The sequence below is a fragment of the Alosa sapidissima genome, chromosome 22, assembly GCF_018492685.1.
Source record: "Alosa sapidissima isolate fAloSap1 chromosome 22, fAloSap1.pri, whole genome shotgun sequence".
Taxonomy (NCBI): Eukaryota; Metazoa; Chordata; class Actinopteri; order Clupeiformes; family Clupeidae; genus Alosa; species Alosa sapidissima.
In genome coordinates, this window is record NC_055978.1 from 26,950,067 (window position 1) to 27,060,066 (window position 110,000).

Below are 110,000 nucleotides of genomic sequence, written 5' to 3' on the forward strand. Positions count from 1 at the left end.
CAGGAAAGAAGCAGCTTTGGATTATTCCACAATCCCAGAATTTCTGGCACGTCCGAACCACCACTGTTGCACTTGCTCTCGCCTTGCCCTTCTACATCCCAGGAAGAGTGTAACCCAAGCAGTGGCAGGGGCAGCAGTCTTTGGGGAGGGGGCTGGGCCCTGGGGGGGGGGCGGGGGGGGGGGTTACACTGAGCTGCATGCTACAAAGCAGCATGGCCTAGGCAAACAGGCCGCTGGTGATCCGAGACTGATACTTTCTTGCAGATGCTTCTCATCACTATATATAGATCAACAAAGTGAGAGGAGTTTTGAGAGGGGCCCTCATACAGTCAAGGGAAAGGACAGTATCGGGGAGCCAAACTTGTGAATCACTCCGTCCCTCTTTCTCCAATTTGTGTGATCTTTAGAGTCAGAGTTCTGAAAGTGTTGGGTGCTTTTATATCCCCATGCTTATTTCTGACCAGTGTGGCGTTCAGCCCTTTTCGCATCTTTGCTCTCAAGTGAGCGTCATCCCTTGAGATTTGTGCTTTGGCAAACGTTATCGCAGAAGCTTTAATCTTTCAGAGTTTTATTAAAGATCTCCTCTAAGAAAAGGTCTCAGCCAAAATAGGGACTTCCACATAAAGAACTATGTCAACAGAAACCACTCACCCTATGCCTGCTGAAATGCTGCTTAGTCAGGACCAGACCAGTGACAAGAAGTACAGTGGACATAGAGTAACTCTTCAGAACTTGCTTCTAGACAGTGCTGGAGGCCCTCAGCTGTAGTTGAGAACACAGAACAGAGAGATGAGAAGTTGTGTTCCTTCTCAGCTGCAAGTATAATGCCAAGCATACCAGGGACCTAAATCAACCATGATATGAGATGTGTTTATGTTGGAGGGAGGAACAAGGTCAGCCGATTCTTGTCACAGTTTTTATTGTGCACTGACATGGCAAGGTGCCTCCTTTATGAAAACATGCCTTAAGCTTTCCTTTCAATTTCAATGTTTTGAGCAGAGAGTGCTCATGCAGAGTTTCTGGTGATTTTCTTGTTGTCTTCACATGTTTGTTTTATAATCACACTGTAAAAAAAACAGATTGAGTTTAGCTGTTAGCTGTCTGACCAAATGCTCGGGTATTAACAGCCCTATAAATAGCCAGGGAGCGCGTGCAGGATCTGACAGGATCGAGGTGGGGTGGGAGTTGGAGGTGGGGGGCCCACAGTGGAGCCCAAATGTCTGAGTGGTGTGACTGCACTGGTCATCGCCCACTGAGAGACAGCAGAACCCAAGTGAACCTTTACTTTTCTCTGCAGGTAAGTCAGGCAAGGATGCCATTGACACCCATTTCCAATGTTCCAAAAATCCAGGCACCAATCACAATCGCTTATCCAGCATGGGGCGGGTTCTATGATGACAGCTAGAGCAGTTCATTCAACACAACCGTACTGATGGTGACAGGGTTAAACAGACATGGACATGTATTTTCTTTGGAATTTAGTAAACAACCAAATTTAAAACCTTTGTTTACAAGAAAGATTTGATTGCTGCACTTCTAAAACAATTTAGTAAGAGTTTAATGCACCAATTTAAGTTTAATTCCACTGCTGGTTACGCCCCTGGAAGTCAAGTCAATGAAGCCTTTCCAGACCCGTTCTCGATCTCAATTGAGATTTGAGAAGTTGTCTGACGTTAATCAGGCTTCCGAAATATCTGGATATTGGACATAGTCCTTAAACAGGGGACAAAAGGTCAGTTACACTGAAAGTGATATGAGAATGATATCACTACTGATCTCAAGGCAGTGCAAGACTAGACAGTGACAGAAAGTGAATCAAACTTATCAAGGCCTATGTGATGTCATGGCTGAAAAAATACTGCCTGGACAACCTTGCTTCTATTTTTCCACAGGTTATTGATTATCTGTTCAAAATTTTGATTTGATAAACAATTCTCTACAGAATCTTGATGCTCTAGTGCAATTTTGGAGAACCGACAACTTTGATGGGCCTTTACTGATGATGATGATGATGATGATGATGATGATGATGATTACAACACCAAGAATGTGAAACCTGCCTCTTTGTTCAGTTTCAAGAATTTAGCCAATGGCTTGCTCTAGAAATGCTCTAGAAAGAGGTAGAGTGAAGGAACCCAGACAGATGTTTCAGTTGTGTTATGTGTATAGGTCCCATAAAGTAAGAGCAACTGCCCAAGTGAGCACTGATGACATACGATCCGGGGCCAAAAAGCAAGAGCCAGGAAGATTCATCATTTGTTTCTAAGTATTCTGCCCTACATTTGGTTGCACCAAGAGACCGAACAAAACTAACTAATAATGGCTATAAAAAAAAAAAGAGTTACATAACACTTATCTTGGATTGTCCGCCCACAGAGATTTAACAGATAATCTGTTAAGATTCAAGTAGAGTATGTCAGATTTAAATTGTTGTTTAATAATTACTGAACATCACCTTAACTAAATTAACTAAATCAGACTATTCAGACTATCCAAGTGTAACCAAAAGTAAATATGACATTTCTTCAAGGTATTTCACTATTTTTTTATTTATTTGCACTTCATATTTTTTTAGTGGTATGATATGTGGACTAAAAGTAAAATAGACGGTAATCTGTTCTACTTGGTTTGTGGCAGTTGCTTAGCCTAGTAAAATCTGTCTGGCCTCATGATTGGGAAACATTTTCAACTCTAGCATAGTAATGGGTGTAGACTTTGCGCCCAGCCTAACCAATAATATTGATCATATTGAGATTCCTAATCTCACTTCATAAACTGTCGATGAACTGCATCAGCAGTCAGGAGACAATGTAGACTATGTAGGCCAGCCTTTGCTGTACATAAATTCACACATTCACATTCAAGTTTACACACTGCAGTTGATGTTTGCAGGTGTTGCTACTACTGTTTACCACAGCCACTTTCCATTTCAAAACTATAATGGATTTGTCACTGATTGGCTCATCCTGCCTGGTGTGTAAGGGAAACATTATAGTGTCTTGTGCCAGACTGGTATCTCACTGAAAGGAGATTCTTAATGAGCATGGCCAAGCTATCACCTTGAAAATTTATTTTCTACAACAACCTTCGTCAAGATGAACTATTATAACTAAATGTCAACCATCTCAAAGCAATGGATTTGTATTGAAGTTCTCATTTGTTTGTTGTTTGTTTTGTTTTGTTTTGCTTTGTTTTGTTTTACGGCCGTAGACCACCAGCATGCATTAAACTTGGCATGAGTGTAGCCAATAGAAGCTTTTGGACCACTCCCAGCTGTTCATAGGGGGTGCAATTTAAATAATTTCTATATCTCAAGAATCACTTAAACTATGATTTTGAAATTTGGTATGCATACACTTGGCCACATTTGCTCACATCTCCTAAAGTTTTATTTGGCTCACTCAACAAAATAGCTGCCAAGCGCCACTCAAAACTCAGCAGCCAAATTCATTTTGCTCCAATATCTTGTGATGTAAAGGTTCATAATGAAATTTGATAAGCTGCATCGCTACCACATTCATTAGATGCACACACAATTTCATGAAATTCCATCCATAGGGGTGTCACAACTGACAAGACCAATGTGGCAATGTTTTGTGATATAAAGTTTCAAAGTTTGCAAAACTGACATGCTGAATCACTTCGCATCATCATCTTTGTATGTATGCCAAATTGTGCTGATGGGGGCGCAGTGCGCTGCATCTGACACATTTCAATAGCTGCTTCATGGCTCCGTATAATCAACGCTGGTGGATGTGTGGATGTGAATCTGTGCGTTAAATCAGTTTGGGTTCAGTTCAGGTTTGTTCAGGGACACACACACACATACACTCCAGAATTATTTGTACCTTTGGTAAAATTATATAAAGTAATCTTTATATTATTCTGAGAAAAAGGAAAATCTTACATATAAGATTTATAAGAAAAATACATATTTTTAACAAAAACACATTGTCCACAATTATTGGCAACCCTAGAAAATCTTATATGTAAAATGTAACAGAAGCATTTTTCCCCATTTATATTCAACTTATTTAAAGGGCTCTTCTGTAACTCCAGTCATTCCTTCTGGTCCGGCTGATAGCGCTGACTCAACCAATGTTCGACCAATGTTTGGAAAAAAGCTTCTTGTGGGGTGTTTGGCTCGAGGTCATGATGCAAAGGACCCTAGGGTAAAATTACTCCAAACCGTCGCTTTAAGAAGGCATTACACGCAGGGGTGCCAATAATTGTGGGCAACATGTTTTTGTTAAAAATATGTATTTCTTTATGAGATTTTCCTTTTCCTCAGAATAAATTGGCTTCCCTTGAAGGTTGGATTAGTCCTCATTGCTTTCATTGTGAGATTACAATAAATCACCAAAAGATAATTTTGTATACCTGTTTTTAGTCAACTTTACCAAAGGTGCCAATCATTCTGGAGGGTAATGGATATGCATGCGGGGACCCAGGTTCGAATCCGACCTGCGGTCATTTCCCAATTCCCACCCTATCTCTCTCTCTCCCACTTACTTCCTGTCACTCTTCACTGTCCTGTCCAAATAAAGGCAAAAAAGCCTAGCCTGGGTGCTATTCCGAACTTAGTCCCGCCCACGACATTTGAGGTCGGGAAGTTCGGTCTGGCATTGCTCCATTGTGGAGCAAGTATGCTCGCCCTAGATCGGGTGTCCAGTCAAATCGATGGACAGGTGAGCAACAGCGCCTGGTCTATCACGTCATCTGAGCACGCTTAGATTAGGCTTATGTTTGAAACAAAAACGCTGTGGCTAGAAGGATACATGGCGTTTAAGACCCCATATGGAAAATGCATATTATTTAATGAGGTTTTATCACTGAAAACAATTATTTCTGAAAACTTTGGCCAAAGTTGAGATGTGGGAAAACTCGTGGTTTCACTTTCATCAAGGGAAAGAAGCGCTGTTGCATTGCGACATGTTCCCTCGTTCGTTTGAAATCTCTAATTGACCACCTGTTCGAGGTATTTGCGATAGCCTTTCCCAGCTGTTTAACATGTTTGTAGCATTTCAGTGTTCAACAGAATTATTTTAAAAACGGAGGGGGTATAGGCTATCAGTTTTTTCCTAATAGCCTACCCTACTACGTATCTCTTAGATTTCGCTAATGAGTGTTGTAGGCTAGGAGTTATTGACGGCACTAACTTTTACAAAAGACCAGAAAACAATGTTAAGGCATTTGTGGAGAAGAAGGATGGTTTGTGTGTTTTCTTCCTACACCTCACGGTAAGCTATTTCGTTGCTCTGATTGGTTAGGTCTATCCAATTGAGTGCAGAGGCATTCCCCCCCTGTATCGGTTGAAACACGCCCCATAATTATGTCCCAATGGAGCAGTATCAGACTCATATTCTGACTAGAATTGAGTATGACTACGTCAGGCTAAAAAAAGCCCAATGTAAAAGAATGCATTATTATAAATAGTTATAAGGAAAATTCATACTAACTTCTTCCAACTCTCAACCAGCATCATTGAATGTCAACATGGGGTACTTTGTTGGTCCATGCATAGAACACATTAAATAACAGATAAAATATATCATTATTGTTGATTGTTATGAACTAATCTTGTATGTATCAATCAATGATTATGTACATTAGAAAGACATTGGGTTACAGTTTCCCTCCCTCCAGTCATGCATGGAAAATAATAGCACTTCAAGTGTCAAATGTTTTAATTAGTGATGGGCAAATGAAGCTTTGATGAACCACTGAACCACAGCAGTGTGAACCTATAGCGACACTAGCTGAAAAGCAAAAAGATGGCCGCCACACATACATTTTTCAACATAAAAGTCCTTAGCAAACCAATATTTTTGGTTACATATACTGGTTTGGGTAAGGTCTTTTATGTTGAAAAATCTACATGTGGCAGCCAGGATTTTTTCATTAGTGTTGCTAGCTTCACACTGCTGTGGTTTAGGTGGTTCACCAAAGCTTCATTTGCCCATCACTAGTTTTAATGTGTACCAGTGGTTGTTCGTCTTTTCATAGTCATAGCCAGCCACTGATCTCTTTTTCAACACTTCATCACTCTGTGCTGATACACACTTAACGTCAGGTTGACCTGGAGTTGGTATGGCCAACAACAACCTTAATACCAATGAAACACTATATCAGATATTAAATCAACCAAGATGTGTTTGAGATAGTTCCCACAGCTGCTACCACGCATGATTTAATCTGTTGTGCTTGTAAACTGTGATGTAGATATTTATGTTTGTTAGATGTATGATACTTGTGTTGAATATGAGGCAGCAACCGTAAAGACACTGAGATGAAAGGTTGCGCATGCCGCGCTAATGGGGTTCAGATTTCATGCCAGCCCATGATCTGACAAAATCTTGCTGGCCAAATTAAGCTGTCAGTCATAGTCTCTGTGCAGCACACATCAGTAAGGGCCACTAAACCTCTATGGCCTTAATGAGATGAGCAGAGAGATTGAGAGAAAATGTCTTTAATTTCTTTAAAGCTTTTACATTGGACACCCACAATCATAATAATAACTTCCCACAAATGTAATGTATGCCAGTCATGACAAATAGGATATGGTGATGGTTGCCCAGTGTTTTCAACACACTATTCTGGGATATTAACAAACTTAGAGGGAGCTTCTAGGCGGCTTCTAGGTTTACTTTAGTCTGCAAAACAGGGAGAGGACTGACAGATCAGATAAGATTGGCCACCTTTAGAGCACTCATGGAGGAATCATGTGGGAATGTGGGTGCTGGCTGCCATTAATCAGAAGCCAGGGCTCCGGTTTGCAGACCCAGGCAAATACTCCGTCTGAAATTCTGTAATGAGGAGGGACACTTGCCAGTGAGCGTTCTCCAGGGCTGAGCAGCGCTCGGAGGAGTTTACGTGGCGATCTGTAATGACTGCAGTTGGTCACTAATGCCTACACCTGAGACCGAAACCTATATGAGGGACATGAGCTTCAGAGACTGGGCTCGTTAGATGAGGGAATAGCTCATCGGATTGGAGGAAACTGGGACGGAGAAGCATGTGTCTGTACGTAAACGTTCTCATCCTAATGACCAGAATATGAACAGAGATCTCAAAGAGACACATGTGTCTGTACGTAAACCTTCTCATCCTAATGACCAGAATATGAACAGAGATCTCAAAGTGATGCATTGTGGCTCTATTTCTCACAGGTGTGATCCAGAATCTGTGTGTTTTGCAAAGAGTGGTGTTGGGTAAGAGGGCTAAGCAACGTAGGGGAAGAGTCACATATTGGTATAGAGCTTTATGTATCTGTAGCCATCCACACCTAGCTTAGTTAAGTAATTTGTAACATCATTAATTGCACCAATAATCTGTAGTCACAAATTCTTGCAAAAGTCTACTCTTAATCTAACACTCTCATTTGAATGTACTAAGTACAGTATGTTGTTGTTATCATCATATCTAATTGTGCTGTTCAGTGATCTGTGCAGTCTGTTCAGCGCTGTTCAAAAATCTGTGTTTTTTTTTTTTCATATCTAAATGTCAAATGATATATCTGTCGTTCACTTAAGTTTTCTCTTAACATATTTTGTGCGGTGAGTATTTTTGACTTGTGCTGCCCGTTGATATTCTCTACTCCTGGTTGTCTTCACGAGTCCAGCTGGGCAACAGCTACACCATTTGGTCAGTATGGGACAGTGCACCACCCTGTGGATGTGAATGACCTTGAAAAAAAATGAAAGCCTTTAATCTGTCTAATCCACCCAGGGAAAGTGAATGGAAAAACGTTTATATGCTTAGGTCTGGAGAAGAGAAAAAATGTGAAATAAAGGTGGTGAGAAAGATGAGACGTGGAAAGACCAGGTGAAGTAAGAGGAGACAGTCAGCTGGGAATTCAGTTCTATTTTTATTCTTCTTGGACTCTCAATACCCAAAACCCAGCCTCCCAGGCAAGGACAAGTATGTCCTATACCACCAACATTAAAACAACAACCTATTTTTTTCACTAGCAGTATCTTGCTCCGGATCTGTTACAATTCAACTACATTTCAGCCACCTATAAAAAGCTAAAAAAAAAACTTGATCATGTTGCCATTTTTGTCAACCGTGGCATGAAGTGAACTTAAAATATTACATGAAACATGAAAGCAACTATACAAATGACGTGAACATCTGAAAGCAAATGACACAAGAGACCATGTTAAAAACACACAGGAAAAACTAGCTGCACCTCTATGATCTGAGGTCCATTCTCTCTCATTCTCTCCCTGCACACAGCAAGGCACTGACTCTGCCATGGTGTACTAGCAACCTGCAAAGCTGCAGAGATCAGCTTTACTTTCATTTCTAGACACCTATTACCTGCTTTCGGCCCATAACAGTAGGCTATCTTTTTTACTACAAAAAACCCAGAAAACTATTCTAGCCAGTCCTCAAACATATTCATACTGAGTCCGTACCGTACCTCACAGGATTCACTCCGAAAAGGTCAGTGAGATGGGCTGCCATGTGTGCTTCATCAGCGATGGCCAGGCCCAAATAATGTGTGGTGTGGACCTGTCTATCACAGTCACACACCCCTGCTTCACACCGTGCCTCTGGAGCGCGTAGAGGAGCTCGGGGTGCTAACGGGCCTCCTGGGGTTCCGCTCTCTGGGGTTATACAAGTGGAGACGAGGCTCACCCACTGGGCCATCCCACAGTACGTAGACAATACAGTAAATGATTCAAAACACATTAGAGTAAAGATAATGGCATATCTCAATATACCTCCTGTCTCCTGTTCCTTGTCCATTCTAGTGCACGTACATGCTCTGTGTTCCTTTTATGTACAGCAGCTTCTAACCCACCTGGTGAAAAAAAAAACGGTATCCCTTCTAACGCCACCGTGCCGAGTTTTCTATTCACTCTGCTGCTAGACACCAGGGGCTTTGAGAGAGTCAGTGACTCGCTGTCACTGCCAGGGACAGATTTATTATTTAATTGATCTGAGCGTCTGTTTGTCTGTCACCGCTTTCATTAAAGTGGCGGAGGAGGTGAGCTCAGGTGAACTGGCAGACTAGGAAGGCTGAACAACAGAAAAACATGACACACAGTCACACACGTTTCCTCTCGACCTGCTTCTCCGGGACACACTTGTGGTCTATTTTTATTCCTTCACACTTTTTTTTCCCTCTTCCACATTTCATTTAATGCTTTTTTTAAAGAACGACCTTGTCATCACCATCGTCTTTGATGATGCTGTTTGTCTTCACTTGATTTTCCTTCTGCTTGGCCCCCAGTTATTACCAAAACATAAACATTTCCCACCACGAAAGTTATACATCTCACAGAACTTCAGAAATAGAACATCAAATTCATGGCGTTGTCCGGTGTCCCTATAAAATAGCATAGACATACATTGTATCTATGAGGCTGAATAGCAACAAGGATTCTAACGGAAGCTGGGCTGCATCTCTGGCAGTGACAAATAGAAGCTCAAAAGAACCATAAACAATCCAGCGCAAACTCAGGGAGCCATGAAATGAAGACAACCACTGAATCCATCATGTTATAGCCAAGGCTAGAGAAAATAATACAATATGCAAGCTATACAATTATACGCAGTAGAACATCTAGGTAGCAAAAGACAGAATACAATAATGTTTGAACAAACAAAAAACAATGACAACGTGTTAAATTGTTTGTGTGTTAAAACAACATTAATTGTAGAACAGAGTGCACACATAGCCTTTTAGTCAATAAAAAGTGAATCTACTGTGCTTTTAAATGCAGCCATTCCTTGTAGAATACATTACTGTAGAATGCTCAACCTTTCCATAATGCTTTTCCATAAATATCATCATGACTTGAAATGTGTTCAGATCTGTTAGTGAACACTTACTGTAAAATAACACATTTTTCTTTCAGCATTGCCATTTGTGTGTCAGTGAAGGTAAATACAGAGTTTAAATCTAATGCCATAAAATCTAGATCAGTTTAAATCTAATGATATATGCATACTGTAGAGAATCTGGACACTGCACACATGAAATTGTTACTCACTGATAAATGCACTTTTGATAAAGAGACTGCTACAAGTGACTGCTCACTTAGAGTTATATAAGTGAATCAAAACATTACTGTAGATCAATCAATTACTGTGAAAATTGATTGATTTTCTTTGAGAAAACAGGTGCTAGTAGCACATGACGCCATGTATGGATCACATTCCGGATGTTTCCTCTGTGCTACTGCTTCTTCTCCCTCCCTCCCTCAGTGGATCATGGAGCCGGGTCTCCACACGTTGGGCTGCAGACCCGCGTTGGAGGTGCTGAAGCGTGGCCGGGGCACCCTGAGGTTGGGCTGGGTGCTGCTGGAGCGCAGGGCGGGGTTCACCGACAGGGGACTCAGCTCAGGGGCACTCTTGAACTGCTTGGCAGCCTGGAACTGGGAGCCGTACGCCTGGGCAGGAGCCGGCCCGTGGGCTGAGCCCTGGAAGTGGGAGCCGTACGCCTGGGCAGGAGCCGGCCCGTGGGCTGAGCCCTGGAAGTGGGGCAGGGCAGGGAGGGTCACTGATGGGGGTGGGGGTCGGGCAGCAGGGGAGTACGGGGCGGGCGCCTGGGTGTAAGGGGTGGGTGTAGGGGTGTAAGGGGCAGGTGCAGGGGCCCGAGGCGGGGGGGACGCCACCTCAGACCTCCAGATGGGCTCGGCCAACGTGGTGGCCGAGCGCGGCACGATGACGGTTGGGGTCAGGGAGGTGGGCGCCGACATGGGGGTGGGAGTGGAGAAGCGCTTGATCTCGTAGACGCGCGCCGCCTTGACTGGCACCTGTCGGGGTGTGGTGAGGGAGGCGCCTTGCGGCTGCTGAGGCACTCCACCCCCGTAGCTGAAGAGGGACGAGTTGAGCTGGTAGGGCTGGCGGCTCATGTAGTCCAGCGCCTTCACGCCCGGTTTGTGGGCCACGCGAGGGGCCTCCGAGGCTCTGGGGGCACGCTGGGCGACCAGGGGGCAGGAGGGGGACAGCAGGGGGTTGTAGTTGATGGGAGGAGGGGCCCTGATGCTGGAGGAATACTTCCAGTGGGCGGGAAGAGATGGGGTGGGGGAGGGATCGCGGGGCTGGGCAGGGGACATCGGATGCGGTTGCTGCTTGTCCACCACGTAGCGATCCATGCGGCTCTGCCGGCGCGCGAACAGCTCGGCCCCCTTGCCTCCGGTCTGCAGGGAGGGCGGAGGAGGCGGGCCGGTGGCGGCGCGAGACGGCTTGGGGGCCACAGGCGGAGGAGGGTGCCTGCCGCCTCTCTGGATCTGCATGAAGTTGCAGGCCTCGGCGCCCAGGTTGAGGGAGTCCTCCTCAGGGCCAGACTCGAAGCCCGGGTCCCCCCGGGGCCTCTCGTCCAGGTTCTGCACCATGTTCAGCAGCGCGGGGTTCGGAGAGAGGCCCTTCTTCTCCTCCGGCGCGCTGAACATGGGCTTGCGGCTGCTCCGCTTGCGAGCGTCCTGCAAGATGCCGGTCTTCCCCGCTGGCACGGCGATCCGCTGCTCTCGAGACGCCAGCGCCTCTGGCCCCACGCCCGCCGCCTGGCACGGCTGAGGAGACGCCATGGCGGGAGGCTGAGGCGACGCCGACACATCAACGTAGGGGTTGAAGGAGACCTTAGGAGCTGTGGGCGGTGGCGCCAGGTTGGGGGGGGAGGCAGGAACTGGCTGGGATGGCGCATAAGGAGCAGACACAGGAGCTGGGGGGTACGTGGAGGCTACGTTGGCAGGGGGCTGGGAGTAGGACATGGTCATGGTGGAGGGAGGAGGGAAGGGGGCGCTCGGCTGGTGAGGAGGTGAAAGGGGCATGTTTTGGTGAGGGGGAGGGGAGAAAGGTGCAGCTTGGGAATGAGGTGAGGAGTAAGGTTTGGAGGGCACAGGAGGAGGAGCAGGAGCAGAGTAGGGCATGGACTGAGGGGGGTAGTAGGCTGGAGCCTCTTGAGGAGAGTAGGGGGTGGCGTGAGGAGCTGGTGGGGAGAAGGGTGCAGAGGCCATGGAGGAGGAAGGAGAATACGGCTGGCTCATAGCAGGGGGAGGTGGGTTATAGGATGGGGGTTGCCCAGGGGCCTGGGAGAAGGCAGGGGGAGCAGAATGAGGAGTCTGATGAGTAGCCTGGTGAGGAGCTGAATAAGTAGCCTGGTGAGGAGCCGGATGAGGAGCAGAATTAGGAGCTGAATAAGTAGCCTGGTGAGGAGCAGAACGAGGAGCTGGATGAGGAGCAGAATTAGGAGCTGAATAAGTAGCCTGGTGAGGAGCCGGACGAGGAGCAGAATTAGGAGCTGAATAAGTAGCCTGGTGAGGAGCTGGATGAGGAGCCGGATGAGGAGCAGAATTAGGAGCTGAATAAGTAGCCTGGTGAGGAGCAGAACGAGGAGCCGGATGAGGAGCAGAGTGAGGAGCTGAATAAGTAGCCTGATGAGCAGGATGAGGAGCTGGATGTGCGGCCGGAGGGGGGAAGGAGGCCACAGACACAGAGGTGCGTGGAGAGAGGGGAGACGCCCCTGCTGAGGGAGGTCCACTCACAGTGGCGGGCCGGGCAGGGATGTAGAGGGAGGTGGAGGAGACTGCTCGCTTCACCTCTGGACCGCTGGAAGAAGAGAAGGCTGCTGGCATGTTGGCCACGGACACCGCCTTCCGGGCAGGGCTGGGCCGGAATACCACGGGGGCAGTGGCGGCCCGGTTGCCCACGCAGCCGGCGGCAAACGGCTTGGCGGTCCGGTTGTGGACATTGGTGCCAGCTTGTGAGTCCATGGTGTCAGGCCCACCACTTGCCATTGACACGGCATGGCCCGCAGGAGCTAGTACCACGCTGGTGCGGCTCACCACCGTTGAATCTCCGTTCACCATCCCTGAATTCACAGTCACCGACGGGCCTGCGTAAGCTGGAGGAGCTGGGGGCATCTCTGCGGTCATCTCTGCCAGCTGCTCATCAGTCATGAGCGATAGCGGCGCTGCGGCCGGCTTGGCTGCGACGGGTGGTGGAGCAACAGGCTTCGCTGCCCGCTGCCTCTGCTGTTCAAACAGCTGAGCACCCTTCCCCGACATATTCAGCCCTGGGCTGCTCTCCTGGACACTGTCAAACTCTCCGATGCAGGCTGAGGACCTCTTGTCCAGTAGGTCGAGGTAGCCACTGTCCCAGATCGGGTCCGGCTCGGTGGAGGCGGCGAACCCTTCCTCTTCCAGCTCTGACTCGCTGCCAGGGAAGCTGCTTCCTTCCTCCTCCTCGTCTTCAGTCTCGCTGCGGGAGAGGCTGGCGTCGTCTGCACTGCCGAAGCAGGTAAGCGTGTACTTCTTGGCGCGCTGTCGGCGCTTCTTGAACATCAACACACCCTTGGCATGGGGGTTGGGCGCGTCTGTCAGCAGGGAGGCGATGGTGCGGCACTTGGTGCGGGCCTCCTTCACCTGCTTCTCCTGGCCGCTCTCACCTCTGTGGAGTTCTGAGGGAAGAGGACATACATGGGTCAGGCTTCACTTCACTTTTCAAAAGCAATTGAAAAAGTTCCTGGGACTATGGCCTGCATGGACAAATGAATTGTTTCTTTTATGATGCCAGAAGTCAATTCATACCTCAGTTATTCGTTTTTTTTTATTGCTACACCCCTGTCAATTAAGATCAGGTGTCTGAAATATTGCTGTAATGTCTTAAATGACAAATCAGTTGTTGAATAGGTGAGGCTACAGGTGAAGGTTGTGTTATTTATTGCTTATTAAATCCCGTTCGTTCTACTCATTCATCTTTCAAAGATAAAGGCCTCATGGTAGAGTGAACTGGATGACCTTGACTCCCGCCTGCAGCCTTTTTGCTGTAGACTGTAGAGACATCTCTTCCCTGCTCTCACAGACTGGATAATTATCTCAAGGTAAATTTCATCTGCTGTCTCGTCCGGATGACATCATGCCCTTACATGTCTAGCGCTGCAGAGGAGGTGATTTTAAAGCAGACAAAGGTGGGTTATAAATATTAATTGCAGCTACACTGTTCTTGTCAGACAGTAGGTGGCAAAGTGGGAGATAGTGGAGAAGGAGAAGAAGAGATCTTTACAGAGTTCAATGCAGTGACATCACAACCCATCCGAGCCAAGAGGAGGTCAAAAGAAGCCGTTGCTCTGACTCACACTCTAAATGTAGCCGCAGCTAAAACAGCAGAATTACCACTGAGTGGTGCCATGTTCTACAGCCTTTTGTACGAGCTTCAGTTACAGACATGTCCCTGTGTGGACTGTACAGTATAATGTGTTGGCTCCTCTGTGCTGGAGCTAAAACAAGGTACTTTTCCAGTGACCCCTGAGCCAGTAGGAGATTTTAAACGGGCCTCCATGGTATGGTGGGGTGAGGTGAAAGGAATGATTGGATAGGCCAACAAGACACAAATAGCATACGACATATCAATGGCGTGACAGAAGGGCCTAGTAAAACAGATTGTTGATTCAGTGACAGGTAAGACTGATGCCCCAGCTTATCCTCTGTAGTTCATAAAGTCTCTCTGATGTCCTTTGCCGGGGCACTGTGGCCAATGACATCTATATAAAACTGGTGGCTGTCAACAGGAACAACCGTATTTCCTCATAACAAAGATGGGGGGGCTGCCTCCAGAGAACATAACAATATTAATTATTACTGAATAACAGTGGTCAGCTAACCATTAGAAACTAAAAAGTCCCAAACAGCGTGAACTTAAACTTCCACTTCAAAGGCCTCCTGCCAAATTTACATCTTCCATAGAATAACAATAAAAGGCAAAAGGCATTCAAATCAAAACTACCGATCTATCTTCATTAATCAGAGTCATTATTAAAATCTCACTTTGACATATTAATTCACAGCATGGGCTGATGATCTCGACTGATGATATAATTTCTACAGAACTTCTTACGACTGACTCTTGAGCTGTTGTCCTTTAGTACAAATGATCTCTGTCTTTACCTGCGTAGATGGTAGGTCCCATATGCTCAATCTTCATATTGGCCCAATAAAAAAGCTCTCAGTATGATTGCCTCCCCCAAATCACACAAACCCTCACTGCCGTTTATCAACACACACATCCACACACGCTCACCACTCACTCTCTCAGTGACCAGCCATCTCTGGTCCTCGGAGACGAAAGCCTGGTAGAAGGCAGCCCTTTTAAAGCGCTTTTGTCTGAGCCGCTTAGCCTTCAGTCGACAGGGTCCCATGGACACATGATGTCACCTCACTTCATTTAGCTTGGGATGCAGCAGAGCCGGCACACCTGTCTAATGGGGGACACCAAGCCCATCTCCCCTCCGACTTCCAGTGTCTTACTGAGAGGCTGAGTGGGGCGGGAAGTTGTTGTGGTCAGACATTGTTGGCTCGTGCGAGCATTCCGTGAGTGCACAGGAGAACACATTTCACCCCCGTTAATGGCACTTCAACATACCATAAAGATACCTCATGTCACGTTAACCTAACCCCCCATCGCCCCTCACACAGACAGACAGACAGACACACACACACACACACAGATAAATATACCTCTAAAGTGTGTGTGTGTACACACACAACCACACACAAAAATATACCTCTGAAGTGTGTGTGTGTACCCTGTAAAGCCACCTCAAGATGACCACTAACTGATAAAAGTCTGGCAACAGAAAAGGTAATAGAGATCTGATCTCATACACAAAGGTTAAAGGTCAACTCTCAACCAGTTCTCTTTGGTATGAAGATATATGTTAAATCTTCTGGAACTCAGTCTTGCAATTAGTAAATACTTCACCTTTCTGTTATGGACCATAACAAAATGTTGTTAATCGCCCTGGTGACATTTGTGGAGCAAGAAGTTTCTACGAGTGACGTGTTTCTCCATTTAAATGTCACATAAGATTTTTATTTAGTTTCATGAGGTAATGTGAAGGGAAGCCATAGCTGCCAGCTGAAGCCACTTTTTGATGAGTCCAACCTGACCGCCCCCCTGTGCTGCATCCCCCTGGTGTGCCACCATGACAGGTGACAGGCTACACCAGGTTGCTTTCCCATTCCCCTGGCCGGTGCGCCAGCACTAACTCACTTGTAACATCATCACTCACTCTGACACAGCACAGCAGCTGTCACCTCACAAACACACACACACACACACACACACACACACACACAGATGCACCCGCGCACCCACACACCAGCTCACACAAACACACATACACAGGGACGCACACACGTAAACACACATACACTAACACGCATGTACCTGTATACACACACACACAAACACACACACAAGTGCACACACATATACGACACCACACCACATCAAACACTCACACTCCCTTATTTATTTTTGTCCTGGCCTAATCCACATGCTCCAAATACACTGCCTGTACAAGTACAGTACATATGCACAATACACAAGATAGCGAGCACACACACACACACACACACACACACACAAACTCAAGTACAAGGTCAACTGCTGTTAAATAGGGCTTGCTTTTACATAACACAGGTATGAAATGTAGACATAAGATCTGTCAGCGAGACCCATAAATGTCAATTACACATTAAGCTCACTGTTGGAAAGTTGTTGGCCTGTAACACACTGGTGTTTTACTGAAAGTTATATCAGCTGTAAATCTGTGGTCAGTTATCTCTGTAAGAGATAACTGTAAGTGCGTAAATTAATATTAAGCTGGCTATCAGTATAGCCAATGAGGTGAGAGAATTCTCTCTCCTCCTTTCTCCCTCTCTCTGGCATTTCTCTATCTCTCTGCTGTTCCCTCTCTCTCTGTCTCTCACTCTCTCTCTCTCTCTCTCTCTCTCTCTCTCTCTCTCTCTCTATCTCTCTCTGTCTCTCTCTGTCTCTCTCTGTCTCTCACTCTCTCTAATGGAAGTGTAGTAACTATAGTAACCTGTATGTGTGATTAAGTCAGAACAGCAGAGGTATATTTGTGTGTGTGTGTGAATTTGTGCGTGTGCATATGTGTGTATGTTTGTGTGTGTGAGTATGCAGGGGGCAATGAAACAGCTCTCAGCACATTGATGCTGTGTAGCAGCTGCGGATGCCTCCCCCTCCCCGGCGGCTACAGGGTCTTGAGCTGTATTATGGCAGGGTGAGTCAGAGGTTAAATATAACCAGAGCTTTTCCTCCGGCTAGCCTGCCAGCGCTCAGCTGGGGCCGTGTAGGAAACACCTCTTTATCATCTATGCTCTGTACTCAATGACACACAGCAGCATTCCTATAGCCTCTCAGAAGCAGTATAAGGGTGATACTAGTGTGATGTATGACAGTAATGAGAGAGGGAATGTGAACAGTAAGCCAATCAGCAAAAGTCAGAAGTCAGTCTGTTGAACCCCATCAACGGTTCAGTAGCCCTTAGCTGTATTGGAGGCCACTGTCCATCTGATGAGAACTCCAAAATGAGTTTGATAGTTTAGTGACCGGCCTAATGATATTTTCAGAGATAATGTTAATACTCTATCTTGTACTGAGGAACCTTTATGTCTTTTTACTGAGAACATAAATGGATCATGAGTCTATTTGATCTCTAAGATCATCTCAGTCTTGTTTGTTCACAGTCATTGCTGTGGTAGAGTTTATGGGTGTTAATTGAAGGTGTTTATGACCATGAAGGTGCTAAACATGCATTTCAGACCAAAGATGTCTCTTCAGCATGACGTTTGCTTAAGGAACATCATAAGAGACCTAATATTAGAGATGTGAGTCTGAAGGTTCTGACAGAGTGTTTCACCACTTAATACAACTATATTAGACCTGCATGGTGATGTGATCAGGCTGCCAGTCTGTCTTCTTGGCGATAAATATATTTTATGAGTAGGTGCTCAGGTTCAGACACTAAGCTCACCTACAGGTGGAGCTCTTATTCCCAGAATAGCAGTAATAGAGTAGCAATAGAGCAATAGAGTTGGGTCGTGATGAGGGGAAGCCCATGGTACTAAAAGCACCCAGCTAATCTCCCATTCCCATCCTTGGCACAAGACTCAGAGAACTTTTGCTCAATGTCTTCCCTCACTCAGTTCTGAAAATAAAATACTTCCAAATGAGGGATTACACAGGAATAGGAAGGTATTAAAAATGGCTCACTGGCTGACCTGCCATATTCAATTGTCTTTGTTGCCAAATAAAAGCTAGTCGGTTTTTTGACTCCATGCTTGTATTTTAGAAGAGAAGAAATATAAACAGTGTGTTCTGAGAGGACTTTACTGCATTGGAATATAACAGATGGTTGCAAAGAGGTTCCAGAATATGAGGTTGGAATACATTAGAATCAGTGGCTGCGTATTTCTGAATCGTAACAACGTTGGACCAACTATAGGCTTGGTACACAAATTCAAACTGCAGTCCTTAATGGCTGTCATAAGGTTACTGCACCAATCCTGAATACTGAGACAATTCTTCATAAAGATGTCAACAAGATAACTATCATGTCTACACAGCAGCCAGTGGCAGGTGAACAGTGTGTGGAGAGGGGGTGAAGCTAGATAAATCCCAAATTCCCATTGGCCATTGGGGGATTTTTTTCAAAAATCTATATGTATACTTTGGAGGAACAGAGAAGAGATTTAGGGGTGTAATGAACTGTTGCTCCATCTTTGAAGCAGTTTTGGTCCAAATCTGGTGCAATAATTACCTATGGTATGCAAAACCTATGTCCGCATATAGTTGTCCATGTCATTCTGTAAAAGATGTTCTTGTATTTTGTGAGGTGGTTTGTCCCAGACATGGAGAATGCAAGAAAAGTATGATTACACATAACTGAGCACAACCTTGCCTTTTACTATAAAGTCCTTTTGACACTATGGAGGCAAACTCAACTTTTGTTGTGTTAAGAGCTTTATCGGGTAAGACACCATCTTCATCGCATTTTAAGAATAAATGTGTTAGTTCTTTTCTTCTGTTCATAGCTACAGGTTGTTTGATGATGTTGCTGCTTAAAGGTTTATCTTTCCACGGTCACCACATAGGAGTTATGGAGAGTTACCATTTTGATGACCAACTGAAGAACAAAGCATTTCTGCTAATCTATGAAATTGCAGTGTAAGAGCATAACGTGCTACAGTTTTTTTGTCCAAATGAACGTTTCTGTGAGTGCAATGGGGTACTCACTGGCCTGTCTGGCTTTGTCCTTGTAGGTGGCTGTGAGCTCGTCGTCCATAGGCGTCTCCAAGGGCCCCACCATGGGCACCAGCTGCCTGCGGGAGGCCAGCATCATGGCCTCTCTGGCCCGCTCAGGAGACACCAGTGGCGGGGGCTTCACAGCCGGAGCCTCCTGGAAGCCGCTGTCCCCCTCCCCCGCCCCCTGGCTGTTGTTTGGGCTGCTCTGGCCCGAGTTCTGGCCCGAGATCTCCTGGAGCCCCCACTCGGTCGGGGGAGGCTGGTAGACCACCTCCCTGCGCGCTACGCCCGGTAGCCCATGCTGCTGCTGCTGCTGCTGCTGCTGCTGCTGAGGGGGCGGCTGGCCCTGCATCTCGGCCCAGCGGTGCTGCAGCTGGCTCATGTAGCCGCTGGCGTCGGGTGCGCTCTCGTAGCCGCTCATCTCCGAGGCCTCCTCCTCCTCCTCGTGCGGCGGCGGCTTGGCCGGGGAGCTGCTGGGGCTTCGGCGCTTCTGCCGGCGCTGGCGCTCCTGGGCCACTACGTCGGCGTCGCTGTCCGTCTCGCCATAGTACGCCTCGCTGTCCGGCGGAGACGTGATGCAGCCGGAGCCCCCGCGGAGAGGCGCTGAGGACAGCGGAGGGGACAGGGCCTGCAGGGCGGCGCGGTACGCTTCGTCCATATGAGGAGCGGAGGAGGACCCGAGCAGCATCAGGGACTGCAGGCCAGGGGCCCTGCGGAGAGACATGGGGACAGCACTGCAGAGTTAAGGCCTACCTGAAGCACTTACAGCCTTAACATACAATCAATATGTCACTGTATGTCACTAAATATTGAATTCAGATTAAACATTTTTAACAACTGTCAGTCACAGGACTTCCTCCAAAAGTGAACAACTATTAAGTAAATAACATAATACTAAATGGAAAATGCTGTGGTTTCTTGAGAGTATAAGGAGCTCATGTGAATATGAAGTTTGACATTTCAATTTGTAATATTCATGCATTCATTACTAATTCATTATTAATTCATTTATCTATTCATTATGCATTGTCCTTATATTCTATGTCTCTATCAATGGATTTGGAAAGTCTTGTGACTAATCCACACTGAAGTCTAATAGGCTCAACTACATAATAATTAGTGTGTTTAGAGTATTTTTTTTGTATTTTGCATAAAACATTCAACATTTTCCACTAGCTGTTGTTGTATTGCCAAAAAATTGCTTTACCCTGACCTTCTGACACGCAGGTGAAGGATTCCTCTGCCATTGTCAATCAGGTTCATGGCCTGGGCGTGAGAGAGTTCTCCACATGACAGCTCATTGATAGCCAGCAGCTCGTCAGCCTCTCGCAGACCAGCGCGGCAGGCTTTACTGCGCTTCCTCACCTGCACCACCAGAGGGAGACAGAGCACATACATGCACTTACACACTATTCTACTGGGACATGGCATAGCGTAGGACGCAAGGCTTATCCACTTAGCAGATAGGGGAAAAGATCTGTTTTGATGCACAACACCCCCCCATCTCTCTCTCTTTCTCTCTCTCTCTCTCCCTCTCTCTCTCTCTCTCCCTCTCTCTCTCTCACACACACACACACACACAGACACACACACACACATTCACACACTCACACTCACACACATCACTCTAAGAGCAGACCTGGGTAATGATCAGGCCATTAAGCATGTAAACATTAGGCTACCACTGAACAACTAAAGCTGCACCTGTTCCCAGTCATTACTTCCCCCTGTAATTAAAATAATCCTTAATAGGCTACATTGACAGGAGCATTCATTACACACACACACACACACACACACACACACACACACACACACACACACACACACACACACACACACAGACTAGACACAGACACACATACACAAGAATGCCCGAGGATTTGTTATTCTTAAATGCACCCACACACATATACTTGCTTGCACTTAACACTGACCTATGTGGAGTAATGTTGTATTAACAGAAACAGAAAAGACAATGTTTTGAGTGTATGAGAGACACTCAAATGTGAATAAAAAACCAGATGTTTTTTTATACAGAGGGGCATCCAGGCAAACTGAATAACCTCTGACATTAGTTCAAGTCTGTGGGCTGCCCTGGACTTGAGCTAGGATTAGCTAAACTGCCAGTGTCATACCGTGTAACTCACTCTCCAGTGAATGTTCCCTTTAGAGGAGTACTGTTAGGTAATATCTGCAACTTCAGTTCGGTGTCATTGATGTGTTGTTGTTGATTTGGTATCAAAACATTAGTTTCCATGACACTGGGAACAGTCTGCCACAGCACTGCGTATGAAGGGTGATTTGCACATTATCAAATTTTCACAAGGACTTAGAGTCAGTAATCTTATACATTTCTCCCCCATTACAGAGCACTAAAAGAGGTTTTATGAGGAGCTTGACAGACTGTAACCTTGATGTTTAGTGTAGCATGTAGACTGGACATGCGGATTGAGGGAACAAAATGCACAGGCAGTGCCAGGGACAGCTGCCGACTCGCTGCCCAGACCTGAGCCGGGGCATGCCGCGCATTCACCATGTGTTCCCTGCGGAGCCCAAAATACAGCACTTGGCCTTTGGAGGCAGCCACAGTTGTCGGTGTGTCCCACAGGTTGGGTATTAAAAATGCAGCCTGCTTAAATAGGAGCATTTCAGAGGGCAAAAATGGAATTCTAGGAATTCTGAGAGAGGACGCAACTTAAGATCGGTTTGCACGTCGCGGCAACTGATTTCCTCGAATGTCTCTAGTGGGTGCTAGAGGATTAAAGGACACAGTGTCACAGTGTTCATCTGCTTTGATATTCATCCAGATGATCCAAACCACTCGGGTGCCACTCATAGACTGTGCTGGTGCATCGGGCCGCTCCGCATAGTAGTATTAAGACAAAATGGCGGGGAGGATGAGAATAGCTCATTTGTGTGCTGAGTGTTGCATGGAAAAAGAGGCCTCGACAAACGGAACCCCCCAGAGGTGACCTTGCACTGAGAGAGAGAGAGAGAGAGACGCAGAGCCAATGTGCTGAGTTCTGTCACTGGGATATAACTATTACCCCTGCATAAGAGAGAGAGAGAGAGAGAGAGAAAGAGAGAGAGTGATGAAAAAAGAGAGAGGCAGCTGGACTAGAGCGATATATTTTGTCTGTCCAGAGAGCACAGTCCTCTGCCATGGCTTCACCATTCCAAAATAGCCATTTTGATCAGGGTGCACACACTCTGGCCAGCCAGGGCGATTTTGCCACATGTATAAATAAAATCAGAGGGCTCCAGCCATGTCCTGTTTTGCCGCTCCGGCCACTCTGTGACCACTTTTGGCCACGAGCGAAAGAGCGAATCTTGGGGGACATTTAGTGTCCAGAAAAAGCCAGTGTTGAGCAAATGTGATAAGACCTGGAGAGTGCCGTGTGAGAGGCCTGGCGTGTTTATCTCTTTACTGGAGTAGGTGACACATGCAAGAGCCAACGTCCGACCCAGTTTACAGTAATGCTCCAACAGTTATAAATGGTACCGTGTATCACAAATATAAGTGGCTCAAATAGACGTCAAAGCAGGACCTGGTGTAATCACTTGGAAACACTTGACAGGATTCTTTGGCCTGGCACAGTGACTGCAGAGGAGTGACCTGAATTATTCCCCATTCTTTGGCCTTATCACGTCTTTCGCACATTCCTTACTGACAGATTGGGAACAATGTCATTGAGTACAGTGCATGCAGGTTTAAACCCTCAAGAGTACCTGGATATATTTGTGATATGTGTGTTATGAGTTTATTATATCAACATAGGCCACCAACTGGTGTGCTGCCTCTTCCTTGAGTCTAAACTTTATTGTTTCAAACTACTTCCATTGAAGAGAGACTTTTTCATTAATCCCATTCCTTTTCCACCACAGGCACATTCACCAACCACATACGGGTCTCTTCATGAAACACTGCTCTGACCATATTAAAGTTTCTATACTACTCAAAGACAAATGTTTTTCAGTAATCAACCATGACAAAGGTATGTGTAAGCATGCACAAACTAAAACAAAAAGAAGTTAAGCACCCACAACAACAAAAACACCCATATGAAAACAGATATAGGATACATGATGACCGATGACCCAGCTGATTACAAGCTATGCCAAACTCTCCAGGGCACTGCCATGACCAGCACCATGAGCACTCCGCCAGTGCAGGACAGACCTGGGCAACAGCCCCACGGCGTTCCTCTTACCTTGGCCACTTGGAGAGGTTTGCTCTGCTCAGCTCCCCCCTGGAGCCGAAAGCCCCATGGCGCTCCTCCAGACAGGCTGACAACGACCTCCTCGGCCACCATTCTCCCTTATTCACTGTGTCAGAGTCCTGCTCAGCCTGCGTGTTCTCTCTCTCCCTCTCTCTCTCTCTCTCTTTCTCTCTCTCTCTCTCTCTCTGAGTGACCCTCAGTGCTTGCTGCCCATCCCTGGACCGTGACCCTCTCAGCGTGGAGTAATCAGGGCTCTGGCGCACACAGCTCTCAGATCAGACGCATGCTTACCCCACGCCGTGGAGCTCAGCTCAGAGAGGGAGGGGAACCGGAGGAAGGGGGGGGGGGTAGAGAGGGAAGAGCAGGGAGGGCTTTTGCTCTCTCTGAGTGTGGTATGTGGCACTGGGGGGGGGGTGCGGGGGGTGATGGCCGGGTGTAGGAGTGGGGGTTGATACAGGCCCTCTTTGCCTCATCCAAGGAACACTTGTCCTGTCAATCTCGAAGCACAGCTAGAGGATGCTGATAGACCCTCCAAAAATAATCTGGGCAGGCGGCCTCTCAGGGGTCTTTTGTTTGTAAGAGCCCTCAGAATCTCACCAGGGTGGAGGGTGTGTGTGTATGGGGGGGGGGTTAGGTAGGTGGGTGGGTGAGGGGTTCAGTAGGGTCGAGGAAGGGGTATTTTAGGAACAGGATTCTGGTGGACACTCATGAAACAAAATCAGTCTGAAAGTATGAAGCAATGACAGAGGTGATTAAATATGATCTCTACTTGGCACGTGAGAGATTTTCACTTTTGCCATTCACTTTTGAACACCTGATAGGTGCCAATGCTTTTTCAAAACATGAAGATTGACTCCAGGGATTTATTTCTTAAATATGGGGAATGACATAATAAAATGGGAATCTCTGAATATCAAAAATCATCTGTTAAGAGGAAGCCCAGTTAAGGGTCAGGAGAGAGGGGCAGCGTGAATGGCATGATTGTGTGTTATATACAAAGGGAATACTGTGTAATAGGCATTTTACCAGCTACACATGTAGCACTCTCTGCCTAAAAAGTAAAATAATACAGCTGTAAGTGTTTTGGTTTAAAACTGGAAAGCTAAATATCTAAGGCATACCAACACGTTCAAATGCAAAAGTTGGCAGTGAAAAAACTTCAAGTCTTTTGGTGATACAAATGATAACATCATGCTGTTGAAACATTTAAAATATTTTTGTAGGAGATTTGACCTGGACCACAGAGTTACATACCACAACCTGGACAGCAAGTGAACTGACCGGTGTGTTAATCTCTCTTAGTCTTTTCCATCTTACTGCTGTTTTAATACAGAACTGTGTCAGTTTAGGTCTAAAACTAGTGAGCTATAGCCACCTAAAAGCAGGTTTTGTATCTTGCAAATGATCTCCAGAGCTTTACTAGCACTGCTTGAAGCCTGACAACATGCTAACTGTTGTTGGCAATACTGGGCTGTTTTCTTTCAGAAGGAATTTGAAGATGATACCGAAACTGGTTGCCTGATAACATCTAAAACAATATAATGATAATTAAAGTAGCAAATTCTTGCATAGTGTTGCTTTAATAAAGTAATCAATCTGACCATTAGACAAATCTATGTGCTTTAGTAAGGACAAAAGCATTTTAAAAGGAGTGATCTGTATCAACTGCTTTGTAAAGTGCCTTCCCACTATCAGTTCCCATCAGCTAAGGGGCACCTTGTGTCCTTTTTCAGCAAGATGTGAAGCCAGCACTGATGTGAACAGATGTCCCCAGAGATGCCTTGCTGAGAGGAATCAGGATTCTGGCAGCAAGCGGGGAAATCTGTGAGAAGTGTGGATACAGACCTTCCAAGGTCATTAAGAGATGTCTCATACAGATTCTCTTGAAGCAAGAAGAACTTTGTGATAGAACTTCTGTGTCTAACCCCCAACTTATCAATCTGTCCCATTGCCAAAATGGTCTTTTAAAATACTTGGGGATCAGTAGGGCCCAGCAGATGACACACCCTCCTGAGCAGGTACTGAGGGTGCCCCCTGGTGTGCAGTTGTAAGCATTACAGTTTATACTATTCCTTCAGCTAGGCACATTTAGACAGGATGGGGAAATCCCCTTCAGGATGTATCATGTCACCTTTTGGCAGTGGGCAGTCAGAGAACAGATACCAGTCTGGTTTTATGAGCCTTCCAACAATAAGTCTGTCTCAAAACCATCTGTTATTATTGTTATTTTTCAGAAATGACAAAGACCCAAAACTAATCATGGGGAGAGGGTGCAGAAATGTTAATTTTCCAGAAGGGCCTCAACTGGGACAGTCAAAGGTGTGCAGTGGCCCTAGGTCAGCTAAGAAAACTAGGCCATGAGATTTGGACAGAATGGGAGTCATTTACAAAACATGTACTACCCTACATCTATACAATCTACACATCCCAGCTTTTACCATTTTAAATGGTGAATATTCAGGAAAGTCACCGATATTTCCCAATGCTGTGTCACAGATCTCACTTCTAACACTAGATGGAACCAGAGTGCATTAGGTGTAAACCTGTTGTGGATTTGTGCATACATGCATGGCATACACTCATGGAGCTGCAGTGAATGAAACAAAAGAACGTCTATCGTGACTAATTTGAAGACGTATAGTCATGAGTCAGGTTGGAGTCAGATTGCTGTGCCAACATATTTAGGAGGTGCTGATTTACTGTTGTAATTAAAGCGCAATGGAAGCTTTAGAAGTTATCACCAACACAGAGGAGTGCATCTTTGTTTCAGTATCTTTTATCTGAGGCTGACCAAACATAATCTTTGTTAAGATGCGTATAATAATATTACATTTTATTCACACAAAAATTATTGACATTAAAATAAACATAGATCCCTTACCCCCTCCGTAGCTAAATAAAAACCTGTTGAGAATATGTCTCAATATGTCTCTTTCTTTTGCATACTTAGCTAACAATAAAGGATCTGCTAGCTTAGTGGGCTTTTTACACTATGTCTAGGGAAAAAATTTCATTCCCAAGGCATGTGGGGAGTCTTGCTGTAATTCTAGTCTTATAGACCATGTCAGCCCACCAAGATAATAACCATCCAACTGCTCTAAATAAAACATCGCTAAAATTATCCTCAGACCACCAGCCGTCTGTGCCTCTGGGCTGCTGTGTTGAAATCACGAGCCCTTCATTTACAAGGACACACGGCAACTGCACCACCCTCCTGATACCCAGCTGCTGGTGTCATACTCATCATGCTGAAGCCCCTCTTGTCGATCCCACCCACATACAGTAACCTATCCCTCCGCAAATCTGCAAATGAAAACATTGAATCATCACTACAGCAAAAGGCACTGCACAATGCACACCCACTGATAGGAAACAATTGTGTAAGGAGTAGCCTGGAACCCTACATTGGATACCTCAGCTTAAATACCAACATGAATATCGTTAGTACTTGATAACCCTTGGCAGTTACCAAAGAAAACCTGGTTAGGGTGGGGTAGCCCCTGTAATAGGCTACGCTTGTTTGGGCTAAGTTTAAGATGGGTGGGAATAATTCCCTTTGTCGCCTTCTTGGGGAGATAGTATTGGCATTAACATACCTCCTATTAGAAAAAAATAAATAGTAATACGGACAATAATTATTTGGACAACGGACGACGTGAATCCACCTGCTAAGGATCAAATATTGCCTCTGACAGTGGCATCAACCAAACCGTGAAAATACATCTTCCACACATACTGCGGGTTCTTCTGCATCACCAACAGGATCGAAACTTTACAAAATACAGGTCTGATGAGTATGCCAATCGCGCCTACCCAAATACAACGCACGCACGCACGCGCTCGTGCGCGCACGAAAGGTATGAGGTAATTGTTTAATCACATGACTTCTGCAGTGGCTGTCAAAAGTGATCCAGCAGCGCATCTTTGAGCAGCTCAGTTCGCTTCCAGCTGATTGGACCGCAGTCAGGTGTTAGGGACCATCATCAAAGTTCTCCTTCAAAAGAAATGTACAGGCTAAATTCTAGGGGGTCTGCACTTGCTAGACAAAAATCAGTAGGTGATAACATAATGAAATACCATAATAACAAATGTGATCAAATTCTCTGGTAGATTACAGTGTAGTAATAATAACAGAATTAATTACTTTATGGTTAGGCCTATGTGTTGGCAGAATGTAGGTTTGTTTTTGCTGTTTCTGCAGGGCTGACTTAGAAGTGTGAGCATTTTGAAATAGGACAAAAAACGTAATTGATATTCTGTCAGCTTACTCTGTCGCTATTTCCACTCCTTTATTTATCCAATTTCAAATGATTGTAAAATCAGCAACACAAAGGCCTACACACACAAACAAGCAAGCTGTCTCAGCAACTCTGCCCATTGCATTATCGCTGGTATTCCTGTGGCATCATATCCAAGAGCAACAGAACATGTTTGTCAAATTCCTGATTGAATGTCAATAGTTGTAACTGTTTTATTCACTTCATCATATTTCAATGGCCAAATAATGTTAGATGTATGTTAGGATAGCCCATTCGTATTTGCACAAACCTTTCTAGTAACAATGGTTATTTGCTGTGATTAAAATTGCTGTCTAATTGTTAAAACGTGTGAAGTAAGCTATATTGCTCTTCAATCTGCTCCACTGCAGCAGAGGGGAATTCCCTGTGAAACAGGTTTATAAAACTTTTGACGTACTCCCTTGTTCGGAATGCCTACCCCGCCTCTGTTGCAAGTCAGCTCGTGCAGGCTCCGGAGACAGGGGACTAAGGGGAGGTGAGGCTGGGTGCAAGAGGGAGAGCGCCGAATGTGGGTCGCCAGAAAGTGCCGCTGGGCTGCAGACACTCCGAGTCGCACGGGGTGGCGGGGGGAATGACTTGAGCACTGGAGGTTCAGTGCGGACGCTCATCACCTGGAATATCGGACGTCTGGATTGCATTTGACTGACTTCGCACGGTCAAAGAAAAGCCACTCTGCCGAGTTTGAGAGTAGAGGAGTACAGAGGAGATGGCATTTGGACGCACATCATCCCCGCGGTGTGCACAGCAAGCGGGACGCTGGTGACAGTTCAAACGCAGAGGTTTCACCTCAAAACAGCAGGAGGAATTCAGCCACTGAAGATGGTGATTCTGCTTGTGTCATGGCAAACGGAACTGGCACGATCATGTTGAAATGCGTGGTTGTCGGTGACGGTGCCGTTGGGAAAACTTGTCTGTTGATGAGTTATGCAAACGACGCTTTTCCCGAAGAGTATGTGCCCACTGTTTTTGATCATTACGCAGGTAAATCATGAAAGAGAAATTGTTAAAAAGAATTGGTGGTAATTAGATAAACTTTCATTGCTATCTATTTTAACTTGATGTTTTGCATCTTATGAAACATTTACCATTCACATTTGACTAAATACTAGCTTTGGGGATATTAATGATGATTATCACATCATATTGGTTATTAGAGCTGTACATGTCCGATTAGATTAACTGATCTTATGCATGTTGTTATTAAAACCACCTGTGAGCTTCAATAACAGCGACCCCCTCCTCCCTCGAAAAACTGTTTACAGGCAGGGGATGTTGACACTAATCAGTGTGCAAGTAGTAAATGTATGTTTATAACAGTGAGGTAATTAATTTGCCTATGTGTGCAATAACACAAGTCTATGTGATGATGAGAGAAGTGTGCATGTGTGACATAAGTATGAATGGAATGGTGTGGGTGAGAGAGAAAGGGAGATGACCCCCAATTGTTGTGTTATGTATTGAATGTTGTTCTTACTATTGTGAATCTGTTTGAACAACTAGAATATATAGTGTGGGCATGCAGACAGGAATAAGCTGTTGAGAATTGTGTGTATGATTTTTCCAGTCAGTGTAAATGTTGGAGGAAAGCAGTACCTGCTCGGATTGTATGACACAGCTGGTCAGGTGAGTGGAGGCTAAAAAAACATTCAAACATTCTGAACTTGTTTATCTTACTGACATCATGTAATCATAGTACAATCATAGCACAACAACTTATCACAAACTTCATTAATATTGCATAGTCTATATTCTGTACACACACACACACACTGAGGGCTCAAGGCCAGAGCTGTGGTAGTAAAGCCACAGTGTGTGTGGGGTGTGGTGGAGGACTTAGCCAGAGGGCTCAGCAGACATGTGGCTGCTTTTCCCCTTCCTGCTCTCCGCAGGGAGGCTGGCCAGATGCAGACGGCAGTCAAGATGTGGCCGGGATTTGATTTCAAAGAAGTTTTAGAGGCAAACACAAACACACACACACACACAAGCACGCGCTATATGCTGTCGCCGCAGCTGGAGTGAGTTAAGGCTCCTGCCGCCTGCGATTGATCAGTGGATGCTGAAGGCCGCGTGCGGGTCAGAGAGAGTATGGCAGTAATAATGGCTGCACACTCAGAGGAACAAAGGATCCCTTTCAAATTTCCTCTCATCACGGACCCTTGCCAGCACATGTGGCTCCAAGTTATAAGAAGTGGGTCATAAGGCTTGGAGAGGGGGATGAAGGGGAGAGAGGGAGAGAGGGAGAGGAGGATGAAAGGGCAGAAAAGAGTGAGGGAGAGAAAGAGAGAGAGAGAGAGAGAGAGATGAAACTAGGAGTGATGGGAGTTAGTGCTGCTGAGGGTTGTGGCTGTGTGTGTGTGGGGGGGGGGGGGGGGGGGGTGTCTTCACCCATATGAACTCCACTGCACAGTCATACATTTGAACCACTCGAGCGTTACAGCCCTGGGTGTGACAAATAGTCCTACCCCAGTTACCCTCTCCCTCTCTCACATATCTACTGTGTGTAATTGTGGCAGAGGAGCTGGAATGAGACAGGATTGGGAAGAGGATGTGAGAAGAATGTACATGCATTTGTAAAGTTGGGGATTTTTGTGTGTGTGATGAGGGTGGGGGGTGGGGGGGGGGGGTACTCTCAGATGATCTGACTATGCCTTGGAGCTTTCGTCTCCAGAGCCGCGCCAAAGCGTCAGATTGGTCTCAGATCAAATCGTGGACTGGCTGCGTGATTGGTGCTGACGTGCTGAATGTGAGGAGGCAGCAGAAACTCACCTAGAGAAGCTAGCTTCACACTGGAGCTCTGTCCCTTTCTGTCTTTCTCTTGTCGTTTCTCTTTCTTTTCTCGTTCTCCTTCTCTCTGTCTGACGTGTTTGTTTCGTTCACTACTTCCCTATGTCTCAGAGAGACGTACTGTACACATGGGGCGTGGAGCTTTGAGAGGACGGAGTCTTGGCGGCTCCAGATGGGAGAAGCAGCTGCTGTTTGCACAACACAGAATAACACGAGAACCTCTTGGTTGAAAGCCACTAAAACACCACCCATGACCACCCACCGCCAAATCATTACCCTTCCACCCTGCAGAATATCACTTGGACAACGCCTTGCAGGGTGTGACTGTTTACTTAATGTCCATCCCTGAGGGTGATGCTATTTATCCAGTAATGAAAAAGTGATAGATCAAGTGATAGATGGCACCTGCCGTCCTGCATTAATCTCACTGTTAGTCAAATGCCAGAACTGAGCCTCTTTCCACTTTCCTTTTTCTCCATCCCTGCTGTACTCATCTGCTGTCTGTCTACCTGCTTTGGCACATGTGCTGTGTGAAGTTCCTCTGGGACTGGAAATCTATTTCAGGAAGAAAAAGCCACAAGTGGCATTTGTGTGTTTACACATGGTGTGTAGCACACTCTCTAAAGCAAGCTGAGCGCTCTCTCTCACACACACACACACACACATTTACGCACACACAGACACACTTTTAAGTCATGACAGATGAAAAGCATCTCCTCAAAGTAGCATGGCGAGTATCTCACACTCAGAGAGAGTCATCTGTGAGCCCTGTGGTCTTGTTTGTGCAAAACCGTGTTTTGAATAGTAAGTGCTTAGAGGTGAAACTTAGTGTGTAGGTATGTGGGGAGGGGTTTGATTCGCTGCACAGCACGCTGTAATTAATGTGCAGTGACTGAATAAACATGCCTATGAATTATTCTCTTTGGAGGACAACAGGAGGAGATCTAGCACTGCCTTTCTCTCACCTCACCTCCTGTCTTTTATCTCTTATGTCTCTTTTACTTCTTCTTCTTTGGTCTGTATGTGCCAGAGGAATAAAGTCTACTCCAACAGTGGAGTTTTAGGATGTGTAAGGATTGGTGGCTTGATTGGAGGCTTGATTGGAGAGAAGTACTCAGTGGTGAATTGACCCATTTACAGCTCCACAGCAGACCGCAAAATCCAAAATCCACAGGAGCGCAGAGCTGACATCACACAAACAAACCACTCACACTCAAACACACTTTATATGCACAGGCACAGGCAAACCCACTCCCCAACACGCCACATACACACATGTGGACAGGAACATATATGTTTATAAAGAGAAAGGGGCACGGCCTTAATACCAGTCAAGTAGGGGAACCTAGAATATGGAACCTGGATTACAGGATTCCCATCCGTTCCTCTGCAAAACGTCGACATGTGAATACATTGAGCCAATCATATGGTGTGTTGTGAAGACATTGTGCCAATCATATGTTGTGAACTCGCTGCTGGAGCAAGATTGGTGTCGTGAAGCCTTGTGCAAGCGCATTTCTGCTGAATAGGGTGCCCAATGAGTGCCCAAAAAGCGTTGCAATATCCATTTCTCACTTTGTTTGGACTGTGGCCAATTCATATTGGCGAGGAAGCGGGTATAACGATGCTTCCATATAGGCCACATCTTCAAGTTCCTTCTTGGATTTTGACCTTGTTCCATGAATACAAATCGCCATTGTTAATTTGTTCGTCAGTACTGGACATGCCAAACTTCAATTATGGTGAATGTGGGTTTTGTCACTGAATAAAAGCCACATCACATGAGACTGTTTTTTAGAAACAAAATATCTTAACTTGTATGACACTTACATTTTCTGCCAGTAGTGTGACACATTTCGACAAGAATCATGATTTGATAAAGTCATGGTGTGTAGCACACTCTCTAAAGCAAGCTGAGCTCTTAGTCTCCATTGCTGCAACACATTGGTCCTCTTGCAAGGAAATGTAAACAAATTACGAACGTGGCTCACAAAAAAACAAGATATTGTCACATCTTGTTCTCTACACCCGTGAAGTTGTATTTAATATCGTGTCTTTACATTGCCTCTGTGTTATATAGGAAATACCACATTTCAATGTTACAATTCATTTCATCTGGTTTTGGTAATGTCACTAGCCCGGGTTGACACCAGACCCTTCTCAAATTTGCCGGAAGTTCGTCTGGGTTTTTTCCAGGCTATAATGTCACTGAAACAAAGAGGAAATAAAGTTTGACAGAGGCTTTATAGTACCTGTCAATTGTGCCTGTCATACTAATGTTAGTAGTAGCTGGAGTGAAATACTATTAATTAATTAGTAATTACTACTGTAAACAAAGTGAATTACTATCTGTCAGTCTACGAACAACTAAAAAGACAAGACTTCATATGCGATAGTCATTGCAGGCCAGTTATTTGCAGTAGCAGTGCTTTTGGCTTGTCCAGGTTCTTCACTGGAACAGCATCTGCAGCAACCAGTGCTCCTTTATCAAAAATCAATGGCAGCAGTGCATGACTTGGCAGCATTTCTTTGCCATGCTCGATGTTGTACTCTATTTTATATTCTTCCACTACTGTGATAGAGACATCAGTCAGGTGTTTGATCCTATTCTACATCAGATGCTCCTGAGATGTCCAGAACAGATTAAATAACAACACACTCTGAGCATAAGCAGCATAAGCACATTGCATGCATGTGTGTGTATGTGTGTATGTGTGTGTGTGTTTTAGTACATACATGCCATGCACATACAAGCACATGGAACCACATGGCTGGTCTGAACAATTGGTGGTATTGTGCATGTGTGGGTGTAGTGGACCACTCGGTGCTGGGCTGCCTGTGTGGACACTCAGGCTTGGGGCTGGAGAGAGAGAGAGAGAGAGAGAGAGAGAGAGAGAGAGAACAGCAGGGGAGCCAGAAGAGGAGAGGGAGAGGGCAGCTCTTAATTCTCCAGCTCCACTCATCCAGCAGGAAGAGAAGGAGGGGCGCCATGCTCCCAGGTCCACTGCATTAGACTGGTGCCTGTTTGTTCCAGGCCATTTCCTCTCAGCTTTTAGAGCACCGAGAAGCCCTCACTCAGTCTCAATCTCTCTTTCACTCTGTCTGTCTATCTCTTTCACACTCTCTCACGCTTGCTTTCTCTCACAAATACACACACTAATACACACAGACACACATGTAAACAAACAGACACAGGTGAAGGTAATATTGGACAGTCACATAGCTGTTTTAGAGGAGATGTTGAGGGTTCCCCTTGGTTATGTATCTGAGTGTTTGAGTAGTAACACTTCCTGGGGTACCTTGACAATAGAGCAGTATTTCTCAGGGAGAAAACTCAGTTTTAATGGAACACAATGTAATAAACTCCCTTACCACCACCATTACTACAAACACACACACACACACACTCAGATCCACACACAATTTTAACGAGAGGACACACAAATTCTTTGTTTGCTTAGGGTATTATAGCCCCGCCCGCCTGCATGTCAGCTCATTTTTCTCTAAGATACTAGTCTGGCTACCCTCAATGTACTAATGTTTCCCTCAGCTACCAGGATGGCGGGCCAATCAGGGACAAAAGGGAATAACGTTACAGTTTGTTCTGATATCGAAAGTGGCCGTAGTAGAGCTAGAGAAAGCAATACAATGGTCAAACATTAATAAATTGCTGCTGGACAAATTTGTATATTTACATGTATACAGCACAGGTGTAGGCTATATGTTGTTTCCTTATTGTAGGGGGGGGTGTTATTTCATGAAATAACCCCCCCCCCCCCCCCACACCCTGAAAATTACTTTTTCAACCCTGAAAACGTGTGTTTTTTGCCAACTTTCAAAGTACATAGTGGATTTATGTTCATGCTGGGTCCTTTAAAGGTATTTCATGTGGCATGCAATGCCGTAAGAGTACTTTGCACTACAAAGGGTATAGTGTCAAGGTCATATTTTAGGTCAAAGGTCACAAAAATGTCTCAAAATGCCTATTTTTTGCAAAAAACACAATATTCTATGTGTAGAGTTCAGTGTAGAGAAATGTTCATTATGGGCCCTTTGATGGTCTTCCATGTGGTATGTCATGCCATGAGAATAGTTTGCATTATAAAATATCCTATTTCAAGGTCATAGGTCACCCAAAATGCTCCAGAATTACATTCAATAAGAAACATTAAGCAGAGATCATTACAATGCACAATGTAAAACAAAGTTGACCTCTGTTGCAGGGTTGTATGTATCATCAAAGTCCTTTTAGGCAAGTCCCTCCACTCGGCGGCCATATTGCAACGCTTTTTGGGCACTCATTGGGCACCCTATTCAGCAGAAATGCGCTTGCACAAGGCTTCACGACACCAATCTTGCTCCAGCAGCGAGTTCACAACATATGATTGGCACAATGTCTTCACAACACACCATATGATTGGCTCAATGTATTCACATGTCGACGTTTTGCAGAGGAACGGATGGGATATGTGTAGACACCAGCGTTACAAACTAACCCCATGCATTTCTATGGAGGATTTTTTGAGTGCTGTGTCTCCTCATTAGAAAGTCTCTGGTATCATCTGCTGTATTTACCTGCTATACTATCAGTAGATGCAGTGGTGGTCTATGGTTGCCTCCCCCATAGCTTCCTCGTATGTTGACCCAACCAATGCTGTATCAGCCCTCTTCTGTTCCTCTTCCTTGTTCTGCATGCTGCAGGGCCTTTTCTCTCGCATTCTTTCGTTCCATTGTTCGCTCCCACTTTCTATCAACCTGCTCCTCACAGTAACTTTTGCGGTCATTACGCATGGAATGCAAGAACTGCCATTCCTCATCCCCCATCTTGACCCCAAAAAGGTTCTCTTGGGACCATCGTGCCGATTTGTTCTCACAAAAAATGTCAAACAGATTTTCCATATCCCCATTGTACTCCTTCATGTCAGTTTTCCATTTCTCACTTTGTTTGGACTGTGGCCAATTCATATTGGCGAGGAAGCGGGTATAACGATGCTTCCATATAGGCCACATCTTCAAGTTCCTTCTTGGATTTTGACCTTGTTCCATGAATACAAATCGCCATTGTTAATTTGTTCGTCAGTACTGGACATGCCAAACTTCAATTATGGTGAATGTGGGTTTTGTCACTGAATAAAAGCCACATCACATGAGACTGTTTTTTAGAAACAAAATATCTTAACTTGTATGACACTTACATTTTCTGCCAGTAGTGTGACACATTTCGACAAGAATCATGATTTGATAAAGTGTGGGAATGTTATTGATTTTTTGGGGAAAAAAGGCATTTCGGTGACATTTCACCTACAATATGACCTTGACATTAGACTTTTCATTGTGCAAAGTACTCTTACAATATGACATGACACATGTGAGATCATTACATGGTCCAACATAGAAATATTTATATGTTGTAATAGGCAAAAAGTGGAAAAGCTGTGAAATATGGCAAAAAACACACATTTTGCAGGGTTAAAAAAGCAATTTTTGGGGGGGGGGGGTTTGGAGTGCTTAAAACATCTTGTTGCATCAGGAAATCAGGGCTATTGTGGTATTTGGTATTAACACCCCCCCTACTTATTGCCAGGGCAGTTCATTATCAGTTTGTAAATTTAGAGGCAAAGTAGGAAGTAACGAATCCCTGGTCAATGCAATTGGTCAGGATGGAGCAATTATTTCAAAGTTTAGACAAAGTCTACATCTATTGCGACGCTACGATTGGAAACTTCCAACTGGAGCGATGCCAGACCCTCTTCTGGGTGTGGTGAGACCAGGCTAGGCATCATATGAGGCAGGAGGTTTTCAAGGGAGTGAAACAATGATGCAACCCATCTAATATACCAGTATGACTTCCATACCCAAACCATCCTGCTGCACAAGGCTGCGCCTGTTTGTTATCCAGGGTAGAGCAGCACACAGGCGCTGTATATCACCAGCTCGCCCATGAGATAGATGGAGAGATGGCAGGAGATGTGGGTGGGTGATCTGTTGCCTTATTCCAATTTCAGTTTGGCAGAGAGGGTGTAAATAATATCCCTCTCGCTCGGCAGAATGTTTTAACAGGCAGGGGGATATATTTATAACATCAGTGGCCACCGACATTAATACACACACACACACACACACACACACACACACACACACACACACACACAAGCCCATACATATACATATACGCCATACTAATGTATGTATGCATTCACACAATGCAGCAGTTTTAAAGTGGCTCTGTAGAGTATAGATTTGTTTCACACTGTTTTCTGAATTTCATTTGTGAAATCTTACAGTTCAGACTGGTACTGCAGTTTGTAGTTTCTTCTTGATATTGTACTGTATAGTTTCAGTTTGTTGCCTGAGTGTGTAGTTACCCTTACACTGAAGGTTACTCGGTGTCAGACTGTTCCTGTCATAGTTTGAGTCAGATTGCAAGTGTAATCTTAAGAGATTTAATTTGCAGCTGTTGTTGATGAGCTAGTTTTAGACAGCTGTTGCAGCATGTAGTTTCAGATTTCACTACTGTTGTAGTGCATAGTTTCAGACTGCTGTTTCAGTTAATACAAGTTTAAACTGGTGTGGTAGTTTATCATTTCAGATTACTGATGTTGTTTTTAAATTTCAAACAGACACTATGCTATTCTCAAACTGCTTACCAGGCCTGATGTCATAGAAGTTGTTTGCCCAGTCTTAGACCCTGTTAATACTTTAAAATGCATCTTGAGTGTTGGGATCACAAGTGGACAGTAAAAAGTCCACTTAGTAAAAATGTAAAAATGAAGTAAAAATGAAGCCGCATTAAACCGGTCACTCAAACCACTTCCTGAGATAGTTTGGGACGTATTTGCCCACATATCGTGAAGTATCTCCGACAAGGAAGTGATGTTGGCAGGAACAAAATCTGAAATCAAGTGGTTAGCTACATCTCAGGCAGTACACCTTTCTTTTACAACAGGAAGTAGGGTAGGTACCTGTCCTGAACAGGCGGACGGACAGACAGACATACACACTCACACAGCCCCAGAAACATCACTCACATGGCTATAGTGTAAATCCAGGCTTATCTGTTACAGAGGCTGAAGATCTCAGCCCTGAGCACACGGTCAAAAGCAGTGGAATAAAAACGAGCTATGATATGAGCTGTTCACATGGAAACCCAACTGAAAATACACAACAAACGCTCTAACTCACCTCAGACACTCAGAAATACGGTCACCTGAATGCTATTATTGGAAACAGCAACATGCCAAATCTGTGTAGCTTCTCCACTCATGTCTCTGATGTCAATACGTACTATACATGTGGTAATGCTGCCATATTCACCTCTGCTGTGATGTTTAACATGAACTAAGTCACCCTTTTCCTGCTTTGTTACCTCACAGGAAGACTATGACAGGCTGCGGCCACTGTCCTACCCCATGACTGACGTCTTCCTCATCTGCTTCTCTGTGGTGAACCCTGCCAGCTTTCAGAACGTGCGGGAGGAGTGGGTGCCTGAGTTGCAGGAGTATGCCCCTAATGTGCCCTACCTGCTCATTGGAACCCAGGCGAGTACCTCTCTCCTTGGGGGGTCTGTCAGCATCTCAGTGCACTCTCCATCCTCTCAGCCATGTCTTACTCATCACCATTCACATCTACCTGAAAACAGCACGCATGGTTTTAGAATAGATTATCCCATCGCATTTAGATGCTCTCTCTCCTACATGTAGGATTGCTTTGCAGCTCTCACTTGATTGAGTCCACACAGTTCAGTAGCCTCATGCCCACCTTCACATCCCGTCTGCCCTAATGACTGCTCCAATAAGTGCTAGGAGTAATGACACCAACTTGACACTTGAAATCAAAGTTTTTTTTACCATTGAGAACTTCAATAAAAAAAATTTCCATTCCAGAAAAAAACCATTATGTTAGTGGTCAAATGAATTCTGTGCTCCAGAAATCCCATGTCATAACCCATGCACCTGTACATCCTGGCAGTGTTTGTCATCCCCCTGCACGTCTGTCAGGGCATGTTTACTGCTGTGTCTGAGCCGCTCTTAATCACGACCAAGAGTGTGTGGAATACAAATGCTTAGCTGATCGATGAAAAGAGTCTCTTGCCCGCTGTCCTGTGCAGCACCTTTCCCTTTTTCATCCCCTCGCTCCTCTCCTCTACTGTCCTGGAAATTAGCATTAGCACGCTAAGATGAACTGTAATCAGATGGAGATCTGTGGCTACAGATGGGGTTCAATTTCATACACAGGTAGTCGCTAGTCAGCTGGCCTCACTTTACTGCACAGCTGCTCTGGCTTTCAGCTGCCCTTCTGGGAAATGGAAAATCCAGTTGCCCTTTTAAACGACTTTTTACAGAAATGATCTGGCTAATGTGTTGAGATGTGGGAAATACAGTAGGAACAACTTTTCCAGAGTAACACCCTGATAAGGTTACCCCCACCCCCCAAACACACTTTCTGTCGAGGCAGCCAGCGGGGTGATTGAAGAGTGTTATTTTCCAGGAGCCAGACACAAGGTTTCTGGACGATGTATGTTCTGTAAACACCAAAATGTCAACTAAGCCAAGTATATGGATACAGCAAGCATCCAGTCTGCCTTTGGGATGTTATATTTGTGAGGGCGTATTGTTGAGGTTATTTATTGACCTTTTCAGATTGACCTGCGGGATGACCCAAAGACCATCGCCAAGTTGAACGATGTGAAGGAGAAGCCCATTCCAACAGAACAGGGACAAAAGCTGGCCAAGGAGGTGAGGGCAGAGACCAAGCTCTTAAAAGAAAAGCACTACTCTTAATTCACAAAGCCACTGTAGATATGCTGCCTGTCTTACACATACCTGAAGGGTCAAAATGTCAGTAAAGACACCCACATCATTACCTGGCATTCCATAGCAGCAGTGATGATACACATCTAAAACTAGTTCTGATCTGGTTCTGAAGTTGGGAAGTCCTAGTGAGTAGAAACAGAAGTGTCTTGAACAAGTCATGCTCAGTTCTTCTTTGAGATATGTAACCTTTCGTATATATTTCAAAGGTGATCTAGTCCATATACATATACAGTACACATGGTTAATCATGGACTACTCATTTACAAATGCACTGGAAAATCATAAAATTACTGAAATCTAAATGTTTTTTAAAAAATATATCTCCATGAAGGGAATTATGGGTAGATTTTTCAGAATGTGTAACAGGCATGAAGTAGATCTGTGATCCGCGTGTTGGCAATGTCCTGTCTGGTACCATGCTCATTAACTGAACCTCTAGCACTCGGCCGCATCCATTCCAATCTGAGAGATAATGCATGCATCCAAACACTACCACACAAAAGCATGGCTTCCTATGTTCCCTTTCCTATTTAGAAACGCTATAATTTATTACAACTAATCACCCAAATGCAATATGTAAATATAATTTCACAAGGTGCATTAACATGTAGTAAAATTAGGTCACTTCATGCTATTTGCACCAGAGTATTAACTTGGCATTGCTGGGTACCCAATTCCCAGCGATAAGAGATTCTTAACACCAAGTGAATAAAAAAAGCATTTCACAGCTGTAAGTATGAAGTGTGTGTGTGTGTGTGTATGTGTGTCACTGCAGATTGGGGCCTGCTGTTATGTGGAGTGCTCCGCTCTCACACAGAAGGGTCTGAAGACGGTGTTCGACGAGGCCATCATCGCCATCCTGGCCCCAAAGAAGGGCGCCCTGAAAAGACGCCTGGGGCCCCGCTGCATCAACTGCTGCCTCATCACATGAGAGCAGCGCCCGGTCGCCAGCCCGACAGGAAAACAGCCCCTACAGGCATGACCGACTGACCAATGTGACTGTGTGCTAAATAAGCTAAAGAGAGACACAACAAAGACTTTTTAAAAAAAAAAAAAAGAACAAGAGCATGATATTGCAACCAGAAGATGATATTGCAATCAGAAGATGACTTGGGGAGGGGGGGGGGGGGGGGGCAGAAAATATCAGAAAGGGAATGGTGGGGTTTTCAAGATCAGGGAGCAGGTTTAAGGGGGTAAACAACAGGTGCAGTGGGCACAATAAACAACACATTCAACTGGAACAAGAGGTGGGAGGAGCAGCGTCACAATGACAGAGCGCCAGATGTACAAGCACAGTCCGAGACCAGAGAGGAGAAGAGGACAGCGACAGGCACACAAGTGGAGTGTGGGGGAACGGGAACACGAGGAGAGCAGACGCAACAACACACACAATGCACCCGTCCGTGGCCTCTACAGGGAGACGCAACAACCTCAACAAACAGCAGCACAACCAAACACACGCCAAGCATTTACAGAAGTGATTCTTTATTTGCTACCAGAAAAAAAAAGGAAATAGTGCATCTCTGTTCGCTGGATTGCAAAATTCCCTTGCTATCTTTTTCTCAATCTCTTGCTCTCTCTATCTCTTTCTCTTTCATCCACCCACTGTATAAAATGTCTCAGTAAAGTCTGTATTACTCAGTACCAAATACCTTATGGGGGGGACAAACAGAACACACAAAGAAAAGAATACATACTGCCACCAAAATAGTACAAAAAGAACAAAAGTTTTAAATTAAGACAAGACATTTTTTAAAACATTTCCTGTGTATATGACCTCAGTGACTACTGGAGGGGGGTGGGGGGGGGGGGGGGGGGGGAGTCCTTCACATGTCCCCTGGTCCTGACTGACACGTCTCAATATCTGAGGATCACATGCCTCCGCCGCCGCCACCGCCCCGTTTGTCCACATCAGCTTCTTTCTTTTGTGTGTGTGTGTGTGTGTGTGTGTGTGTGTGTGTGTGTGTGTGTGTGTGAGTGCACACTTATGCACATTTCGTCGTGCCTCCAGACGTTACTTGCTCTTGTAGATGAGCTGCTTGCGGTGGCAGTGGATCCAGACGGGGGCGAGCAGCAGGCCCGTGAGGAAGCCCACCGTGGTGCCCAGTGTGCAGGAGATGGGCCACACCTAGAACAGCACAGCACACAAGGACTCAGCACCAACCCCCATCCCATGCCATCAGGCCCGACCATACAGGAGAATCACTGTGCCCTAGCGGTCTTTTCTACAACAACCAACCATGTTTTTTCATAAGACAGAACAGAATTTATCATGTTATTTCTTGTCATTTTGGATGCCTTGCTATTTCGCTGTATGTGGGCTGAGATGTTTTTGTTTTTTTGTCCAGTTTTGATACTCAGCATGGCTCAGCCTGTCAGGGTCATCGTCATGTCAGATATGAACTGAGCAGGAAGCCTCAGACTCTGGCTTCCTGCTTTTACTGCTTGTTGCACAGTCCATGCAGATGTGTGGTGTGGCTAAAGGTTATCGTAGCAGCACAGTTTTATCGAAAAAGGTCAAAGGTTTTTTTGTTTTCAAACCTGTGGTTACTATATATGAGGCAAACAAGTTTCAAAGTGAAACGTTGTTATAATTACTTGTTTTTTGAATGTTCCAGTGTTTGAGTGTTGGAATAAAAAGGCACAACATAAAGGGAAAATCTACGAGCCAAGCTTTATAGCATAAACAGACATGTACAGAGATTGTGTTTGCTGCATTAAAAAGTAAGAATTTCATACAGCCTGTTTTTTGTACTGCTTTTAAATCCCCCAAAGGAGACATGTCATACCTTCAGAGCCTTGTATTGCTGCACACTATTTTTTATGTGCATCTAGTTGCCATGACAACTACAGTTTGACATCGGAATATCATGCGCAGTAGGCATGTCGCATAGGTCGCATATCTATGCTACATTTGTCACACAAGTTTCCTGCGGGGCTTTGAGGATTTTCTCACTGCTCCGCAGTCTGCTAAGATAAAAGGCCAGCAACTCCTTGCCCAGCAGTTTCTGTTCTCCGGCTAATGCAGATTTTGCCATGTGCTTCCGAATTAAAAATGTCACAGAGATTGATTCCTCCATCCCCCTAGCTGTCATGGCAATATTGTTACCAGGGCAACGGCAGCTTCTAATTCTGCATGCGCAGGACAGCAGAGCTCCCAAGTCAAACACCATTCTACCCACCAACCCTCTCTCCTCCAGTACTCTAGGGAGGGTGACTTGACTACACCGAATGACGTACTGCTTTCAAAATGCCACTTGTCTTTTCTTTCAATATTATAAGTGGTTGCCTCCTGAATGACCCATCAAATAGAACTGTTACATTAGCCCTTTTCAGAGGTCCCTGAAGCCTGGTTAAGAGTATGTAATCATCAGGTCGTACAAGTCTGGAGTCCCGCAGTGCTGGATTACTCTGGCAGCGTCTTTAGGGGGATTATGATGACTGAGCTTTGAATTGGGTCGTACCGTCCCTGTTTACAGGGATTTTGCTAGAATGATCAACTTTTGGTTAAGTGAAAATGAAGTGAGCAGTCACTGAAGGGACACTGCTAAGCTACTCCCGAGATTAAACGGTGATTGGGAAGACACCCAAACACACTCACCACACACATAATCTCTCAAACAGTTTGCATAACAAGATTTCTTCATCCATGGTTGTTCATGTTATGAGGGGTATTCATAAACCTTGAAAAACATTGATAATCATAAACCAGTCAATAATCTGCCGGATTTCGCCATATTCCTTCTTTTATTTAATCTACATAAAATGCATGAATATTTTCCATTATTCTCACCCGTTCTTACATGGCCTGCATGCTCTTTGAAGTGTAAGGATCAACAGCAGTGTACACAAGACCCAGACGCAACCACACTCTTGCTCCATGCTCTTGCACTGCCCACTGAGGCTACGTTTATACGGTGACGATGAAAAGAGAAGACGCAGAAGTGGCGTCTCGTCTTCATTTTTTTATTCGCGTTTAGACGACCATTCTCAGGGGGAAATCTTTGTTTATATGAAGACGCAAGAGTATGTGATATTCGATTGGATATGCATTCTAGACCGCTGGGTGGTGGTGTGATAGAACCCCGGTACGTCACGCGCAGACATTCTAATTTGACAGTTTAGCCAGAGAGGTAATCAAGGATCTTTGGTTTAGCCGTTTAGACGGAGACGCAACCCGGGTCGTCTTCAAAACTCTACACTCTGGAAGGAGTCTTCAGATTTTTGCGTCTTCAAGCCCCGATGGCGGGGTCGCCGTGTAAACGAAAGGCACTTATGATAAAATATTTTGTCGTCTTCCTTCGCAATCGTTCTCGTATAAACGGCCCCTAAGTGCAATAATGAAGTGATGTGCTGCAATGTCTCTGTAGGAGAAGCATGCATTTGTTGCCATAATCACCCAGTTGTGAGTGTTGGTGAATTCCCTTAGTCTTAAATGCCTGTGTGTGTGTGTGTGTGTGTGTGTGTGTGGCCACAAACCTGCCATGGCCGGTCCCAGTCCAGAGGGATGGGGAATGCCCCGAGCCAGGCTCCAAGCACACTGCACCCTGTGGTGATCTGCAGAGACGTGTCCCACACTGACATGGCCCTGAATCACACAAACACACACACAGTTCACAGTTCACACAAACACACACAGTTCACACACATATATTAATTCTGAGTCTAAAAGTAATGTTGAGGCAGAAGAGCCTCCAACAATGCCTGGGGGAAGAGCAAGAGGGGATCAGGTTATGGCAGTACTGTGGTCAACTGAAGGGCGTGGAACAAAACAGCAGAATGCAGCAGGGTGCCTCACCTAACAGTCCCACAGTACAGTGGCAATTGTAGGTAAAATAAAATATATTGCAATGAATTATAATGAAACAATAAATAGATACATAAAAAATGGTACACAAAGTGCAGTGACACTAAAAAAACTGGAACAAGCCCAAGGCCAACACTCAGAATAGGGCTAGCATGCGCCCTCTTGTGGCTTGCCAATAAACTGCTGATGGACTGTTTGATTTCCATTCGCATCATATAAGGCAGACACATTATTACTATATTATTCATTTTTCACTTAGCATAAAACTGAAAATGAAACATGTTAAAGACCATGTAGACCAAAATCCATCAGGTGTCATTAACCATTCATGAAAATCATCTAAAGAAAATGTGCATCTGCGTGTGTTGTGTTATGTGAACATTCCCTTAATCAAGGGGAAATGAACATTCTCCTAATAAAAGGAATCTGCTCAACTGTGGGATCAAAACATAAGGTTGTCAGGGCAACATTTATGGAAACATGTATGCCATATAACAAATCTAGACGCACCCAAGCGGCAGCAAATGTAATTTGCAGCCAGGGTAGTCTAGCAACTCTCCGTTGGCTTGCAAGCTGGAAAAATCAAACTTCGATCAAGCCAATTGCATCGTGTATAGAGTCGGTGGGCGGGCTTAACATAATGACGACTGACTTGCGACGGTTCCGTGTGAGTTCCCTGCTACTTGAAAACAAAGAAGATGGATGCTGCTGCTGACGAACAGCGTGACTCGAGTTAAGCTTTTTGTAAGTTGGCAAAAGTTTGATCAACTAGCCAACTAGCTCCACTAGTGGGAAAACGCACTCATGAGTTGTAGCGCTATCCTATTGCGTGCAGAGGGAATTTGAAAGACAACCGTTTATCCCACCCTTCAGATTGAGCACTGCCAATGGTGAGTTCCCAGACCCTACCTTCTACCCATCTTGATGTGGGTCTGGCTCGTAAGGCTAACAAAATGCAACAAACTGCATTAACTTAAATTGCATTATACCTTGTGCCATCGTTTCCCAAACATAGGGTCGGGACCCCATGTGGGGTCGCCTGAAATTCAAACGGGGTGAGGTCGGCTGAGATATGGGTATCTTACAATTGAACAGTAAACTACATAAAAATATACATCAATTAAATAAAACATATATGGGGAAAAAAACATGATATCCAAGTTAAGTAAGTACAATCTAGCTACATAAAAATAAACTTAGAGAGCCCGCATGAGATGTTTGCTGGAATAGTGCTTGATCAACGAAAAGCTTGGCTAAACAACCAGACGAACAAGGACATTTGGGGGAAATCAAAGTACCGTTCTCGTCTGGATGTTACGGCAGAGATGATTGGGGCCGCCAAAATGTTGTGACATCAAAATATGGTCACCTGCCAAAAAAGGTTGGGAACCCCTGCCTTATGCAAATCAGGAGTTAAGGCAGCCTGCCCTAACGAATCCATTTTGTATACTCATTAGAAAATTAAATGCGAATTTTAAAGAGACTGTGTGGAACGTTTTCAGTTGTTTGATAGCTATATTAACATCCCCCATTCATAAATGTGGCCTCATTCATGTTTAATTTCCAACACCACCAATTCGAAGCATACTTATGGGCTTAGAAATCGTCATTTACATATACATAGCATTTATAAACACTCCATCTACGTGCGCCATTTTAAAATAACGGTGGCTGGCTAGGGACATTTGTGAAATACAGCCCCGTCTTTGGCATGCAAAGAAAAACTTTCTTGGATTTATCTACTGAATTTCCCTACATTTAGCCATGTAAGTTATGAACCCATTTTCTGGCATTGGATTTTACAACAAAACAAATAAAGAGAAAAAATAACTTTGTTTGTGATCCGTCACTGTCTCAGCAAAGCTCTTGTGCACAGCCAGGTCTGTTCAAAGGCTCTAGACCCAGAGACAGTTGATAAACTAACCTACCATAGTTTTGCTAGACCTTGCAGACTACCACAAAGTTGCTAAATGTATGTTATTATGACTGCCGCGCAGCGAAGCGGCGGTCATATAGGTTTAGTCAGATTTTTTCTTTTTTTTTTTCCTTTTTCGCATGTCCAAATTTCTGTCAAGGATTCCCGGGACACTGAAAGACCGGGGTAGACGAAACTTGGTGGGCATGCAACCCCATATGGATAGCATGGAACCATCGTTTTTCGTTTTGATCTGTAGCCCCCCGCCGCTGGACTGCACCCCCCGAAAGGAGGGTAGGGCAGACACAGTTTTCTGTGAATATCTCGAGAACCGTAAGGTTTAGGAGGACCATTTTTTTTGTATGTTGATCTCAAGGGGCCATGTCAACCCATTCCATAACCACTCATTTCATGTATAGCGCCACCTAGTTAAACACAAAAAAGTAAAAATGAGGTGTTGTAATCGCAGGTATCTGTGACCTAACATAGTCAAAACTGCACGAAATTGGAAGTGTAGGATCATTATGACACCCTCTGAATGCACGCCAAGTTTCGTGGAATTCCGTTCATGGGGGGCCACACAATAAATGAATTTATGTTACTATACACCAACTGGCCTGTAGGTGGCCGGAGACAGTTTTCTGTGAATATCTCTAGAACCGTAGGGCCTAGGAGGTCCACCTTTTTTTTGTATGTTGGTCTTAAGGGGGCATGTCAACCCATCCCATTACCACTTATTTCATGTATAGCGCCACCTAGTTAAAAATTAAAAAGCAAAACATTTGATGTTTTCATCACAATATCTCTGGCTGACATGGTCAAAACTACACGAAATTGAAAGTGTAGGATCATTAGGACACCCTCCGAATGCATGCCAAGTTTTGTGAACTTTCGTTCATGGGGGGCCTTACAATAAAATAATTAATGTGTACATTTAGTGACCGTACACCAACAAGGATTCCCGGGACACTGAAAGACCGGGGTACACGAAACTTGGTGGGCATGTAACCCCACATGGATAGCATGGAACCATCGTTTTTCGTTTTGATCTGTAGCCCCCCCGCTGTACTGGACCCCCCGAAAGGAGGGTAGGGCAGACACAGTTTTCTGTGAATATCTTGAGAACTGTAGGGCCTAGGATGACCAATTTTTTTCGTATGTTTGCCTCCAGGGGTCATGTTAACCCATTCCATGTGCACACATGTGCATAAACAGATACACACGCACACACATACATTCACAGTAATCATACGTATGACACACTCACACAGTAGACATATGCACGCATACATGCACATGCACAAACACATATACGCAGGCAAACACACAAGCACACACACACACACACACACACACACACACACACATAAACATAAACGTGTACACGCACACATGCACACAATTCAATAATTTCTCAGAATTATGAACAGGCAAGATGGGGGGTGGGGTTGTATAAAATGAATTTTACATGTGAAATCTATGAACTAATCATGTTTTGGTACTTGTTGTCTAGCAGATACCAGTGAGAATTGAGTGTGGATAATGCAATTTAGTGAGACAGTTAGAATCATATAGGCCTTTCAGCGTGATTTATTTTTGTGGAAAAAATGTGCTGGACTGGGCAGCGGTCATATTTTGTACCGCTCTGCGGTACATCTAGTTTCAGGTTAGTTTGCAACAATATACAAGTTTAACCAAAGTCCTTAGCTGCTACCTAGCTAGCGAACATCACTAACCATTCCCATTCACTTTCAGTTTACTGTGCTAACGTTAGCTAACTAGCTCGGTTAACAGGCAAAATTGAATGATTTATTCCATGATCGAAAGTGTGTTTCATTGGCATCACACACAAGCAATGACAAAAGAGAAACGTTTATGTTTTGACACACCTATTAAGGAGTCCGGAACTAGGGCCATCATCTAGGTAGATTCGCAACGAGATGAGCTGCAACTAGATATGGTAACATGAAATGCTTTGCAATGGCTTGCAGCAGCTGGCAACGACGTGCACCATTTAATTCACACCGCTGCAACTCCTTCGTCTCGATCTTTGGTGTGAATTGGGTGTTACTGTATTTGAATTGTATTTGAATTGGGTGTACTGTTTTTGATGTGCGACGGCTACCGTAGTTCTATTAGGTTGCAATATAATCCCTAAACACTAGATGGGAGAAGTTCTTACACATGGGACCTTTAAGCGTTTCCAGTCATGATTTCTTATTCAAATGGTCAAAATGCACATTAAACAGTTGGATGGAAACCCAGTTAATGACTTCTGCATTTTATACATAATGATTAAATTATCTATGAGTGAATCAAAAGGTGATACCCACCCATCCCTGCTAAACACACGGATCCAAGCCTGGACATTGGGCCCCAGCATACAGAGACACCGTAGCGTGGTCATACTTGACAATAGGACAGCCAGAGAGAACGTTTCCAGAGCACTTCTGTGAAGATACACCCAGACATATATTCATGCAAATAAAAACACATTATTAAAATATAAAGCTGTGTATATAAAGCTGTGTTCCTTTCTCATTAAGTAACTTACTCCAAGAGAGGGGCTCCATAGAGGACAACCACCGTGTGAAAGAACAAGCAGGACAGCAGGAAGTAGAGGCAGGAGCGCACAAGTCTGGATATCTACAGAGAACAGACAGTACAGCCACACCGAGCACAGTCATCATCTAAACACAATGCTCACTCAGCAGCAGCAGAACAACCCAGAGAAGCAGCATTTGTCCTGATGTTTCTAATGTCTTTGTTTAAATTATCTTGATGGCTACATCAGTAAAAGAAGCATATCTATCTGATCATCTTAGATACCTTAACACGTATTTGAGATAATTTTTGGAAGGTAAGCTCTGTGCTTTACCTTGTAACTTAATGTGTGTCTTTTTGTTGGTGGACTGATGCCAAGGAGCCAGAAGACAGCGATGTTGACAACAGCAACAGATCCAGCAACAGAGTAGAGCCAGACCAAATGCATGCCGTACACAGAGAACTTCTCCAGAAGGATGGCTGGCAAAATGGTGGCCATGAAGACGGAGGAGGCAATAATGGCATGAGCCGAGGCCATGCCCCGGATCTCTGTGTCCCACATGCTGAGGCTGCCTTTTCTGCTGAAACAGAACTAAAGTTTGTGATCCATAGATTAAGTTGGTAGCTAATTAACAAGGGCACATATTCTATATAATTGTACAGGAGACAACACTGAAACTGCACAGCACTTAGAATTTAGGCCTATCATCACACTTTCTCACTGTGATACTGATACACGTGGCTTTCCTCATCAAACGTGTAAAAAAAAAAGTTAAATCTTATTAATCTTTAGTGACATATATACACGAAATCGTTATTTCTCAGTGTAGATGTACACTTTTTTTGTGTAAATCACACACAAAACAAAATTCACAAAAATATTGGGCACAATTTTTTCATTAATTCTTTGTATTTATTTCATTAATTCGTTGGCCACACTGAACTCCACAAAACTGAAGATCCTAATTGTCAAAAAGAAATGTTAGCTACTTGGCTAGCCTGCTCATTGGCTGAATATCCATGATGGTAATCACGAGAAGCTTTGCGCCTTATCATGCAACACTACACAGGACCACATAATATGCATTTTATAAATCACCTTATTTCAATACACAAAATTCAACTCACCACTTTCAAATCCAGTCGTTATATGGTTTGCATTAAGCTAGATAGGTAGCCAGCTAGCGAGCTAACTTAATTCCGAAAAGTTCACGGTAAATGTTTGCACGCGTAACCCTGTGAAAGGAATGTCGTGGCTGCTTTTCGTGATATAAATATGTAACTTATCCAAATTCATTCATTATCAGTCATAAATTAGGCAGTAAAGATAACGTTAGACATTTAAAAAAGACTGCAAGTTGTCTTCATTAGATCCCTCTGACGGACAGATGTTTGCGCAAGGTCAGTTTGGCGTCCGAAACCGGTGTGGGTGGCGCCATGGACAGACTGAAATCCATATGAACCAACGAGAAGCTTTCTCTCAAAAGTCAAACCAATGACAAATAAGGAACAAAGTACATTATAAACATCCGGCCTTCAAGCCAGGAAGTGAACGTCAATCGATTGGTTTTGTCTTCAGTTAAATCCTCTGCCAGTGTTTTCTCCCTGTTTGGTTTCAGAAAAGGAATAAACTAACGTTATGGTTTGCGAAAAGTGTAAGTATTGAAACATTTTTCCACATAAACATAATCCTTTGATATAAAATGAGAATCTTTGGTGGACTATGTGCTGTAAATAAGTATTTTGAGACTAAGACAACAAACGAAGTTAGCATGCAAGCTAGCTAATATGATGTGTTTATCATTTGACTATCGTTATCTAGCTGCTACGTGTTGGCAACATGATTCAGCCTACGTACCTTTATGTAAATAGATTAGATGACACTGACTAGTGCACACGCATTTAGGTCTATTCTTTGATATTTATCTATGATACGTGTTTTTCTCGTAATTGTCAGTGTCCCGTGGATTATGTTCCAAATTAGCTTGCAAATAATTCATGTCAGTACTTGTTGCAATAGCTTCCTGATAACCATGTTGCCATTGTTGCCATAGGTGAAAAGAAACTTGGACGGGTCATCACGCCAGATACATGGAAGGATGGTGCCAGAAACACAACAGGTGAGTATTTATGTTTTCCGGTGAAGCACCCGATTTGGTTCCCCCGGAATTCCTGTTTCCTTTACGCCACTGTTTTGAAGTGCTTGCGTTGTTGCTAGGTTACCGTGCGTATTCACAGTTCTGTATTGCGTTTTCCGTGTTTTCAGCTATGGTAACCGACTAGAGCTTCCGTGTAAAGACCTAGAGGGGAAACATGAATTGCATGGGGAACCAAATCGGGTGCTTCACCGGCGTTATCTGAATATACTGTGCTGGAACATCAGAAGCTAAAACGACTTATTCTTTCGCGGGAATATTAACATTGAACTTACATGAAATGTAATCAGATTTGCATTCTGCACACATTTCTGCACAATATTACTCTCGGTGAAATATCTTCACTTAACGCATGGCAAACCTTACCAAATACGAGGATATTAACCCCTTACAACAATCCGGTTTTGAAATTGCCACAAATTTCTACATGGTCTCCAACCAATGGGCCAAAATTCTAATGTATTCTCATCTAAACTATTTATGTCAGTACAAACATTTTTATAAATTGCTTAGCCAGAGTATCTCTGGTTCTTATATTGCCAGATTCCAGACAATCCCATTTACACATACACTGTATTGCCAAAAGTATTGGGTCACCTGCCTTGACTCGCATATGAACTTAAAGCAACACCAAAGAACTTTCCCTCTGTCGCACGCACACTATTTGTTTATCCAGCACCGGCTTTACAAATAACAATGTCCACAGACAAGGTAGAATATGTTGCATGATTTATGAAAGTACGATGTATTGCGACATCAAACGCAAGTCAAATTTGTAGTTTCTTATGTCTCATTCCATCGAACTACAGATCCGCTACTCGATCTGGCAAACTTACATAGTGCGGTTATAGCCGATAGAGGGCTGCGAAGCGAATGCAGAAGTGCCGTTCACCCTGTTACAAGTTGATGAACCACTGAAACGATTTTGGAAACATTATTTTAAGGTACAAAAAAACTCTTTTGTGTTGCTTTAAGTGACATCCCATTCTTAATCCATAGGGTTTAATATGACGTCGGTCCACCCTTTGCAGCTATAGCAGCTTCAACTCCTCTGGGAGGGTTTTCCACAAGGTTTAGGAGTGTGTTTAAGGGTATTTTTGACCATTCTTCCAGAAGTGCATTTGTGAGGTCACACGTTAGCTGAGAAGGCCTGGCTCTCAGTCTCCGCTCTGATTCATCCCAAAGGTGTTGGGGATGGCCCCTCTCTGTTCCAACATGACAAAGCAAGCTCCATAAAGACATGGAAAGCCTTCCCAGAATACTTGAAGCTGCTATAGCTGCTATATACTGCCATTTGGGGAAATACACTCATTTTCTACCTCCCCTTGAGTTAAGCAATTGAGTTTTACCTTTCCCCAGTTCATCCAGCCGTTCTCTGAGTTTGACAGTAACACTTTTAGCTCCAGCTCATGGAATCAGATTAGACCGTTAGCATCTCTGCTATAAGCTAACGGTCTAATCTGATTCAATGAGCTGGAGCTAAAAGTGTTACTGTCAGACTCAGTGAACGGCTGGATGAACTGGGAAAAGGTAAAACTCAACAGTTTAACTCAAGGGGAGGTGGAAAATGAGTGTATTTCCCCAAATGGTGGAATATCCCTTTAAGTTCATATGCGAGTCAAAGCAGGTGACAGAATACTTTTGGCAATATAGTGTATGTGACGCAGGCTTGTGTGAAAGAATGGGTTTGTTGGATGCCCTCTCAGTTGTAAACAAAACAAAACACTGTTAAATCACCAGAACTTGTCTAGAGCACAAGTGAATCTACCAGGTCTATTATTTGCTACCTTTGCCAATGTTCATTGAAGTTAGCATGTTTGTGTTGGGAAGAAGTGAATGAGAACAGTGCCCTTTTTTTAACTGTCAATTACTTTTGCAATACTATACATTTTTGCAGATCCCATGTTCTCAGGATCAGGTTAACTTTGATTGTTAAATCTAATAGGGTGGGTGAAGGGGTATATTTATGGGTAATGTAGAGCTTTAAATGGTTAGGAAAATGTTGTAGACATATAGTTACTAGGTCTAGTCATATTGAGAACAGAACAATGTATTATTCACTGTGACTTCTTGCAGAGAGTGGTGGAAGAAGGCTGAATGAGAACAAAGCCCTGACTTCCAAAAAGGCCAGGTATGACGTCTCATAATCGAACATCCAGGTCATTCCTAGTTTTGTTAGCACACACCACATCGCAAATGTGCTCAACTTGCCCTTTTGTCTTTATAGGTTTGATCCCTACGGAAAGACCGGATTTGCTACTTGTAGAATATGCAAGAGTTCTGTCCACCAGTCAGGTTCTCACTACTGCCAGGGTTGTGCCTACAAGAAAGGTCAGTACTCCATGCTACTGATAATACATTCATGTTGGAGGTAATTGGAGAGTACCTGTGGTGGAAACTGACTTTTTGTTTGTTTGTTAATTTAAATAGGAATATGTGCCATGTGCGGGAAGAAGGTGCTTGACACCAAAAACTACAAGCAGACCTCTGTCTGATCAGACCTGCCTGGCTGGAGGATCTCTCAGGATAGAGGGGAGGCAGCATTGGTGGTGATGTCAATTATAAAATCAAACTCCCCAGACACATACTTAGAATGGGAGTTCTTGAACTCACCAGCATGTGCCCCTGTGTCAACTGTGTGCATTACTCCCTGGACCTATACTGGCGACAAAAATATCAGTGTCTGAATGTTTTGATGATGTTCCCTCACTAGATGAAGCAATACTTAGGCTTACACTGTTTTGACAGATGTCTCCTGTAAAAACTATCAGAAGTGCTTTGTAAATATCTAAGTAGCTCGATCACTTCTTTTCATGTTGACACGATAATTTAAAAAAACTTTTTTTTTTATTTCTTTTAAACTAAATATTTCCATTCAGTTGACAGTTTACCATTCTGTTGTGTTGTAAAAGCACACATAACATCTGTCTGTCTTACACAGAAATAGACCTTGGTAGCACTCCCATCTTACTTCCCCATTGCGGTATCATTGTTATCATCTAAGACCATTACAGAGGCTTGGTTCTGATTCCAAGCAAAGGTCAAGGTGTTGACATTTAAATGTCAGCAACAGCCAAAGGCAAAGTTCCCTTTCCTATAGTCATACCAACCTGCATTTGTGTCATGAAGTCTCGTAGCATGAACTTCTGTGTGGTGTCACTTATGGCTGTGCTGTTGTCTGTCACAGGCTGTTAATTTTAATACTTCTCTTTGGAGAGTTAGAGTAAAGGCTTATTTTTGCTTTGGTATGATATCAGTTTGTTGTCATTTTTAAAACTTCACAGTGGTATAATCAAAATAAACCTGGATAAAGTCATCTTTTTTTACACACAATACATGGACACAATACATTGCATTTACTTATTTATTGACATGTTTCAATACAAAGCACAAAACTGTAAATTACAGCAAATTACAGTCAGATAATACACATAATGGCTTATTGAGTATAACAAATCTAACTTTAAGGCAGGGCATACATATCCTTTCATCAGAAGATTAAACATGCGTAAGCTATGAGTGTTGGTGAAGTATGGTTGAAGTCAGTTAAATCCTGCCTTGCGGCTGAATCCAGCTGATTCACAGTGTTGGAACTAGTTGCAGAGGTAGGAAATTAATACATCAAATATAAATATTAAAAAGATACAAAACACACTAAGATGCCTTAAGACATAACACCAGTTTCTGTATTACGGAATTTTCACACAGTTCAGAAGGACACATTTTGCTCCAAAATAAAAATGTTTGTGTTGTGATGCAAACGTACAAATATACATTGTGCATATTGTACATTGTAAAATGTAGGTAGGTTATACAAGTGTGCAATTAATCAGAAGGCACTGTTTATGTGGCTTGCACCCACATGAACTGATAGAATAATGATTAATAACATTTTCTGCAAGTTCACACACACTACCATGTATTAGCGTGCTTTACATGTTTCACAAAATAGAGTACCAGCAATAAAAAAAATGAACCCTTCAGATGTCTACATACACTTGAAAAGACTACACATCTAAATGACTAATTTTAATTGACTGAAGGAAACTGCAAAGTAGGCTACTAATTAAACCCAAGTATTGTAAACAAACAACAATATTACAGAGCAAAATGGCTGAAGGGGCTTTTAGGCTTTGTATGTGCGAAATCCTGCTGGTATGTACACATTTGGCTGGGCTTGATCTCTTTACACCTATGAATACTACAGGTTTTAAATATGTGCATTGTTAATGTTACTGAGAAACCCTGAGTTCACAGGAAGACTCTTAGCACCAGGATAGAGGAAAGAATGGGGAGGGGGTTTGATAACGGACTTAAGACCACTGTCAAAAAGCGCTTTACATATTTAATCATATTAAAAGTATAGAGGGAATTTCACATTTCTCCAAATGTTTTGTTAGAAAAGAAAATGCCTGGATTTGAAGAACTATCGGAAATCCTGACTATTATGGTCCACCTAGTTTTCAATCTTTCATTTTATTAGAAATTGACCTTTAAAGTGTCAATGTGTGCATGTGTGAGTGAGTGTGTGTGTGTGTGGTCTTGTGTGTGTGTTTGTTTGTCATATTTATGTCATCAGATTTAGGCACTCTTTGTTAAGGCCAAGAACTCCTCACGTGTCTTGGGGTCTTCTCGGAACGACCCCAGCATGGCACTGGTCACTGTGCGGCTGTTCATCTTCTGCACACCCCTCATCACCATGCACATGTGCCTGCAACAGAAGGTCAATACACACTCAAACCCCACGCTTATGCACTGAAGCAACAGAAGTATCCACGGGTAGAAGTGCACACATACAGTGCAGCCAACAGTCATGTCTACTTGCAACAACAATCAGGTCTAAATGTCTGGACCAACACTCACGCGGCCTCGATGACCACCGCCACACCGGCTGGCTGTAGGGCCTCAGAGATTGCCGTGGCGATCTGTTTGGTCAGGCGCTCCTGAACTGTGGAGGAGAGATCACATTATCATCCAATGACCATGACCATACAAAAGAGAGTATGGACATTCAGAAAGAATACTTTCAGCCTTTCGAAGTCAGCGATATTAGTACTTGACTTACCTTGAAGTCTTCGGCTGTAGATCTCAACAATCCTGTACAGATAAGGTTACAGAATTAAAAAAGGGAACCAAATATATTCTGCAACCTCCATTATAGCTGTCTATAAATCAAGACTGACTGCAATGTATAAATAATATGTAACACCCTTGAGGAGGCTCTATGGAAGTGCACAGTAGCAAGCCTAATCATTAATCCCTCAATCAATAGACTATCTGGATATGGATTACCCTCTATGCCACATTTTTCTTGTGACACTATTAACATAGATCCGATCAATCAATGATTCACAAAATTATTTTTCACTGGCTTGTTGAGCAAGAATCCTGCCCTTTGCTGGCTGCCTTTGCTGCCCTTTCCCTGTAAACCCCAAAAGTTCACTTTACTGCATGTCATGCCTCAGCCTTTTAGGGAGACTACATAATGACAAATTAATCATTTGCTTGTTTAGTTGGACAAAGGTAATCGAAGCTCTTGTGTACTCATTCACAGCGTCACTTTAAAATGATGCTACAATTTCTGCGGAGCAATGTTGAGTCGAACGGAGCAAACAAAGGTGGAGTGTGGCGTATATTTAGTCTGGCTATTACCAGACCGAGCTGCAGGGTGAAAAAGAAATCACCGGCAGATCAGGCTGGGTTTACCCAGTCTAGCGTATATTATACTGCATGTTGACAAGTAATTGTTTAAATGGCAAATCTTTAAAAAGTAGTTTTAAAGCTGAGGCCAACGTGAGACTGAACTTTAATGGGAGATGAACTGATGAGACGGAGACAGTCACACCTGACCTTTGACCCAATCGAACAGACAAAAGGAGGTTGTTTCCTTTTTTTAATCTGAATATGCTGGAGGCTGATCTGAAGCAGAGTCAGTCATATAGGAACAGAACTACCCATTTTTAAAAAGACCTTGGATCCTAAACTGCATTGAAGAATAAGTGAAAAAATAATCTCGATGGTTAGATAATAATATAGCACAGAGTGGTACAGGTAAAATTGTGTCATGTAAAACTAGAAGAGAGTCAGAGAGACACCATGCCAAAAATGCATGCATCTCAGATTTGTTACACATCCGCACTGATCACCCTCTTATGTGCCACTGATAATGCCAGCAGGCCACTTGGGTGTGCGGAGGTCACTGGACTGTAAGCTGAGTCTTGAGCTCACACTGAGTCAGCAACACAGAGCATCTTCACTCAATGGGCCTCACCGTCAGCACACATAGCACGGTCAGCACTGTTGGCTAGACTGGAGCTCGGCACCAGGGGACAGGACACTGGGCCAGGCTTTGGACTCTAAGCCTCAAGTCAAAGGACTGTGACAACAGAAGAACGCAGTGGCTTGGAAATAACACGCTGTCTCATTGCCCCCCCGAGTGAGAGCAATGATATGCCAGTGGCAGCAGCAAAAAGGGAAATGAGAAAGAGTAATCACACATACACACACACACACACACACAGAGAGACTATATATATGCCAATTCACCTTGCAAGCTTGCTCAGGCCGACCACCTTCTTATTTGGCAGATATCCAATGTGTACCTGGAAGTCAGAGAGGTGTTCAATGTTCAGAGTCAGTGACTTTGATTGGCCACTGTAACCGACAGAGAGAACCCATTCACCCTGTCTACCCTTTCTCCCGTTCACTGCAAAGTCTTTATACATGCCATAGCTTGTGCACTTGTCCTAAAGTGTTTTCAAAAATAAAGTAACTGACTTTCATAGAGCTTGTGAGCTTCCATTAAGAGTATAAAAAATATATGCCAAATGCATCATCAGCCCAGCTCACCTTTCCAAAGAAGGGCACCAAGTGATGCTCACAAAGCGAAAACATGTCAATGTCTTTCACAATCACCAGCTCTTCATGGTCCTCATCGAAGATGGCATCATTCAGAACATCTGTGTAAATATAAGAGTAGTGTCATTTAAAAACAATAGTATAATAAAGCCAAAATAATGCACAATTGCACTGTGCTGCATCTGGATGCTGTTCTTTCGAAGTTTATAAGGGGATAACATGTAATACTGACAATGATTTTGTGTGCCATTTCAGTCCCTTTTCATGGACACCAAAGATCCAAAGATAACCAAGGACAGCTACCCTATACTCAAGGTAAGGAGGGAGACAGAGTTGAGGCATCTGGACATAATGTAAAGGGGCAAGAATGATGTAGAAAGCACCAAACAAAGAACACAATTACATAGTTCCCATTAATAGCCCTTACATAAATGAGCTGACTTAAGCTGGAGAACAAAGCCGTCATTTCTGAGCTGTTGCACACACTTTGGAAAGAGATAATTACAACATACTTGAAGCTGCTATGATAAACATATAATATGAAACCCTTTGCGCGCATAGTTTTAAAAGCAAGAGACAGTTGACGCCAGGTAATATAATATAGCTACACATATGCTTGTCGAAAGTATTGTAATGAAACACCTTTTAGTTAACAATTCAATGTCTCACTGATCTTACCATAGATGGTTTCGTGGTATCCCTTGGTTAAGAACTGCATGGCTTTGGCGGCACGCAGTGGAGTGCGTAAAAGACCCTGACGGTCGGTATTCTCCCCTAGACCCTTGAGGATAGTGGTGTAAGCTGCTTCTAAAATGGGCAATCTAGACTCATCTTCCGCCTCTTTTCGAGAGGTCTCGTTGATGCGCTGGACAGCCGCTTTCTTGGTCTCAATGGACAACTCTACGAAACCATTCCTGCAGTTTAACTCCGACACTATGTTGCCGTTGCACATGGCACTCACGTCCGTAACTTTCTGGTATTCCATTTCTATCAAGAACAGCTAAAATATGTTTTGGATAAAAAAAATATAATGCTCACAGCAACCCTTCTTCAACAAAGAGTAAAATATAGTCTAAATATACAGGTTTTGTTTTAAATGTGATGCTTCCCCGTCAAAGCACTGTCTAGCTGTCCAGCAAGCTATTCGTTCGCGGCGAGCGGCAGACTTACTTCAGTGGTCACCTCGGGGGCTGTATTTAAAGGGGTTGGTTTGCATACTGTAGCGAAACGTGTCACGGTACCCACGTCAAATCCTCGCTTGAGGTATGACTACGCAATCAGATAAAGGTCCCATCACATGGAACTGCCTAGTTCGATGGAGAATGCGATGCTAATTCAGGTGTTAAACAGATTCCTCACAGGTCCAAGCTTTTTAAATACTCAGAAAACGTCTTATCCTCAACACTGATGAGGCTCTGAATTATTGGCCTAGGCAGAATTACAGAAAAAAAAAACATATTCGTTAGAGACACTGGGGTGAAAAGTGGTGCATACAAACACATCTTAGATGTTTGAATCTCTCAGAAAATATGCAGAAATAAAAATAAGAGGTGCACAAATTAAAACGATGCTGCAGAAGTGCTTGAAACCCATCTCTCAAGCACTATGTGAAGGTCAAGGGGTCATGGTGGTTAGGCTATGGCTATGTCCTTTTCTTAACAATCCTTATCCTTAAACCTACCAAAGAGGGTTACTCCATTTTCACAACTCCATCACCATTCTATGTTCTGTGGATAGTACTTGACTAAACAAGTGATCCAAAACCTTTTTTTTAATGTTTCAATACTTATTTCAGGGGAATCAGCAGCCAATTACATTGTAACACTAACTTACTGATGTCAATATGTCGGTGTGCACATGCTTAGGTGTACTCATTGATTGTTATCAGCAGCCAATAAGTTAATATATATTTATTAACTTATTTATTTATTTATTTATGCCTTTGGCTGACACTTTAATCCAAGGCGACTTACAGACATCAATTAATTAGAGGGCCAGTAAATGTCCTGTTTTAAGTTCCTCTATACTATACTAAGTTCCCCTATACTGTTTTAAGTTCCCCTATACTGCACTAAGTTCTACTGAACCACCAGATATTCAGCGGAAGGGAGTTAATCATTTGCACATTAACTTGATCCCAGACCTGGCTGCAAAGTACAGGGGGGGGGGGGGGCGCAAACATTTTATGTCACAGTTGATTAATTAATAGCCAATTATTTATTCAGTTTTTCTGTAATATATTCTGTTAATACACTGCATATATCTATATTGTTCTTACTACTACTATAATAGTAGTGTCCCTACATTGCACATATCTGTACATGTTGTTCATTGTTCATAATTTACATAGCCATATATATTCTGCTCTTATAAGGTTACTGCTAATATACTGCACATACTTATATTTAATTTATACTACTCTAAACCACTTTCTGTGGTTTAGAGTAGTATAAGAGAGTATAAAAGTGTCTTTTCTCTTAAAGCAACTGTGTACTGTCTACACGGCACTATATCTTTTGTCGTGTCTATACACCACCTACTTTGTATATCGCATTGCACTTTTTCTGCTTTTTTCACACACTGCATATCGTTGTCTCTGTACGTGTACGTGCACAATGACAATAAAGTTGAATCTGCAGTAATCTAATCTAAACCGTGGCCGCGAATAGGCCTAGTGTCCGCAAGAACCAGCTGTGTTCTAACATTCTGATTCAAGTTGCCTAGGCTACGGAGGGGAGTCTCCGTTGTGTGTGTGTGAGAGCGGGGCAAGGAGAGGCTATGTGAGTTTTCTGCTGCTGCATGTAGCCTAACTAAGAGCCATTAAGAGTTGACATAGCCTACTTTTAATAGCCCAAAGTTCGACATAATATATTTCACAACCTTGCTGAGGGTATGCTTGATAAAGGTAAGTGTCCATAGGTCAGTGTCTTTGCATTATTTTGACTGGCTTAGTTGCCATTGAACTTATAGAGAGAGGGTTTGCATAACCTACTTTAAATGACCCAAAGTCTAAGAGAATATTTTTGGTTTACAAGTACTTGGTTCTCTTTGATGCACCACAGTACCTGACTGAAGCAACAAAATATATCCACAGTTTTAAGATTATACAAGGTATTCTGATACTTTATTTTACCATTCTACTTCTGTACAGTACTGTAGCCTATAGGTGGCTTTAGATGGCTATTGCCAGAAAAACGGACTGTGAAGGAAGTTCTACACAACTGGAATAGCTTACTAATTCTACATCTCCATCTCCATCTCCTTTCAAATCTTATGCAGTGGCAACATTTTGGGCCAATTGCTTTTGCTATTGTTCCAAAAAACACACCTGTTCAATCAAGGTGCAATATCTCCAAAACCCTCAGGGCCTTCTTATTTTACAAGGTTGACTTGTCCAGACCCTGTGTTTAAAATTATATTATTGCATCCATTTGAACAGTTGTAAAGTTATATGAAAATACGTAAAATGTTTTTGTTGGATGTAAGTCCAATGAGTGACCAAATGATGTAGTACTGTACTATTGTAGTGACCAAATAAACATTACATTACAATACATTAAAAAGGACAAATACATTATTTGCATTGAGCTCAATGCAAATCAAACCAGCTAATAGGCTAATTGAAATAAAACCATGCCAATTTCTAGGTGTGGTGAAGGTATGTGATGATGTGGGGCTATTTTGATTCCAAAGGCCAAGGGAACTTTATCAGGATGTACAGTATCCTGGATCCATGAAATAACTGGCCCAAATGAAAATCTGCCTGCCTCATGGGAATTTAACATAGGGGGTCATATACTTATGCCTCCTGTATTTTAAACATTTATTTATTTACGATACATTATTCATTCACAAAGAAAATTGGTGTCCTATGGTGTTTTATTCCTCATTTTAGTCAATTTTAGCATGGGTTCACATACTTTTTATTGCCACTGTAAATAGAAAAAAAGCTTTAGTTGCATTTCATTTAAAAAGTTTTTTTTATATGGGTTTTCAATAATATATATATATATATATATGTGTGTGTGTGTGTTTGTGGGGGGGGGGCATACTCCTCTGTTGACTAAGGTGTTAATATCTAGGCATATTTGCACATTATTTCACACCTATTTTTCCACACCTGCTTTTTTCTGACAGTCAGCAGTTTTCAGTTTTCGTTTCATACATTGTAGTGAAATAATAATGAAATAACATCTTAAGTTGTTATACAGATAGTTAGTATGAGCGTTGTGAAGTGAAGATGTCAGCTCCAGGCTGCACTAGATCTTTTTGAGCCTCTATATTGTCATGGATTGAGCAGTTATATGAGGTAGATGCTTGGTAACTGTGGGAATCTTGGCCTGAAATGACTTAACTTTATTGAGTTTTATTTTAATCACTTCCCCAGTGTTCACTTATGTAACCAACTAGTGTATGTGATGTGGCCTAAAACTCTTGCATCAGGGCATTGCACCATTTGCTATGCTGCACTGAATTCTGGGTAACCCCTGGCACAAAGATGTGCCTACGTGGTCCCCATGGATAAGAATTACCTTAATCCTGACTGACTGTGTATTTCATCAACCCCATGCAAGTACCACAAAAAAGTAAAATAAAAGCTGGAAAAGTGATGTGGGTGCGTGGCTGTTCTGTGTGCACGTGTGGATGTAAGGTTTTTATGTAGCTGGACATGTACCCCACCACCACCACCCTCCCTCGTATCAGTGTTGATCTGTGAAGCTGCAACGGGACTCATGTTAACCACGTCATCGCTGAATGGTGAGACGTGCCCTATCACTCAGCATGTTCGGTGTGAATCACAAAAGCCAATCAGATCATCTGTGTTACCATGGAGATGAGCAACCAGCAGCACACTCCCTTAGGGGACAACTCCATTCTGCTGCCTAACCTCTGTTAATTGTTGCTGATTGAGAAGTGTGTGCGTGGGTAGTGTGTGTGTGTGTATGTGTGTGTGGGTAGGGGTGTGCATGTGTGAGTGTGTGTGTGAGAGAGACAGAGAGAGAGAGAAAGAGAGAAAGAAAGAAAGAGTATTTTGTTCTCCCTAATTGACCAGGGGCTTAGTACAGCTCTGGTCCTGGTGTCTCCATGCTGCTAATGTGAGTCGTAGCTCCAGCGCTATAAGGCAGGAGATGCAGGCACAAACAACAGGCACTGGCCTTTACTCAGCTTACATCACTTCCTGCTGCGCCTGGCATCTCAGAGCCCTACAGCACAGACCTTCAACATCACGCACAACAAAGACCTGGACACGGGTTATTTATAGCACAGACTTAGACTATTCTTGTTATAACACAGGTTAGTATGTTTTGAGCTAAAATAGCATTGAACATATCAACAGTAATTCCACTAACATATTTATGAAGAGCAAAATTAATTTTTCTTTTCTTGCATGTGAATTATCACACCAAAACATATTTCCATGTACCGGTAGTTTCTTAAAAGAAAAAAGACTCTGGAGAGCACCTATAGGTCTACTCAATCATATGCTTTCTGGGAAACTGGACAAGTGGTCTTCTGTCCTGCCTAAGATGGGTCCAAGAAGGACATCAAATTGGAGTAAAGAATGTTCTGGCTGCACGGGACTGTAGAGGAGTCGTGTGACCAGCAGAACGAAAGCTCTAAGAATCTTAGCACAGAGATTGGAGGCAGGAAAGAAAAGCCGGTGCTTTTACACTAAAATTATTTTAAACTCACATTAGTTATGCCAGTGGGGTTGCTTGTCACATGTGATGACATATGATCGGATCTGATGGGAGGATACTGGTTAATGCATATGAATGGTTAAGGTATGAATGCACTCAAAATGTTAGAGGTATCTTCTTCGGCCTTTTAAGACTGTAGAGCCACAGAGATTTATAAAAGTCAGCACTAAGGATCAAAAGCTCAAAAAATGATTTAAAAACTAGATGCATTCATTTTCATGTTAAATGGCTACAATTCATTAACTTGTTAACTAGTGAAAGAGAAGTGTGCAGGGTGCGATTTGTGTAAAAACCAGAGGGGGGGATGATTTTGAATACGTTTGTACCCCCCCCCCCCCCAAAAAAAAAAAAAAAAAATGAACGATTCATAGCCTAGTAATGTCATGGCTAGTAATACCCTATATTATTTTTGCCACCTTTGTAACATTTTAGTTTTGTTTTAGTTTACCGTGGTGTATGACTCGAGTTTGGTAAGATGATCATCTCATCTGGTACGACTACGTTTTGACAAGCATACAAATTCACCTTGTTCTTGCCCCATCTGAAATGACTCCTCTACTTTTGCTGCCTCCATCCTTTCTGTATTTGTTGTGTAAAAAAACGTTGTATATGATGGCACTGAAGTCTTAAGTGAATTGGCTAACAGTGTTAGTTGGTAACCAAATAGCCTACACATTGCGCTACACGCTGCGTAGGCTACGTGCATTCTCTCTCCTGCTGATTTGCGTTCAGTCGCCAGGTGCGTAATATTGCAAAAGTTTAAAAAATAAATGTGTTTATTGTAGCCTACAGAAAATAAATAGCCTATCATACTGTCAGTTAATTCCCTACAGTGCAGTGAAGAGTTTGGAGAGTAAAGTTATAGGGCAACTTGAAGTTTTATGAAAATAATTTACGAACCAGAACATAAAGACCATGAAGCTTCTATTTCTTGCAGCTGTTAAAACACCCGCTAGATAGTTTAAATACCCACCAACATTCGTTTTTGCAGTACAGATTATTTCTCTACTAGAAAGTTATTTGTCTACTAGGCCTAGCCTACTGGCTGATTTATCAAACGAGTGCTTTCTCGTTCGTCCTCCGCAAACTACAGGTGTTTCGGTAGAGAGCCATTGAATAAGCGATGCCAAGCAATTTCTGTAACACTTTTTGTGACATTCAGCAAATATCTCCTCATTTAATGTAAGTTCCTTCGGACAATAGGCCTACGTTCTACTCTACGTGCAGTTGTCCTCCATCTCAGTTGCGTTTTCTAATTTTGAAGGTTCTAAAACATTATTAGGCTATGCTTCACTGAATCCTTCTCGTTTTCTTTCATTTGTCCAGCTAACTTTCCATTGAAACTAAGGCCAAATTAAGTTACCACACAGCCACTGTGTCAGCAGCATGAGTGATGACGGTGACGGTGCGTTTCTGATGTCAGATTATTATGTAGGCTAGCCTGCTAGACTGTTCTCACGTTGCAGCGCTTTACTTATATGAAGTAGCATTAATCAATATGAGGGGCAGAGGGGGATAAATGTTGTCCCCACCGGGGATAAAAATAATTTAGCAGAGGTAGGGATAGGAAAACCAGAGGGGGGGAAATCCTCACCCTCACCATCCCCCCCTACAAATCGCACCCTGGAGGTGTGATATTTGCTACTAGTTAATCTTTCTTTCACTTCATTAAAATAATACGTATGTAGAACAATAAGAGAGTGGAAGAACATAAAGGGGGTGATTATGAGAGTAGAACGCTGGAAGGAAATTGGTCTAGTCCTATTCATTTGAGCCTGGAGGTTCCTGCATCTTGGGGAATTATATAACCATTATTATATAACCAATATCATCTGTATTTATGTGTTGTAGTGCTAAACTGTGCCTCCTAGATGGCAGTACAACAAAACTAGTAAACTCTGACTTTCATCTCTGCAATATCTGCAAGGAACTGTGATAAACTACATTTTATGACAAGAATGACATAGGCCTACATATGTGAAGAATTTTGAAAATCAGAAAATCAACAAATGTTTTCAGATGGATAGAACTGCCACTTATTTTCTCCTTCTGGTCAACGAGCTGACGAGCATCCTCAGAGTAGGCTTGTGCAAAATTCCAGAATTGAATTGAAACTGGCTCTTAAATTCCAATTCAATTCTTGAATTTCACTTGCATTTCAATTGTAGCAAACAGGAAGCAGAATTGCAATTCGAATTTTGCACAACAATGCCTCAGAGCAGTTTTGACCTGACAGGGAATGCACTGTAAAAAAGACCAAGGGGATTAAAGCAAAATAAATATGACGCCTGGTGGCTGAGCTCATAGGGGTTAAGAACCCAACAATCAGCCTTTGTTACACAGCACACACTTATGTCACATGGGCAGATGTCAGAGAGGGCACATGAAAACCCACATGAAAAAGTGGGTTTTGATGGCTCACATGACGGCTGTCCAGTAACTGTTTGCTGTGGTGATTGTAGGATGTGAGAGCTAACAAGACATATCTTTACACAGTAAAAATTGCATTTGGGAAGGTGGTGGAGCTTGTCTAACGCAAGACCAGTTCTCAACCGAGATATTGGTCTGGACCTCATCAGTTATTTTTTTTTTATTTCCAGGGGGCAAAGGTTAAATTAAACGTGAGTTGGTAAACTGCATATGTGTCTTCTAATAGCCTATAATCAACACAGCCACTGGTTGCTTACAAAAGTGCCTAGACGGAGTCACTGTATAAAGCCCACCCCATAAGCCGCTGTTTGAATGGCAGAGGGGCTAGAGCAAATAAAACTGGTAATGGGAGGAGAGGCATGACAAACTTGCTACTGAAAATTATGGATATGCAGAGTTAGGCCAAATAGCTCAATACACACACTCTCAAGAGTCAGGACCTATACAAACATGAACAGTTGACAGGAAAGGTCCACTGGTAGTTGTTGGTCAGTCGGACGGTCAATCAGTAATAGTCAATTGATCACTTCAGAATATGTCCTTTGCATTTAAAATTAACAGATTTGATTCTCAATGACTTTCAATATTCCTTACATAACCTGTTAAATGTTGTTGTTTTTTTGCCTCAGTCATTGCAAGCGCCTCTGATTGATTAATCACCACTATGTGGATACTGTTTTTAGAATTGATTTAGATTAAGTGTTAGTATAATTTGTATTTTTGTAATTTGTATTTTAGTATATTTTTATATATTGTATTTAAGTTTAGTTAGTATAATTTGTATTTTAGTACATTTAGCATATTCTTTATCTTCTACTGTCCTTATTGCTTAGTTGTGTTTTTATATTATATACTTTAATTACTCTTTCTGCTGTTAAAGAATGTGTTTGTGTTGTCTGTATGCTGCTGAGACCTTGAATTTCCCCTGGGGATCAATAAAGTATCTATCTATCTATCTATCTATCTATCTATCTATCTAATCAGCACATGTTCCGCCTTTCATTCCACAATTATTTATGAATCTTGTGGAAATTTCTCCTGTCACCTATTTCAACAACCCTTTGCTACAGAAATTATTGCTGCAGAAAACTGTCATCATCCATCTTGAAGGCCTTCAGCAGTGGAGAGTGTTCTAACATGTAGCATCATTACCTGGTATGGGAACTGTACAGCCTGTGACTGCAGTGACCTACATCCATACCCTGCAGTATACAGTAGTCTCCAGAATTATTGGCACCTCTGCTAAAAATCGGTATAATAAATAATCTGTTGGTGATCTATTGTAATCTATCTCACAATGAAAAAAATTAGGAAAAGCAAAGCAAAGCAAAATTATTCTGAGAAAAAGGAAAATCTCATAAAGAAATAAATATTTTTAACTAAAACACATTGCTCACAATTATTGGCACCCCTGAAAAATCTTATAAACAAAATCTAACAGAAGCATTTCCTATCTAATTTCAATTTATTTAAGTTAATCAGAGTGTCTGTGAACTTTCAGAAGTTCATGACTTTCTTTTTCACTATGGTATGAAAATAAAGTCACACAGAGGCTAAATCCTCTAGTCATTTTTCAACATCAGAAAGACAAGAGAATACACTAAAAAGATTTTTTTAAAAGAAAGAATTCTTAATAAAAAGAAAGTGTGTTGACATTTGTACTATAAGTCAGAGAATGTCTATGCCAACTAGGTACTTTGTTGAAAATGCCTATATTTACTTTTAAAACAATGATTAAAAGGTTCTAATCATCTGAAAATGTGACAAACATGCTTGGACAAAGGCCCATGGTTATCTTGCCCCCACGCACAGTATGGAGGATGGTAAGAAGTTCCATAAGAACCACTGTTGGAGAGTTACAGACAAAGGCATTATCTTGGGGTCACCAAGTCCCAAAAAATCTTCAAAAGTGACCTCACTGCTAATAGATTATTTAGAGGGCATCATTTAATTACCAATGTAAACGGCAGGAGTTACTGAATGGTACAGTGACTTTGTCTGGAAGTGTGGTCTATTGTCAGATTAAATGAAAATTGCACTCTTTGGCTAGAAACACTTGTGTTTGACATACATAGAAGAATGGTTATACTGAAAATAACCCCATGCCTAATGAGAATTATGGTGGAGGGGCTGTGCTATTGTGGGGCTGTTTTTATTCCCAAAGGCCTTGGGAACCTAATTAAGGTGCATGGTTTCACGAACACCAAGAAAAACCTGAACAGTTTCAAAGAAAATCTGTCAATCTCTGCCATGACACTAAAAGTTGGTCATGATTGGATCATTTATCAGGTCAATGAACCAAAACAAATGTCCAGATCAAAACAAATTTGGTTTGCTGAACACAAAATCAAGCTTCGGACATTGCCATCTCAGTCCCTTGATCTAAACTCCATAGAAAAACAGTGGGGTGAGTCAAAGAAGAGAATGCACCTAGACCTAGGAATCTGGACGATCTAGGGAGATTTTGTAAAGACGAACGGTCTTAAATCCCTTGCTTTGTATTCTCGAACTTCATGGGGTGTCATAGGAGAATATTACAAGCTGTTTTATTGGCAAAGGGAGGCTTAAGAAGGTATTAGCAGGGCTGCCAATAATTGTGAGCAAAGTGTTTTTGTTAAAAATATGTATTTCTTTATGAGATTTTCCTTTTTCTCAAAATAAATTTGCTTCCCTTCAAAGTTGGATTTTTCCTATTTTTTTTCATTGTGAGATTACAATAAATCACCACCAGATTATTTTTTATACTGGTTTTTAGTCAACTTTAGCAGAGGTGCCAATAACCATGGACTGTTGAAACCCCTGAGATCATGCAGATGTCTCTGTTCCCACATGGCTAAAACAGAAAGACTGAAGAGTTTCTTTCCTCAAGCCATCTGCATCCTGAACACACATAAAACTCTTTAAACTACATTACATGGACTTGCCATATTGCACTTACACACACTGCACTTTTTTACCCCATTCTCTCTCAGTCTATTTTGTTGGGCAGATGCAGAATGTGGGAAAGCATGGCGCAAGTCCACAGCACAGGAGAAGAGACAGATGGTGACCAGCTTTATTCACAAACATTAAGAGCATTTAACAGCGGTATTTCAAGTGAAGCAATGACAATGGATGAACTGGTGTTGAGAAGAGGAAGACCACCTGGGAATAGGTGGGCTCAATGAAACGCCTATGAAGGTGCCTGCTTGATAACCCCAGTAAACTGCTCTTGAAGGCTGTTCTGTTGTCCATCCCACACTCATACCTTTACTTAATATAGTTTTATATATATATATATATACACTCATACCTTTACTTAATATAGTTTTATATATATATATAACTATATTTTATGCTGGTCTCTAGACTTTATTCTTGCACTGTTGCACTGTTGGACTGACTCTTTGCACCATGACCATGACATTTACTCTCACAGAGCAACTTACCTAACTATGCACAGAGAATAACAGGCTCATTCCCTGCCTCAGTCATTGCAAGCGTCTCATGCTTAATCATCCACTATGTGGTTACTGTTTTAGACTTGATTTAGATTTAGGGTTATTTAGTATAATTTGTATTTTAGTATATTCTTTTTACTGTCCTTATTGCTTACTTATGTTTTTTTTTTTTATATTATACACTTTTAATTACTTTTTCTGCTGTTAGTGAATGTTGTGTGTGATGTCTGTATGCTACTGAGACCTTGAATTTCCCCTTGGGGATCAATAAAGTATCTATCTATCTACCTCTATGTATATGACAAATAAAAAAACACTGAAGCAGGCCACTAGGGACATCTGCTGGTCATTATTTAACCTACAACACCTAAGCACTGACAGAAATGCATGAAGACTGTCCTCCTGTTATGTGCTGCTGTGGTGATAGGCTACATGATATTTTTTTTTTTCTTAGAGTTCTGAGTTCATGAAAATGAGTAGCCTAGTCATCAATGTATATTCTTCGAGTAAATTGAATACAAAAAAGTAAATAGACCTAGGCCTATACAAAACAACCTAGAGCTGTCCATAGCCTACTTAAATGCACATTTCATTTACAATTATAGGCTTATGTTTTAAATAATTGGTCTAGTTTATAGGCCTAGGATACCGAATGTCATTTGATCTTGTCAAAGACCCACTGTGTCAGTGGGACACTCGCCCCTTGAGAAGATAGCCTACATTTAAGAAAGTGTTGGCTAGTGTCAATCCATCTTAATATTTACAAATAAAGTGTTTACAATATTGCATTAGTTATTTTGTAAATATGTAGGCTACACGTGCCATACAGTAGTGTGCACGACTCACATGTCATGTTCTTCAAGCCACTCTTTTAGAGGAATGGTGGGATATCTAAAGGATCTGGGGGATCTGAATCTGAATCTGACGCGTGTGATCCGGCCATGACACCGCCAGAGTCTTTCCCTATCCGGGTTTCCCGTCGAAGGGCTGCTGTGAACACGAGCACGGCCTTCCATTGGAGTCTCTTCATGTCAGTCAAGTTCTGTCTGCCGTTCCTCTCTGCTCCCAGCACTGCTGCACAGGCGACCATATCGGCCGTCAGGGAGAGAACGGGAATCGCAGGCCTGGATTATGAAAAGATTCCAAAAATGTCGAGTTTTTAATCGATGCTTGCTTCAAGACAAATCACTGCGATAATAGCCGCCGATATGAATACGCGTATTTTATTTACTAAAGCTACACATCAGGAGAATTTCCCCTCGACTTTTTGTGATATACATTTTTCGCAAACAAAAGAAAACTGTCCTGAACATAATTGAGGAAAGGAAGGAGGAAAGGTGAGTCATTTTTACCCAAACTTCTGTGTGCATCGATAAGAACTTGGATGAATATCTATGTTGCTTCAAATGCATTTTATAGTTTTTTAGCCAGCCATCTCCGCCGGTAGCCGGCTAAACTAGCTAGCTAGCTTGCTATAGCGAGCTAGCAGGCTAACTCTACTTGGCAGCCACGACAGTGCTTAACGTTACCAGTCTAGCTAAGATCCGAATAGCATTAACTATTCCTCACGTCGTTGAATATTACCAAATATTGTTCATATAACTGAACAGACGCTTTATCTCGACCTTTGTTATTTGTCGGATATCCGCTCTATCACTGTATTATTGTATAATTTGATTAAAATACGTGCTGCTGTGACCGAATGTTTCTGTTAAAGAGACTTGGCTGTACGTTATTTTTCAGGTCCAAGTTAGCTATCTGTCACTAGACATTGGGGAAAGGCCTACAGAAGAATACTCAACAGTAATTTTGAGCTCACATGATGGATGCAAAAGACCGCATCCTCTCAAAACTCGAGAAATAAATTACAGTGGTGTGTTGAAACAACACACCATAGGTTTGGTGTGTTACTTTGCGTGCAGTGAGTTATTACAAGGCTATAAACTATTCTGATTTTACTAGAAATTCTATCAGAGACTAGGCTATTCCAAAAATACTGGTTATTGTGGTTTGAAGACGGCAGTTATACTGTCACCAGTGAAAATCTGTAACAGACATGTCTGGGACATGATCGAATCAAGCCATAAGGGAATATTGTATAGGCCTCACATTATGTTGCCATATTCATTTCAACAATGATCCCGAAGACACGCATGCTAGACTGTCTGAAATGAGAGAGGATTAGCATGTGCTGCCTTTGTAGGGTCCTTGTGAAGTGATAATCTGGCTGCTGTCTTAGAGGAGACGCAGCTACTACTGATGCCCCTGTGTGGACATGTAGGCTGTGGTACTGTGTTTTGCAAGGAACTGGTCAATTTGATTGTCCCTAGTATTTCCTTTCACATTGCACTGGTCATAGCTCTGTGTACTGCTATTTGGGTTGAAGTGCCAAACTAATAACTTGCCTAATGAGATGAATGCAGTAGCTTTAGGGTGTATAAAATTGAAGGTTTGGATCTGGATCCATTCCAAAGGTGTCTTGTGTAGACGAGGCTGGGGTGCATTATACACAGTCCATTTGATGCTAAGGGTTAACTTTCAAGACATCATCAAATGTGGAAAATCTTGGTTGCCAAAATGACCCATTGACTAGCCCAACTGCAATGGGTTTGCTGAACACAAATTTATTATTAAGAGAACCCCCCCCCCCCCCCCCTTGAGATGTGACATCTCGTTTTCGAGGAGAAACATACATTACAAACATACACATACTGACAGACAAAAGACAAAAGCTCTCCCTGACACCAAAACCACCCATATCCTCCCATTCCATTGAACATTGAATATGATCTAGGTTGGGGTAGAGGTATTCTTGTTTTTAGTTTGATGTGTTAGAGTTAAGTGATGAATTACTGGACCTGAGCAGCAGAAGGTTATTTAAATTGGTTTAGTTCTAAGGTCTAAATTCTTTTTATTGTCATTTGGTTCATTGTTTTTGGCCTGTATTTGTAGTTGAGGGAAAAGGGGTTGTTGTGAGTTTGATCACCTAGGCCAGTGGTTCTTAAACTTGGGGTCGGGAATCCCAGGGGGGTCACCAAGAATATGGGAGGGGTGGCGAAATGATTTGCAGTCTGAATTAAAGAAACATTTCTGAAAGAAACATATTTAAAAACTGGGATATTCACTAGACCTAGAAGTAGTCTTTACAATTCAAAGTATTTCCATAATGTTCCTCTGAAAGTGAATGCTCTGTTTACCCAAACTCAAATCTTTACCTGCTCTCTTACAAAGATGCGCTTGAAGATGAGCTGTGTGTGAGTTTACCCCTTAAAGGAGTACCGTCACACCGGTGTGACGGGATTGTTGGGAAATTAACATTCTAAAGAATATCTGGGTTCATTGAATTCAACATAGAATTTTAGAACTTTCAATTGTTGCGGAACTTAGAATGTTCACTATGCACCCTGCTGTTGCCATAGGAGCACCAGTTAGGCTACACATTGGATGAGTAGTTATCCATTGGACAATAATAAATCAGATTGCCAAAGGCTGCCATTGACATTAATGCCTTTGGTGTTGACATAGCCTAGCTCTTTTGATATTTTTTCGGTTGGAGAGGAGGGGGTCGTGAGACTTGGCCAAAGAGTTTTTGGGGGTCGCCAGACAAAAAGTTTAAGAACCACTGACCTAGGCTATGTGTCTGTGTTGTCGAGATGAACCACGGACCTAGGCTGTGTGTCTGTGTTGTTGAGATGAAGCGCTGCTCATTTCATACAAGTAAGGGGACTCCGCTAACTCGGCCATGGCCTCTTTTATCTGCCTGCTAACATTCCCCAGTCTGTCTGCCATGCGAGACTCAGATCTTATCGTCTGCAGCGCAGCAGACTAGCATTCTGTAGTTTAAAGGCTCAGAGCTTCCCAGTACTGCGGCTCTTCAGCACCTCTGTCACCCCTTAGCCTAGAGCCAGCAGATCAATCTGTGATGTGTACAACAATTTGCATTAGATGTCATTCACTACAGTGATTAGCGATTAAAAAAAACTAGTGCTCAGTGCAACCAGTTATGCTAAGAGGATGCTTGACAGTCGTGTCCTCTCAATGGAGTGCAGCCTAGATAAACAGGCAAAATACAATCAAGAAATGGTTGTCAGTCAGATGGTAAACATTAAAAGTACTGTGCTGGAAGAATAAAGTAAATAGAATAATTCAGTGGGGAATTTTTTAGTAAGACTGTAAGGATTGTGTGATTTGGGGCATTTCATGATTTTTTTTTTTAAAGCAGCGTTGTTTTCCACTTCGAACCTTTCGTATAAGTTTATGCAGATGTTGGAATTGTTTTATATTTTATGCTTTCACAATCATCTTAACTTATCCTAGGAACAAGTCACCTTTTCCGGATTCAGAATGGACAACCCAGGTGTTATGGAATCCCAGTTAGGCTTCCTCTCCTGCTTGTGTGTGTTTTGTGTGTGTGAGGTGTACAAGGAACAGGCTGTTTTATCAGTAGGCCTATGTCTGCCCCATACTGTTATCTTACTGAGTTGTTCTGCTGCTCAAACTCTCTTGGCAGGCACTCACAGTCTTCAGCTAGTAATTGTCTGTTTAAAAAGGGGGCCTCCGTTCCCAAGTCCCATCTGTAGTACAAGTTTGAGTCACTATAAGCCACCCACTGTCAAGTGGCAGTCACCAACTCTACCCGTTCGAAGTGACCAGCTTTAGTTGCTTTTAGAGGTGGATCTGTGCTCCGTGCTCACACACTTGTGGGTTTCCAGCTCATTTTGTGTGCAATCCTTGGCACAGCTTCAGCTGCCCTGAAACTTTTCATCATGGGTTATTTAAACAGCCGTCAGTTTGAAGTGGTCCACCCTTCCTGCAGCAGTAGGTAATGGGGTCTTATCCCCCAAAGCTGTGTCCAACCCTCCATTTATGCCTTGGAATCTTATGCTGCAGAAATTGGGATAGGTCTGTGTGACTGAAATATGGCAGAGCAGTGGCCCTTAATTTGTCGGTTGTCATTTTCTAATGCTGCTCGCCAAATGACCTGGGCTAAGCTCCCAGACTGAGATTCAGGCAAGATAGCTATAGTGTGTGTGTGTGTGTGTTTGTGGTGTGCATGTGTGTGTGCATGCAAGTGAGCCCACACAAGACTAGGCCTATGTATGCCAACACACAGAAGAAGGTACAGAGTTAGACATATTGTAAATACCTTACATGTTGTCATTGCTTGCGTGCTTGTGTGTCTGTGCAGCACAGTCTGTTAGAGATATGTGTTGTAGAGTTTGGCGTGTATGTGTGTGTGTCAGACATCAGGAGGTATAGTGTAGAGCTAGACTGGTGCGTGCTCAGACGGTGGGCTACCGCAGAGTGTGGTGTATTATTTGGCTTGTGTCTGTATGTATGCGGGGTCATGTTCAGACCGTAGGAGTGTGTGGCGTTCGGTTTATGCGAGTGTCTGTCGATCTGCCATGGCTGTCTCAGTGTGTGCATTTTCTGACTAAGGGAGGTGGGTGGTGTAGAAATTGCCTTGTCTTTGTGTGTGTGTTTGCACGTGTGCTCTGACTACATGAGGTGTGTGTGTTTGGGGGGGGTAGAGTTTGGCAGCAGTATCAGATGCAAGGGGGGGGGGGGGGGCTCCTGGGGTGGAGTTTGCTCTACCAGGAAGCAGTAGCTCTGGCCTGAACTTCTGGGTGTTCTTGGTAGCCGTAACCCAAGCTGGGCAGAGAATAGCCACGTATCTCACCAGAATAGCCCCGCTGCACACTGACCAGGAGGTGAGCCTGCCGTGCCTGCCACCTCCAGCTGACAAGACCTGGAGCATTTTAAGACAGGGGCAAGAGGAAGGATAATGGAGAGGTTTTTAATGTTGGAGCAGGAGAGAGGTATTTGGTGTTAGAGGTGCTACGAGTGTAAGGTCAGGTTATTGTGTATGCCAAAGGTGGTTCATGGAAAAGGACAATGATGTTTGCATGCAGGTTCATTCATTTATGTGTTTGTTTCACTTTGCTTTGAGGAGTACCCCCTCACTTCAACCGCTTCTTGGTTTGTAAAATGCCTATGAAAGCTCTAGTTAAGATATGTGAATAAGGGAAATGACATGCATGGATTATGCAAGCGTATTAGTCTACATGAGTCAGCTAAGCAAAATCCACTTGCATGTAAGCAGTGTTTCCCATACATTGACTTATTTGTGGCGGCCCACCACAATGTCAACATTGACCAATGACCACCACACAATGATTTTCCTGGTTGTACAAAATTGTGCTTAAACCACAAAAAGAATTCAATTATGTGGGAAACGCTGATAAGCATGAGAAGTTCTCACCAGGAGAGTTTTAGGTGAGCAAAGACAGGTGGTGATTCCATGGACACAGCCTTCACTCCACCTGGAAGAAATGGGCTTTTTTTCACCCTCTTCCTTAACTCGTGCTCTCACTAACCCAACGAGCACCCTAAACAGCAAAGTCGTCTGGCCTCAGTCTCAAAATGGCGATTTGTGTTCAGTTTGTGAAGTGCTCAATGTGGTTGTTTTCCTGCTACATTGATGTCTTTACTTGGAGCTACACGGGGCCAAGGGAGCCAACTGAAATTGTGCCCCATGATCTCTGGAAGCTGGACGAACATCATAGATGTCAAACTGGGTAGCTGGCGGCAAGGATCTCAGTGCCTTGATTGAAGTTGACTTGTGTCTGTTGATAGGTTTTGGAATGTCGAGATGAAGGGTCAAGAGGTGGAATAGTGAGATGCGACCTGTTTTGTCTGGGGGCTGGAGCCAGAGTTGTAGTGTAAGGTTTATTTTCGTCACACCTGGGTATATCACATCCATTACCATGTTTGCTAACTTCAGATTGTGCCAGATTAGTGTTTTAAATCAGTATAGATATATCTCGCTTAATGCACACGTTTGCATGGTGTATAGCAAATCCCGACACCTCTATTGTTAGCGTCTCTTCATTTGCAGTGCTCTGGATGTCTGATAGTCTCTTTCTGTGCAAATGTGTAACTTTACAGTGGACCTGATATAGGCCTATTATGAAACACCAAGCATCAAGATTGAAACTTGCCACTGGATTCATGTCCAGTCATGGAAAAGGAATAGGCCCAAGAAGGCCCAAATTGCACTGGTTGAATGAAATGTACTGTGTTAGATTTGTTCATTGTTAGTTAGAAGTGGGACTTGGTCAGCTGTACGTGGTCTGTTTTCGGTGTTGAATGTGGGTTGTATGAATTGGTGGAAGACGGAGTATGTGTGAGGTGTTACTTGTTGAAGGAGGAGGTGTTCTGTTCTCTGGTGGTGGTGCGTGTGGGTTGAGCAGGTTCAGTCTAGAAATGCTGCAGGGAGGTGCAGGGAGTTCACAGGCGAGCCGTGCTTCCTGGCCTCCCTGGTCTCATTCCCGCCATAGCAGCGCTGGCAGACCTGATCACTAATTTACGCCCCAGCTTTGTGCCCTCTGGGGCGGCAGACCCCCACCACCCCCCCCTGTCCCAACACCACACCACACCACAGGCGCAGAAACTCGCAGTTTCATGTCGGGTTTCACCCATGACCCAGAGGTCAGAGCTGGTTTGTGCCCTAAAGCCATAGGGTGTGTGCCGGGGTCAACGGCACTGAACTCTGTTCTGCTGTGTAACACATTCGCTGCTGCTGTGTAATACCTCCTGACTCGGCTTACTTGGGATACCTTCCCTTCTGTCCAAACATCTGACCTGCTTTTACCACAACCTTCTCCTTTTGTCCTCACAGGCTTCATTGCACGTCATTGTTTGTTTATTTGAATTGTTGTTGGGTTTTATTGTGGGGCAATTCCACAGAAAATGGACTTTTTGTCACATCCATAACGCCAGTGAAATGCCTTGGCATTTGTATGATGTGAATGATAAAATGCACAAAAAATGAATGTTTTCTCATGTACATTCTTCAGCCAAAAGTAGAAAATGCTCAAATTTCATGTAATCATTCACATCATACCATACGATCACATTTTATTGGCGTTATGGATGTTACAAAAAATGTAATTTTCCATGGAATTGCCCTGTATGTCATTAGTGCTTGTGTTGCACTTGGCCACATTTGTAGGTTGCTTACGATAACTCTTTCCTCCAATTGAAAGAATGTAAATGCACTTCCTGAGAGACCTTGAACACTTTTTGCAGCAGTCATCTAGCTTGTCTGATATGGATACTTTATTAGGTACACCTGTTGCTAACTGCTAATTAACTAATATCTAATATCATGGCAGCATGTAGTCAAGGTCAAAATTATCTACTGAAGTTCAACCCGAGAATGAGAATGGGGAAGAAAGGTGATTTAAGTGACTGAACATGACAGGGTTGTTGGTGCAAGATGGGCTGGTCTGAGCATTTCTGAAACTGCTGATCTACTGAGATTTTTTACACACAACCATCTCTAGGGTTTACAGAGAATGGTCCGAAAAAGAGAAAAGAGAAAGAGAAAGCTTGAATCCTCTCAAACTGGTTTCTTGAACATGACAATGAGTTCACTGTTTTCAAATGGCCTCCATGCTCACCAGATCTCAATCCCATAGACTACCTTTGGGATGTGTGGTTGAGAATTTGTTGGAGATTTGCATCATGGATGTGCAGCCGACAGATCTGCTACAACTGCGTGACGCTATCATGTCAATATGGACCAATATCTCTGAGAAATATTTCCAACACCTTGTTGAATCAGTGCCATAAAGAATTGAAGCAGTTGTGAAGGCAAAAAGGGGTCCAACCCATTGTTATCAAGGTTTACCTAATAAAGTGGCTGGTGAGTGTATAAAGGCTATATGTAGCAACATGTAAAATGGTGGGCAAGTCTGCAAGCATGCTGAAACAGAGCAGCTTCCAGAGCAGGCTCAATGGCCTTGTTGAAATGTTCCTGTCAGAGCACACTGTATCATCTGCTGGAGCCAGCGGGGGTTAACCCCATGACACTTTCTTCGCTGACTCCTCTCCTGGCTGCACTGACCGCCCAGCGAAGCACCTCAGAGAGAGGTCAGAGGAGAGCGGGGAGGTGAAAGGATTAGCTGACACCGGAGTAATTAGCCCTGAGGGAGTTAGCCTGGCTGACCGGCCGACAGGCAGCAGGACACAAATTTAGCGGCCGACGACGTGCAAAGCGCTCTGCAGCCGACCCGGCAGTGGCATGTCCAGGAACTCAGCCCTCCCTCCCCTCGGCCACCTCCTCATTATGATGATGCGCGGTGATTACTGGGGAGACTACTAACTTGAGACTGTACCGTGCCACAGGGTAAGGCAGGAAGGAAATGGGGGAGAGAGACGAAGAGAGAGAGAGACGAAGAGAGAGAGAGACGAAGAGAGAGAGAGACGAAGAGAGAGAGACGTGAAAAGAGTGAGAGGCAGACAGGCAGGCCCAGACTGGCACAGTAATCCAGCCCTCAGCAGAGGCAGTGCGACTGGAGAGGATCCATGCATTCATTTTTAGCTTTGGCCTTGGGTCCCCGCGAGTCTGCCTGGCAACACGTTTAATCACTCTGTCAACGTCACACACGCACGGTGCGCACTTACGCACTTGCACACTTACTTTTTACAATCCCACGTTCACACGCTTGCACTTTAAAACCTTAAGTCACACCACCACCTGTGAAGAATGCTTATCCTCATAAAAAGCATTCCTACTTCCAAGCTCACACTCACTGTAAAAGGCAGCAAATACTTTCTCTGCAGATACCTATGCATTGTCTGAAACATATTTTATATAATATGGTGTATTTTGCCTGACAGGATTCCTCATGGGTACTTTTAGTTTGGTCTGTGAATAAAAGTAGTTTCAATGTTAGCTTGAAGTATGAAAGGCTAAAGTCTGTTGACCAAATACTTATCCTGGATTTATGCCATTTTATTTAACATCTCGCTTTTTCTTTGAAAATCTTTTGACAAACTGTAGAAAAGTTTGCAAAAGAGTAATTGAAGCCCGCTACTTATCATGCACGCTTGCTGGCAGAGGCTATGTAAATAGGACAAGACTCACCTTCAAGACTTTTTTCCGCCATGTGGCCCTGGCAAAGCTTGCAGTCATGGCGACTAGAAACTTGGTCAAGGTTTGTTTTTCACACAAGACTTACCTGATTTCCCACGAGGAAGCCGATTCCCTAAAATTCAACCCACCCGACCAGTGGTACCAGCTGGGTCATTCCACATCAATTCAACCAGGGCCCATGCACTTAGATCTCAAAAAATTCTGAAAAAATTACCAAGTGTACCTATGTTACCCAGAGACACACTGTAAAATAACTTTTATGTAAGATCAATACTTTCCAAGATACAGACAGTTTTACGGGAGGAGGGGGGTGTCGATTTTGTTAGGCCTCTTTTTTTGGTCAAAGTTCACAAGCCCATAGCTCAAGAACTAAACCATGTAGGAGGCATGCAGTGATTCGATTGGATACTGGGGTCTGTTTGTCGATATGAAATGATAGATTCATATTGACACAATCGATGGATTGTTGTTACACCACTAATGAGTACATCTTTCACTTTCTGTAGAAATTATTATTAATATTACTAGCCTATTACTAATAATGATTAGTGAAATGCTAATCCAGTTGTGTGCTGCATTTCCCAATAGCAGTGTCAGCATTTTGCAGAGACATGAAAAATATAGTTATTTATTAGGTGTGTTTGCCGAACCATTTCGTAAGATTAGTCAAAATGTTAATAATCAAATCAGATTGTCCATCTATAATGTTTATTTTACAGAATGTCAATGTAACTAGAGATGCACCGATATGGAATTTTGGGGCTGATAACTATAACCATTATTTATTGGTTTATTGTGGCCGATACTAATACGATAACTGATAATATTGCTATAAAAATTTGAGACGGCATTTAATAAGCGTCATTTAATTGTAGTAATTTTACCTACCACCAATGATGGACAGAACTCATAATAGTGACGTCAGTGAATTACGAGTGAGTTACACACAGCATACCACTACCACTAGGTTTTCACCAAACTGAAAAAAGCATGCTAGTCACAGAAACTACGGATACCTATCATATGGACTGAGCACTCACACTTCCTCATCTCAGGAGAGTAACATGTCCTTTGACTTGGTTTATGTTTAGCAAAAAGACTTTGGATGCATTGGACCCAATGACCAATAATTAGTACTAATTTGGGTGAATCATTTTTTAAATGACTGATTCACAGCATGTATCCTGTTTGAGTAGCCTTTGTTCTATGCAGGAAGAACTATACATTAGCCTAGTACCAGCTAATGTTTTTTGTTAATAACTGAACGATGTAAACCAGTGAGCTGCGTTTCGCTCTCACAGTGACTGACATCTGGCAGGACATGAAGGTCATTGTGGATATGTTTTTCTTCCTTGCGAGAGGTGCCGTAAATGGCCGTGGGTTTTGACGCTTTTTCCATAATGAGCGTCATATCTCTTCTCCATTTCCTGTTATTGGCAGGATTCTCATCAAAGAGACCAGTCACCACTGCTGAATGTGTAGTCACCTACAGCTTTAAAAAGGTAAACTATTGCCCAGATTGGTTTGTAGCCTCGGCCAATATCAGCTCATAAAGTTTTTCCAAACTCATAAATGAGACCTTGACTAGAAGTTGAGAGTTTTAAACCAATACCAAAAGTTGACACGGTTCATCAGTCACAGTTTCACTGCATATCAATCCACATCCATTTCATATGTATTCCAAGTCATATCTTAATAGTGTCTGGCAGAATAATGTACATAGTTAATGTGTGATGAGCCCCCATCACCCCCACCCCCCCATGAGCTGCCCCTCGCTCTGGAACACTTCCATCCAGGATGCCTTTAGTGCAAGCCATTTAAAAGTCCAGAGGGATTCAGTGACTTGCTGGAAAGGGCCTTTTGAGGCTGATGGTGGTACACTCTGGCACATCATGTTCATCTTTTCCTTTCGCAACTCGCTTCATTTCCTGATTCATTAGTGGCTCTCAGTATTATGGGCTTCGTTATCACCATGCATAGATCACAAGTGAGTACATGCATCTAGTAAATATAATATGAAGATCAAATATTAATTGAAAAAGCACATGATCACCTCCCCCATCTTTGCGCACACAGCCCCTCATAATGTGACCTTGGCAGCACTCACTTTGAAATCCTGTGTACTTAAACACACTGTACTTGCTTGGCCTGTGACATATAGTCTGGTGGTCTGGCACTCTCGTTGCAGCTCATGCTACATTAGCTCTCTGTATAGTATAGCCCCTGGGTATGATCAGGGAAGTCAGTACACGTGGAAAATTCCCGATTGAGAATCTCACCTTGTTTCCCTCTCCTGTCCCGCCCATAGGTGCAGGCGGCCCAGCCCATGGAGAGGGTGGGTAAGGTGTGGAGCAACCTAAAGAGGGGATGCCAGTCTCTGCTCCACCCAGATGGAGGTGCTCGTGACCAGGCTCTGCCACAGGAGGCCAGCCCCCCCAGGCCACCTGCCTCCAGCCTGTCCCTGGTGGCTGGGAGGGCCAGCAACAACAACACTAGCAGTGTCGGTGGCTCGTCGGGAAGTGCGAGCATGCGGCGGCCTGGGCAGAACTGCGTGGTGGACATGGCCCAGGTGCTGGAGATCACACTGGAGCAGGATGTGGACAGCCGGCCGGGCCAGCTGGGCACCCGGCGGGACTCGTACTCGCGCCACGCGCCCTGGAGCGGCAAGAAGCGCCACTCGTGCTCCACGCGGGCGCAGGGCTCGCTGGAGGGTCGCGAGCGGGGAGGCAGGGGCCGCTGCCGCCACCGGGGCCAGGAGCTGGAGTCCGGTGTCGGGGGGACGCGGTCACTGCGGCAGCAGCTGCAGGACACAGTGGGGCTGTGCTTGCCGCTGCGCTGCTCAGCCTCGCGCGCGCCGCCCAAGCGCAAGATCCACCTGACCGAGCTCATGCTGGAGACCTGCCCCTTCCCCCCCGGCTCGGACTTGGCGCGCAAGTGGCACCTCATCAAGCAGCACACGGCTCCCGTGGCCGCCGGCTCGGGTTCATCCTCGTCTTCGTCGTCCGCCCCGGCCGCTCTACCGCCCTCTGCGTCTGGCCAGCAGGACTGGCCGCGAGGAGGAGGAGGAGGAGGGGCGGCAGCGTCGGCCGAGGACGAGGAGGAGCGCTTGCGTGAGCGGAGGCGGCTTAGCATCGAGGAGGGCGTGGACCCACCGCCCGACGCCCAGATCCACACGGTGGAGGCCCTGGCCCCACTGGCCTGCCTGCACAAGCTGGGACCCAAGCTGGCCCCAGGGCTGACCGAGGGCCTGGGCGAGGCCAGTGGCGGGGCGCGCGGGGGACGAGGAGGAAGCGCCCCAGACTGCGACTCGGAGGAGGAGGACGGCACTACGCTGTGCCTGCAGACCCGGCGCGCTCGTCAGCGCCACGCCCACCCGCCACCTTCGTCAGCCGCCGCCGCCGAGGGCCCCTGGAAGGTCCACACGCAGATCGACTACATCCACTGCCTGGTGCCCGACCTGCAGCAGATCACGGCGCTGCCCTGCTACTGGGGCGTGATGGACCGCTACCAGGCTGAGGCACTGCTGGACGGCCGGCCCGAGGGTAGCTTCCTGCTGCGCGACTCGGCCCAGGAGGACTACCTGTTCTCGGTCAGCTTCCGCCGCTACGGCCGCTCGCTGCACGCGCGCATTGAGCAGTGGAACCACAACTTCAGCTTCGACGCGCATGACCCGTGCGTCTTCCACGCCGCCACCGTCACCGCGCTGCTCGAGCACTACAAGGACCCGTCGGCGTGCATGTTCTTCGAGCCGCTGCTCACGGCGCCCATGCCGCGCTCCTTCCCCTTCTCGCTGCAGGGCCTGGCGCGCTCCGCCATCTGCGGCCGCGTCTCCTACGACGGCATCGCCGCGCTGCTGATGCTGCCGCCGCCGCTGCAGGACTACCTCAGGGAGTACCACTACAAGCAGCGCGTGCGCGTCCGCTGGCTGGAGAGGGAGCTCAAGGCCAAGTGAGGAGACGCCCGCCCGCCCGCCGGCGGCAGCTGACCGCAGGGTGTGTGTTTCGAGTCCGGGCAGCCACTCGGTGCTCTGGAGAGGCCTGTGAGGCTGAGGGGGATAGGAGAGAGGGAGGGAGGGGGTGTCATATGGGCCTGTAACTAAAACAAGTCGTATAAGCTTTTATCATGTTTTTTTTAGTTACTACTCTAATATCGAAATACATATTACTGGTGCTCTACTCTCTGCTAGCCCAAGAGCCACTGTGTCACGTTCACGTACTTTCATATCTTCACATCCTACAGGAGAGGGGCAGCATCTGTGTCACAGCTTTTTACTCTTGTTTGTTTGTTGTTGTTTTTTTCTTTGTCTGTAAGCCTAGCTTGTTCTTTCTAATTCTCTTCTTTTTTTTTTTTTTTCTTTCATTTGTCCTCAAACTATGTTGTACAGGATTATGTGGCCTGCCCTTGCCTGTGTATACATGAGTTTCAGGAAGGGGAAGGTTGGAGAGAATGGGGGACATTTTAACTGTGACTTTTCTGTGGGGAAGGGAAGGGAAGGTCCTGACCCCCTCCTTTCCCTGGTGCTCCATCTGTGTGTCCAAGGGAGACACTACCCCCTTCGCTCAGCTGAGAAAAGGGGGGGGGGGGGGTTTGAGACAGTTCATAGCGCCCCCTATGTGCAGAAAGCGATCTGCTCCAGTTAGCGTCCTTTCACTTCCAGGAAGTGATCATGATTAGGAGGACGAGGAGAATGATTATAATGGTGACGAATACATGGTGTTTGTGTTGTGATTTTTTTAAAAAGAAGAAAAACAAAAAATGACAATGGTCGCTCACATTTGTCTGTCACTATCAAAAAATCTATATATGTTTTGTAATCATTTAATTCCTACCACTAATTGCACAATGCGGGGAGAGACGTGAGTCTGATTCAGTGTCATGTGTGTTGTAATACTGAGGAAGTGTATGGGGGTGGTGGGTTGTGAGCACTGAGGGAGGGCACTTTATTTCAGCTGTGCTTATGTTTGTGGGAGCAGCAACGGCCAAATGTCAGTTCTGCTACACTGGGACCATTGCTGTGAGGCGCGCACACACACACACACACACACACACACACACACACACACACACATACACACACACACGCTCATTCACACAGTCAGTGTCACACTCTTTTACACACACACATGACCTTGCACTACAGAGTGCTGTCACCCATTGCCTGACCATGTGAGTGGTGATCGTAAGGGACCTGGCCTCACCGGACCCTGTAACAAAGTGGTCTTTGCACATGAGTGATGGCCAACAGGCCGCCAGAGCCCCAGAGACTGATCCATTCAAGAGGTCTGGCGGTCTTGAAGACCAGGACTGAGCAAAGACAAATACACACACACACACATATATTACACTACACCACACTACACTACACTACACTACACTACACTATACACACACTACACTACACTATACACACGACACTACCTTACACTATACACACACTACACTACACTACCCTACACTACACAGGCTTCAGACTGAAAGGATGCAGTTACAGACAGACAGAGATTTGATGGGGGACACTTGAAACCTTTGGAACCCCCCTTTACCCCCTTTACACCATACACAAACCCAATAAATCACCCTGACACACTCACACACACACACACACACACACACATTCTCCTCTGAAGCCCATGTGCCTTCACTGACAGCAGCTTTTCAGTCCACACCAGTGGATCATTAGAGCCTGCTGGAAAGTTCTCATCACTGTTGGAGTTGTTCTCAAGACATGGAACAAAATAAGAAAAGGAAAAAAAAGAGCTGGTGCAAATCCCATCACTTGGTGACATGGTGTTAGCATAGCATTCACTCAACTGGTGTGTGTGTGTGTGTTGAAAGGCCAAGGGTTCAGTCAGACTCTAATCATAAGCTAAATTCACACTTGATCATTACCTTCTCCCATTTCACTTGTCAACCAATCCACACTTCCCCCCTCTAACCTTCATTTACCGCTCTGGTATGTGGATGATGACAGCTGACCCTAACTGCTCTTCCCCCAAAGTTTCAGAAATCCTGTTGAATTTAGTGTTCCTTTCTCTTTTGCACAAGTATGGCGAGAGCAGTGTAGGGGTCTGATCTCCCTCAGGGTTCAGCTGCAACAGTGGAGGGTGTGGGTGTGTGGGGGGGGGGTGTGTGGGTGTGTGGGGGGGGTGGGTGGGTGTGTGTGTGCGCTCCGGCCCCCCGGCCCCCCGGCCCCCCTGGAGTGCGTTCGTCCCCACGTCTCTCCACACCACTGTGCACCAGGCCGTGCACTGACTCGTGTGTCCAGGGAAAGAAGCAGGCATATGGGTGGATGGGCTCTCCCTGTGCCACCTACATACTTATGACTAATCATAGGAAATACATAAATACATATATCTATATAATTACTGTATAGATGGACAAAAAAAGTAGAAATATTTTGATTATTTAGGAATTGTACCATTTTTAAAAAAAAATTGCAATAATATTGGCTGCCGTTACTGACCCTCCTGTGCTGCAAGGTTCTGAGGTGGAGAGCAAATCTGACTTAAGGAAGCAACATGATGGTTTTCTCACAAGACCATGTTAAAGTGACCAAAGGTGTTGGATATCAGCAGGCCTCGTTTAACTCGTTTTTTTGATCTGAAGCAGACGTGGGACAGCTTCGGCCACCTCATCACGCTGAGCATGCCTAGCGCAGTCTAGCCAGTCACAGGGCTCTGGTAGGGTATGCTCTGGTCATAGGGGCCGAGCATGCCTAGCGCAGTCTAGCGTCACAGGGCTCTGGTAGGGTATGCTCTGGTCATAGGGGCCGAGCGGGCAGCTGGAGGCCGCCGCTGCTGCTGTCGTCCCGCTCTCGACTGGACGTCACCCCCCTTCAGCTCATTTGAAAGCGCAATCACAGGTCACAGAGCTGGTGAGAACAGAACTACCTGCATGGGGGGGCTGTGCAGAAAGTCTGTAGTGAGACCTTTTGGTGGCCACATGAATCAGAAGTGCCTTTCCCTTTCGGCTGAGTGCTGACTACTCCACGCTCAATCAGACAATATCACTGTTTTCCTGCTCCTGTTCAAGTTTGCTCCGGCAAACCAAACAAAGGGATCTTGCCCCGTGTGAAACATGTCCTTTGATAGGTGTGTGTGTGAATGTCTGGCTTCACACACGTGTGTTGTATGAATTGCAAGCATGAGATGACGAGAGCAGGTGTGTCTCCCATGGATGGCAGATGTGTGTTGATGGGTGAGCTCTGTGTGAGAAGAGTCCTCTCCCAGACCTTTGGTGTCCTACACTGAGGGGGCATTGGCAGGGACACACAGCCCTGACCTGTGTGCATGCAGGTGGATGATGGCTATGAGGGCAGTGCTAATGAGGCCTTGGTTTCACGTTTCCAGAATGCACTTTCCATCTGGACAGAACCAGCAGGGATCCTCAACAAAATAAATGATCTTGTGCGAACATCACATTCATAGGAGTAGGAATCCCAATTGAAAACAAAGACTGGGGCAACAGTCCCCACAAATGGTGTCTGCCCTGTATTTTGTTACACAGGGGACCCAGGTATGTTCCACAAAACAGATGAATAAATGCAATGTATGGACAGAAACGTGTTTTGAGAGAATGCCTCAAGAATTTCTGTGTCTTTTTGTGGAGAGAAATGATGTGTTAAGTCGGATCACAGATGTCACCATGGTCACATGTGGACACAAAGCGTTTTGTCACTTTAATGCTGCAAGTGCACATTTATCCAAAGGGGGTGTGGAGGACGAGGCTGGCAGGACACTTGACAACAATTGGACATGTGCCCTCATTTCATTGGAGCCCACCCCCTTCAAAGCCCACCTTTAAGAAAAAGAGTGGGTGCTATCTTTCTCTGAACTCACATGGATATCACCAACTTCTCACATTGTACTTTGTTTTTACTCTCTTTTTTGGACAATGGACATTGGTTTGTACAATGCAATCACTCTTTTGTTTTCCTCTGTAACGTTTCTGCCTGTTCCTGACCCTCTGTCTCGTGTACAGCTAAGATTTCCTCTCTCTTTTCTGCACTCTCTCATTCAGCTGTTTTTTTTTCTTTTTTTTTCAGTTCCGTTATTGTTTGACTCTGGGTTGCAGTACGCTGAAGACGGGCAGAGGATGCTCCTTGCTTATGTGTAGCTGTCCCTCTTGGTGCTATTGGCTTATGCTTCATTGTCTTAATATTAAAAATGAAAAAAAAAAAAAATGGTAATTGTACTCCTGTGTGTTGTATGATTATAAGCCCTGCTAAAGTAGTTCAGTGATCCAGCCCTCGATTCTCTACTTACCTCATTAACGGATGCCAGCCCTGTAGAGGAACGCAACCATCTTCAGGAACATTGAGTGTGTAATCTCTGGCTCCAAGGACATGGGCCTCGTGAGTCACCACGTGACATGTCATGGCTACGTGGTGTATGGAGCTGAGTGTTCCCCAGGTATCTTTTCTGCCTTGTCCTTCTGCCAGTCTCCTGAAAGGATGGCCCAGCTGGACCCTGTTCAGGGAACATCTCTCTCTCTTCACCCCTATCACCATATCTCTGGACTTGTTACTTTGAAGTAGAGGTTATAAATAGCGAGTGGGATATGGGTTTCAAGTTATCGCCTGGATGGGCTCCGGATATTTGAGGTAGACAGAAGATCGAGAACAGGAGGGTGGAGGAAAAGGTATGAAAAAAGACAAAAGGGGTTTGGGCAAGAGGAGGTGAACTAGAGTCTGGAGAACTAGAATCTCTGTGGTGGGATGTCTTAGTTGAGAGCTAGCATAGGGCAGCAAGGATACTTCTCATTTACAAGTCACAGGCTAATGAAATCAGCTTTCACTACAGGAGTTTTATAACAATAGAAGAAAACCCCCTGAACAAAATAGAACAAAACTAGCTATGGTGTGTCAACCAGAATTGTGTTAATGCCAATAGCCATGGCTAATCACTTCTAGCTCTTGTTATCCCACTCAGAAATCCTCTGACAGGGCCAGGCAACGCTTGCCTCAGTATCTGGAGTGCCAGAGGGTGTGACTGTACCCCAGTATTCAGCCAATCAAACAGGTCTTAGCCTACAGCTCTTAGGCAAGTGAAGCATTAAGAGCAACATGACGGGGTTAATACCATCATACAGGAGTTTGGAGGTTTTTGAGCAGTCAACATATGCAGAGACCTAAAGTGTTTGGATTGGTGAGAGGGACATAAAGGTATCTATCAGGGGTTATTAAAGGGAGTGTTTGGATTGGTGAGAGGGACATAAAGGTATCTATCAGGGGTTATTAAAGGGAGTGTTTGGATTGGTGAGAGGGACATAAAGGTATCTATCAGGGGTTATTAAAGGGAGTGTTTGGATTGGTGAGAGGGACATAACTGTATCTATCAGGGGTTATTAAAGGGAAGTGCAGAGTGGCTGGTTTCAGCAGGGACACAGCGTGGGGTTACGAGCAGAGTTTCCTTGAAGACGCTGCGGGGAACTAAATATATCCAGGCATCCAGGAGCATGGAAATAACGCCAGCAGTTTGAAATAGCAATAGCTTTCTCTGTCTGTCTGTCTGTCTCTCACCCTCTCTGTGTCCCCTTTCTCTCTGCCCAAGCCAGCCGTGCCCTCTAGTTCACCCTGGCCTTGGCTTGCCCCTTCTTATACTCTCCAGCTTCAAAGCACCCTCTCCTTTTATTGCTTATTCACCTGTAGAGACTGTAGCGTCTCCAACTTCTTCTCACAATAATATTTTATTTTCTGACTTATCTTCACCCTGAAACAGAGAAGAAGTCATGGGTAATGAGATGAGTCCATGTGAGTGCACGCATTTGCAACGGGCATTTGGTTATCAGATCATATTCAGGAGAGCCTGTTACATTTCCTGCTGGAGAAGGCTCTAATTGTGGGGGGGGGGGGGGACATTTCTAATCACTTTTGGTTGCCATGGTTACCGACTTGCTACTGCCACCTAGTGGCATCAGAGAGGCTATTGACAGCCAATCAGGTGAGGTGCTCGCTTACATCCACCCTACATGACAAGTTCATTCCTGTAGCAGTTACTGATTTTCTGTGGAATTGACAAATGAATGAGCCTTTGTCCTGATGAACCCAGTAGTAAGGTCTCTTGGATCATGCTGTGTGTGTATGTGTGTGTGTCAGACACTCAGCACCTCAGCCAACCAGCTCAGTCAGACACCAAACCTTGTTAGTCACAGAGCAGTCATTTTGAATATGTGGCTAATTACTAATGAGACATTTGTGTGTGTGCGTGTGTTTGTGTTATTTTAACATTACTCCAATTAAAGCATTTCAGTTTAAACAGTGATCGGTGCCATGGCTACTACAGACAAACAAACAAACAAACAAGTTAGTCCAGACTCTTCATTACTTGGACTCTCACCACTTCACCCCTCGTTAAGGAAGGGCCTTCCAAGAACTGAAATTTATCAACACATATATATATGAGCTCACACACACTCACACTCACAGAGCGAGAGAGGCACACACAGTACACACTTTATCGTTGCTTTATGAGTGCTGACAGGTCCCAGTTTGAGATGGTGGAGGTCTGGTACAGGCATGTAAGGCTGCAACAGCTGCTGGAGACTCTGAGTGAAGACTGCTTGTCTCTCTAAACCGACTGCCAAACATTCCCACACACACCTCTGAGCATTAACCAGCCTTGAATAGCAAACCTGGTTAGGGGGTTACAAGCTAATAAGCTAATAAGCTATGGTACAATTAGGTTTTTTGTTTGTTTGTTTGTTTGTTTTGGTTAGGGTTACTTTGTTTTTGTTAAATGAGATGACAACATGCTTATATAGCTCACCAGTAATTGATAGGATGGTTTCTACTCAAGAAAGAGCTCATAATTGTGTTTGTCAATTTGCTAGTAGTGGCTGCTAACTATAACCCACTATACTGTAACAATAGCCAATACAAAATGGCGTACATTCCTCAGTAACAATTCCACATATGTGCTTTGAGGAGCTGAGATTCATGTTTTGTATGTGTGATAGAAAGACTTATGGCAGGTCATTCTAATTATTAAGATGCAAACTTGAGAGTAGATAAGGAAAAGAACAAGTCACCATCTGTCATACTATATCTGTTCAAAATAAGAAAACTTCAGCTCTGAAACGGCCTCCTTTGCAGTTGCTTCTAGAAGGACCAGCAGATGGCACTATAGTCCTGGAAAAAAGTGCACTAACCACAGCTATGACACATTGGAGTCAGCAGATCAGCATGGGCGAAATCTTTTACCAGGCTTAACTCCATACCAACTGAGTGTGGAGGGGCTCCGGCCCTTATCTGGGGTCAGATTGGATATACACCACAATCAGCGGTTTCCTGTGTTTGCACAGTTCTTGCTGGGAGTTCTTCAGCCCTGAAAGAACAACTTCAGTCCTCCAGTGCAATGCCATGCTCTCTCTCTCTCTCTCTCTCTCTCTCTCTCTCTCTCTCTCTCTCTCTCTCTCTTTCTCTCTTTCTCTCTCTCTCTTTCTCTCTCAGAGGTGGAAAAACTAAATGTGTGTGTGTGCATGTGTGTGTGTGTGCACTGAAGGGAGTCCCACAGGCACAGGGGGGAGAGTGGTCAACTTTACTCTCAGACCTCCGCAGCTCCATGTCGCAATGCAGCTGCTGCTGCTGCTGCTGCTGCTGCTGCTCAGATGCGGTCGCCTAGCAACCCCAGCTTGGGTGAAAGTGGCCCATGGTTATGCAGGTCTGTGCCATGGCCATCCTGTCTCCTCTTCTCCCCTCCTCAGACCCTCCATCCCTCTTTCCATCTCTCTTGCTATCCCTCTCTTGCCATCCTTCCGTCTCTTTCATTGCATCAGCTGTGCTGTTGTCTCACTCATATTTGCTATCTTTCATCACTCCTCATTTTTCCTGTCCACCTTAATGTTTTCTTTCCTTCCCTCTCTGTCTCCTCCCTTCATCTCTTCTTTGGCCTTCACCTCTTCCTTTTTCTGACAAACAAAACAAAATTAGTCATATCCTCTAAAAATCATACCAGATGGTTTAATTAACATTGCTTTGCAAATTATCAAAATTTGCATGCATCTCTGAACTATTACAACTATGTGTGCATTTATATGCATATTTAAGTAGCGTGTATATAGTGTATATATTCTCTCTCTCTCTCTCTCTCTCTCTCTCTCTCTCTCTCTCTCTCTCTCACTCACTCACTCACTCACTCACACACACAGAGAGAGAGAGAGAGAGAGAAAGAAAGAGAGAGAGACAGAAAGGTGAGTCAGCGGCTGTAATCAACACAGGAAATGGAGGAAATGAGGAAGGCTTTGCTTCAAAGTGGGGATCTGATGGAGTTCCTGTCTGCTCGTCCCTACGGTAAACCAAAGGCCTGTTGCCAAGCAACACTGATAGTCTTAGATAGAATCACATCTAATGTCTGTGCAAGGCGTGGGAGTGTGTGTGTGTGTGTGTGTGTGTGTGTGTGTGTGTGTGTGTGTGTGTGTGTGTGTGTGTGTGTGTGTGTGCCCTTGTCTCTGTGTCTTATTATGTCCTGAGTTTCATTACAGTTCAGAAGAGCCCTGCGGCTCCTCTAATGCACAGATGCTCTCACTGCCCACACAGTGTGTCCAGGGTGAGGTCAGTGAGGTCAGAGGCCAGTGCAGCGGTCAGATGTGAGACGCAAGACTGAGCGCGCCTCTCCTGAGATCACCTCCCTGTGCACAGGTAGACACTAACACAGCATCTTACGCATCTCTCTCAGTCTGACTCCACGTCCTTCCTCTGCACCTAGTGTAGGTGAATGAGGCCATCCACTTGAGTCCTCTAAACTAGAGCAGCAGCCTACTTCTTGGTATAATTAGCGAGTAAGAGAGAGAGAGAGAGAGAGAGAGAGAGAAGGACAGATAGGTCTAGCTGACGACATTGGAGATTGCTCCCAGTGTTCAGTCATCAATTAACTACCAGGGAGGGCAGGTTATGCTCAAACCTAGTGACCAAATGTGACGTCTCTGATCTCTGCCTCCTCCCCAGAGTGCTGTGAAAGGTAGAGTGATCTGGGAGAGGGAACTGAGAGCAGATTAGGCCTGTCCATGGAGGGATGGACAGATCAGGAGCACAGCAAGGAGAGAGGGAGAGAGTGCATGAGATGAGACAGAGAGAGGGAGGGAGAGAATGAGATGGACGGGCACGGCTCTCATGAAGCGAGGAGAGGAGAGGAGAGGAGAGGAGGTGGACAGCTATTGGCTGTGGAGACACTTCACATACAGCTAAGCCCAATCCTGACAGAGTGTGTTGAGCGCGCGCCACAGGAGATGCCTGATGCCTGGCTCTTCTGAAGGACGAGAAATTCATTCTCTCTTTCTCTCTCTCTCTCTCTAGTTCTCAAAACTGGTAGTTGGTAGTTCCGCAGAAATACCAGTAGCCTTTAAGAGCCATCATAGCTGCTGGTAGATGTTTAGGAGATGCGTAGTTGGCAAAGCAACCAAAAGAGGTCACTACAATCAAGTGTGTGTGTGGGTGAGTGGGTGTTTGTGTGTGTGTGTGCATGTATGCGTATGTAGGTGTGTATCTGTGGGTGGGGGGTGGGGGTGGGGTTGTGTGAGTGCACGTGTCATTGTGTGTGTGTGCATGCACGTGTGATTATATGTGTGTGTGTGTGTGTGTATGTGTGCGTGCGTGCGTTTGCATGTGAATGTGAGTGTGTTTTAACATTTCTTGTAGCCCATTAGATTGCTCACACAATAACCTTTTCTCTTGCATACACCTATCTATATGTCTCTGTCCATCCCAAACTCCTTCTTTCTTTGTCACTCCATCCTGCTTGCCTTCTCCTCCTCTGTTCTCCTCCTCCACTCTTTCTTGTGTAATGACTCAATCTTTTCCTCTGTTTTCAAAAGCACAATTCCACCTCTCTCTCTCTCTCTCTGTTTCTTTTCTGTCCCACTGTTTCTCTTCTTCTCCGTCTCTTTATTTTGTGACGCTTCTCATCCTCTCATCCTCTCATCCCTCTTTTCTTCTCTATTTGCCTCTGACCTATTTTTGATCTGTAGCTCCATCTCTGCCCCTCCTCTTTCTCTCCCTCTCTCTCTCTCTCACTCTCTCTCTCTCTCTCTCTCTCTCTCTCTCTCCATTTCTCTCTCAACGTGTGAATCATGAGGGAGCTGAGAAGAGTGAGTGGAAGCTGACAGCTCTATACGCCCCCGCTCGCATCTTCTCATCTCCACTCCACTATTTGATTCTCTCCATCATATCCTCAGCTGCTCCTCTCACCTATTCTCCTCTTTCTTTTCTTTTTCTTTCTGGAATTTTCTACTCACTCCCTCTCCAGCTGATGGAGAAACTGTGCACAATCTGAATATGTGGATCTGTGGGTGTTGGGGTTGGAATGTTTGTAATGCTGAATTTAATGTTTACATAGTGTTTTGCATTGTTGTTGTGCTAGTACACATGTTTTCAACCTTGTTATGTCCAAAGATGTTGAACATGCCCAAATATACTATATATTTTTTTAAATATTATGAAGGAAGGGGAATGAAATAAGGAGAGAGAAAGAGAATGCACTCCCATCATATTGCACATACCATATTGCACATATAATATATTGGCCCCATGACCCACATGGTTACAGTTCAATAAAAATAGAAATTGCAGCAACAGCCATCAAATATAATGGAGAGTGTGACCTCACAGTTACTGGGGCAACGGGGATTCCTTGCACATGGAGAATGCTGATTGGTTGAGAAATTGAGCAGAGCCTTTAATTGGGTCATTACTTTGAGAGTGTAAAGTGTGTGTGTGTGTGTGTGTGTGTGTGTGTGTGTGTGTGTGTGTGTGTGTGTGTGTGTGTGTGTGTGTGTGTGTGTGTGTTGCTGTTCACACATGCAGTGTACACATGGAGGAGAGTAAAGATGCGTGCACTAAGGAGTGTGTCAGTATGAGAACACATTCAGCATAGTGGTGCTTGGTTACATGTTGATGTGGGTATGCATTACTGTAACTGCTTTATAATTCATGGCAGCACACAGCAAGGCACAGAGGAGGATTCCCTCACTGGGTCATACCATTTGCAGGTGCATGCAAACATGACATGCAACCCCTCTGTTCTCTAAGACAGTTGCACACAATAGGTCATTCATCCATCTGAGCGTCCAGCCCTGACACAATTGATCAGCAGCTGTGCACCAACCAAAGAGCACTGTAAAACTAAAGTAATGACTATGGATCAGAAATGTTAGATGTTCCTGCACCTCATCAGTGGCTTCGTGCTTGTCTCATGTTATTGCATGGACCTCTGGACCTCTGGTGTCATGTCTTAGAGGTGTTACATCTCGTGAGTCAAGTGTCATGTCTTAGAGGTGTTACATCTCGTGAGTCAAGTGTCATGTCTAAGAGGTGTAACATCTCGTGAGTCAGGTGGCTCTCTGTGATTATGCTTCGGTAGCGGGACCCTGCAGCCATCTCATTATGTAAGCCATTTGGTGTGAGTGGCTCAGCAATGGCCCATATAGATAACACGTGTGTGTGTGTGTGTGTGTGTGTGTGTGTGTGTGTGTGTATGTGTTTATGTGTGTGTGTGTGTGTGTGGTGTGATTGATGCTGGATTACAGGACCCTGACACTCAATGCAGTGGGCTTCAGGGAACATTTAGTCCTCTCTCCTGTATCTACAACCAGACTTGTTTACGCTGCCTGCATGCTGAAATGCATGCAAGACCATGACAATTTCTCCCTCCATCTCTCTCTCTCTCTCTCTCTCTCTCTCTCTCTCTCTATCTCTCTTCCTATGTCTCTCTCTGTGTCTCTCTCTCCTCCTCTCCATTCCTCTTTTGGTCATGCTCCTCCTGATAACATCAATGTGCTGCTCTTCTGGACTTGTAATCTCAGCACTGTACTCTCTCCTCTGTCTCCAGTTAGCCTGGGATGGAGACCAGGAGAGAAAGAAGGAGAGAGAGAGAGAGAGAGAGAGACAGAGAACAAGAAAGAGAGGTGGGGAGAAAAAGAGTAGAAAGAGGGAAGAACTCCAGATAAGCCAGAGAAGGGGGGAGGGAGAGAGAAGATGAAAAAAGATGGGGGAGGGAGAGCTGAGAAAAGAGGATAAGAGAGAGTGGGGGGGAGGATGAGATGGAGAGGCAGATAAAAGAGGGATAAGGAGCTGGAGCTGGAGCTGGGCACAGCTGCTCTAGTGTTCCCAACTGGAGAGCTAAACCTGGGATCTGTGTGTGTGTGTGTGTGTGTGTGTGTGTGTGTGTCCACAGGGATGACATAACCTCCCAGGTCCTGGGCATTGTTGTGGAAACATGGCCTATGGGGAGGGGGCAGAGAGAGTAAAATAAACCCTCCTGCTGGGGTAGCTGTGCCCTCTGCGTCTGTGTATCTGTGCAGCGCCTCTCTTTCTCTCTCTCTCTCTCCCTCCCTCTCTCTCTCTCTCTCTCTCTCTCTCTCTCTCTCTCTCTCTCTCTCTCTCTCTCTCTCGCACGCGCGCTCTCTCTCTCCCTCTCTCTCTCGCTCTTTCTCTCTTTCTCTCTCTCGCTCTTTCTCTCTCTCTTTCTCTCGCTTTCTCTCTCTCGCTCTCTCTCTCTCTTCCTCTCTCTCTCTCTCCCTCTCTCTCTCGCTCTTTCTCTTGCTCTTTCTCTCACTCTCTCTCCAACCGTCTCTCTCTCTCTCTCTCTCTCTCTCTCTCTCTCTCTCTCACTGTAAGGCTGCACGTTGTCTCGGGACCCAGGAGCGAGTGTGCAAAACAAAGTGTGTGATAATTCAATTCAGCGCGAAGCTGCAACGTGGGAAGAGCTGCTCCTTCTGACGTGCTCACGGAGGAGCCTTCATAAAGAGACATGGCCGTCGTCCATCAGAATCATATTCACACCACGCAGGAGTGCTTGCCAATGAGTAATGCTGTCAGCTTGCTTTCTGTAGGGACTCGCATGCTTCACTGAGTGTTTTCTTGTCATTAGGAGGAAATAAGATATATAATTTGATACCAGGCCATTATTCTCCATTTCCAATCATACTTTGCACAGACATTATTGTGTGTGTGTGTGTGTGTGTGTGTGTGTGTGTGTGTGTGTGTGTGTGTGTGTTTACTACATAACTTCTCATTTCTGTCAATCTGAATTACATTAGATTCATTCACTCTTCTATGTGCGTATGGGTCTCACCATTGTCCAGTTCTAAACTCAGGAGGAGTGGACTACTGCTGCTGAGCTGCTGAACGGAAGGCCCTGAATGTCTGGACAAGTGGGTAATAGGAAGGCGAGTGCATGGGGCCAGTAGGGTCATGGCAGAGTTGGGCAAAGACGTGATGGTGCAGAACACATCAGGGCCGCCCAGGACTCCACAGGTCAGGAGCAGCACTAAGGTCAGAAGGCGAGAGCTGAAGGTTAATTGGAGGTGCCACAGGGTTCAAGAGGATTATACGTTTTCTTACACTTACTTCAAGGATGTTGAAAAATGTTCAGTAAAACAGTAAAATGTTACAGTTACAGTTTTAAATCAACTTTGCCAATATTAATCTTTTTACTACGGTCAGCTATTTTAAGTCTGTCCCCTCACATTTCATTGGTCTCATAGTCTCAGAAATGCCTGTCCATTTGTGATTGGTTATGTGTGTTTGTGTGTGTGTGTGTGTGTGTGTGTGTGTGTCAGGCAAGGCGACAGCAACACCAAGGTCAGGGGGCTGAATTCCAGCCGAGCATGACCTCTGATAGCATACATTCCTCCACCTGCACTCTGATCCGTTGCTGCTACACCCAACTGCTTAGTGTAAACACAGCACAGTGTTGGGTGTGGAGTCAGACGGCCACTCTTTGGACACATTACTCTACGTGTGCCCCATGGCTTGCACCCCCATGCAGGGCTTGCGCGACAGAGCCCATATAGGCGGCGATGGGGTATTGAATGTATTTCTGTGCTTTACTAGGCTAACCCTCCTGAGGGTGAAGGCAGCCTGTGTAAGGCATGCCGCTCACCCCTGGCTATTCCAGGCCTGCTTACTGGGTCAGTAGGCCAGGTGGGGATCGCGCGAGAGAGAGAGTGAGAGGGTGGGGGGGGGAGAAGGAGGCAGCTGTTAAGACCACACCAAGTGCAAGATCCAGTGGAGGAGAAGACGCCAAGCTCTCGGGCTCGCCTTCGGAGATTCACGCTCGAGAGCAGGTGCTCAGAGCCTCCTGCTGAGAGATCTCCCTCACAGAGACTTTCAGCCAAACACACGCCGACACACAGCAGCATTTATGTAATGCACATGATATAAATATACCAAGGCTATGATACAGTTGATTACATTAATACAACTATAAAGGGATATAAATTCTCCCTTCAAGGAATTGTGACCTCATTCTGGCCACTGAGCAAGGCACACACTTTGACCACAGGAGATAATAGCTATGTTTCTCTCTCTCTCTTTCAAACACACTCTTTCTCTCTCTCTGTGCACAGGAAGAGACAAAGGAGACATTAAGTAGGTGCTTTATTCCTGAATCCGAGCCAACGGCCCCTCTGGGCTCTGTAATGCCAACACATGTCTCCTGGTATCTGTGAGGTTAGAAGATGTTTTCATACCAAAGAGCCGCCATGTTGGGTCACTGCGTCTCTCCTGTTATGGGCAGTGCCAGGCTGCAGCGGCTACTGCACGGCCTGCTCTGCGATCACTGAAAGGTTGCTGGTGTACTTTCCCCCACTGCTCTGTTCACAACACCCCATCAGTTCCACTTGACCTCCTGTCCTGGCCTGTCCTGTCCTGTCCTGTAGAGCAAGCCCAGGCAGCCAAAGCGAAACTCTGGCAACGTGAGCGAGAAAAGCAACAGACATCCAGTGACATTTTAAAGGATACCATGAATAAAATATCTCAGAAGGTATGTTCAAGACGAGATTTCTGTGTTTACATGAGTCGTTTGTTGTTGTTTGTGTGTTTGTGTCAGCGTGAGTCTGTTTGTGTGCACTATTTCCCATCTATCATCTGACCGCTGTAGCTGATTACAAGTAAAACCCTTATTTACCACTGTCCTGTGTGGGCCCCTGCTGTCTGGCCCTGTGATCTCATTAGCGGAGATAATCTAGTTGTGGTGGGAGCCACAGGACTTCAGCATGCGCACGGCCCAGCCATACTGCCTCACATCTCACTCTGATCCTCACACTCACTCACTGGGTACGAGCGAGCGGAGAGCAGCCTGCGCCTTTACAGTTTTTTGGGTTATTCTGGTCACATCTGGCCGCAAGTCCTCGTTGACATCGCAGGTGATGTCCTCTAGGGCTGGGCAACGGGGAAAATATCAACTTGGGTGCCATATGACCCCACCTCAATGTGTCTCTACATGCCCCTTCCATTGCTTGCAAAAGAGGCATGCAGGTATGTGGTCGGTGTTCATACTGCAGGGGCGGAGCCAGAGGGGTGGCTCGGGGTGGCACAGGCCACCCTTGAAATTCGATCGGCCACCCCAGGTGCCACCCTAAAATCCTAGTCTACGGTTGGCCATTATGACGGTCTAAGGTGGGACCTTTCTTGATGCACCTGCAGCGCTAGTTTGAAGTGTCAGACAGACGTCGGAAAGTGGCAAACACGCTTGCCATTATACATGACTTATTGTTTTTAGCATGTGAGTTTAGGCCTACAGGCTACTGCTTGTGCTAACACGCAAAGATATATATTTACCTATCACATCTGCCAGTGCCTATTTATCTAATCACACAAACAAGTTGCGTCTGTTGAATCACGTCATCCTAGACTAATTTTCCTACCTGCTTATTTTACCTAGCCTACCCAGCCAACATTTGCTAGGTCATTAAGTGTTGACTGTGGGCCTAAAAGCGTTTAATGATAATACTAGGTTTGATTTAATGATAATGAAAATCTTAAATGATTTGAAAATCGGAGGTTCACAGACTGTGACCTTGGTGCCCCCTTCTTTCAATATTCTTTGCATCGATTTTCATTTAACCTATGGCCTGTCAAAATAATCTTAACATTTACAGCGCAAATCAATTTAGTCTTTTATGCAGTGGAGAAAGTGACAGCGCACGGCAAGAAAGAAAGAGCGTCCATTCACCCGTTCTTCTCTGTTGAACTACCGTACTCGCAAAGTAGCCTACTCATCACAGACATCACATGTATCACATCAAGCAAAAGAGCTTTTTCTCAGCTTTTAAACAATGTTAGCCACTAGTTGCTGTGGTAAACGGTTTGCAAAAAAAAAGTAACTTTAATTTAATCATATCATTATACAGTTCTGCGCCCATCTCCCTACCCATTCATCTCGGTCGAATGCTTTGCGAACTCTTCCCATATACAAACAATACATACAAACCATATATCAGAATAAACAGCGGACCTTACCGAACACAAAGGTGTAAAGCATCCCCCTTGTACAGATAGCCATTCCAGAGTAATCCGGTTTTGAATTTGCAGCAAATTTCTACATGTCTCCTGGCTTTACATTTCATAGCAGGCCAAATAAAATATAAATGTTAAATATAGCCTAGATATTTGTAAATATGAAAATCAGATGATTTACAGTTCTATGTAATATGTCATGTTTCATGTCTTTGTCATGTTATAGGCTAGGCTACAGGTAGCGATATGAATTCTGGTGACCATTCAACCAGTCAAGGATTTGTTGTGGAAGTTTAAGTATAGCTTAGGCTAAACTGTATGTTTCTTTCGTCCCTGCCTGTTTTATTCGTCCCGACCAGGAGGGATAAATGAAACATTGCGCACGTTCCACTTTTGCTTAAATGTATCCTGCACAGTTTTGTTCAGAGCTGAAAGTGCAACTGTATTTGACGAACGACAGATGTAAGTTATCGCTAGTGACAAAATATTAACTTTCAGTGTGGTCTCTTTGTATCGTTTTATTAAATAGTGTTTTGATCGTCCCAGCTGTCCTCTATAGGCTAGTGGTGTCCTACTGTATATCCAAGGGGAATATTCTCACCCCTATGTACTGCCACTCTGTTTCGAGGGACAAGGGGTAGGCTAGGGGAAGGAGAAGAATGACAAATGGGATTGAGCCTTAGGGTCTGTAGCATTATGAATGTAACATTATGATTAGATTAAGTTTAGTCTTTAATGGTGTTTATTTCATTCATGTTTCATACAAAAGTATTTTAAGCATTTAGTTGAGAGGTGTTTGTTGATTTTGGATGACTTTGTTATAGCTTTTTGCCAGACAAAAAAAGCAGGTCAAATTATTTTAACAGCTACAAAAATAGATGGCCATAGATAGCCATATAATATAATATAATATATTTTAATGTCCCCATGATGGAATTTGTTTAGCACAGCATAACCCATTGATAGACAACTTAGATTAATTTTCAAATACAAAGACATTTTATGTGAGAGTATGGTCTTTGCCCTTCAATGAGTATGGTGTTTGGTGCATGGTTTTCCTAATGCATTTGTGCTAATTTCACATCTTGAGCCTGTTTCTGTTCATCTGGATGTTTTGCCTCATGCCACCCTTGAATTAATCAGTGCCCCACTAGGGCCACCCTTGTTAAAAATGTCTAGAATCGCCACTGTCATACTGTATACTTCTCATTGGCCCACTGAAAATAATTCTTCGATAGGTTTTAGAAATGGGGAGTAAAACCTGAACAGAGAACTGAACAGGTACACAATAACTTACCTGAAGTGTATATGTACAGTAGTGCTAAGCCTCTGACTAGTAGTGCTAAGGACTGATTGGTGTTCAATTGTCTCTGTAAGTGTTTTCAGGTGTGTGTGTTTTTTTTACCAGATGTGCTTGCATTTTGAGTAGAAGTGCTTTCCCCATGATAAAAGGAGATTTCACTTTGAACAAAGTGTCTAATGTAAGAAATCCTGTGTAGCGTTTTCGCAATAAGTGCGTTGCAGAATTGCAACCAATGTGCAAATCAGAAAATGTGTTAAAGCTATGGTTACACAGTGTTTAAGGTATGCTACATGAAGTACTGGGGCTTTGGTCTAAGCATTGGTTTTTAGTGTGTAAGCAATGGTACAGTAAAAACTGTAAGAAGACCGGATATAGACGAAGTGCAGGTCATTCCATAGTCACCACTGGGTCGAGTCAGGTTCTGTAATCACTTAAAATGGAATGAGTGATTGCAAGGCTGTTGAGTGTGGTGGTGTGTGTGTGTGTGTGTGTGTGTGTGCGTTTTGTGCGTGTGTGTGTGTGTGTAAATAGAGAGAGAGAGGAAGAGTGAGACAAATGTCTTCCATAAATGGCCTGCATGGGTAGGTGTATGCTGTGCCGCAGTTATATTTCACGTGTGTGTGTGTGTGCGTATGTGCGTATGCATTTGTGCGCCTGTGACGTGGGCTGATGTACAGCACACCATGCTCAGCAAAGCCCAGCTCTGCCGTGAGGACGTTCCCACCAGCAGACAGAGCACGGAGCTGGCAGGGTGGTTGGTCGGGGTGCGCATGACAAACACAGGAGTTGGGAGGGGGCTGTATTTTTGGCCCGGGGTCTTACACAACTCACTTCCGGTGCCGCCGAGTTCTGCGGCCTCTAGAGAACCAACACCGCTGAAGTTCTTCTCTCTTCAGCTCGGCAGGGTTCAGCCGAGGCAACTCGCCAAAGCGGGCAGCCAGTGACAAAATACTCCTTGTTGCAGCTGAAACATGCTCTCAGCCAAAGTGCGAGTGTGTGTGAATTTAATATTTGAAGTGCCTATTTATGACGTGTGTTATGGAGTGGGTAGAAGGCAGAAAAGCTTACCTCTCTGGCTCTCGTATCTCGTATCATCCAGTAGCTAAATAAGACTGTGTATCTCGAGCTCTCACGCACATAAATACGTACATAGATCCCCCATGTGCATCTCTCAGGTCCTCTTGACTGATCCCCATGCACTCATCAGGGACACATTTATAAAGTGCTTGTTCTGGCCCCAGCCGTGGCGCAACTGGCTGGGGCACCTGCACCGTACACCGGTGACCCGGGTTCGATTCCCGCCCCGTGGTCCTTTCCGGATCCCACCCCGACTCTCTCTCCCACTCACTTCCTGTCACTCTCCACTATCCTGTTGCATTAAAGGCATAAAAGCCCAAAAAGTGCTTGTTCTTAGACTGCATTACAACCATTGAGAAAAGGCTCGATAAAGAGTGAACTTAGTGCAAAGAGAGCGATTGAGAGCCAGAGCACCAAATTATTAGCCTAGAAATCTAGACGCACCCTAGCAGCAGCAAATTACATTTGCTGCCAGAGCTAGTCTAGCAACTCTCCGTTGGCTTGTGAGCTTGAAAAATTAAACTTCTATCAGGCAAATCGTGTATAGAGTCGTTAGGCGGGCTTAACATAATGATTGATGGCAGAGTTGCAACGGTTTGGCTTGAATTCCCTGCTACTTAAAAACAAATAAGATGGATGTTGCTGTTGGCGAGTGTCAGTGTGACACGAGTTAAGCTTTTATTAAGTTGCCAAAAGTTTGAACTAACCAACTAGCTCCGTTGGTGGGAAACACATGGGACTCATAGCCCTGTCCTATTGCGTGCAGAGGGAATTTGAAAGACAACCGATTATCCCGCCCCTCGGACTGAGCACTGCGAACGGTGAGTGCCCAGACCCTACATTTTAATGTGGGTCTGGCTCGTCAGGCTACCAAATTATTAAATCATTTGAATGATTGGTCCAGTTTGATTGCCGTTGGCATAAGAGAACACTATCAGCAGGTTTAGTTCATTCACCCATTCAAAGTCTGTTGCAGCCCTGGTCCATGGCCAAAGTAGAGTGCTTGAACTACAGGGTGAGACAGCCATGCTTCACGGTGTGACTACTTTTTTATTTTAAATTTGCAGCTGTTTCTCACGTGTGCATTATGAGGCAACAGTGACAGGCAGTCTCTGTGTTCATCAGTGCTGACAGATCTTAACAGAGACTGGTAAGCTGGACTATATTTCACATTGTCACAAGTTAGTCAGAAAGTAATCTGGTCAGATGAAGATTTTAAGGCTGGCACATCACCCCTCTGACCTGCTGGGAGGCCTCTGGACATACCGGCCACTCAGGCAGGAGGCCGCTGGGGGGGGGGGGGGGGGGGGACGACAACAACACAGACAACAACACAACCAACAACACAACCCAAGCCAGCTGCCTGCAGGCTGTTTACAAACACTTCACGTCACGCACCAGCCCTGAAATGCTGGAGGATTTCTGCATTAGACATGCTTGAAGTGTGTAAGCTGAATCAGCGAAAGCAGGTTATCTGACCTTTAGCACTCTATCCTTGATACAGCTGGATCACTGACCTTGAAGAGGTAGACATGGGATGGAATGAGAGTGATGATTAGATCTAACACATTTTATATAATAGCAAGATTTTGACAGCCATGTCTATGGCTAGAAAAGGCCACAGAGCATTTCCTAGTGGTGATACGAGTGTCCAGTGGCCTATATGATGTAGGCCATGCATATCACTTTGGATGTGGAATAGTTGGAAAGGTTATCTATATGAGTAGTCATTCAGATCGTTTCATTGCAATGATGTATGGTTAAATGGTCCGATGATGTATGGTTAAATGGTCCGGTTCGAGCCCCGAACAGTGGGCCGCGGCTGAAGTGCCCTTGAGCAAGGCACCTAACCTAACCCCTCACTGCTCCCCGAGCGCCGCCGTTGAAGCAGGCAGCTCACTGCGCCGGCATTAGTGTGTGCTTCACCTCACTGTGTGTTCACTGTGTGCTGTTTGTGTTTCACTAATTCACCGATTGGGTTAAATGCAGAGACCAAATTTCCCTCACGGGATCAAAAAAGTATATATACTATACTATACTATACTGTTTCCCACCATTTGACAATATAGTATATTACTAATAGTAGAATTCCAAATAGCAATCTAAATACTAAGGCAGTCAATTGTTTCATCTTAACCATTCCATGGTGTCTGTAATCATTTTAGAAATATTCGAATTAATGTGAAGGTAAGAAATAACCTCTTGGCCTGATTTTGTTTTGCTTTAAGAGGAGGTTGTTCTTGATAAAAAAAATAAAGAAAACCATGTTATTGTTCATTCAAATACAGTAGAGAGCTGACCCAACATAGAAATATTCCCATGCGTGTCTGAGCACCTCAGCAGGTGGGATGTTTTTCAATTTTATTTTCGCTCTCAGTCTCACACATCAGAGCGACCTAGCTGCAAAAATGATGGTCCTCTTCTCAAACCTCTGGAGACGGCCATGCTACCAGGAATTCGCTGCCTAATTGTGCATCTGCCATCTAGTGCAGGCGCCATTCTTTTTTCTTCCTCTGAACCCGCTCACCACTCCCTCTGTCTCAGCTCATTCCACATGCTCTCTATCTCATGTCCTCGTTCACCCCTGCAGAGAGATGGATCAACGCCTTGCTCTCCACAGAGAGAGAAAGAGCAGTCGCCCTGTCGCACAGGAAGCGTTGCCCACTGATTAGATCATGCAAGATACAGTTTTCATAAGTCTTCCCCACCCCCCCCCCCCCCATCCCCTCCCTGCCAGCCTCCAGGATCCTGACTAATTTAATCCACCGAGAGCTAGAGGCCGAGATTGTGAACGAGCGAGCGAGAAGGAGGGCTTTACAAGCCAGAAGGAGAGAGAGAGAAGAAGAATGGAGAGCACAGAGAGATAGAGGTGGAGGAGGGAACAGGATATGTTATTAAAGGTCAGATAATCTGCTTTCACTGATTCATCTGATCCACTTGAACATGTCTAAAGCAGCAGTGGTCACACAGAGTGTGTTTGTGTGTGTCCGTGTGTGTATATGTGTATGTTTGTGTGTGTCTGTGTGTGTGTGTGTATATGTGTGTGTATATAAGTGTGTGTGTGTGAGAGAGAGAGGCTGTGCGTGAGGTGTGTTTGTAAACAGCTCAGGGGCAGCTGGCCGGGATTCTGCTCTCCTTTAAACCCAGCAGCAGCAGCGCAGTGTAGCCTGAGGAATGGCTTCAGGCCTCACAGCTGGTCAGTGTATTTTTGCAGAGGCATCTGACAGCTCCCGTAAGCCCTAAGTAACTGCTGGTGGGCACAAGGGGTGTCCAGAGCAGGCCAACATGGAGCCATGCATCCAAAGGGCTGTGTCCGTGTGTGTATGTGTTTGTGTGTGTGTGTTTATACAGTATGCGTGCATATTCATAAGGGGTGTATAAAGACTTTCCATCTAATTTTATACATTGAACTTTGGACACTAGATACGTAGCCTATGTAACAAGAGCATACTCCACATTCTAAACCACTTTGTGCGTGCAGGTGGATTACCGGCTATTGTTTTGTTTTTTAATTTGCAATGAGTAATTCATCAGAGATCCACAATCCAATTAGACACTGAATGACCTGGATAACCTTGGTTTAATATAATCACAAACACACACACACACACACATACACATAAACACACACACACTCACACACACACACGCACACACACACACACACACACACACACACACACACACACACACACACACACACACACACACACAAAACTGTATCTGGCTTTTCATGCCTGGTGTATCCATCCAGCAGGGTCATGCCCAGGGCTGGTCAGGCCACGCTGAGTCCTGCATATCGAGTAGAAGGGCACTTCTCTCTGAACTCTCACTGCTGTAATGGTTATGTTGGAAAATATCTTAATTTGGCAGTGCAATTCCATAGCAAGAGAGGTATGTCTGAAGAGTTTGCCTGGCAATCAATTGGAATAAACTATCTTACTATAAGGTTACAAGTTTTAGGATGTCAAATTGTCCTTGGTAATTATTTTGCAATGGACTTTACCTCCTCAGAACTACTCTCATATTTGGCCAATCATAAAAACACCTCTGTTGTGAAACGGTGGACCAATGAGAGCCAGGCCTGATATTCCTCATTTCCGTGGGAACTCCTCTAAGTCTTGTCACTGTACCTCAGCCATCTCTCCTACTCATCCCCCATCTTGTCTTGTCAAACTTTAAAGTGAGCCGGCGCTGCCGCACAGATACACCCATTTAAAATGATGGCTGCCTGTCCTGTGTAACCAGAGAGCAGTGGTTGCATTATTCAGGAGGAAGCACCAGAGAAGGAGACTAGAGCGGCGCCGCTCCTCACCAGAGGGATCCCCTCTCCGGCTGTGCTGTGCTGTGCTGGGCTGTGCTGGGCTGTGCTGTGCTGGGCTGTGCTGTGCTGTGCTGTGCTGGGCTGTGCTGGGCTGGGCTGGGCTGGGCTGGGCTGAACAGGCTCATAATGCTGCCTGCTGCACTACGGACACTCTGCTGCTGGTTTGTGAACATCTGAACCCAGCAGAAGAGCTGAATGCAATGCATTCATTTTATTTGCACTGGAATCCAACTCATTTTGTCTTTCTAATAAGCTTATTAGGGTATTATTATTATGACCGCGCACATGTCCAAATTTCCGTCAAGGATTCCCGGGACACTGTAAGACCGGGGTACACAAAACTTGGTGGGCATGTAACCCCACATGGATAGCATGGAACCACCTTTTATCGTTTTGATCTGTAGCCCCCCCGCTGAACTGGACCCCCCGAAAGGAGGGTAGGGCAGACACAGTTTTCTGTGAATATCTCGAGAACCGTAGGGTTTAGGAGGACCATTTTTTTTGTATGTTGATCTCAAAGGGCCATGTCAACCCATTCCATAACCACTCATTTAATGTATAGCGCCACCTAGTTAAACACAAAAAAGTAAAAATGAGGTGTTGTAATCGCAGGTATCTGTGACCTAACATAGTCAAAACTGCACGAAATTGGAAGTGTAGGATCAATATGACACCCTCTGAATGCACGCCAAGTTTCGTGGAATTCCGTTCATAGGGGGCCACACAATAAATGAATTTATGTTACTATACACCAACTGGCCTGTAGGTGGCCGGAGACAGTTTTCTGTGAATATCTCGAGAACCGTAGGGCCTAGGAGGTCCCCCTTTTTTTGTATGTTGGTCTTAAGGGGGCATGTCAACCTATCCCATTACCACTTATTTCATGTATAGCGCCACCTAGTTAAAAATTAAAAAGCAAAATATTAGGTGTTTTCATCACAATATCTCTGGCTGACATAGTCAAAACTGCACGAAATTGAAAGTGTAGGATCATTATGACACCCTCCGAATGCATGCCAAGTTTCGTGGACTTTCGTTCATGGGGGGCCTTACAATAAAATAATTTATGTGTACATTTAGTGACCGTACACCAACAAGAATTCCCGGGACACTGAAAGACCGGGGTACACGAAACTTGGTGGGCATGTAACCCCACATGGATAGCATGGAACCATCATTTTTCGTTTTGATCTGTAGCCCCCCCGCTGAACTGGACCCCCCGAAAGGAGGGTAGGGCAGACACAGTTTTCTGTGAATATCTTGAGAACCGTAGGGCCTAGGATGACCAATTTTTTGCGTATATTTGCCTCCAGGGATCATGTAAACCCATTCCACATGCACACATGTGCATAAACAGATACACACGCACACACATACATTCACAGTAATCCTACGTATGACACATACTCACACAGTAGACATATATACGCATGCATGCACATGCACATGCACGCACACCCACCCACACACACATAAACATGTACACGCACACATGCACACAATTCAAGAATTTCTCAGAATTATGAACGGGCAAGATGGGGGTGGGGTTGTATAAAATGTATTTTACATGTGAAATCTATGAACTAATCATGTTTTGGTACTTGTTGTCTAGCAGATACCAGTGAGAATTGAGTGTGCATAATGCAATTCGGTGAGACAGAATCATATATGCCTTTCAGCGTGACTTATTTTTGTGGAAAACATGTGCTGGACTGGGCGGTACATCTAGTTAGTAGTAGTAGTAGTAGTGGATATTGGTATTTTGTTGGCAAGCCCGGTAACATGTTATGTCTTCATATGGTTATATGATTGCCCCCTAACTGGTTCCTTCAGAAAAAAATAAAGTTATTTACATTAAGAGCCCGACCAATATGGGATTTTAAAGACCGATTCTGTTTTCGATATTTCAGGATTTCAAAAACCGACAAACGATAAATCGGACAATATTAATTTTTAACAAACAAAATGTAAAATGTACTTTAATATTTAGTATATTGAAACTTTTTGATCAAGGTGGGACATTGTTTGTATTTGAATAGGCCTAACTATCTGGTATCCTAATGAAAGGCTCTTATACTATAAATTATGAAATAACAATTATGAATAATAGCATCAGGTGTTTATTATCTGTGATAAACACTATTGCCATGACAACTTTCAAGGTATTTAGGCCCTACTTTATGCTTTATGATGGTATTGTTTGTGTTTTTTACGCACCGTTAATAGGATTAACCAGTGCAATATTTTGTGTGATTGGAAAGGAAGATGGCATGTAAGATAACGTCCATACTCCCCTATGATTTATAGCTTAAACACGTCGCATGTGTTTCACCTGCGGAACGGCTCCGTTGTGTTTTGATTTGAATTTCAGAACCCGTGTGAACAGGTTACAACAGCCACACTGCCTCAGTCATGTCCACATCTCAGACACAGCTCCAACCGTGCTGCAACAGCAACCCAGCTAGAGATTAGAAGGGATTTTTTCCCTTATTTTCCACTTCATGCAAGCAGTTCTGTGCAAAAATACATTGAAAAGACCAGTTGATAGTCATCATTTGTAAGTAGAGGCTACATGTGTGCTATAAGTAGCAGAAATAGGGTGACCACCAACTCTGAAAAGAAGGGCAGTTATGTCTAAAAGTAAGGACAAATTGGTCAAAAATTTCTGCTTATAGGCCTATTCTTATTGGGGAGGGTGGGGGGGTTATTTAGCTGTGTACAGTGCAGTACAAGTGCAGTAGCTGTGTACACACAGTACAAGTACGTACAGTGTGTAAACCTCCCTCCCACGCTTTAAGAGTTCTGCAAGTGAGAGAAATAGCAGCCTGGGCTTTCAGCTCGATTGCTAGCACGCTTGACTCCCGATCTGAGGTGCTGTTGCAGGTTTGAGTCCGGGCAAGTGCTTAATTTAAAAATAATTATTGGCTTTTATAAATGTGGTAAAGAGGTCAGCCTGAACTCAGGTCTTCTGCACTGACTCTGGGTGGGCAGTTCCATACAGTTTTAATGAGAGAGAGAGAGAGAGAGAGAGAGAGAGAGAGAGAGAGAGAGAGAGAGAGAGAGAGAGAGGGATGACTGCGGCACTGGGGCGGGGGGGGTGGGGGTTGAGGGGGGAGCGGGGGCCAACTGAGGCAGAGATTGCAGAAGGCTATCAGGCTGTTTGCTCAGAACAAACACTCAGGCGCCTCCATTAATGTCTAATGCGGACCACGCGGCATGGCCACACAATAGTGGTGTGAATAATTGAGAATCTTCTTTCACTGAGTGAATGTCTGGATAAGGCAAAAACAGTTTAGGAGTGAAAGAGAGGAACAAAGAAAGAAAGAGAGAGAGAGAGAGAGTGCTGAGGGAGGTCAAACTCTAGCAGGCAATCGCAGACAATCTCTGTTTTAGTGGGAGGGTTTATGTAATGGTGGCGATAAAAATAACTCTCCTCTCTGCTGCACACATGTCCCACGCTGCAGCGAGCTCAGTGCCAGAGAGAATGGGAGAGTGGGGCTCGGCGGGAACCCTGGCCTGGCAAAGGGGGGAATTCCTCTACCCGCTAGATGGGCACCTACTGGGCTTTGGAACATGTCTGGAGCTGCTTATTCAGTCATCTGGAGTCCTTATGCAACTCATTTCCTCCACACACCCCTCCCCACATAATGTTGCAGACACATTTTCTTTCCAAGGAAGTGCATCAGACAGTAAGTGAAACGAGACAAACATTTCATATGTCCTCCTGCCTGTTCCTATAGGCTGCCTCCTCCGCTCTGCTCACCCCCCCACACACACACACACACACACTTGCTCCAGTCTCTCAATCTTCACACTAGGTTGGCCTGTGTGTATTATGTAAGCTTCCACCCCAGCCCATGCAGCCCTGCCTTTTCCATGGCTCACAGGCTGTAGGGCTAAACCCATGGCTTCATGCGTGAGGAAACATCTGTCGGAGCCGGGTTCAGTCATTAATCAATGACAACACCGCTGATCTGAGGCTTTGCTGAGGTGCCTGCTCTGCAGGAAGACCTGCTGAGAGGAAACCCCTGTGTGCCTCCAGAGCCTCTGGCAGCCTGGGAGGCTGAAATACTGAAAGACTGCCG

General features: G+C 44.3%; 7 protein-coding genes and 1 long non-coding RNA gene across 21 annotated transcripts in view; 3 read left to right on the top strand and 5 right to left on the bottom strand.

Moving 5' to 3' along the window:
• myoz1b (myozenin 1b) overlaps positions 1-109 on the bottom strand; it is a 6,015-nt gene extending 5,906 nt beyond the window's left edge. For both annotated transcript variants that reach the window (XM_042078806.1, XM_042078804.1), the window contains exon 1: positions 1-109. This exon is cut by the window's left edge and continues 66 nt beyond it. The gene's annotated coding sequence lies outside the window, so the exon portion shown is untranslated.
• A 7,745-nt stretch (positions 110-7,854) lies between these two features.
• Positions 7,855-23,596, bottom strand: synpo2lb (synaptopodin 2-like b). Of its 10 annotated transcripts, XM_042078920.1 has the most exons (6): positions 23,280-23,596; positions 20,273-20,430; positions 19,057-19,775; positions 12,330-13,414; positions 12,063-12,113; positions 7,855-12,032 (listed from the first exon to the last, which is right to left on the bottom strand). In XM_042078920.1, exons 1-6 carry the CDS (start codon positions 23,379-23,381, stop codon positions 10,215-10,217), a joined length of 3,933 nt encoding a protein of 1,310 aa, XP_041934854.1. In that variant the 5' UTR covers positions 23,382-23,596; the 3' UTR covers positions 7,855-10,214. The 10 variants fall into 10 exon arrangements, with proteins under 10 accessions (XP_041934854.1, XP_041934853.1, XP_041934852.1 ...); XM_042078919.1 differs by having other exon boundaries at positions 7,855-12,113; XM_042078918.1 differs by having other exon boundaries at positions 7,855-12,113; positions 12,270-13,414.
• Positions 23,597-27,083: 3,487 nt separating this feature from the next.
• Positions 27,084-31,739, bottom strand: LOC121697089. Its single transcript, XR_006026388.1, has 3 exons — positions 31,341-31,739; positions 30,353-30,925; positions 27,084-27,282 (listed from the first exon to the last, which is right to left on the bottom strand). It is a non-coding gene; the product is annotated as an uncharacterized LOC121697089 (long non-coding RNA).
• Positions 28,023-40,225, top strand: rhoq (ras homolog family member Q). The gene is made up of 5 exons (XM_042078372.1): positions 28,023-28,567; positions 29,151-29,209; positions 37,744-37,908; positions 39,010-39,105; positions 39,959-40,225. The coding sequence occupies exons 1-5, from the start codon at positions 28,426-28,428 to the stop codon at positions 40,112-40,114; spliced, it is 618 nt and encodes a 205-aa protein (XP_041934306.1). The 5' UTR covers positions 28,023-28,425; the 3' UTR covers positions 40,115-40,225.
• Positions 40,226-40,651: 426 nt separating this feature from the next.
• Positions 40,652-49,751, bottom strand: pigf (phosphatidylinositol glycan anchor biosynthesis, class F). 3 transcript variants are annotated; one of them, XM_042078369.1, is made up of 6 exons: positions 49,578-49,751; positions 48,784-49,041; positions 48,460-48,551; positions 48,239-48,355; positions 43,663-43,771; positions 40,652-41,311 (listed from the first exon to the last, which is right to left on the bottom strand). In XM_042078369.1, exons 2-6 carry the CDS (start codon positions 49,009-49,011, stop codon positions 41,198-41,200), a joined length of 660 nt encoding a protein of 219 aa, XP_041934303.1. In that variant the 5' UTR covers positions 49,012-49,041; positions 49,578-49,751; the 3' UTR covers positions 40,652-41,197. The 3 variants fall into 3 exon arrangements, with proteins under 3 accessions (XP_041934303.1, XP_041934304.1, XP_041934305.1); XM_042078370.1 differs by having other exon boundaries at positions 48,784-49,027; positions 49,578-49,717; XM_042078371.1 differs by having other exon boundaries at positions 48,784-49,030; positions 49,578-49,716.
• A 218-nt stretch (positions 49,752-49,969) lies between these two features.
• cript (cysteine-rich PDZ-binding protein) lies at positions 49,970-53,856 on the top strand. Its single transcript, XM_042078373.1, has 5 exons — positions 49,970-50,104; positions 50,504-50,569; positions 52,682-52,736; positions 52,833-52,936; positions 53,036-53,856. Exons 1-5 carry the CDS (start codon positions 50,089-50,091, stop codon positions 53,098-53,100), a joined length of 306 nt encoding a protein of 101 aa, XP_041934307.1. The 5' UTR covers positions 49,970-50,088; the 3' UTR covers positions 53,101-53,856.
• An 18-nt stretch (positions 53,857-53,874) lies between these two features.
• Positions 53,875-58,615, bottom strand: gch2 (GTP cyclohydrolase 2). The gene is made up of 6 exons (XM_042078368.1): positions 58,142-58,615; positions 57,455-57,564; positions 57,152-57,207; positions 55,671-55,702; positions 55,469-55,553; positions 53,875-55,316 (listed from the first exon to the last, which is right to left on the bottom strand). Exons 1-6 carry the CDS (start codon positions 58,446-58,448, stop codon positions 55,187-55,189), a joined length of 720 nt encoding a protein of 239 aa, XP_041934302.1. The 5' UTR covers positions 58,449-58,615; the 3' UTR covers positions 53,875-55,186.
• Positions 58,616-69,887: 11,272 nt separating this feature from the next.
• On the top strand, positions 69,888-87,148 carry socs5a (suppressor of cytokine signaling 5a). Of its 2 annotated transcripts, XM_042078985.1 has the most exons (3): positions 69,888-70,372; positions 81,287-82,970; positions 87,023-87,148. In XM_042078985.1, the coding sequence occupies exon 2, from the start codon at positions 81,305-81,307 to the stop codon at positions 82,928-82,930; it is 1,626 nt and encodes a 541-aa protein (XP_041934919.1). In that variant the 5' UTR covers positions 69,888-70,372; positions 81,287-81,304; the 3' UTR covers positions 82,931-82,970; positions 87,023-87,148. The 2 variants fall into 2 exon arrangements, with proteins under 2 accessions (XP_041934919.1, XP_041934918.1); XM_042078984.1 differs by lacking the exon at positions 87,023-87,148 and having other exon boundaries at positions 81,287-86,502.
• The last annotated feature ends 22,852 nt before the right edge of the window (positions 87,149-110,000 follow it).

Coding starts and splice junctions, on each gene's coding strand:
- synpo2lb (XM_042078912.1), bottom strand. CDS start 23,381: ATGGTGGCCGAGGAGGTCGTTGTCAGCCTGTCTGGAGGAGCGCCATGG. Junction 20,431..23,279: donor AACCTCTCCAAGTGGCCAAG/GTAAGAGGAACG, acceptor CTGGTGGTGCAG/GTGAGGAAGCGCAGTAAAGC. Junction 13,415..19,056: donor GGACAAAGCCAGACAGGCCA/GTGAGTACCCCA, acceptor CTCTTCCCTCAG/AACTCCACAGAGGTGAGAGC.
- rhoq (XM_042078372.1), top strand. CDS start 28,426: ATGGCAAACGGAACTGGCACGATCATGTTGAAATGCGTGGTTGTCGGT. Junction 28,568..29,150: donor TGTTTTTGATCATTACGCAG/GTAAATCATGAA, acceptor TGATTTTTCCAG/TCAGTGTAAATGTTGGAGGA. Junction 39,106..39,958: donor GACAAAAGCTGGCCAAGGAG/GTGAGGGCAGAG, acceptor GTGTCACTGCAG/ATTGGGGCCTGCTGTTATGT.
- pigf (XM_042078369.1), bottom strand. CDS start 49,011: ATGTGGGACACAGAGATCCGGGGCATGGCCTCGGCTCATGCCATTATT. Junction 48,356..48,459: donor TATGGAGCCCCTCTCTTGGA/GTAAGTTACTTA, acceptor GTATCTTCACAG/AAGTGCTCTGGAAACGTTCT. Junction 41,312..43,662: donor ACTGGGACCGGCCATGGCAG/GTTTGTGGCCAC, acceptor GTGCTGTTCTAG/GTGTGGCCCATCTCCTGCAC.
- cript (XM_042078373.1), top strand. Junction 52,737..52,832: donor CTGACTTCCAAAAAGGCCAG/GTATGACGTCTC, acceptor TTGTCTTTATAG/GTTTGATCCCTACGGAAAGA. Junction 52,937..53,035: donor GGGTTGTGCCTACAAGAAAG/GTCAGTACTCCA, acceptor TAATTTAAATAG/GAATATGTGCCATGTGCGGG.
- gch2 (XM_042078368.1), bottom strand. CDS start 58,448: ATGGAATACCAGAAAGTTACGGACGTGAGTGCCATGTGCAACGGCAAC. Junction 57,208..57,454: donor TGGTGCCCTTCTTTGGAAAG/GTGAGCTGGGCT, acceptor TCTGACTTCCAG/GTACACATTGGATATCTGCC. Junction 55,554..55,670: donor CTACAGCCGAAGACTTCAAG/GTAAGTCAAGTA, acceptor TCTCCTCCACAG/TTCAGGAGCGCCTGACCAAA.
- socs5a (XM_042078985.1), top strand. CDS start 81,305: ATGGAGAGGGTGGGTAAGGTGTGGAGCAACCTAAAGAGGGGATGCCAG.